The sequence below is a fragment of the Panicum virgatum genome, chromosome 2K, assembly GCF_016808335.1.
Source record: "Panicum virgatum strain AP13 chromosome 2K, P.virgatum_v5, whole genome shotgun sequence".
In the NCBI taxonomy this organism is placed as follows: domain Eukaryota; kingdom Viridiplantae; phylum Streptophyta; class Magnoliopsida; order Poales; family Poaceae; genus Panicum; species Panicum virgatum.
Genome location: NC_053137.1, coordinates 66,517,718 through 66,655,427, shown reverse-complemented (window position 1 = coordinate 66,655,427; position 137,710 = coordinate 66,517,718). Strand labels below are relative to the sequence as shown.

The 137,710-nt window shown below is 49.1% G+C and overlaps 11 protein-coding genes, 1 long non-coding RNA gene and 1 pseudogene across 58 annotated transcripts; 9 read left to right on the top strand and 4 right to left on the bottom strand.

The window, feature by feature from the left end:
* Window positions 1-10,194: 10,194 nt before the first annotated feature.
* On the bottom strand, window positions 10,195-14,442 carry LOC120694757 (annotated as a pseudogene).
* Window positions 11,090-12,141, top strand: LOC120694758. The gene is made up of 2 exons (XR_005683647.1): window positions 11,090-11,732; window positions 11,889-12,141. It is a non-coding gene; the product is annotated as an uncharacterized LOC120694758 (long non-coding RNA).
* A 5,990-nt stretch (window positions 14,443-20,432) lies between the features above and the next one.
* LOC120694753 (putative cis-zeatin O-glucosyltransferase) lies at window positions 20,433-22,299 on the top strand. The gene has a single exon (XM_039978007.1). It carries the CDS (start codon window positions 20,611-20,613, stop codon window positions 22,015-22,017), a length of 1,407 nt encoding a protein of 468 aa, XP_039833941.1. The 5' UTR covers window positions 20,433-20,610; the 3' UTR covers window positions 22,018-22,299.
* A 310-nt stretch (window positions 22,300-22,609) lies between these two features.
* LOC120694752 (RNA pseudouridine synthase 6, chloroplastic-like) lies at window positions 22,610-26,738 on the top strand. Its single transcript, XM_039978005.1, has 9 exons — window positions 22,610-22,924; window positions 23,009-23,137; window positions 23,240-23,494; window positions 23,606-23,687; window positions 24,437-24,552; window positions 24,643-24,697; window positions 24,783-24,894; window positions 25,579-25,748; window positions 26,021-26,738. Exons 1-9 carry the CDS (start codon window positions 22,707-22,709, stop codon window positions 26,324-26,326), a joined length of 1,443 nt encoding a protein of 480 aa, XP_039833939.1. The 5' UTR covers window positions 22,610-22,706; the 3' UTR covers window positions 26,327-26,738.
* A 176-nt stretch (window positions 26,739-26,914) lies between these two features.
* LOC120694754 lies at window positions 26,915-35,563 on the top strand. Of its 10 annotated transcripts, none has more exons than XR_005683611.1 (6): window positions 26,915-27,527; window positions 27,695-27,745; window positions 28,674-28,771; window positions 29,291-29,344; window positions 29,443-29,494; window positions 35,335-35,563. XR_005683611.1 is itself a non-coding variant. In XM_039978011.1 (5 exons), exons 1-4 carry the CDS (start codon window positions 26,930-26,932, stop codon window positions 29,303-29,305), a joined length of 762 nt encoding a protein of 253 aa, XP_039833945.1. In that variant the 5' UTR covers window positions 26,915-26,929; the 3' UTR covers window positions 29,306-29,344; window positions 29,840-29,998. The 10 variants fall into 10 exon arrangements, 5 of the variants coding, with proteins under 5 accessions (XP_039833945.1, XP_039833944.1, XP_039833946.1 ...); XR_005683610.1 differs by lacking the exons at window positions 29,443-29,494; window positions 35,335-35,563 and adding exons at window positions 29,840-29,920; window positions 30,438-31,025; XR_005683609.1 differs by lacking the exon at window positions 35,335-35,563 and adding an exon at window positions 29,840-29,998.
* On the bottom strand, window positions 30,061-34,330 carry LOC120694756. 34 transcript variants are annotated; one of them, XR_005683630.1, is made up of 10 exons: window positions 34,170-34,324; window positions 33,776-34,104; window positions 33,524-33,601; window positions 32,407-32,483; window positions 31,814-31,872; window positions 31,394-31,503; window positions 31,080-31,169; window positions 30,890-30,980; window positions 30,653-30,805; window positions 30,082-30,431 (listed from the first exon to the last, which is right to left on the bottom strand). XR_005683630.1 is itself a non-coding variant. In XM_039978014.1 (7 exons), exons 1-6 carry the CDS (start codon window positions 34,214-34,216, stop codon window positions 31,094-31,096), a joined length of 666 nt encoding a protein of 221 aa, XP_039833948.1. In that variant the 5' UTR covers window positions 34,217-34,324; the 3' UTR covers window positions 30,082-30,431; window positions 31,080-31,093. The 34 variants fall into 34 exon arrangements, 1 of the variants encoding a protein (XP_039833948.1); XR_005683633.1 differs by having other exon boundaries at window positions 31,394-31,471; XR_005683634.1 differs by having other exon boundaries at window positions 31,394-31,447.
* An 8,245-nt stretch (window positions 35,564-43,808) lies between the features above and the next one.
* On the top strand, window positions 43,809-58,319 carry LOC120694751 (protein CHROMATIN REMODELING 5-like). Of its 3 annotated transcripts, none has more exons than XM_039978004.1 (31): window positions 43,809-44,261; window positions 44,707-45,382; window positions 45,504-45,565; window positions 46,338-46,763; window positions 47,110-47,340; window positions 47,458-47,541; window positions 47,876-47,935; window positions 48,032-48,135; window positions 48,367-48,418; window positions 48,534-48,597; window positions 48,913-49,006; window positions 49,091-49,178; window positions 49,283-49,417; window positions 50,214-50,405; window positions 50,488-50,555; window positions 50,712-50,805; window positions 50,911-51,035; window positions 51,102-51,165; window positions 51,726-51,935; window positions 53,003-53,245; window positions 53,334-53,444; window positions 53,525-53,614; window positions 54,023-54,205; window positions 54,289-54,369; window positions 54,462-54,704; window positions 55,464-55,616; window positions 55,702-55,879; window positions 55,953-56,134; window positions 56,609-56,956; window positions 57,035-57,125; window positions 57,265-58,319. In XM_039978004.1, exons 2-31 carry the CDS (start codon window positions 44,758-44,760, stop codon window positions 57,747-57,749), a joined length of 5,166 nt encoding a protein of 1,721 aa, XP_039833938.1. In that variant the 5' UTR covers window positions 43,809-44,261; window positions 44,707-44,757; the 3' UTR covers window positions 57,750-58,319. The 3 variants fall into 3 exon arrangements, with proteins under 3 accessions (XP_039833938.1, XP_039833936.1, XP_039833937.1); XM_039978002.1 differs by having other exon boundaries at window positions 43,814-44,261; window positions 57,035-57,146; XM_039978003.1 differs by having other exon boundaries at window positions 43,870-44,261; window positions 45,507-45,565; window positions 57,035-57,146.
* A 6,617-nt stretch (window positions 58,320-64,936) lies between these two features.
* Window positions 64,937-66,057, top strand: LOC120694750 (uncharacterized protein At5g39865-like). Its single transcript, XM_039978001.1, has one exon. The coding sequence runs from the start codon at window positions 65,108-65,110 to the stop codon at window positions 65,726-65,728; it is 621 nt and encodes a 206-aa protein (XP_039833935.1). The 5' UTR covers window positions 64,937-65,107; the 3' UTR covers window positions 65,729-66,057.
* A 2,027-nt stretch (window positions 66,058-68,084) lies between these two features.
* LOC120694748 (E3 ubiquitin-protein ligase DIS1-like) lies at window positions 68,085-72,909 on the bottom strand. Its single transcript, XM_039977999.1, has 5 exons — window positions 72,198-72,909; window positions 71,794-72,040; window positions 69,985-70,209; window positions 69,177-69,563; window positions 68,085-68,711 (listed from the first exon to the last, which is right to left on the bottom strand). Exons 3-5 carry the CDS (start codon window positions 70,183-70,185, stop codon window positions 68,391-68,393), a joined length of 909 nt encoding a protein of 302 aa, XP_039833933.1. The 5' UTR covers window positions 70,186-70,209; window positions 71,794-72,040; window positions 72,198-72,909; the 3' UTR covers window positions 68,085-68,390.
* A 151-nt stretch (window positions 72,910-73,060) lies between these two features.
* LOC120694749 (F-box protein SKIP5-like) lies at window positions 73,061-75,450 on the bottom strand. The gene is made up of 5 exons (XM_039978000.1): window positions 75,293-75,450; window positions 74,532-74,676; window positions 74,384-74,462; window positions 74,198-74,256; window positions 73,061-73,613 (listed from the first exon to the last, which is right to left on the bottom strand). The coding sequence occupies exons 1-5, from the start codon at window positions 75,405-75,407 to the stop codon at window positions 73,247-73,249; spliced, it is 765 nt and encodes a 254-aa protein (XP_039833934.1). The 5' UTR covers window positions 75,408-75,450; the 3' UTR covers window positions 73,061-73,246.
* A 635-nt stretch (window positions 75,451-76,085) lies between these two features.
* LOC120696257 (annexin D3-like) lies at window positions 76,086-77,894 on the top strand. The gene is made up of 5 exons (XM_039979379.1): window positions 76,086-76,636; window positions 76,779-77,006; window positions 77,088-77,300; window positions 77,376-77,465; window positions 77,552-77,894. Exons 2-5 carry the CDS (start codon window positions 76,800-76,802, stop codon window positions 77,753-77,755), a joined length of 714 nt encoding a protein of 237 aa, XP_039835313.1. The 5' UTR covers window positions 76,086-76,636; window positions 76,779-76,799; the 3' UTR covers window positions 77,756-77,894.
* An 11,279-nt stretch (window positions 77,895-89,173) lies between these two features.
* On the top strand, window positions 89,174-114,540 carry LOC120694747 (condensin complex subunit 1-like). 3 transcript variants are annotated; one of them, XM_039977996.1, is made up of 17 exons: window positions 89,177-89,425; window positions 90,066-90,391; window positions 90,478-90,638; window positions 90,716-91,847; window positions 91,932-92,123; window positions 92,574-93,224; window positions 93,329-93,502; window positions 93,587-93,654; window positions 93,755-93,977; window positions 94,062-94,161; window positions 94,272-94,387; window positions 94,481-94,538; window positions 113,003-113,154; window positions 113,266-113,461; window positions 113,702-113,872; window positions 113,946-114,033; window positions 114,205-114,540. In XM_039977996.1, the coding sequence occupies exons 1-17, from the start codon at window positions 89,284-89,286 to the stop codon at window positions 114,215-114,217; spliced, it is 3,963 nt and encodes a 1,320-aa protein (XP_039833930.1). In that variant the 5' UTR covers window positions 89,177-89,283; the 3' UTR covers window positions 114,218-114,540. The 3 variants fall into 3 exon arrangements, with proteins under 3 accessions (XP_039833931.1, XP_039833929.1, XP_039833930.1); XM_039977995.1 differs by having other exon boundaries at window positions 89,176-89,425; window positions 113,946-114,540; XM_039977997.1 differs by lacking the exons at window positions 113,266-113,461; window positions 113,702-113,872; window positions 113,946-114,033; window positions 114,205-114,540 and having other exon boundaries at window positions 89,174-89,425; window positions 94,481-94,521; window positions 113,003-113,147.
* Window positions 114,541-122,522: 7,982 nt separating this feature from the next.
* On the top strand, window positions 122,523-125,875 carry LOC120694746 (haloacid dehalogenase-like hydrolase domain-containing protein 3). The gene is made up of 6 exons (XM_039977994.1): window positions 122,523-122,958; window positions 123,311-123,417; window positions 124,647-124,755; window positions 124,845-125,006; window positions 125,165-125,338; window positions 125,608-125,875. Exons 1-6 carry the CDS (start codon window positions 122,683-122,685, stop codon window positions 125,635-125,637), a joined length of 858 nt encoding a protein of 285 aa, XP_039833928.1. The 5' UTR covers window positions 122,523-122,682; the 3' UTR covers window positions 125,638-125,875.
* Window positions 125,876-137,710: the final 11,835 nt, after the last annotated feature.

Here is a 137,710-nt window from a genome sequence, read left to right as displayed (position 1 = left end):
GTTGTGCTTGTGTGATGGTGTCCACATGTTGTGCGAGTGGAGTGTGTTTAAATCCTGGGCGGTGCTCATGACACATTCCAAGGACTACCGGTGTTGACCCCTTTTAATTTAGTTGATCAATAGACGATGACTTGATTAAACGGGATCAACTTGGGCTGGTTCCTCACAATTTGTCAGCAACCAACACATGATGGTGTGCAAGTAACTGTTTATACCAACACATTCGACTGTCTAATGACTATAACAATATACTTACCATACTATTCGCGAACACAAGTCAGCAACCAACACATGATGAGGTGCGATTAACTGTTTATATTAACAAATCAGCAGAATTTCCGAAACAAAAAAGGCATTAGCTTGCAAGAAGAAAAAGAAATGATTAATGGTCTTCTAGTTCGTTGCAAAGCTCTCACATCGTTGGGCTTGGCTTCAGTGTCCCAAAATAAGAGTCAGCGCGCTCTCACCTCTCACCCCTCGCCGTTGCCAGCGAGATCACGAGGGGGGGGGGGGGGGGGGGGGGGGGCGGCGCAACAACATGAAGCAGGCCGGCATGGCTCCGGCCCGGCGTCGCGGCACACTTGGAAACCTCGCCGCTTCCTTGGGTGGAACTGGAACAGAACGTCGCCGCCGGTGCGCTCAGCCATGGCGGGCACCGTTTCGCCCTCGTTCAGAGTTCCGGCGGCACGGGGTCGTCGCTCAGCCGTCCACCTCGGCGCTGTCGTCGGCGACGTCCAGACCGGCCACGGCGCGCCACTGCCGCCGCGTCCGTATCGGGTAGCGACGCCGACGCCTCTGCGTAATCGAGCCGGACAGCGCGAGCCGCGACAGGACGGCTCCTCAGAAGCGGGTATCCTCGCTGAATCTCAACCGTTACGTGCGGATCGAACGGCTATCAGGTGCCCAGGGGTGGACGGTAAATGAAATACCGTCCACCCCCGGACGGTGAACCAAATGCGGACCGCCCCCTATATGGTCGCGGCGCCCCGGCGATGGGCGTACGGCGGTGAGCAGGGAGGCGACGCGGGGAAGACATGGCGAGGAGACGAGGATCCTGGACCCCCGTCTGCGGGCTGTGGCGGCAGCACCCACAGAAGGCCGGCGCCCCATGTCGATGTCGTGCGAGCAGTGTCGTCGCTCCCGCCGTCGCGCGCGCGCTAGCAGGTTGCTTGCTCCGAGCTCGACCGTGATCGGAAGAGCACCTCCGCGACCCATGCCGCCTGGCCACCTCACCCGCCTGGGTCACAATGGTCGGTAGGTCTAGGGACGGCGAGCAGATCGTTGCGGAGGAGGAAGGAGGCCGCGGCGTCAGCGGAGCCGGGGTCCAGAGCTGTGGTCTGTTTGGACGCCGCAGCGGCAGCAGTGCCTTCCGTTCCAATCCACAATTCAGATCTACATCAATTGCTCTAGCGTCCCTCAGCGCCTGATGCATACATGAATGATTTGCTTTTAATAACCGCTGAAAGCACTCAAGCTAAACCCTCGCGTCTCCGACCACCTGACTTGGCGCCAAACATTGACAACATTGTTCGATCAGGTCACCGGCTAGTAAGCATGAATGGTACAAGTAATGTTTGCACCAACCAGAAGGATGGAAATTATACAGAAGAAGCAACATCACTGCCACAATTTTGTAATTAATCGTAGAATAAACCACAAGTTTCCTTCGGGATCAGCTTTGCGCGAACCATATGTTTCTCTTCTGTAAACTGAAGACTGAAACAGAAGTTGAAGTGCTCAGGCGGCTGCATCTGCCCCCCCCCCCCCCCCCCCCCCGGCGCGATCTGGGCTTGCTTCCGCGAGGTGAACTCCGTTCGTGCTTCAAAGAAAGCAGGTGTTGTAGCTCTACGTTGATCTGCGAATGCGGCACGCCGACCGGCCTGATAGAGCCTGTCTGAAGCGTGACACGGACGGGACTCGGCCGGAGCCACGCGAAATGAAAACGTTTCCAGCGTGATCTCGAGGGGGCGGCGCAGGATGGCCGGCATGGAGCTCCGGCGCTCGCGGAAGCGATAATCATGCCCACTCCTTGAACGTCGCCGGCCGGTGCGCGCGCTCAGCTTGCAAGACCTCGTTCAGAGTTCAGAACTTCAGATCGCCGGCACCATTTCGCCCCCAGATCGAGCGTGCAGAGCAGACCTGCGAGAGTGGGTTCCGGCGTCGTGGGCTCGGCGATCGGTCAGCCGTCCACCTCGGTGATGCCGGCGGCCGGGCGGCGACACGACTTCCAGGCTGGCCACGGCGTGCCGCTGCCGTCGCCTTGAGTTATCGAGGCGAGAAGTCGCGAGCCGCGACCGGATCGCCTGCTGAATCTGGACCGTTGCATAAGAAATGAACGGTTCTCAGTACCCGGGGTGGACGGTAAATGAAATACCGTCCACCCCCTGGACGGTAACGGCCGCCCTATACAAGCCATCGCTGCCGGCCATTGAGTTGGGATGCGGCCAGGGAAGCTATAGGAGGAGGAACCGAGGAGGCTGGGACCCCGGCGGCGGCGGCGCCGACACCAGCCACCCCGCACCGTTCAAGCATTGCCGTCCGCGCGGCGACCGGACCGGAGCTGGAGCAGCGCGATCATGGTTGTTACTCGTAGCTCCCAATCGGAATACCGGAGGCTGCCGAAGCACGCCGCGCCGGAGGCTGCAGCGGGTTCGTGTGGAGCGGGAGGGATGCCGCGGGTGGCGGCGGATCAGAGGCGGTGTCGAGAACTGGGTGCCACAGCGACGGCGTCCGCGCCATGGCAGGGGGCAGCAGAGGGAGCGCAAGCCGCGACAAGGACGGCTCGTCCAAATCAGGCATCCTAGCTGAATCTCGACCGTTCCGTAAGAATCGAACGGCTCTCAGGTGCCCATGGGTGGACGGTAAATGAAATACCGTCCACCCCCGGACGGTAAACGAATCGCGGCGACTCGGCGATCGGCGTGCGGCGGCCACCGCCAGACAGGACAAGGATCCGAGGTCCCTGGAACGCCGTCTGTGGCGGCACCGACAGCAGGCACCCCATGCCGTGCGAGCAGTGTCGCTCCCGCCGTCATGCGCGCCCGCGCTCGCCAGTTGACTCCAGGCTCAACCGTGATCCGAAGAGCACGCACCTCCGCTTCCCAAACCATCTGTCCGCCTCACCCAACTGGGACGGAGAGCAGATCGTTGCAGAGGAAGAAGGAGGTCGCGGCGTCGGCGGAGCCAGGGTCTAGAGCTGTGGTCTGTTGGACGCAGCGGCAGCAGTGCCTTCAGTTCCAAGTCCACACAATTCCAGATCCACCAATTGCTCTAGCGTCGCTCAGCACATCAAGCTAGAGCTGTGGTCTGTTGAAAGCACTCAAGCCAGTAAGCATTGACGGCATTGTTCGACCATGTCACCAGCTAGTAAGCATGAATGGTACAAGTAATTTTGCACCAAACAGAAGGATGGAAATTATACTGAAGAAGCAGCATCAGTGCAGCACTTGAGGGGGCTGCTATTTGACGATCGTGCGCCACAGCAACCATGCGGCCAACGAGCGCTGCAGATAGGAAGCAGCGCATGTGCAATGGCAGCAGTAATAGCGAACAAGCATTTGACTTCTTGAGTAACAAGTATACCCTTGACATCTCTAGTTGCGTGCTCTACTCTACCTTCTACTATATTTTTTTTCATTTTCGGGTCAACGGGTGAGTGGGTGAGTGAACGGGGCGGGGGGAGGGGGTCACATACATATGCATATAGAAGTAGTAAAAAAAGAATGAGAAAATAGAAACAAAAAAGTCACAAGATTTGATAAATAAAAATGTAGAATAATTCTCCAGCGTCTCATGTTTAGGCGTACAGGAGGATAAATAAAAAGAAACTGATTGGTTGTCGTTCTCCAATATAGAATAAACAACGCGTTCATATTCTTCATCCAATATCGTTATCTTTTTGAACCATAAACTGCTTCTTCACTCGTAGAACTCCATGGTAATGCTCTATTTTTTTTTGGAAAATCAGAAAATTAAAACTCTTGTGCTCAACTTTTATAATTGGGTTTAAAATGAGCAAAAAGATATCCACAAATGAACTTACATGCATGCTTAGTATTTTTTTTATCTCTACAAGGGTGTCGTATTTTTCGTTGCATGGGCATGGGTAATAATGAAGCAATGTTGCATCTTCCTATTGGGAAAAATACAAATTATATTTAAATATTTTTGTACATAAAAAATAATAGAAATACAACAACAACATAGCCTTTTTTCCCAAACAAGTTGGGATGGGCTAGAGATGAAACCCAAAAGAAATAAAAATCATGGTTCAGGCACATTGATAGCTAGTCTCCAAGCGCTTCTATCCAAAGCTATCTCTTTAGAGATATTCCAATTCTTAAGGTCTCTCTTAACCGACTCATCTCAAGTCAGTTTAGGTCTACCTCTACCCCTCTTTACATTATCGACCCGCTCAAGAACCCCACTACGCACCGGCGCCTCAGGAGGCCTCACGGCAAGGGCGGCGGCCGAGAGAGTGAGGGAGGGGCGGCGGCTAGGAGGTGGCGCGGCTCACAGGGTTTCGCCCCCTAGCCCCTCCCTCGTATATATAGGGCGTACTAATGGGCTTCTATCACATAGGCCCATTAGTAACCCTAATCCCTCTTGGATCAATATCCTTTTGGGCATTTAAACCGTATTGTGATGATGGACTCTTGGGCATATCACCAACAGTGCGCTCTGCTTGCGAAACTTCGTTCAGAGTTCCGATGGCGGGCACCGTTTCGCCCCTCGTTCGGAGTTCCGGCGGCACAGGTTCGGCGCGGTCAACCATCTACATCGGCGATGTCGGCGGCGACGTCCAGCCCAGGCCGGCCACGGCATGCCGTTGCCGAGGACCGAGGGCCGTCGCGCAGCGTCGCCTGCGGAATCGAGGCATGGTCGCAGCTGAATCGCAACCGTTGGATAAGGGACGAACGGCTCTCAGGTACCAGGGGTGGACGGTAAATGAAATACCGTCCACCCCTGTACGGTAAAGGAAACAACGTCCGCCCTCCATGGTCGCGTATTTGCTGTTGGGCTGAGCGGCTCGTTTGCTCCGACGTGGCCCAGCTGCAGTGTCTCCGTAGATGAGCCGGTACTTGGGTTGCTGACAAAATCGTTGGGCTTTGACTTCAGTGTCCCAAAATAAGAGTCAGCGCGCTCTCACCGCTCGCCGTTGCCAGCAAGATCGCGAGGGGGGGGGGGGGGGGGGCGCAAGAGCATTAAGCAGGCCGGCATGGCTCAGGCCTGGCGTTGCGGCACACATGGAAACCTCGCGGGCACCAACGTGGCGAAGCGGCAGATCCGATGGAGTCATGGAGCCCTGGCCGGCGCGCTTGGCAGCCATGCCGGTTGCCGGCTTCCTTGGGTGGAACTGGAACAGAACGTCGCCGCCGGTGCGCTCAGCCATGGCGGGCACCGTTTCGCCCTCGTTCAGAGTTCCGGTGGCACGGGTTTGTCGCTCAGCCGTCCACCTCGGCGCCGTCGTCGGCGACGTCCAGGCCGGCCACGGCGCGCCACTGCCGTCGCGTCCGTATCGGGTAGCGACGCCGACCCCTCTGCGTAATCGAGCCGGACAGCGTGAGCCGCGACAGGACGGCTCGTCCGAATCAGCTCTCCTCGCTGAATCTCAACCGTTACGTGCGGATGGCGCCCAGGGGGTGGACGGTAAATGAAATACCGTCCACCCCCGGACGGTAATGGCCGCCCTATACAAGCCATCGCTGCCTGCCATTGAGCTGGGATGCGGCTAGGGAAGCTATAGGAGGAGGAACCGAGGCGGCTGGGACCCCGGCGGCGGCGGCGCCGACACCAGCAGCCCCGTACCGTTGGAGCATTGCCGTCCGCGCGCGTTAGGCCAGGCCGCGCGGCGACCGGACCGGAGCTGGAGCAGCGCGATCATGGTTGTTACTCGTAGCTCCCAATCGGAATACCGGAGGATGCCGAAGCGCGCCGCGCCGGAGGCTGCAGCAGGTCCGTGTGGAGCGGGAGGGATGCCGCGGGTGGCGGCGGCGGATCAGAGGCGGTGTCGGGAGCTGGGTGCCAGCGACGGCGTCCGCGCCACGGCAGGGGGCAGCGGCGTCGCGATCGTCGGCTGCGGCCTGCGCAAAGCCTCCGGACAGCACTGGCTCGCCGCTCACTCTTCACCACTGCAGCCACCACGCCGCCGGACTCGGCAGCCGTCTCTCCGCCCGGGCATCGGTGTCGCACTATGGCTCAGGCGTCGCGGACTCGCGGTACGCATGGAAACCGCAGCGGGAAGAACCAACGTGGCGAAGCAGCAGATCATTTGGAGCTCCGGAGCGTGCGGCAGCCATGGCCATGCCTGCTCCTTGAACGTCGCGCTGCGTGCGCTCAGCCGGCAAGATCTCTGTCAGAGTTCGGATCGCCTCCGGCACCATCTCGCCCCCAGATCCGCGTGCATAGCAGACCTGCGAGTGTGGGTTCCGGCGGCGCTGTTTCTCCGGTCATCCCTCCACCTCGTCGACGTCGGCGGCGGCGCGACTTTCAGGCCGGCCATGGCGCGCCGCTGCCCTCTCGCGTCTCTCTCGGGTAGCGACGCCGACGCCTTTGTAATTTGAGCCGACAGCCGAGGGAGCGCGAGCCGCGACTTGATGGCTCGTTTGAATCGGTACCGTCTGCTGAATCTCGACCGTTGGTTGAGGAATGGACGTCTCTCAGGTACTCGGGGTGGACGGTAAATGAAATACCGTCCACCCCCGAGCCCGGAGGGGCCGGACGGCATCGCTGCCTGCCATTGAGCTGGAACTGGAGGGCGGCGAGGGAAGCCAGGAGGAGGACCAGAGGTGGCTGTGACCCAGGCGGCGGCGTCGCCGCCGCCGACACCAACCGCCCGCTTCATAGTGCGAGCATCGCCGTCCGCGCGAGTCAGGTCTGGCGCGATGACAGCAGCTGGAGCAGCGCACGATCATGGTTGCTAAATCTCGACCGTTGGGTAAGGAACGGACGATTCTCGGGTACCTGGGGTGGACGGTAAATGAAATACCGTCCACCCCCGGGCCTAGACGGTAAACCAAATTGATCGCGTCGAGACGGCGACTCGGGGTATGCCGGCCATCGCTTCCTGCCGGAGAGCTGGGAGACGGCGACGGAAGGCATGAAGAGTAGCGCCCCACGCCCTGTGCGCGACAGCAACCGCCGGTGGAGCGGCCATCCAACCGGCCGGAAAACCAGAGGACGCCGCGCCGTGCCAGAGGCTACAGCAGGTCGGTGTGGAGGAGGGAGACCGCCGCCGGCGGGGGGTCCCTAACTGTGGTGCCAGCGACGGCGCGCTCGCATCGTCCAAACTTCTCCGCTCCATGGCAGGGGCAGCGGTGTCGGAGTGTCATCCGTCTGCAATCTGCTCGCCCCAGCGGCCTGCGTCAGTCATCCAGCACTGGCTCAACGCTCACTCTTCATGACGCCAGCCACAACGCCGCCGGACTTCTTGCTTCTCTGGCCGCGGTGCCACACACCAGCAGCCGGAGATCGTGCGCCCATTTTTTGACTGCCTCAGCCATTTTCTGCGGCGGTCACCACTAGCAACTACCAGCATTTTGGTCTTAAATCCCGGAGAGAAGACTAGATACTCACCATCGGTGAACGTGAGACCGCGAGCAGGCACGCCGCACGCGGAGTCTCGGTAGTTGAGGCAGGCGCCTGCGCCGGCGATGGCAATGATGTCGGCGTCGTGCGCGCGCGCCGCGGACCCGGCGGTGCGTGTTCAACGTCCTGAGCGGCGCCTCCCCGGCACGCGCACCTCGCACACCCAGTGCCCGGCGGCGGATGATTCGGAACACGGGGTGCCCCGGCTCCGACCAGACCGAGACGTCCACCTCAGCGATGCCGGCGGCGACGCGACTTCCGCGTCGGCCATGGCGCGCCTGCCTGTATCGAGGCGAGGGGGCGCGACTCGACGACTTGTTCGAATCGTTTTGGTTGTCGCCTGATAAATCTCGACCGTTCGGTAAGGAACGGACGGCTCTCGGGTACCTAGGGGTGGACGGTAAATGAAATACCGTCCACCCCGGACGGTAAAGGAAACAACGTCCGCTCTCCATGGTCGCGGCAACTCGGAGCACGCCGGCCACAGCTTCCTGCCAGTGGGCAGGGAGGCGACGAGGGAAGCCAAGAAGAGAAGCCGATCGAGGTGACTGGGACCCCGGCGGGGGGCGGGACGAGGGGGGAGGGCGGCGATGCCGCCAGCACCAACCGCCACGCACCGTGCGAGCTGTGCCGTCCGGCGGGTTTGACCAAGCGCGACGACCGCTGGTGGAGCAGTGATCATGGTAGGTTGCTGTTGCTCGAGCTCCCAATCGGAAAACCGGAGGATGCCGCGGTGCAACACCAAAGGGCGCCGTGCCGGAGGCTGCAGCAGGTCGGCGTGGAGGAGGGAGGCCGCGGGCGGGCGGCGGAGGAGGTCGTGACTTCGGGGAAAAGCAGTGACCCTGCTATTCACGCGGGCGACGGCTTCCGGCCACGCGGCGCGCCAACCACCACCGCGTCGCGTGCGTTTGCTTTGTTTTGGGTGGCGGCGGCGGCGGGCAAGGGGAAGCAGAGAAGCGCAGTGACCCTGCGGCCCAGCCCTCGACGGTGAGCAAGGCGTTCCCGCTTGTTTGCAACTAAAGCAGCAACCATCGGCGTGGGCTGCGGCCTGCGGAGGGAGCGCTCGCCGACCGGCCTGTCCGAGGACTCCGAGCGCACTGCGACGGGGCTCAGAGTATTGGCCGGCTCCCAGAACAGAACCATGACCGGAGGTGACTTTCGCTCTCCTCCGCCACAGCTGAGATGAATGGAACTCGGTCGGAACCACGCGAGAACGTAGCCAGCCGGATCTCGATTGGCGGCGCAGGAAGGCCGGCCGGACCCCGGGCGGGCGCGGCGTCGCACTTCGGAATCACGCGACCATGGCGGCCCGGTCAGACAATCGAGCGGCGGCGGGCGTCGCCTGCTCAATCTTAACCGTTGCTTGCGGATCGAACAGCTCTCAGGTGCCCAGGGGTGGGCGGTAAATGAAATACCGTCCACCCCCGGACGGTAAATCAAACAGCGTCCGCCCGACATGGTCGCGGCGGACCGGCAACTCGGGGTACGCCGGCCATGGCTTCCTGCCAGTGAGCTGGGAAGCGGCGAGGGGAGCCAGGAAGAGGATCCAAGGTGTCCGGGAACCGTTGGCGGCGGCGCCTGCACCAGCTGCCATGCACCGTTCGAGCAGCGCCGCTCGAGCGCGTTAGGCCAGGCGCAACGAGCCGACGACCGGAGGATGGCGCGCCGCGCGGTGGCCGGCCGCCGGTGCGACGTGCAACACCCAGATGCGACGGCAGGTCGTTGTGGAGGAGCCGAGGAGGAGGGGGGCCGCGCGCGGCGGTGGCCGACGGAGGTGGGTCCTGAACTGTGGTGCCAGCGACGGCGGCGCTCGCACATACTGAGTTACTGACTTCTCCCGTTCTCCGCGCGACGGCAGGAAGCAGCAGGTGTCGCGACCGCCGTCCTTACTGCTCGATCGCCAAGCATCCTGGCTGCATTGATTAATACCCTTGAGCAGTTGTATCAGTGGATCTTCCTCTGCTTGTCTTGAATTTTTCTTTTTGAAGAACTTGCAGGAGCACTGCTATGTCAGTTAAGAGAGGGAGAAGCATGCAAGGATGGCTGGCAGTAATAACAGCAAAATATTATCAAACTGAAAATGCTTAGTATTATGGAGCTTGAAAAGATAATATTTTCAGCCTTGTGTCAGGTGAAGCAAGGTGCCAGCCTTTCATGACTTCAGGTTGGTCTTACTGGCAACAAAAGCCATAGGTGGCATGAGTAGTCACAAATGCAACAGCTACGGCCACAGCAAAGGCACAGATCGATCTCCACCTGATCTGTTGTGCTCTTGTTTTAGGCTGCCAAACCACTATTCCAATCAGAAGGACAGTGCAGAACAAAACTGATATTCCTCCAAGTGAATAAAAACCATGCAATCGGAATCGGGCCAATTTTGAGCAGGGTTGCAAGAGAGTATAGGAGACAAATCCTAAAACATCTAGGCACACATAAGTTGGCACATAACACTCAAATTCTTGAGCTGGGTCATCTTTAGGGGCAAACCAACTTATCAGCTCCTTCCACCCCCCCCCTCCATAGTCTTTTGTGCCACATCTTGATGCTGATTACCTCTTTGACTGTATTTCTTCTTAACCTTGAAAAAAAATACATAATCCATACATAAACAAGAAATAACACGCATATACATTTTTTTTTGCATACGTCACACAATTGTATTCATACTGATCTAAGAGGCTCACACATCAGTTTGGCACGCCAATATCAGACAACATCGTCAATCTCTTCTCGGCATGTTTGAACACCTCCTTCAGAGACATCTTCACATTTTCATCAGCAAAAATAAACTGCACTGCTTCCTGAGCTAGGTGAAATAGCTCGGGCTTGCTGAGACCTATCGAAAGCATGCAGGTCATGTCAGGTCAGGATTAGAAATAGATCCACTACTTTTAAAATTGCTTCGTTATAGAAGAGAGCATACCAAAAGTGACTGCAACGAGGTAATACTCATTTGAGAGGCTTGTTGAAAACAGGCCACAGTCATCTGTGCACAAGGATAGAGGGTGCTTTGCATTATAGAGGTCAGCTGCACAAATTCAGTATAACCGAATGTAAGTACCGAGATGATGATGATTCTTGGCATGAATTTTTAGTTTGTATTGTTTTAGGGACTAACCAAAGTGATGAAGCTCTAGAGAAGGAGCACCTCCTGTCATAACATTTGATGTTAAACATATCTCAACCTGCATTTTATCTTGGAGTTAAACATACGAGTCATTATCATTCCTAATTGAGTACAGATATGAAATGGGTAGAGATAAATTTACTGGAATCATCAAAGACTTGAGCTTCTTCCATTCTGCATCATTCAGGCAGCATACATGCCCCAGCCTCTGAGGGCAGAAATCCAGCATTGCTTGAATCTCCTTCCTGTTTGCTACCTATTGTCACCTATGTTGCACGGATATGGATACGAGTATCAGATACGATACGTATCGGATACGCGGATACGCTATTTCCAAAAAACACTGATACGGGGATACGGCTAGGATATTTTTAAAACTAATAATTAGAAGGCATTCGTCCAGCACTTGATGGATTTGCATCACTAATTCATATATTTATATGTTCATTTGTGAAAAGATAGAAGTTCTAGGGACTAGAATGTGGGAAAATAGAAATTTCAGGGGTTAGAATGTGTTATAAACTCATATAGTCATATGCTCTATAATTACTAAAAAGAGAAAGGGGCAAATCAAAAATGAACCAAACCTTATCTGTTCCACCCTCCATGAATCGCTGCCAGTCGTCTCTCGTCTCTCTCCCTCTCAACCTTCTCTCCCGCCCTCCATGGCTCCCGGCCTCCCCAATCTCTCCGTTCTTTTCTCCCCCAAATCCCATCTGCTGCCATGGCGACGAGGCCAGAGGAGGCAGCCGCGCCCCCACCGGTTGGCGCGCGACCGCGGAGCGCTCGTCGAGATCCCCGGCGCACCTGCTGAGGCCACCTCAGCACACCCGCGCCCCCACCGGCTGGCGCGCGACCGCGGCGTGCTCGTCGAGATCCCCGGCGCGCCCGCTGCGGAGGTCGCCTCAGCACACCCGCACTCGCCGTTGCCCTGCCCGGCGCTCCCTCCCCGGCGGAGTTGAGGCGTTGGGCCGTATCCAATCTGGCCCAACCGCGTCCGGTACGCGTATCTGCGCCAGTACGTATCCAGTTTTTTGGGATACGGCCAAAAACGTATCCAACGCGTATCCATGGCGTATCCGTATCTGATACGTATCGGATACGGATACGCCACATCCCTGGAGTATCCGTGCAACAGAGATTGTCACTAAGTTTTACTTCATTGGTCAAACAGTGTAGGGAAAGATTTCACAAATGTAGCCGCAAGAACATAAAGATCAAGGAAAGAATGGTTTGGAAGTTGTCGACATGTATTTCCAGACCTCTCCACAGTGAATTGTAATGGGGATTCCAAGCTCTTTAGCATGTTGTAGGGCAGGCAAGTATGTTTCCCTTCATAATTATTGCAAATACCACGGAATGTTAGCACATAAAATATTTATCATGTTTTGACCTACTTTAAGCCAGATATTATGTACTTTTTACCATTCCCCCACAACTGGATTGCCAGAAAGATCGATACCAATAACACCTTGGTCCTTCATTTCCAGGGCCAAATTAACCTGACAAAGGGAAAGAAACAAGTTGTGTAGATTCTCAATTTGTGCCTATGTTTGTCAGAGCATCAATTGGCGTGGAAAATCTTAACATACGGTATCCAATGCAGCCAAAGTTGTTTCGCGACGATCAATACTAAGAAGGAGCCTGACATATATCCTCTTTTTATTTGTGTCACCATCCAACTCGATTGTAGGTGTGCAAGTTAATGTGTCATTTGTCCTTGACTTAGAATCAAATAAAACAACATCAACAGCATCAACTGCTTTTAAACCTTTAATAACAGCATTCATGTAAGATCGCTTAGTCATCCCTTTGGCTTCATTGTTCTAAATGATATTCAAAAGCGTCAATTGTGAGAAAAAGAACAACACATAACTAGCCACATTCTTGCTGCATAGACTCACAAAACTGTAAAGCAATATGCAACAAATATTCAAAAGCAGCACCTTAGGAGTTGTTCTTATTTCCAAATACACAACATTCTCTGCAGCAAAATCTTCGACAACCTGTTAATTTTCCCTCAGCCAATGAACTGAGCAAATTTACAGTATTAAAAATGCAACCTTCTAATTGTAATGACAGATATACCTCCTTAGAGATCCTTGTTACTGTATCATGGCCCGTTGTAAGTATATGAAACAAATCAAAAAGCTTGAAACACTCTGGGAGAGATCTACCATCTGTTTAAGAATTTCAAATGCCAGTGTTTAGTATCCTCAAAAATCATGAAAAAGCAAAGCAAATTTACATGCCAGCGTTTAAAACTTTTTGAGACTTGATTCTCACAAATTTGATTAATGATATCTTTTGATATGATTTATAGTAAGTAACTGCATCAGTAAAAATCAAGGGCGTCTTTGACTTACCCTTCATGATCACATCCTTAACATCTTCGAAGACAATGACTCCTTTGTCTCCTAGCTTTTTTGCAAGTTCCCTGTTCAAAAAAGGATAAGAACGTCTGTACACGGATTTAAATGATATATAAGCAGTGTATGCATCTAAATCATTGTAGTATAATTGGTAATGAGTCTTAACAGTACAAGCTTATTATTGAATCTGTAAAGCATAGGTGGTTTATATAGCTAGGGAACATCCATCAGACTAACACATATGGCTTTCAGGCTATGAAATTAATGCAAAAACTACTATAGCATGTTGGTACTCTTTGAGGCCTTGGTTATTGTTTTGACTGCAAGTAATTATTGGATCAGCATGTGCATCTGGTTTAGACCAAATAAAAGAGCAAGAGCCTAGAACTATATATTCAAACGGAATATGTTAACAAGTGAACTAGCAGGGCCAGTCACTAAAGGATATGAGCATATTGTTGAAGATACAAAATAAAGGGAAACAGAATATCTCTGAAGCAAACATACAATGTCTGGATGAACTAACCAACCAAGTAACACATGATGCATTTCTTGACTCAAATAAGAGATAATTTACAGACCTTATCTCCCAGCAGCTGTAATTAGTAGTAAGGTCATTTTCGCAGACGTCAAATCATTTACAATTTGTGGAACGGAAGCTCCATTACAAATATTATCAAAACAGGTAAAGATTCTCACCTGCATGAGCATTCACACTAACATAATTCAATGAATCCGCATGCTTGCACTACTAGTTGCACATACCCTATTCCTACTACCTGACTGATACTTACTTTCTTTTTCTCGCGATAGTCCCTTGGCACGTTTTTCATTAAGAGGTGACCGATACTTACTAAAAGAGCAGTTCTTTACGACCTCACAATTTACAATCCAGATAAATTCCAGATTTATGCGCCAAAATCAGATTTGTTCTCTCGGCAACAAAATAGGATTTGAATCGCCAATCTCCTAACGAGTTCCTCTCCCAAACATGTCACAAAGTCATTATCATGGAACAAATACTGCACAAATACTGGTCCAAAATCCAGACTAGAACTGCGCTACTCTAGCGTCGAATCAAGAAACTGGAGATACCGATGGCCATAGATCAAGAACCAGGAGTCGGGGCGGAGCGGAGTACACTGACAGGAGGGTGGAATTGCGGACGGAACCGTTGAGGTGGGCGTGGAGCTCCACCTTGGGGAGCGGGACGCACCACTCTCTATCTCCTTCTCTGCCGCCACCTTCCTCTCCATGTCTGTGTCCATGGCGGCTGCTCCTTGCTTCGCCCTGTGTGGAGCTCCTATGATTGCCCTTGTTTGTCACTTTGCTGAAGTCTTGGAGGATGGGACGGATAACAGGGAGGGAAGCGGCTTTATACAACATCCTTCAGTTCAGAGTCCGAGGGATTCAGTTATTTCGGGGACTGTTGCTTCGCCATGGTTGCAAATAATTTTCTTCTTTATTTTACTGTCCTAACATTATTGTGTTTAGAATTAGGATATTATTAGATTAGATGGATTCAAAACCTTTTATCTGTATAAACATAAGCTGAATTATGAAGATTGCTAGTGCGATATTACCATAGATTAGATGGATTCAAAACCTTTTATCTGTGTAAACATAAGCTGAATTATGAAGATTGCTAGTGCCGTACTGCCGTGTGCCGTCTCACCCATCAAAAGATTTACAACACGATAGCTTCGGAATAGGAGATTTTGACTGAAATATGCAACTTTGATGCAAATTTGAACCGAATCCATAACATTAAAAAACTATGTTTCCAGCTATATTCTCAAAGCATGAATTATCTCAACAGTTCTTCAGGTGGGAAAAATATACGCGGTGTCAAGACTCAAGTACTGCTAAAGATAATCTGAGTAGAGGTTACTGCTTGGTTGGCTTTACGATGGAGCCCTTTTTTAGCGGTTGGCTTTACAAAAAGATCCCATTTTCATGGCGACAAAAGGTAAAACTGAAATGGTTAACATCAATGCGCCTTCTTAGCTATTGTCATCGCTTGCACGACCTTCCAAGTTCCAATACTGGAGATGATTGCGACAGGAACTTCTTCTATTAGTGATTTACAGTTCCGGTCTCTAATTTGTCCGCCATGAAACTTTGTTGTTTTATGGGTTTTTTTGCAATTTACCATGTGGCCGTCAATGTTTATTGATTTAGGCTCCTCCATAGATAAAGAGCTGCCTTTCAGGATTAATAGTCTGAGCTGCAAACTGTATTCAGTCATTTGACAATACTGAACATGAAATTTGTCCTCACGCTCCTTGGTCAATGACGCGTGTGCTGAAGTTAGTATCCCCTCTAATCAGGACATCAGGACAAATCCAGGGAAATATCTTAAAGATTTAAGCTCAAACCACACGGACTGTCAACAAAAGTTTAAGCTGAAAACCGACTGAATATTAACAGAGAGCATGCAAGTCTGCAACTGGTGTCACCTGAAAAAAACTGCAAGATGGACCTGCCAGAAATGAAAATCAGAACCTGAACAGATTGGTTTGTTATCTGTTTCATTTTGAATGGAGACAAATAGACAATCGTGCACTATGTGAATAACTTCTATACCATGAATCATTTCAGAGTTAGAGTTACATGGCTAGAGTATTTGAGTAGCAAGATCAACTGTTACTGCAGTACTGGAGAATGGGGACAGGATCCCAGGAGAAAGATGCTCGTCAGTCATGGCAACAACAGTAATTTGACTTTTCAGAAACCCTGGATCTGCATGTGAAATGATTGATGCAGAAGTTAATCCTCAAATTGATTGCAGCAGACAGCAAGATGAGAATCTCTCCTGAGTCCTGACCAGGTCAAAATAAATTAACACAGACGGATTCATTCGTTAGAACTGATGATCAGACATAAACTGCATGATTGCAGATAGTAATTTGATCTCCACTAAACAACGCAGAAATATCTCCGCAGATTTGGAAAGGCTGTCATCTGAACAATGATCTGGCGTCCACACCTGATTACGAGACTAGACTCTCCATTAAGAATCAAACATTGACAGAACAAAGTGTCTTCTTCCCCAGCCCTCGACTCCACTCCTAGTCAGGTTGAGCGATGCTGTGCAGGAACACAGCTCGGAAAGTTCCCACCTAACCTTGTTGTACACGAAGGATTCTTCAGGGCGAATCCCATGAGCTGTTGCCTTGGAGATCCTCGAGGCTTTTAAAGTAGCGGAAAATAGCATCATCTCCAGTACAGGTAAGCTAACAGGAACCCGACCTGAACCACCGAATCAATGAAACGTTGGACCCTTTATTTGTGGCAAATCATTTCCATGACCTAGTTACGATATCATGACAAATCCCAGGGAAATGTCTTAAAAAAATTTATAATGAAAACCGACTGAATATAAACAGAGAGCACGCACTTGGTGTTACCTGAGAAAAACTGCAAGATGGACCTGCAGAAATGAAAATCAGAATCTAAACAGTCTGGTTTGAATAGACACAATCGTACATTATGTGATAAATTTATGAGACCTTTTACAATGCTTGGAAATACTTCCTAATACTTTCCAATGCCTTCCAATACCTACCCATAATTTGGTTTTTAATTAATTCTAATTATGAAAGGGTACAATAGTAATTGACCACAAATCCCCTCCCCCCTCCTCCCGACGCGCATTGGAGTCGCAAGATGATGTTCCCAAAATACGCGAGAGCTCTGTAGTCTGGCGTGGTGTCCATGGCGGCGAGATCCATGCCGGACTGGAGCTCCGGCCTCCCCTCAGAGCTCCAGCACCAACGAGGACAAGGCCTTCTCCCTGCCGCCGCGCGGCAAGGTGCTGTACAGTGCGTCGTGCGGGTGGCTGGCGGTCGGGTTCGCTGCCGTCACGCTGCTGAACCCCTTCACCGGCGACCGCGTCGAGGTCCCTCCGGCCGACGACGACGTCGCAGCCGCATCCTCGATGCTCGTGTCCAGGAAGGACATCGCCCGGTGGGTGCTCCACCCCGAGGACGACTACAGGAACGCGGCAGGAGGCGTGTGTTCGACGTCGACCAGGCCAACGTCACAAGGCGCATGATGGCCGCGCGACAGATTATCGACGCCGGCGATGGACCTCGTCGTGCACTCTCGCGATCAAAAAGCGTGTACAAGATTACTCTAATTGCTGGCTGAAACGATACGTACACGAGGCTGGGCACGCCAGAAGCATTCTGCTATGCCTCATAGGGCGTGTACAAGATTACCCTTGATAAAAAAAATTACTACGGAAATGCAATTACCATGAATTTATAATCTTCTTAATTTTGGAGGCATTGGAAGGCGTTACCGCACGTATGGGCCCACCGACCATAAACACATTGAAACACCTCCCGACGCCTCCCAACGCCTACCCTCAACTGGGCCCACAAATCATAGACACATCAAATACCTCCCAACGCATCCCCAAGCATTGTAAAAAAATTCTAAATTTATACCATGAAGTATTTCATATAGATGTGCATTGGCAGAGTACTTGAGTAGCAAGGGTAACTGTTACTGCAATACTTGAGGATGGACAGCCGGACAGGGGATAAAAGCTCGCCAGTCATTGCCACAGTAGTAACTGACTTTTCAGAAGACCTGCATTTTCATGTGAAAGGTCATCAAACATGAATTCCACGATTGAAGGTAGCACTCTGATCCCCTAAACAACGCAGAAATATATCCGCGGATTTGGCAAGGCTGTGGTCTGAATATTAATCTGATAGTCACGCCTGATCACGAGACCAGGCTCTCCACTGAGAATCAAACCTTGACAGAACAAAGTGCTTTCTTCCCCATACCTCGCCAACAATCCTAGTCAGATTGAGCGATGCTGTGAGGAACACAGCTTGGAAAGCTCCCACCCAACTTTGTTATATACGAAGGATTCTTCAGAGCATATCCCAGGAGTTGTTGCCCGGGAGATCTTGGAGGCTGAACAATAGAGTACAGATAAGCAATTATCGCATAATACCAACGCACAATAGAGCACAGACATGCCTACCAACGAAAGTAATCATTTAATGAGCTCTTCATTTTTCTGATGGAGTTATAATCGAGAACTTCTCGACGAACAGGAATGCAGCATCCTAACCTCAACCACCGGATCAAGATCAACGATATTTAGGTCCCCCATTTGTCACAAGCAGGAGTTTCTGGCGTCCAACATTTCTACCATAATGTCAGGAACACTAGTGCGCTTCCATGCCCCCCTGACGTTGATCTACGATTTTGGTGCAGCTGCGGGGTATGAAATCAAAAGGCAGAAACTAACGTACGTTCAGTTCTTTTGGAATTTGAAACACCCAATTATATATTTGGCTAGTTACTGAACTGTCTACTCCAACCAGCAGAGAATTTCTGACCCATAATAGAAATAAACAGCGATAAGATGGTTGTTTTTGGGAGAACAGTAACAGCTTCCATGACTGAAAACAGTGTTGTTTGAAGTTGATGGCAGTAGCTCTGCTGAAGCCAGCAGCTGCACTGAATCCGGATTCACCACGCGACATGCCAGGCCACGTTTCTGTACCCTCGACTGAAAAAACAGTGTGGTTTTCAGCTAATGACACTAAGATGAACATTTCCACGGTCCACAACATTACAACAAAACCAGCACAAAGGGCAATCTGATGATGCAATGGTTTGGGCAGGTTTGGCACAATCCGGTTTGAATGAACATCCCTAACCTAGCCCTGGCATCATTATCAGCTCACGAGTCATGATCACCATCATAAGCAAAAGGGATCGCTTCGACGCTTCCCACTTTCCCAGAAACATGCACACATCCAAACAGATGGTCTCACTCTTTGCGGGTCACATTTATCTGAGTGTGAAATGTTGTATTGTGACGCGGCAGTCATTCGTTTCCCAGCTAAATTTTGGGAAATTTAAGCTGAGGCTCTGTTTAGTTTTCAAAAAAGTTTGCACAGTACCTGTTACATCAAATTTTTGGACATATGTATGGAGCATTAAATGTAGTTGAAAAAATAATTAATTACACAGTCTAACTGATTCATACGAAATGAATCTAATGACGTTAATTAATATATGATTAAACATTAATTGTCAAATAACAATAAAATATACTACAGTATCTAAATCTTATTTTTTTTCACCATTTAAACAGGGCCTTGAGATTTGCCACAGAAAGAAATGACAAGTGAGGTTTGACCAAATACCTACCACCACCAACTATAGATGAGTGTACGCCCCGAGGCCCGTTAGCCCGGCCCGAGCACGGACGACCCGGCACGACCCAAGCACGGCACGGGCCTGAAGTCACCGGGCCCGGGCCAGGCACGGCTCGTGCACCAGGCCGTGCTTGGGCCGCCAATTCGGCCTGCCGGGCGGCATGGCACGGCCCAGCCAAAAGACCTCGGCCCGGTGACGGCCTGGCCACTCCCAACGGTCGGCCTGCTGCGGTGCTGCCCCCACCAACGGTCGGGAGCGGCCGCGGCCCAGCCTCCCCGCGCCGGCCCAAACGGCGCCCCCAGGCTATTATATAACCCCGCGCGGCGCCCCTTCCCCTTGCAACCCTAACCGTAATCCCCATCCCCACCCGCCCTCGCCCCCGCCTGCCATCCCCTTCGCCGCCGCAGCGACTCAGCGGTCGCCCGTCGGGCGTCGCCGCGTTGGACTTCGCCTCGCCGCCTCGTCCTTCACCGCCGCGTCGCCACCTCGTCCTCCCCCTCTATCCTTCTCCCTCACCTCGTCCTCACCCGTTTGCTCATCTCTGTCCACCGCGTCGTCGTCATCCTCGCCGCCGTCCTCCGTCGAGCTTGTCTTCTTCCATCTCTCCGGCATTGGGCTCCGGCTTTGCAGACAAGTACATCCTCCTCAAGACCTCAACCCCTCTCTCTAACCCTAGCTGTTTAACCCTAACCATAACCCTAGCTACCTCTTCTTCACAGTAAGTCGGCGATGAGCTGATGCCGCATTCGCCGTGAGGAACGGGGTCGAGAGCGGGGATCTGACGAGCCGCGGGGGCCGGTGGCCATGGACGACATCGACGAGGCCGTGTACCCTGCAACCATCAATGAAGATCTGGTTGACTATGGTCACGTGCCCGACAACCATCAACAACGCGGGTGACGCTGATGCTGCTGCTGCCTTCCTCGGGCTTTCGGGCCGCCCGGCACGGCGTCTGGTCCCGTGCTTGACAGGCCAGCCCGGCACGAAAATCGGCCCACGGGACGTGTCTTGGGCCGATCCCCGGGCACGAAGCCTGCTTAGGCCCGGCACGACGGCCCGTCGTGCCCAGTCGTGCCGGGCCCTTTCGTGCCGGGCCGATACCGGGCCCGGGCCGCCCGTACCTCATCTATACCACCAACCATGGGTGTTGACGGACTAGTCAACGGCCGCTCGTCACACATCAATGGAGTGTCGAGCTGGGCGTCACACATCAAAGGAGTATCTTTCGAATAAAGAATCATTAAACGATTGCCAAACGAGCACGCTCCCCTGACCTCGCCGTGTCTCGGCCGCTGTCCTCTGATCCCCAAGCGAAACCGCACCCCGGCGATGGAATCCGACTCCGGCGTGGCCGTCGTGACGGTGCCGTTCCCTGCGCAGGGTCACCTGAACCAGCTATTGCACCTCTCCCTGCTGCTCGCCTCGCGGGGGCTCCCCGTCCACTTCGCCGCGCCGGAGCCGCACCTCCGGGAGGCCCGCGCGCGCCTGCACGGCTGGGGCAGCGGCGGCGCCGCCGACTCCCTCCTCCTTTCCACGGTCCGCTTCCGCGCGCTCGAGGTCCCCGCGCACGAGTCCCCCGCACCCGACCCCGCGTCCCCGTTCCCGGCGCACATGCTGCCCCTCTTCGAGGCCTTCTGCGCCGCCGCGCGGGCCCCGCTCGGCGCGCTCCTGGAGGAGCTCTCCGCGACCCACCGCCGCGTCGTCGTCCTCCACGACCGCATGGCGGCGTTCGCGGCGGGGGAGGCCGCGCGGCTGCCCAACGGCGAGGCCCTCGGAGTGCACTGCCTCGCCGCCTCGTACAACGTCGGGTGGGCGGACCCCGGGCACGCCCTCCTGCGGGACCACGGACTCGTCTTCCACCCGCCCGACGCCTGCGCCACCAAGGAGTTCGTGGCGCTCGCCAAGCGGATGGGACAGGAGCGCAGGCGCGCCCCCGGCGCCGGCATGGTCGTCAACACCTGCCGCGCGCTCGAGGGCGAGTTCCTCGACGTTCTCGCGGGGATTCCCTCTTCAGATGGCCCCAAGCTGTTCGCCGTTGGGCCTCTGAACCCGGTGCTCCTCCCCGGCGCGAGCGGGGGCGCGCGGCACGCGTGCCTGGATTGGCTGGACAAGCAGCCGCCGTCGTCGGTGCTCTACGTCTCGTTCGGCACGACGTCGTCGCTCCGGCAGGAGCAGGTGCGCGAGCTGGCCGCCGCGCTGCGGGACAGCGGCCAGCGGTTCATCTGGGTGCTGCGCGACGCCGACAGCGCCGACATGCGCGCCGAGGCCGCGGCGGGGAGCGGCGCGCGCCTGTCCGTCGCGTCGTCGGAGCTCGGCGGCTCCATGGCGCGGGGCGCCGGCGTGGTGGTCACCGGGTGGGCGCCGCAGCTGGAGATCCTTGCGCACGGCGCGACGGCGGCGTTCATGAGCCACTGCGGGTGGAACTCGACGGTGGAGAGCCTGAGCCACGGGAAGCCCATCCTGGCGTGGCCCATGCACAGCGACCAGCCCTGGGACGCCGAGCTCGTGTGCAAGTACCTCAGGGCCGGCGTCCTGGTGCGGCCGTGGGAGCAGCGCCACGACGTCACCCCGGCTGCCGCGATCCGCGACGCCATCGAGAAGGTGATGGCCTCGGACGAAGGGACGGAGATGCGGCAGCGGGCGGCGGCGCTCGGGGAGGCCGTCCGCGGCGCCGTGGCCGAGGGCGGGTCGTCCAGACAGGACCTGGACGAGCTCGTTGCTTACATGACGAGGTGATCCGTCCCGTCCGGCAAATGTGATGCATGGTGCTGTTCGAATGAACGATGATTGATATAATTTAAGACTCGGTTTGAGTCTTACTGATGAAAGCGAAGGTCTAAGGTGTGTGGAAGAAGGGCCAGAGGCACACTATGATCATTTGGCACTTGTCAGTTATGGTCGACTCGAAATCAATCAGCAGTTTGACCATTAGGGATGAAAGTCGGAGTGGAATTTGCAAATTGTAACTTCTGAACTGCAATCTAGAAATGACTCAGTCGGCCTATCGCCCTGCCAAAATCTGATCTTCTCAGCAGTTTGACCAAAAAATACTGCTGCTACTGTACAAAATATGGCAGCAAATTAACATGCATGCCTAATTCTGCCAAACAAAAATTTTGCAATGCAGAGGTAAGGGTTTGTCCTGAATCAGCAGAAAAGTTGGCAAATAGCCTCAAAGCCTTCAAACCAAAATTCACCTTAAAATTTGCATAAATCTGCAGCTGAAAAAAAGTTAAGATCGAGCCAAAAGCCCAATCTTATTCGAGCAGGGAAAATATCTTATCTGACCTCCCTGTAGTAGTAGCCCAACAAAGGCAGCAGCAATCACCACCAATCAGCAGAGCAACGTCATCCCAATCCCACAAAAGCCCTCAAAGCCCAAAAACCCGGTCTCCTCCCGCCGCCGCCGCCGGCTGGACACGACGATGCCGAAGCCGGCGGCCTCCGTCGCCTCGCTCCTCCCGCAGCTATGGCACCGCCGATTGCTTCCCCCTACCCTCGTCCCGCGAGCCCTTTCCTCCTTCTCTCCCCTCCTCACCATCCACTCGGCACCACGCTGCCGCTCCCCGCTCTCGCCTTGCACTCACCTCACCGCTGCCGCAGTGTCAACCGCCGCCGCGGTGGATGCCCCAACAACCGCACCGTAAGCTCCCCCTCCCCCACCCTTCTACGATTCCAGCTGCTGCTATTCCCATGTGATAGACCCTGATGTTATCCACTCATGCAGGTACCCAGTGTATGATCGGCTTCTGCCGTGCCCCTTGCAAGATGACCCTCCAAGAATCGAGCACCTTGTTGCTCGGGAGGACGAGATGGCGGGCGATTTCATCTCCAGGTCTCTCGGCCTTCCTCCTCTGTAAGCACCTCTCTCCCCATATGCTGCCCCGCGCTCTCTTACTATATTGTAATGAATTGGCTATCGTAAGAGTGATTCGTAAGTAACATTGTGGATGTGAAGGTATGTTGCAGACCTTATCAAGTTTGGGGCTGTGTATTATGCTCTTGTTGCGCCACAGCCGCCCCCATACGCAGCTCCAGAGCATGTTAGGATCTTTAGGGAAGTGACGGATCCATCAGTCCTGCGCCGGAGGGCGTCCATTAAGGGGAAGACTGTGAGGGAGGCGCAGAAAACATTTAGGGTGACGGATCCCAACCAGCCGCTTGAGGCTGGCACGTATCTACGGGTTCATGTGCACCCCAAAAGGTTTCCGAGGTAAGGTGTATTGGTTATCTTTTAGTTATCTGTTGTGGACTATTGCTATGGTGAATTAATGAATCAGCTCGAGTGCTTATGAATATGTTCCCTACTCGATAATAATGCCAGGTGTTATGAAATTGACTGGAAATCCAGGGTAATAGCGGTTGCTGATGACTATGTTGTCCTCGATAAACCAGCTGCAACATCAGTATGCTTCTCTTTTCGTTCTTTTTCCTATTTATTGGTGCTCATGGTTTCATGTGCTCTACTGCTCTAAACTTCTTAGGCCACACATGTCTTGACTAGTAATATGGAATGTGTTTCTGCAACAGATTAGACTTCTACGTTGTTGGACGTATTGTTCATATCTTTAATTTGATGTTGTTTAAATTTTCTATGGATATGATGTTTATTTTATTTTTTAACCTAACATTTAAGTAAAATAAACATCATATAAAAAAAAGGGCGTACCCAGTGCCGTAGGCTTCCCGCACTGTGCGGGGTCTGGGGAAGGGTTGTTTTTAAGCCCCAAGCCTTACCCACACAAATGTGCAGAGGCTGGGGCTCGAACCCGTCTGTAACCGGAAGGTCCCGGGTTCGAGCCCCAGCCTCTGCACATTTGTGTGGGTAAGGCTTGGGGCTTAAAAACAACCCTTCCCCAGACCCCGCACAGTGCGGGAAGCCTACGGCACTGGGTACGCCCTTTTTTTTTATATGATGTTTATTTTACTTAAATGTTAGGTTAAAAAATAAAATTCATTCAAGAAAAAAACAAAAACAAAATTCACGCTATATTTGTATCACTAATGCAACATAGAATGCAGCCAGAAGCATGGTCACTATTTATTTTCGTAAGCTGTTGTAGGCGGAAGTTAGAGATAGTCCAACCAGTCATTAGATTATGTTTGAACTTTCCTGAGTTTAAATAACAGCATCTGGCTTATTTTCAACTTTTAGGTGGGAGGAGCAACTGATAACATTGAGGAATCCTGTGCAGTGTTTACTTCACGGGCACTAGGGTTGGAAACACCATTAATGACAACTCACCAAATTGACAACTGCTCTGAAGGCTGGTTTGTCTATCACTTTATTTGTATAATAAACATGTTATTCTCAAATATGGAAATTAAGTAACTAATGTCAATTGTTTTGACACTTTGCAGTGTGGTATTGTCTAAAACTAAAGAGTTCTGCTCAGTTTTCCATGGACTGATAAGGGTATGTTACTACCTGACTGCAATGCAGTGTGCTTTTGCATCATGAACTTGTACGGCAATGCTAAGTTCTTTTTATTTTGCAACAGGAAAAACAGGTTAAAAAAGTTTATCTTGCGCTTACTACAGCACCTGTGTCTATAGGAATAATTACGCATTATATGCGTCCTGTTAATCGCGCTCCTAGATTAGTTTCAGAAGGTAACTTCTGAACTGAAATTGTTTGCGTCTATATTCTATAAGGCTATAAGTTCAGCTAATTCGTGTTACATGTTTTGATGTTATCATCGTTGTCCTGACTCAAGCATTGCATATGCCTGGCTCAGAAATATATTCGATTTTGGCTAAAATTTTGTACTCTCTTTCTGAACATATGTGCCCTCGCACCTTTGTTGAGTTGTGGCCATTTACTTAAAATAGTGAAATGTGAATAAACAGTTCACAAATAAGCCTCATCTATTCTGCATCAGTTATTTGTGCATTGCCGTGTTAATCTCTATTTGGATGTTAAAACACTTCAGAATATACAAGCCCTTGACCTGATTAAGGCCCTGTTTGTTTCCGCTTTTCTCAGACATGGTAGATTATAAGCGAAGCAAAGATTTTCTCGCTTCTCGTTTCAAATCTCTGAAGCAGATTATCACAGAAGTGAAAATGAGCAGAGTGTTTGGTGGGAATATGGGATTATCGCTTATTTCCACCGATAAGCCGACTATCATCGGAAGCAAACAGGGCCTAAGACATGAGGGCTGCATAAACTCGTGGCCTGAGTGCATGCACATGAAGTTTCAAATAATTTTGTTGTTTTAATCTGTTGAGCATTAGCTGTTATGTTGAAATCTTTTTATATATCAGTATATTAATGTTTTCTTCATATATAACCAGATCATATTGGAAAATGGTACCTCTGTCAAATGGAGATACTTGATTGTAAGAAGGTACCATGGCCAAGCTCTTCGATCAGGAAAGTTTACAGTGTAAATGACTGTGGATGGCCCCAGCAAGAAGCTGCCTATGAATGTAAAATCAATCTCTTGACAGGCAAAACTCATCAGGTATGATGTAATTTCTGTCAGACCGACATTAGAGGCTTGATTATTCCCCTTTAGGTTTCTATAATAAAAATTTTTTTTTAAGCTGACAGCCTGCCGGCTTGGATAACATTAAAGCACTATTGGCTTATTTTTGCCAACGGTTGGGTTTTTTAATTGATTGAGTTATGCATATGCAATAGTTTTGCTCAGTGCTTTAACCCTTTCCAGGAATATGATTTCTTGCTTGTAGTACATCACATTAGAGTCTAATTTGGGTTTACATTGTGCTGCAGATAAGGGCACAGCTTGCTGCGATAGGCACTCCAATTATAGGGGATTCTGCATACATGACTGCAGCAATGGCAGCGATGGCTAATCCAAGCATAAACCCATTTGGTAGGGAGAGGCTGAGTTACAATAGTGAAGAGGAGAAAGAAGCTGCCATTGAAGCATGGATTGCTGCCCACGGCAAGGAACCAAAATCCGTAATTGGCCTGCAAGCATCAGAGATCTCATGGGACTATGAGGGTGAACACCACAGCTATAAGGCAGGGGTCCCGTGGTGGCGGCAGGACTCAGTGGAGTCTGACCTTGTATGAACAAAAGTGGTAGTATTTGGGAGTATCTACCATGAAACTGTATCCTTTGAAGTAACACCTTTGGTACGCATCCTGGTGGACAAGGTTCTGGAAGATTGCCTCCCTACCGAAGAGAAACAGATGTCGAAATTACTGATAGACGATAGCATATGCCTGGGATGGTATGGCTGGCTGTCCACCAGCAACAGAAAACCTAACACACGGAAAATGTTCAGTGCGGGAGAATGTTTTAGCTTTTCACAAAGGATGAGACCGGCTGGTGCCGGGTCTGTTACTGTTAAGGTGCCACATCTGTCAGACTGTCACTGTTCCCTTAACTTTCAAAAAAAAAAATTGTTCCCTTGTTGTGCACATTTTTGTCGAATTTGGGTCTGTGACTGTTGTTGATCTCATGATCTGTACTTTGTTCTTAGTACTGGTCCTATCGGAATGGTTAAAATCTACTGCTCTGCCCTTCTCTCCTCGCATCCCACGGTCTCAACTGTTTCCAAAATCACAAATAAACCCATCTCGTCCTGAGTGTGCAATATCCCGTTCGTTTATTTTTCACTTGGACCCTCAAAGTCATGTTTATTTCGACATAAAGAAGAAAAAAAATCGATAATGGCCGAATCTTTACAGAAAACACCCCACGATGCACTTTTGCAACAACCCCCTCCCGCAGCCCCCAACCCTAACCCCCTCTCCTCTCCCCGGCTCCCCGCTCCCGCCGCCTCCCTCTCCTGCTCCCTGCCGCCGCCTCCCCTCTCCTCCCCGGCCCCCCTCCGCACCCCTCACGCCTCCGCGCGGCACGGGCCGGCGTGGATCTGGAGGGTCGCGGCCTACCTCCCGCGGCTACTCGTCGGTGAGCGCGTCCTTGAAGGCCTCTTCCTTCTCCTGCTCCGCCCTTTGCGCCTCCGCGCCGACCGCGTCCCCCACTTGCTCCTGGGACGGCGACGGCGCCGAGGCGTGCACCGCCTCCTAGCCGGCCTTGGCGACCACCAGCTCCTCAGGAACCGGCGGAGGGAGGCGTCGCCTTCTCGGGCTCCGGCTCCAACTCCAGTTTTATCAGCACAGGGAGGGACGCGTCGCCATGGAGGAGGAAGGGGAGGAGGCCATGCCGTCGGCCGCGATGCTGGGGGGCAAGCGTCCCCTGCACCAACCCCGTCCCGCTCGCCCAATTTGATGACAACCAACGCGAGCGACCGCTTCCCTATCCCTGGTCTGCTCCTTTGCTTCCTTCGTCCTCCTTATCATCAATCAAGCGACTGCCTCTTGAATTGTTGCCTTGTTCTTGGAAAGATTGCAACTTCCTGGAGGAGACCAAGTATGCCAGGGAATCGGCGGGGCGGCGGCAACTGCCCAACTGACGATTTTTTCTCCGCAAAGCCACACAATGCAGGGGCGGCAGGTGTATCAGGAGCGAGCAGAAAACCACAGGTGCTTTGGCTTTTCTGCTCTAATAATTTTTTTCCTCTACTTGCTCCGTGTCTGTATTGCATTGCTTGCCCTGCATGTTCAGAATTCCTTGCCATCAGAATGATATATTGCTGCTGAGATGTTCAGCAGATTTGCTTTGCCATTCTTGCTTTCTTGTGGAGAAGGATTCTGATGTGGCTCAGCTTTGCATATTTGGGTGCTTGCCTGATAGATAAAAGATGTAATGGAACTTGCATGAATCATTGTGTAGTGCAGTTACCACTGGAATTTAATCTGTTTTAGTTATGTCGGTCATTAGGTTCTATTAGTAGACAGGTTCTCAATATGCTATTTTACTACTTTTGGCCAATTTAGAGAATTAGATTTTACCACATGTCATCTACAACTAACTGAGAATAGTGGTTGGCCATTTGGGTTTGTGATAAACGTCTTGTGTGTCCAAGAAGTTGAGGCAGCTTTGAACAGTTCAGTGGCACCTTGATGTTCTTTTCAGGCAAATGTACTTGCAGCTAAGATACTGTTGAACACCATTTGCTGCTTCTGTCTATTCATAATGCTTGCTTGGTACATGTATGTTCAACTTGACTGCTACTTTCTACTTGATAGCTGTATATATTTGCTTGTCTACTTTTGGACACTGTTTGATGGAAGCTCTGGCGTGTGTCTGATGATATGTTGCACACCAAGGTTCATCTGCATATGTTTTATAGGTATAAATAAGGTACTAATTTAGTGCATTGATGCCCATCCAATTGGAGCATAGGATCAAGAATCACTCGATTATCGGTAGGGTGGTAAAGGGCCTAAAAATTTATCCTACATAATTTAAGTGTCAGGCTCAAAAAGGGTAGGATTTCAATTTCGCCTACATGCCTTTGTCTGTTTCCATGCATTTGTTCTGTTTTCTAACCTTTGTCAATTTCAATAGAGGGAGCGAGGGGTGGAGTGGTCTGTGATGCTTGGGACCAGTATCTTGGGATGGAGCATACTGACACTGCACTCTACATGGCCTATACAGTGAATCAGGTATGAAGTTTTCTTGTGAAATGATGATCTCAAATTCTCTACTGTTGATTTCTTCACCATAGTTGAGAATTCACTGTTATACTAAGAGAGATGTATTTGCAGACTTTTTTTTTTGAAGGAGTCAATTCATTAATTCGATAAATGTTTACAATCAAGATGTACAAACTCATGAACACAAGCAGTAGATTGATCTCTCCATACCGCCGAATGCATACAACCTTATGGAAGTATGTTGTGTTGTAGAGATAGATTCAGTTTCAGTTTCATTTTCAATTTATGTTCATGGCCATATTCAGAGCTTTGTTAATTTTTAGGAATTTTGACATTTACAAAGTTGTAAAGGATCCAAAGACCTATCCAATGAAATTTCATATACTTTGGCCAAATGGTTTGGTAGTTATAGCTACTTTGTTTTATGGCACCCTGGAACTTCCAGACTCTTATGTGTGCATTTATATACAGTTTTGCCCTACATATAGTTAGAAATAAAAATAAGGTGTCCCAATTTCCACTGTGCAGAGGTTTCAGCAGTAAGCAAAGCCGTGTTGCCGTGATCACAGCCTCACAGATAAGGTGCTGGAGTTGTTGTTTCTCTTGCTATCCTCTAGATTTGTGTGCCTAGAAGATAGGAGTAAGATCAATGAATGAACTTGATCAGTCCAATTCATCAGGTCTCTTTGATCATCTTGGTAAATGATGACCTTGAAACTTGCTATGAAAAAGGTAATTCATGCAGATCATTGCTACCTTGCCTAACCTTTTTACATTGCTAATATAATTATTATTGTTGTGTGAGATCAACTTCCATTATCTATATCTGATATATTATGAGCTATAGAAAGCAGAATCTTGCCTGTACTTCCACCAACTGGAACGATGCATATCTCAGGTTCAAATACTGCAAATTAGTTGTTTAGTAGTAGTTAAAAAAGCTAATGTCTTTTTTTATTCGGGGCTCCTGAGGGAATTTGATTTAATTTAAGGAGATCTTTGGATATTATCATTTTTCTAGATGCATGTGGGGTAGGCTCATGACCAAGTGCTAATGAGTCTTTTGTACTGATGTAGTGATGACGCCGATTTCTGTAGAAAGTGGGCAAAGGGGGAATCAGTCATGGTGTTGCCTGATACGTGGTCAGAATATATTGTGTAAGACTATAGAGCTGCATATTTATGCTACTCATTGAGAATGTTATTAAAAAATGATAATCAGTACTTGATTGATCAGTAGCCAACTACTTTTAGTGATTACTAGTAACCATGTCCGCGCGACACGCCCGTGTTATACGTTGATACGATACTAACTAAAATTTTGTTATAATAGAACAATTTTTATTTACACTTTAACAAATATATACAAAAATTCAATAATCTTAGATTCAAAGAAATACTTGACATACATAGATTCAACCATTGCTGGCTATATTGCAACTTACAAACCTTGCCTAAACTACTATGGCCTGATGTCATTTTGCCTGACTCATAGAGCTTGCACAGTCGCCAGCCAACGAGAACCATGGTCTGAATGTTGCCAAGCATCCGGACAAGCTTTTCTTGATTGAGTTGAAAAGCTTCCAGTGGAGCTCCAAATTGCTTCTATTGTCCTTGTATTTATCTTGAGTGCCACGAATTGTGCTCCAATAATCCTTCTCAACTTCACCTGCAGAAACAGATGAGTAAGAGCCATTTTATGGTTGCTGTGCACTGGCGCGTGATGCCCTATGGAATTTGTTATGGAATATTAGATAGTACCCCCTCTGTTTTAAAATGTCCTAAACGTCATATATTTAAAAACAAAATGAGATTTTTGGAGAGAAACTGTGCAATCACCAATTCACCAGAGCTACTTGTTTAGAACTATTGTACGGAAAGCTTAAAAACCTGTTGGAACTGGGGTATAGAAAACATTTGTCAGAGCTCAAAGATGAGTTGTACGCCATCACCAGGTAAGCACCATCCTATTCGTGCACCTTTCCGCGGCCTTTTTTCTTGACCAGCAGCTTCAAGATCGTGGTGAGCAGGAACTCATTGCCTCTGACCCTCCACAATCATGTTTTTTCTTAGCAAACGGAATAAGCGCAACAGAGTGGACATAGAAAGGATTGTAGGAAGGCTTACATAGGTCCCGGCAATTTGTAGGAAGGCTCTGCCATATAGTCCAGGTTATTTGGAATGTTTGAAGGAGAAGAGATACATGTGGTTGCATTGACTTCAGGGTATGCAAATCATAAAATAAGCACCATAATTTATTTAACTGTAAGAATGGTGTGTAAGGTATAACCGTGCATGAACTAATTAGTATTATTACCTGGGCGTTGAGCTCTAAGAGTGGGGCCTCAAACGATGATGCAACAGCATGTGCCTTCTTAGCTTGTACCTCTCAATTGTAGCCTTCACACTGCAACCAATCAGCAGAACCAAGCAAAAGGCATGGAGATGCAATACGGAAGTGACAGCATCCGTGGTGTTCTTGCACTGATAAATAACACAAATTCTATTTTGTCTTTCTAGCAAGTTTAATTAGCTAAACCTCCTATAATAAAAAAAACTTATTGTGCAGCAGATCTATTGGAGAATTTGTGTTGCATAAGAAAATTAAAGAAGAGTACTTTCAAAACTTACCTAGCCAGTAATCCATCAATCTTTAGTCAGCATATAACCACGGTTGGTTTCTCACTGCCACTCATGAAATATCATGAGCTGAAGAAAAATTGAAGCAAATATTTCGTAACCTAACAAGCAATATTGATTATCACAAGAATGAGCCTAGCCAAGCGTGCATTTATTGTTAAAACATCAGTTGAGCAAGACAACTGACCAACAATATTAGCCTTAAGCAATTAGGTACCACCTCCAATATGCAAAATAAATGCCATACATTTCGTTGGAATTTTTTTATGTATGTCCATGAGATTTATTTATCTCCAAAATCACAGATGCATCTCAATAAAAACCTTTGAGACTACTCTTATTAAAACAAGAGGACTGCAACTCAGATTAAAATCACAGATGCATCTCAATAAATTTGATCAACAAACCGACCTACATTGGTGTTGTTCATCAACCATTTGACAGCTTGAGCCCTGGAACCAACGAGAGCACTGAAAAGGGAGCAAGAGGAACAGGTCAGACTCTTGATAAGAACCGATGAACAACAGTTACAGCTCAGGCCAGGAGGGGATCTGTGACCAGAAACAGCAGGGGGTGAGAAAGCTGTCGCCGATGAACATGGACATTCAAAGCAGGGCGAATAGCAGGAGCAGCCACTGCAGCTCCCTGCGCTGCTGCAGAGGTATGCTTGTTACGATATAGATCATTTTTGCAAATAACGTGCTCTTGTCCAACCTTGAGGGCTCTAGTTGTTACAAAAGGAGGGAGTACTACATTAATCGCTGGCCGCGATTCTATGATAATCCTAAATTGAGTTGTACACATATGGTGAAGAACATTTATATGGAATTTGCTCTTGATCTCAGAGTGTTCCCTTGACTACCGTCAGCTTGATTTAATATAAAATGAAGGAAAAATCCAAATTATTTCTGTCAAGTACGAATTTTGTAAAAAGCACAGTTCTATATATAACCTGAAAAACATAACCGAAAGAACTTCTTTACAAATAAAATCACCAAAATTACCTCAAAGAGTTCATAAGATTTGCTACTGAAGTAACATACGTGTGGCACATGCATCTCCTCGTGCCTAGTCACCCGTCCTACCAGGTGGTAGATTCCGTCATTGAGATATCCATATGAAAAATAATATTATATCATATTAATGGCTATCAACGATTTGTACAACACATTCTTAGCTCAAGAATTCTTCGCAACACTAAACCTCGAAGCAGAACTCTACATGAGATTGGTTAAAATAAATCTATCCTATCTTCTTCTAAAGCAATAAATTAGGCAACAATAAAACATCCCTGACGGCAATTTTAATTATTTTCTCCTCTTAGCATTAGATCACAATAATGTCTCCCATTTCTGACAGTTTATAGTTCTTCTAGCGCCCTCATTTAAGAAAAGGTACAAAAGTAGACACAAAGTGCATCTTAATTGCACTCACAAAGTACCCCTTCAAATGTTTATCCTAAAAAACCTTTTATGCAATTTATCCTAAACCTTAACCAAACGATCATGTTGTGTATTTCTAGTTGACCATCATATCCAGTCTCTAGTTACTGGACGCTAATTATTATTTTTTAAAACATATCCTATTCAAAATAAGCAAACTAACAGCCAAAGTGTAAGTCTACATTATATCAGGAAACTAAATATATCGCTAGCTAAGATAGAATTACCTGAATAATGCAATTAGGACTATTTTTTGCAAATGTAGTGGGCAGTGCTTTAGTTTAGATTAAGAGGAATGTTAAATTAAACCTGCACGGCACATAGCCCTGGAATTGAGTATGATCCCTGCTGGATCGCTTCAAAAACACTTTATGCAAATATGGTAAGAATACTCAACCCAAAATTAAGAACTGCAGCTCTGTAAGAAAGGCCTTATAATTCTAATTTTAGCTTCTAACTCTGGTTAGCAGATTCATTTCTGCAGAGGCAACCACCGAAGCAACTGAAGGTCCTGTGGTAGATGGGTGTGAACTGCAAAGCTAAATTTCCATCCACACCATACCCAAGAACCCAATCAGAACCTACTCTTTTCGTGGAGCTAATTGAACATCCAGGAAGAAAGCAAATCAAAGCAATCTCATCATGGCTACCACGACAAAAACAAAAACAAAATGCATACCCTGTTTTGTGCGGTGTTGTACATCCTTTCCTGGAAATGAAAAGCAGCAGCGATAGGCATCATTGGCGGCACTTTGCCCTGCAGACGAAAATCGGAAGGAAAGGAATTTGTTAGCTGTACTGTTTGATCAGAGACAGGACATGATCGATTGTTACTGTTAGGCGCTACCAATCGATAGGTTTGATGATCAACAAGGCAGGCAGCATCGAGGAACCGGATAGCAGACTCGATCGGGACAGGCGACGCACGCACCTAAGAAGACGAGGAGGAAGTGGCGGTGGAGCGATCGGGCTCGGGCTCGGGTTCTGCGTGGGGCGGCGGCGGGGCCGGCGGCTGCTGCTACCCACCCTCGTGGATCCGGCCACGCGCCCCCTCGACGACCCGTCGCCGCTTGCCATAGGGCCGCTCGGCGCGTGCGCGTGCCCGTGCCCATGCCCGCTCCAGCTCCACCAGCTGCGCGTCCGCCGCCGCCTCCCTCCGCCGCAGCTCCCTCGCCGCCGCCCACGCCGGCCGCCTCCCCCCGTGCAGGGAGTCGCCGTCTGCCTCCTTGAGGACGTGAATGTTTCCGCGAAACCGTCGGGCTGTGAATGTTTGTTGGATTAGCGAAGCGAAGCAGAGATCAGGGAAGGGGCGAAGAGCAACAAACCTAAACCTATAACCACGGACCAGCGAGCGCCGCAGCAGAGATCGCATGGCCGCCGACCAGCGCCCGTCAATCCCCGACGTGCGTGCCGTCAATCCCTGTAGCAGAAACCATCTGGCAGGCGGACGCGCGGGATCACCGCGTGACGCAGGCACGCAGCTGAGGCCCTATTAGCTCCCTTGTAAACGCAAAAAAAAAATTTGCTATCGAATGTTGCTAATTTAAAGTACTAAATAAAGTTTATTTATATAAAACTTTTTGCACACATGAGTTGTAAATCGCGAGACGAATCTAATGAAGCTAATTAATTAATAATTAGCGGATGGCTACTGTACTGTTGTAAATTATGGATTAAGTAGGCTCATTAGATTCGTCTCGCGATTTATAGCCCATGCATGCAAAAAGTTTTGTAAATAAACTTCATTTAGTATTCAAATTAGTAAGATTCCTTCATAAAATTTTATGTTTTTGCGTTTTTAAGGGGCGGGAAAAATTGGGCCCGAGTCTCAGCCCCCGCGCCCGCGACCGCGCGATCGAGGATTTCGACGCTGATTCGACGCTCCAATCACGGATGCGCGTGGGACGGCATGGCGCGTGGGGCCGTGGGTTCGGGTACGTCTTGAGGTGGAAAAAAACTGGAGGCAGAAACATCGCCGATTCTCTGATTTCGAGTTTTCGTCGAGCTTGGTTCAACCAAAAAAATTTCTGATTTCTGGGCTCTCCGTGAAAGCCCTTCGTGAGAGGGTGGGGATAAATTTCTTTAAGTAGGAGGTTATTTCAATTATTTTCGTTTTTTATAGTATATGTATCTCTTATAATATAGATAAATAGATAGATATGGCCTAATCAGGCCTATGTAAACAGACTGGCTCTATATCACTGCTAGCAAAGAATATGTGTAGAATAATTTTCATGTGTCCCCATGTAGTAATATAATATTCTCAATCACTGTGCTCGGCTGTTGGGTTGGTGCTCCAGCCGTACAGTGTTTCTTTCTCACATCATTCCAGCCTCCAGCTCCAGCCAGGTAATAGTGTTTTTCTCTCACAGCATTTCAGCTCCAGACTACAGCTCCAGCCTGCCGAACGCAGTGAATTTTAACTAAAGAAGGCAAGGGCATCGTCCATCACTTTGTGGGCACTACAAAACGTTTCTTGCTAATTTGTAGGGACTGCTTTAGGCATTCAAAACTGGCTGCGCATAACCTTTGCTTCGGATCCAGGAAAACTGAAGCAAGGGAAGGTTGAGATGCTGGACAGAACCCTGATGCATAGGAGTAGGAGAGCCTGATGCTCTTGAATGTGTTGTAATATTCATTATTCAATGGACATCTAATGGCTAGGAGATGTTGTAGTATTTATGATTCAAATGCCGGATAGATATCTATATTAACATGATGATATATTTGCTACAAGATGTGGTGGTTTCGTATTGCCATGCATATAGTTTAATTAATATTTTTTATTATTTTATAATTATTGATATCTGATTGTTCAAATAGTAGGGCACGCATCGCGCGCCGAATGATATAGTGTAATATACACGGACGAAAGATTGAAAGCATCAGAATGGCTGGTTCCATTTCCTTTTTTTAGCCCTTTTTTTACGGAGAAATGACGGGTCCCTGGGCAGAGAATTGTTTGGGCTGCGCTAGTGGGCCAAACTGAACATGGGCTTTACAGAACAAACGAAGCCCAGTGTGGACGGCAGCTTTCCATGCGATCGTATTGGGGCGTCACATGTAGGCAGCTCCGTGGTGTGAGTCGTGTTGCCACTTTGGCCCTGTTTGGTTTAGCTCTAGTACTACTAGCACACAATTCCCGAAAAAAGAATCTTCAATGCATGGAGTACTAAACGAAGTTTATTTGCAAAACCTTTTCACGGATGGGTGTAACTTTTCACGACGAATCTAATGATAGTAATTAATCGATGATTGGCTACAGTGATGCTACAGTAACCATCCTCGAATCGTGCGGTCAAAGGCCTCATTAGGTTCGTCTCGCGAAGTAGTACAGCGCTGTGGAGTTAGTTTTGTAAATTACCTTTATTTAGTACCCCTAATTATTGGTCAAAATTTTTGTGCTACTTGTGCTATTTTCATCCAAACAGGGCCTTTGCAGCAACTCGCAGAGTCACAGCGACGCGACACGAGACGACCGTGTTAGGCCGACAGCACGTAGACGTAGGCGTTGTGAGTTGTGACGTATTGCGAGGCGAGCACACGGACCTCGGCGGTCGGTGCCTGATCAGATCGGCTACTGAGGTGGATGTCCGTACTGAATCGTTTGGCCGGGAAGTAGGGTCACGTCAAATTTTTAGTATAAAGGTCACGTCAAATGTTTGACCAGATGTCAAGAGTGATTTTCGGGTACTAATTAACAAACTAATTTCAGAACTCGCTTAGAAACCGCGAGACGAATCTTTTGAGACCTTTGACCACATCATTAGCACATATGGATTACTGTAGCACTTATGGCTAATCATGCATTAATTATACTCAAAAGATTCGTCTCGTCGTGTACATCTAAACTGTGCAATTAGTTTTATTTTTTTAACTACATTTAATGCTCCATACATGTGTCTAAAAGTGGCAAAAAAATTTAGGTGAAAATTTTTGGTAACTAAACGGGCTCAAGGCAACGACACAAGGTCCTCTGCACAAACTCCCTGAGCCAAAAAACAGTCTGCCGGGCTCAGAATGGCAGTCAGCACGGGTACAACGATGTATCGTATCAAGATCGGCAGAGACGCCGGAAAGTTGAGGTGTCCGTTTGCCTCTTCAAAATCATCTTCTAAACAGTTCAAAAACATTTTCAGGAATATTTTTAGAGAAAAAAATACAAACTTTATAGCTTAAAATTGGAACAACGCATAGAAGGGAGAATCAAGTCCCAGAGGCTAGAAATAAAAAAAGGGCGTACCCAGTGCCGTAGGCTTCCCGCACTGTGCGGGGTCTGAGGAAGGGTTGTCTTTAAGCCCCAAGCCTTACCCACACAAATGTGCAGAGGCTAGAAATGATTTCCTTTTTTTCTAAAAAAAAGTGGTGGTTTGCCTTTTGCTTTTTTTTATGACTTCTTCCATGAAAAAACTCAGGGGCAGGGAAGGGGGACGACGGCCGGGACGTATTTTGCTAAGATAAACGACTTAGGCTTTACAGCCCTCCAAACTCTAGTTTTTTTAAATTCACTTCCACAGGAAGTTAAACTCAGGACTCAGAAGTGCTGCCGGAGCCATCTAACCAAGTAAGCTAGAGGCTCTTCCGTACTTCTTCGGTGAAGGTTCGACCTCACAAGCAATTGTAGACTTGCGGGGCTACTTAGTCGATGAAATTGTAGTGTCTCTCGATGGTGCACAAGTAGAGGAGGAGGAGGAGGAGGAAATTGAGATCTGGTCTTTTTTTAAGGGGGAGGGATGCAAATGTACCGATATGGATGAGAAAACAAAAGATGGAGAAAATTAGGAGGATTCGTATCTAGAGGCCGAGCTATCCATAACGTAGGGTGGGCAGCTGCCCCAGCTACTGATGCCGGTCCTCTAGCACCAGTCCCCTAGCCCCTGCCCCTGCACTTGCGTCGGTCCCTAGCCCCTACACCCGCGCTACTCTACTGCTTGGCTTTGATGGGAGAGACCACAGAGCAGAGAGAGGGTGTGCTGGAGAGAAAGAAATAATAGAAATGAGAGAAACAAAAATCAATGATTGAGAGAGGGGCTACTAGGACAAGTATGCTGCTTGGTATAGATGGCAACAGGTAAAATCCACGCAGATATACACTTCAGATACCCGTACCTGTGATCCAAAACTCACGCCCGCACCCTACACCCGCTACTCGCTACGGGTAGAGAACCACGCTTGTACGCGCTATCCGCGGATATCACATGCCCACGAGTATACCCGTATACTCGCAAACTTAAGGAAACCATGAAAAAAATATCTTAAAAAAAACTCGACCTGCCCAAAACTCGACCTGCGAGGGGCAAGCCGCCCCTCGGGCATTAATGTAAGAAGAAGACCTCTCAAGCAGGTCGAGAAAACCTCCGAACCCCTGCCCCACCCTTACACAGGGGCGCCGTAACCCATACCGTAACCTGTGCGAGAGCGGACTGGGGTGAGCCGGGACATATTTCCATGTGCTTTGGCGTGTAGGCAGACGAGGGGTTTTTTTAACCTCAACCTGAAATTCGCTCCCATCGGGAGTCGAATCCAGGACCTGATGAGTGCTACTGAGGCCACCTAACCAATCCAGCTAGGCACCCTTTTGCTAAAAAATATCTTAACAAACATCTTAATAGATATTAAGCAAGCGACGAGAAGGAACAAGTTGGGAGGAGGGAAGAAAGTGGATGGGTGAGGTTGAAACTTGAAACCCTAACGAAGAGCTTATATATATGGAGTTTTGGTCCCACTTGTCAGCTATTGAAATGGGTACGGTGGCTTTGCAGATGCGGATATCAGTATTTGATACCCATGAACAAATATCCGTTGGGTTTAGAGTCATGTCCGTACCCGTGCCTGCGGGCATAAAACCTGTATCCACGCCCGTCGAGTTTAATATCCGCGGACACGCGGATATTTGCTACACGTTGCCAAGATGACTGCTGGGCCACAGAGTTCTTGCACACGGCGATTGTAAGGATCACCGGGGTGTTCGACCCTAGAGGGGGAGGGGTGAATAGGGTCGCTAATCGCTTTTTAACCTAGGGCTCAAACTACTTGCATAAGATAAACCTAACACGCCCTATACATGCTAGTTATGACTAAGATTTATCTATGCTAATCTCTACTTACCCCTAAAAGACTTGCAACCTAGTCAATCCTAATCAAACTAACTAGAAAAGTAAAGGTACGCAAGATAGAGTAAATGCAGAAACGTAAAGCGGTAAGTAAAGAGGTAAGTGCAAGAGGGGTGCAAACTCCCGAGTAGACACGGTCATGTAACGTGGTTCGGCACAAACGCCTACGTCCACGGGACACCGAGGCTCTTCCGATCACCGTCTTGCACTTCGCCACCAAGGCGATGCCGGCAAGCAAAGGCAAGTGCCCCTAAGACACCGAGTCTCGTGCACCGCCACCGTCTCTCTCGGTCACCCGGCCGTAATCCACTACGGAGCTTCTCCACCAAGGAGGGGGCCTCCTCTTCCCCCGCACAAAGTGTCGTTGCCACTCCACACCAAGACGGAGGGTCACACGACGGATCACAAGTTGCTTGCCGCAGCAAGACTTCTCTCAAGGGAGCTCTCGCAAGAACTAATCCCTATTACAAGCACTAAGCACTCTCACAAGTGTGCTTAAGCCTATATGATGTACAATGAAGCTCTTATGGTGGTTGGAGATGTTCTTGGGTGTGTGTGGGATGTCCAGCAACTCCAGCACACTTCAAATGGCCGGGGTGAGGCGTATATATAGGCCACCGAGTCTTGTAGCCGTTGCTCCAACGGTCAGCTGAAATTCTGCGTATCACCGGTTGAACCGATGCCTCTGGCAGGGGTAGCGTCGGTTCATCCGGTCACTCATAAACTGAAGTAGCCGTTGAGCTTCTGACAGCTGATGCAGTGACCACCGGTTGAACCGATGCTTTGTTCCGATGTATCACAGGTTCATCCGGTGCTTAAGAATCTTCTCCTGACAGCTGGCGTCATTACACCGATGGTATGCACCGATGCTTCACCGGTTCAACCGGTGCTGAAGAATCTTCTCCTGGCAGCTGACGTCATTACACCGATGGTATGCACCGATGCTTCACCGGTTGAACCGGTGCTGAAGAATCTTCTCCTGGGGTCTTGACATCGTCTCTGGAACATAGGACGCCCAATGCACCGATGCCCCCTTTTTGACCCGTCGGTTCAACCGGTGGCTATAGGCTGACTTGGCTTTGATTCCCTTCTGCACCAAACTTCATAGCGCCGGTTATTCCGACAAGCGTCGGATGCACCGATGCTTAGGCATCGGTTCTTCCGGTGCTCCTGATTCGAAGAGCTTTCAGGGCGCTGCTATGTCTATCTTCTCTGTCTCTTTGTCATCACTTGAACCTAAAAGCCTGAGAATGGTCATCTTAACAATCATATTAGTCCAAGTGTTGTGTTGTCATTTGATCACCAAAATCACTTGAAATGGCATAAATGGTGCCATGTTCCTTACAGCGATGACCAGCAGGGTGGCCTCCTGTGCACGCAAAGCAAATGGGAATGGGGATGACAAGTGGGAATCAACTGCCATAAGGAGAGAATGTTACAAGGAGTATGCTGCAAAAGGGCAAGGGGGTCATTTTGTGTGGCATGTACATCCCAGTTGTCTCACTCTTATGGCAAATATAGGGGCAATTATAAAACTAGCATTTGAATGCTGGCCTTCCATAACGATGGCAAAAAAATGCCCCAGATGGCCGGTCGGGAGCCGGGACTAGAACCCTAGCCGTCGCCGGTCAGTCCCTTGCCCCTCCCAAGCATCCTATCCCTTCATCTGCTGCCTCGCGTTGTGCGCTCACCGCGCCGCCGATTTGATTCATGGAGGGGAAGGCGGAAGAGCGGGAGGGGGGGCAGCGTGGTTGCTCCTATGGTTGCTCTTGTTGGGTGCTGCTGAGGAAGCAGCAATGGCTAATGCCGGGGATGAATAACCAGTAGGCGTTGGCGTTGGGCGAGGCGCCCCAAATCATCTCTGTATTCCGATTATCGCGCGAGTCGGTCCCACCTAAAATTTCCAGTGAGCTACGCCTCTGTTCGTATCTCTGTGGGGTCTACCCATGCGCAAACGACAAAGCTAATTTTTTTGAGGGCGTGGGGAAGCATGGATTTAAGTAGCTCAAAGGGCCTCCATCTATGACGAAATGTTGTGAGATGTTGGAGGCACTGGTGTATTGTTATTTTTTTATGAGGAGATATTCCACAACGTTTATTAGGCCAAGGAGCTTTAGAGCTGAAATTTTAAGAGTTATGCCAAAAGAAACGACTAACCGAATTTGTTTCACTATCCCGATAAACCATCATGTTTCTTGAACAGTGCGACCGTTAGCTTGGTTGCACATGATGGAAAGCACAATATCTAGGAAAAGAAACTTGATATTGTAAAGAACCACCCACAACTATATATTCACAACACAACATCAGGAGCTAGATTATGTGACTTCGTATGCTGGTTGTGTCATTGTTTTGTTTATAATTAAAAGTTTTAACAATATGTTTTAATGATAATAATAGAAAAATAATTTATAGGATAGGGCATGATAAGTTTATAAGAGTATTTGAAATGCACATTCTTAATTTGATGATGATGTGTTTCATTACTATTTTTTCCTTGGCCGTTGATTTCTGCAAGTACTTTTACATGGTTTGGTTGCGACTATTGTATTTGTCAATCTTTGAAGTTTGACCAGAACACACTTTGTCCAATTGAAAATTGCATCTCTTCATCCATAGGAGTGGTATTACCGTCATAGTTTTCCTTTTGGATGTTTTGACATTAATTGGATATGAATACGCGCTCAAAGTGAGTTGCATCTATTAGTTCGATACTTTCCCAATTTAAAGGGGCCAAATCCATCACGATGATCTATCCGATAGCTAAACATTTGGTCATGGTTCTATGTGTTCTACGATCCGATGAGTTCAACATTCAAGTTTCAAGTCAGCGGTAAATGCACACAAGTAAACCGGATAACATACTACAAAAGTACAAATCATGAAATTTAAGACAGAGAAAACTCTTGGCACTTGCCACTGGACAACCGTTGTTTGTTTGAGACATACAAACAATTAAATAGACAGCTTTATAATAGGTTGTCTATTTTGCTGTCTATATGATATTTAATGCATCTTTTAGTTTGTGTTGTTTTGCCTGGGAGCACGGGCCAAAACAGTAGATGAGGTATTTTACAACAACACACTCTTTTCTCATTTAATGATGACCATGTCAGCTCATTTTTTTTACTTATGTGTTCTCACACAGACGACTGATATCTAATTGTTGTACATGCTCTAAGTGGCTATGCCATTATAGTTTTCTTTTGGATGTTTTGGCATTAATTGGATATGAATACGTGCTCAAAGTGGGTTGCATCTATTAGTTGGATACTTTCCTAATATAAAGGGGCCAAATCCATCGTAATGATCTCTCCGACTATACTAGGAACAATAGCCAAACATTTGATCATGGTTATATGTGTTCTAATCCGATGAATTCGACATTCAAGTTTTAAGTCAGTGGTAAATGCACATAAGCAAACCCATAACATACTACAGATCATGAAATTTAAGACAGAGAAAAACCTTGGCACTTGCCAGTAGACAGAGTTTCATTAGAACCAGAAAAATGGAAGCAGGGCTGTAGGGCACGGTTGAGCAACATAGATTTTTTTTTTTAGAATTGGTAGTAGAAAGCGTGGAGCCGTGAACCACGGTTGGACCATCCCTCCAGAAATTACGAGGCCGCGAGGCACCAACGCAACGTCACGGCATGGCACGACACCCGCAAGGATAACAGTCGCTGACACGGTACCCCACCTCATTCCCGGCCCCACACGCCATCCGCCGAAAGCTCTGGTGCCACCGCGCCGCCGGTGCGGCCTGCACCACCCCCTACGCGTCGCTTACTGGTTGGCCCCACCAGCGAATTTACCGTGTGTTTGGTTGGAGAGCGGAGCGAGCCGGGTCGGAGCTGACCCGTCCTCGCGGTTGTTTGGATAGAAGACGAGAGGGTTGGGTTGGCTCCAGGAGGGAATATTCCGCCCAGATGCGGGTTGGCTCCGTCCTCCGAAAAATGGCGGACGGAGCGAACCCAGCTGGGTTCCGTCCCTCGCGCGCACCTCCGTTCATCGTCTCCGTTTCGCTCCCCTTCTCCACGCGTTCGCGGAGCTCGCTCGCGGCCGGGACGGGAGGAGCCGCTCCAGCTCGCGGCGGTGGATCTCACGGCTGGGACGGGAGGAGCTCGCGCCGGGACAGGAGGAGCCGCCAGGGCGGAGCTTGCGCCGGCGGAGCTCGCGGCCGGGACGGGCGGATGTCGCAGCGGGACGGGAGGAGACGCTCCAGGGCGGAGCTCGCGGCCGGCGGAGCCCCGCGTCCGCCCGCCATGGCGCGGGCGTGGAGGAAGGAGGGCCGTGAGCGCCGCGTCCGCCCGACCGGAGGTCGCGCCGGCGGCGGAGCTCGCCCAGGCCGAGCGCGCGCCGGCGGCGGAGCCCCGCGTCCGCTCGCGAGCTCCGCCGGCCGTGAGGAGGCCGGCGGCGGCCGGGGACCGGCGAGCTGCGCGGCAGGCCCCCCCGGTCGGGCTGAGGAAGAAGATAAGGGAGAGAAAAAAAGAAAAAAAAAGAAAAAAAAGTTAAGATGATGACATGTGAGGTCTATTGGTTGGCAAGTGGGACCCTCATTAACGGTGTTATCATGCCATACAACCCGTATTCTCAATTCCTTCAACCAAACATGAAATGAGTTCACTCCGTCCCCAAAATCAGAAGTGCAACCAAACAATGGATGGGTCGACTCTGTCCCCAAAATCTGAATTGGATTCAACCCAAACCATTGATCCAGCAACCAAACACACAACACACGGAACACACGGTTAGGGGCGTCCAGAGACGGAAACGAGCCCCCGAAATACCACAAGCCCCACCCCCACGCGACCGAAACAAATACACAAAAGAAAAGCCGAGAGCCAGAGAGAGAGAGAAACTTATCTGCCCTTCTAATCGCCCTTACCCCCTTGTGATAGATAACCACCCCCTCTCTCTCTGCGCGCCGCCGCCGCCGCCGCCGCGCTGCGCCGCCGGGACCCCGTCGGGAGCCCGTCACCGGCGATCGCCGCCGTCCAGCCCCCCTCCTCCCCCGCCCCCGATCCGAATCCTAGGCGAAAAATCGCGGAAAATACCGCAAAAAATCGCAGAAATTCGTCCGGTCATTTTTGAATAAATCGCACGGGCGTTTGCCCCCCCCCCCTTACTCCCGCCCGCCGCCTCCCGCTCGGGGCCGCCGGCGACGGCGATCGCGCCAGACAATAAGCGCCCCTCGGCGAGCCAGACCCGTCTCGTGCCGGTCCGAGCCCGTCTCTGACGCGGGGACTGAGCGCGCGCGTCGCCCGCTGCCTCCTGCTCCTCTCGTCGGCCGCGGCACGAGGTGCGTCCCCTTGCCACCTCGCGGGTTTTTGTGGGCAGCCTTCGGTTCCAAGGCATGGGCGCGTGTGATGGGCGTCGGTTCGAGTGCTGCCCACCCGATCCGCTACGCCGGCGGCTCGATCCGGCCGCCGCCCGTGCCGATCTATGCGGCGGCGCGCGAATCGGTCGTGATTTAGGGTTTCGGAATCCAATTGGAATTCTGCGCGCTCGAGGCTGCTCACTGTTGTGTCCCTGCTCCCGCTGCTCGATTTTGATTAGAGTCGGGTTGAGTCACGTCCCCCACCTGAAGAGTTCAATCCATTTGGCTTTGAAACGATCAACCTCTAACAAAAAAAGCAAAGGAAATTAATGCGATTCTATTTGGATTGCCCCCATTTAGGGCACTAGATGTTGATCACTAGCTACTCAAGTGGGGTTCTAAATTGACTTCGTCTCATAAACTGCAGGGAGTGATACAGAGGCTGCCAGAGGAATTCCATGTAATGTCATAATTTGTGATGGCATTCTTCAGCAACTCCGGAAGCAGGGCTGATTCGGGAGGGTACAACTTGAATGAGAAGGCTGATGATGAGGGCGCCTACGAGTCAGTCAGGGATGGGGGTGTTGACTCGAACTCTAGGCAGTGGAACTTAAATGAGAAAGCAGAAGATGCCTACCACAGTGAACCAGAGCAATTTGAAGCTGGCCAGTCAAGTCTGTACTCTTCTGAGAACACATTTGGCCAGCATGCCCGGAGAGGGGGCGGTCCATGGGGTACAAACTTTCTGAAGGATTCCAGGTCCAATCAGACAGCCAAAGAAGTTCCCTCGAATAGGGGAATGGATGCTGCTAGCTCGCTTGATGACATTGATGGTAGTGGGGAGGATGATGAGCTGAACAAAGCAAATGGGGATGTGCCTGCTGAGGAAATGCTTTCTGATGACTATTACGAGCAGGACGGAGAGGAGCAGATTGAATCATTGCATCATGGCGGGATGAAGCAGTCAAGCTGCTCTACTTCTGGTACAGCAACAAAGTCTGCTTCGCGACAAAAGAAGATGAAGACAAAGTATAATGCTTATGCTGACGATGATGACGATGAGTATATTGATGAGAATGACGACGACGACGACAACGCGGATGGTATATTCAAATCTCGAGTCTTGTGTTTAACAAAATAAATGCGCTATTGCTTTATTTATATCTGTATATGTGACACTACCACCCATTATTGATTGGCATTTTATTTCTTCCTTATTTGTAGAAGATGATCCCGATGATGTGGATTTTGAGCCAGACAGTGAGACGGACAAGGCTGTTGATAAGGTCTTCCATTGACTCAATCCTCTGCAGTTTCCATACATTAAGCTACATCACCACCCAGGCTACTTGGTGTAGTTAATGTTTGTCACAACCATGTTTGAGATTTGCATGCTGCCGCCGCCGCTGCAGTGTTATAAAGTTGTTTTTGCATGTATATCTTCATGAATGTGATCCAGTGAGCATTAAAAATAATGTCCTAGTTGAAATCCAACTTCAGGTGATACGATTGGTTGAAGAACACAATTTATCACTTTAAGCATCAGATTGGTAATCTAGGGAAATTTATAGACAGAATGATAGTCCATGGAATGAAATACTTGTAACCTGTGCAAGCAAGAATTGATGAATGATCACCTTGGAAGGATATGCCTCTTTGTTATTCTTGAACAAGTAATACAATATGCTAGACATGACTTCTGTGCATCAGCTGCAGTTGTAACTTCAGAGTCCTGGACACCTGGAATGTTTCTTATTTGTACATTTTGGTTTCATTGTAATGTATAATACATTTTCTTGTGGGACTGCTGCTGAAGCACTTTTGGAGTGCTTATTTTTCAGACTATGATCATCTGCATACACATTATGAGCTTTTTTTTTGCACTTTTCAAACTACAAATTAACCACTATAGCCCTATGTTTCTATATATGAATTTGCTACTTTTCTTGATGGCTCATTCAAGGAAATTCTATCAAATTAGTGCTCGAGCTATTATAGATTTTTGCTTGATTGTCTCTGTTGCTGAAGGTTATTCTCTCTGAAACACTTGACTTACAGGATAAGTTTATGGATAGTGAGAATTCTGATGGCGATGATGATGATGAGCTTGAGCTCTCAGATGATGAAGATGATGATTTTGCTGAGAACCGGAGGCAACCTAAACGGCTTAAGGTTGTAGCAACTAAAACTGCCAAGGGAAGAAAGTTGCCCATGCAGGCTCAACGAAGGCGTGGGATGTCTCACACTGATGACGAATATTCCTCAGGAAAAGAGTCAGATGTTCCCAGCGATGCCGATTTCAATCACAGATCAAAAAAACCTGACAGATTGCATCAGAAACCTGTGGGCCGCAATGATGTTGTCCCACTCAGTTCTCATAATGAGCTTCGAACTTCTGGAAGGAGGAGGACAGTGAAGAAGATCTCATATGCTGAAAGTGAAGAAAGTGATGATAGTGAGGAGAAGTCAACTAAACAACAAAAGGTGAGAAATCAATACGAACAATTAGTGAAAGTAGTATTTTTTGTCATCGAATAATCAGAACAGATAACTGGCTAGTTCTTGTCACGATGCTTGGCTTATTTGATTATCATGCTGAATTTACATAGATATTCTAAATGTTGCCATTGAGATGATTTGCTGTGCCTGACACTAAATTTAAGTTGCTTCTTTGCAATAGAAAAATCAAAATATTTGTCTTCTGAGTTTTTATTTTCCTTCTCTATTTTACTGTCTACATATTACGCTGTTAATTGAACTTACTCTCTTCTAATTGTGTCAAAATCAATTCATATGTATTATGCCCACCTTAACAAATTTTTATGTCTAGCTCAAGGAGGAACCAGAAGAGGAAGATGGTGAAACAATCGAAAGAGTTCTTTGGCATCAACCCAAGGGTGTCGCGGAAGAGGCAATGAGGAACGACCAATCAGCTCAACCTACTGTTGTCAGCCTACCACCAGACTTTAATCAACAGTGGGATGAACTGGAGTTCTACATAAAATGGAAAGGGCAGTCTTACCTGCATTGTCAATGGAAGACATTATCGGAGCTCCAAAGTGTAAGTACTTATCTGGACTATAAATATGTATAGATTATCTTACAGTCAGGTGTATGCGTTCAAATCTTTTATCGTGTTCCTCGCTCAATCTGCTTTCATTGAACTTCTACACGGCAGGTTAGTGGATTTAAGAAGGTATTAAATTACACAAAAAGAGTTGCTGAGGAACTGAGGTACAAGAGGGCACTATCACGTGAGGAGGTAAACCAGTGATACTTTTCAATTTAAAGGATGTATAACTTCTACATACCAGCATCCAGAGGATAAATATCTATGATAGAACATGGGAAATGTACAAGAAATGTTCATGCCTCTTTTTTTCTTGTTACCAATGATTCCTGATTTTGGTGCAGTAGTCAGTTACTTTGATGATGATGTTGAAAATTAAGTAATCTCTGCTGTTATGTTAATTAATGATTATGGGCTGAGTAAAAATTGCCTGCATTCACATGATTTTTTACTTAATGTTGTTGACATAATGGAAGCAATTCGATGTTTCTCCTTGTATGCCAAGTTGCTAATTTATTCATCTCAGGTTGAGGTGCATGATGTGGGCAAGGAGATGGAGCTGGATCTTATTAAACAATATAGTCAGGTTTTGTATTGAGCTTAATTTTAGACTGTTGGGATACATTGTTGGGATACATTGTTCATTATCATGTCTGCATATAGTCTAACATTGAACCTTCAGGTTGAACGGATATTTGCTGATAGGGTCAGTAAAGCTGATGGAGATGATCTGGTTCCGGAATATTTAGTCAAATGGCAAGGACTTCCATATGCAGAATCTACCTGGTAATTTCCGTGGCATGGTATCCAGTTTCATGGCTATGCTTAATTGCTTATTGTTTTGCACGTGGATGATCTTCCATGATAAACACATCCGCTCTACCTCTGTTGATTCCATCTTGCATACATATTATGATTTATCTGGTGGACTTTGTAGACAAATATCTCTTTGTAGGAATACGTTGTTACTGTTTAATTAGTGCGCTAACTGGCCTTGTCTTTGGTGCTTTGTTGCAGGGAAAAAGATACTGATATTGAATTTGCTCAAGATGCAATTGATGAATATAAGGTAAGGTACTCAGTAGCTGATATGAGCTTCTGTAAGTGTTCATATATTACTGCATATAGCATAATATGATAAGTATAAAATGTTATATCATGACTGGCTTTACACTAAATGGTAGGCCCGTGAAGCTGCCACAGCTATACTTGGGAAAACTGTTGATTTCCAAAGGAAGAAAAGCAAAGGTACACTTCCCTTCTCATTTTTGGCTGATAAAATATTTAATAGGCAGTTTACTTTAAAAATTTATTTTTTTACACTATTTAGTTCTTTCTCTTTAGTTTTACAACTTCGTTTGCTGTTAGCAAGTCTTTAGATGTTATCATATTAATTGATGCTTACCTCCCGTGAACCTACAATGTGCTTAGGGTCATGGTTTGAATAAGGATTTACTTGGTTTATCTTTTTGTGTTTGGCCTTTTGGGGATTGAACGAATTGGTTCTTGCAGCAGTGGATGGCTATTGTTCTCTTTAACCTAATCAAAGTTTATGTTTTTCAGCTAGTTTGAGGAGGCTTGATGACCAACCAGAATGGCTAAAAGGTGGTAAACTTCGTGATTATCAGCTTGAAGGACTAAACTTTCTCGTCAATGGGTATGTAAGATCACTATGTATATACATATATGTACAACATAATAAACACATTTTCTTTGTCGGATTGATTGGTTGGTGACACAGGTGGAGAAACGACACTAATGTCATACTTGCTGATGAAATGGGTCTGGGAAAAACTATCCAATCCGTTTCCATGCTTGGCTTCCTTCATGTAAATTTTCCTCTTTTTTTTAATAATTTGCTTCTATATTTCATTATGATGAATGGTATTATGATCCTTTCACTGATTATTAATATCTGATATTTATGTTGCAGAATGCTCAAGAGATCAATGGACCGTTTCTTGTAGTTGTGCCACTGTCTACATTGTCGAATTGGGCAAAGGAATTTCGGAAGTGGCTGCCCAACATGAACGTTGTGATTTATGTTGGAAACCGTGCCAGCAGAGAGGTGAACCTATTATATTAATTTTCCATCTGTTATCTGTATGTGATCTAGCTTCCATTATCAAATGCTGGCACCTGGAAGCAGGCATTATATCCTGAAGTCCTAAAATATTGTTTTGCTAAATATAATATTTAATTGAGAACAGTTATTGTTACTGATGGAAATTGACTTCTTCAGTGTTAGCACTAATACTCCCTATCATAAGTATGAGAGACTTCCCTCCTGTATGAATATTTTGAACTGGCTACCTTAATATAAAAACGCCACTACTATAGTGGTAATGCATTATGGAGTTTACCTGGATTATTTTTGTGAGAAATCAACATCGTTGACTTGTAACCTTGGTCATATAAGAGAAGATAAGTATGCAGCAGTATTACTTTCGTTTAGATAAGTTTAAAGAAACCAGTATGACCCACTGTGGAAAGTTGAATACCCCAAAACAGAACTGTTCTTTTTTCACTATGTTCATCTTAAATGAGGCTGTTGTCCATCTATGTTATGATACCATCACAATGTTGTTGAAATGAAACCTTTTGGTAACATGGATCTCTGCACAAAACCTTCATATATTGATGCGCATTCAATGTGTATATCACTCTTCTTTAGGATATGGAATTTTAATTTCTTGGCTCCTAGTTCTCATCCTGTTTGTGTTGCAATTTGTTGCTGGGATAAATTGTGAATGTGTTGTCTTAATATACCAGAAGTCAGAAAATTCTAATTCATACGCTTTTTAATTTAGCTTTATCACATTAGTTGTGTCCTGATTTTTTTCCTTGCAATCTGTTTGCCACAGATGTGCCAGCAGTATGAATTTTTTTCAGACAAGAAGGCTGGACGGCATGTAAAATTCCACACGTTGATAACTACATATGAGGTGATTCTCAAGGACAAAGCTGTTCTTTCCAAGATCAAATGGAGCTATCTTATGGTTGATGAAGCCCACCGGTTGAAAAATTGTGAAGCATCACTGTATACGACCCTTTTGGTATGAAACAATTTCTTAAGCATTATAGCTTCTGTACACACGTTACTTGGATAAAGATACTAAATTTATGTCGCTTCTACAGGAATTCAGCACTAAGAATAAGCTGCTTATCACAGGAACACCTTTGCAGAACAGTGTCGAAGAGCTATGGTATGTTTTCCTTTTCTTTGTGTAGAACTGTAATAGTTCAGTTTTTTGGGGGGTATTTTCAATTCATATGTAACTTAACACAACAATTTGTTACCATCTAGCCTGTTTCAATTGTTTAATTTTCTTTTCTAGTTGCTGAGCGATCGTTTTTTGTAGGGCATTACTTCATTTCCTTGATCCAGTCAAATTCAACAGCAAGGATAATTTTGTTGAGAAATACAAAAATTTGAGTTCCTTCAATGAAACTGAGGTAATGTTTCAAATGAAAGTTTTATTTTCTCTGGACTAACATATATTGTTATTGATTTTTCATTTATAGAACTCCCATAACTTCAGTTGCCCTTATTTCTTATAGCTGGCAAATCTGCACAAGGAATTGAGGCCTCACATTCTGAGACGAGTTATAAAAGATGTTGAGAAATCTTTACCTCCTAAAATTGAGCGGATTCTTCGTGTCGAGATGTCACCCCTTCAGAAACAGTGAGTATTAATGTTATCATTTTATTTTATTTTTCATTGAGGTTAATCTTTATTGTGTATTATTAGGTACTACAAGTGGATTTTGGAGCGGAATTTTCAGAATCTGAATAAAGGAGTCCGGGGCAATCAGGTTTTTGTTATATCTTAGCCATCTTCTTCTTTTAATCAAGTTCTCGTGCTCTCTTAGTGCCCTGTGGTTTTATTTTTTTTAATGGGCGCATTTAGTTCTTCTGGTGTGTCTTCTGTCTTTTCTGTTACTATTCTATGGTCATATCTTGGAATTGAGGACCGAGCCATTTGAACCATTTTATGGCCAGTAGTGATTTAGTGAATATATAGTGTCCTGCTAGTCTAGAACCATTTTATGCTATGGTGCCTGCCAGCTGCCAGGAGTCCAGGATGATCTGGATTGGAGCAATTTTACTGCTCTTTGCTAGTCGTGGCTTGCTTATCAAACTGGCTCAGCATGGGCAACGCAATGCTTGGCCCACTGTGAGTTTGGGACTTTGGTATCCATATTGGATCTCCCATCTGGCAAGGATTATATGTTACTTTTCCACGTTCTGATCTACTAACTCCATATATTTAGGTTCTGCATCACTTATTTTAAGGCCTATACTGATTTACATCTTGAAGGGAACTGAATAGTTAGTCTAGCTATCTTATTTTATCTAATCATGGCATATGCAGGTCTCACTTTTGAACATTGTTGTTGAATTGAAGAAATGCTGCAACCATCCATTCTTGTTCGAAAGTGCTGATCATGGTTATGGTGGAGATAGCATTGGTGATCGAAATAAAGTTGAACGCATTGTTATGAGTAGCGGGAAACTTGTTTTGTTGGACAAATTATTGGTGAGACTACGGGAGACTAATCATCGCGTGCTTATATTCTCACAGGTTTGTATCTACAATTTAGTACCATGCAATGAGGTTCCACAAATTTTACATAGTTGTAACATTTGTTAGTTTTGAACGTCTGTCTAGAACCATCGTTACAGCAGCATATGTTTTGTTTTGAAGTAAGGCACATCTAAGAGAGAGCAAGAATAAAAACTCAACCTGCGAGGGGCAAGCCGCCCCTCGAGCATTAATGTAAGAAGAAGAAGACCTCTCATGCAGGCCAAGAAACCCCCCGAACCCCTGCCCCACCCTCACACAGGGGTGCCGTAACCCATACCGTAACCCGTGTGAGAGCGGGCCGGGGTGAGCCAGGACCTAGGCCACCTAACCAATCCGGCTAGGCACCTGTTCGCTAAGAGAGCGAGAATGCATGCCAACTTGTGGAAGACACCTTTGGGAGTCTTCGAGCTCTGCTCATGGTAGAACCAGAGTCTTAAGCTAGGCTGGCCGGTTTCTGTAAAAGATCAACGTCATGATATAACAATGAAAAATCGAAAACAAAACTAATTTTAACGAATTACTTTCTTTGGTCCAAAAAGATCTTTTAGCTCTATGATGATTTATGGCAATGGCTAACAGGCTTCCAGATTGTACACCTGATGGATAATGTTTTCTAGAAAGTTCAAAACAACAAGCATTTGCAAACCAAATCAAAATGCTTAAACATACTCCATTTTGGAACAGAGATAGAAAGATCTCAAGGGTTTATACTAGCAGCCTGAAAGATTATGAATCTATCAACTCTAATTAGATGCAAGATATGTATGAAACTGGTGGTGATTTGTCTGGCATATGGTGTCTGGTTTGTATGTAAGTTGGTTTATGTGCAGGGCAACGCTCAGCCAATCCTGATGTTTTTTTTGTTTTCTTACACTAGCTTCTATTTCTGCAGTTGTCTGTGATTGGTAGATTTCTTTTAATAGAATTTTGTGCTTGTCACTAGCTTGAAAGCTAAAACATTACTAAAACTGTTTTCTTATTGTGCTAACAGCAATATATTGAGAAAGCAAATATTATTGAAAGCATCTATACCTCATATAGTTACTTCTTTTGATACCTTGCAGATGGTTAAGATGTTGGACATCCTTGCGGAATACCTCTCTCTCCGGGGATTCCAGTTTCAGAGGCTTGATGGCAGTACAAGAGCAGACCTTCGGCACCAAGCCATGGAACATTTCAATGCTCCTGGAAGTGGTGACTTCTGTTTTCTTTTATCTACACGTGCCGGAGGACTTGGTATTAATCTTGCAACTGCAGATACAGTGATAATTTTTGATTCAGATTGGAATCCTCAAAATGATTTGCAGGTCCCTCCCTCCCTCCCTAAGTGTGTGTGTGTGTTGTCTATTGTATAAAGATTTTCTTATCTTTTTGCTATGGTTCATTTCTTGCTAGGCAATGAGTAGGGCACATAGGATTGGTCAACAAGAGACTGTTAACATTTACCGTTTCGTTACATGCAAAAGCGTGGAAGAGGATATATTGGAACGCGCAAAGAAAAAGATGGTTGTCACACTGCTCAGTTGATGTATTCTTTTAGTAGGATGATTGAACTATTCTCTTTACGTATTACCCCCCTGTTTTAGGTTCTTGATCACTTGGTTATTCAGAAACTAAATGCTGAAGGCAGGCTTGAGAAGAAAGAATCCAAAAAGGGTGGCTCCATGTTTGACAAGGTAGGTTTTGTCTTCAACTAATTGTCTACTTGTTTGTGGTTACTGTTTGACATGAATTGGCGTAGATATTTTGTATTGGATGGTGTACAAGATACTATATACTGTAATTTTATTATGAGATTCCTGTAAAATTTCTGCATTTCCAAATGGGATGGTCATAATTGCGGCTCCTAGTTAAAACAAGTTGTAATATGTACCTTCTGAATTTTTCATACAGCTTGCCAATTGATGGAAATTGAAGTGTATCACATTAATGTATAACGTGCTTATGCCTTCTTCCTTAGATCAGGATACTAGATGTACACTTGTGAGAAAGCAAATAAAGAGATACATCTAGTACTTCCTAGTCTACTCTGTTTTACTCTTATGCTGTTGTACTATTCTGATGTAAGCTGTGTCACTTGGCAGAATGAACTTTCAGCTATATTGAGGTTTGGGGCAGAAGAGTTGTTCAAAGAAGACAACACTGATGAAGAGACCAAGAGGAACCTTGAAAGTTTGGACATCGATGAAATTCTTGAGAGAGCTGAGAAAGTCGAAACAAAGGGTGGTGAAGGGGAGGAAGGAAATGAGCTTCTTAGCGCTTTCAAGGCATGTGATGTGTATGCTATACCCATGTTACTAATGCTGACCTGGAACTATTCTGTATTAATTTTTTTGCATATATTGGGTAGGTTGCTAACTTTTCCAGTGGCGAAGATGATGCCACATTCTGGAGTAGACTAATACAGCCAGATCCTGCAGATATGGTTCAGGTATGATTGGCTAGTGGCTTTGCCCATTGATTATAACCTGCTTTAGTCATTTCTGTCTGTAATATCAGAGAGTAATAACTCATGTTCTTCAGGAAACTTTGGCACCACGTGCTGCACGAAGTAAAAAGAGCTATGTTGAAGATACTCAACTCGACCAAAATAATAATAGCAGGAAAAGGCGGGCAGTTGAGGCACAAGAAAAGCCTAGGAGGCGTTCTGGCAGAACAGCAGAAACAGCTGTTTCGTTACCATTGGTTGATGGGGCTGTAGCTCAAGTACGAGAGTGGTCTTTTGGCAATATTCCAAAGAAGGATGCTTCCCGTTTTGTACGAGCGGTAATATGCACCTTGTATCTATTTATTTGGTTAATCTGCTTTACCAACTGTTGAATTGTATATTGAAAGTACATCTAAGCGTGCTATCAGTATATCATCGTATCATCTCCTTTGCTTTGAGTTGATGGGATATCTTCACATTTTAATCTTGTCTTAGGGCTCATTTTACTATATTAAGTGCTTCGCGTTGGTGAATGATGTGGTTATGCACAACCAGCATGGCACATTTGGTTCACATTTGCAGTCTTCTGCAATGCAATGACTTTAGCTGTTAAAACATGATTATAGGACAAATAACTAATATATACAACAACAACAACAACATAGCCTTTTTTCCCAAGCAAGTTGGGGTAGGCTAGAGATGAAACCCGAAAGAAATAAGTTCAAGATTCAGGCACATTGATAGCTAGTTTCCAAGCGCTCCTATCCAAAGCTATCTCTTTAGAGATATTCCAATCCTTAAGGTTTCTCTTAACCGACTCATCTCACGTCAGTTTAGGTCTACCTCTACCCCTCTTTGCAAAATAACTAATATATATATTTCGAAAAAGTAACTATATATTAGTCCAGTTCTTTTTTTGACTTACAGTCAAGCCATGTTATATTGATTTTGCAAGTTTCACTTTTTTGTGTGTGTCAACAGTTAGTCATTTCACTTTTGGTTGCAGTTGCACTTCAATTTTCATATAAATATGTCAATCACATTGATTTGTTTGTTAAGCAATATATAAACCTCTCACCCTGTAAGTGACTTTTTAGGTAAAAAAATTTGGGAATGCAACCCAGATTGACTTAATTGTGGATGATGTTGGTGGTGTATTAGCGAAGGCACCACATGAAGCACAAATAGAACTCTTTGATTTGCTGATTGATGGTTGCCAGGAGGCAGTTAAAGAGAATACAGATACCAAGGTAATAACTGTCTACCCTTTTCGTAAACTGTAAAGGGCACTTTGTAAGTCACCTCTATTAAGTTCTATTTGCACCTCCAATATAGGGCACAGTTTTGGATTTTTTCGGTGTAGCTGTGAAGCCCTACGAATTGCTGGATCGTGTTGAAGAGCTTCAGTTCTTGGCAAAGCGAATTGCACGTTACAAAGATCCAATCAAGCAATATCGGATCCAGTTACCTTACAAAAAGCCTCAGTGGTCAGCAAGCTGTGGATGGACTGAAAGTAATTGCACTGAACCTAGTTTTTTAGAAACTCTATAAAAAATTATAGGTTCTTACAATCTGTTTCTTGTTAGCTGATGATGCTAGATTGATGGTTGGAATTCATTGGTATGGCTACGGTAATTGGGAGAAAATACGGTTGGATCCAAAGCTTGGCCTGACCACAAAAATTGCACCAGCAACACTTGGTGAAAGAGAGACGTTTTTACCACGTGCTCCAAACTTGGATAATCGTGCTAGTGCTCTCCTGCAAAAGGTACTCAAGCACCTGCACCTGTTCTTATCATATAAATTAGTTTGGACTTTGGATTTTATAGTCTGTCGAGGTAACAGTTCTGCAAATTAAAATGGAAATCCTAAATGCTTCATAGGATGGATCAAGTGGAGTGGCATTTATGTGTTACCTTGACAACGTAATTCTAAGGGTTTGTTTAAATGAATACCCGAACTTCAGTCTAATCCAACTTTTTTATATATTTTATGCATTTGGGGCATTGTAGTGGATAAGGCAAATAAGAAAATACTATCTAGCAATTTTTTTATTTGTTTGCTTGACATGTTTTAGTTGCTTGGAGCCATGTTTGAGATTTATTTTGATAATAAGAGTATAAATGAATGTTCCATCTTGAATTTCATGTCTTTGGTTTTACTACAAGATTTGTGTATTCTACATGCTATGCATTTTTTTTTTGCATTCTATTCTGTTGATAAGAAGTTGTATTTGTTCAAGGAATATGCCAAGTTTAGTGGTAAGAGCTCAAAAGCCAAAGGAGGTTCCCGCCAGACAGTCAATAACGACAGCAGTAGTGGAACTCGATCAATTAGAGGCCGGCAAAAGGATGCACAAGAAAAGGACGATAATAAGTCGAACAAAGATGACATCCAGAAGCGCAAGATAGTGGAAGCTGAAGCAAGAGAAGAAGGTGAAATTTCTGAATCAGAGGCGGAGACAAAGTATCGTTTGGACAAGGAGGAAAAGTGGCTTGAATGGTGCTCTGAAGTTTTAGATGAGGAGCAGGAAACTTTGAAGCGCCTGGATAGGCTACAGAATACAAGCGTAAACCTCCCAAAGGAAAAGGTGTTTGCCTTTTCTGTGGTCAGTATATTCTTAAACTGCTCTTCCACCATAATCTTACCTTTAATTTACTGTGTTTAGGTTCTTTCGAGAATTCGCAAGTACCTCCAGATAATTGGGGATAAAATTGGGGAGGTTGTCCGGCAACACAGCGAGTCTTATAGGCAATCCCGTAAGTCTAGTCGCTCCTCCCGTAAGTGTTATCTGTTCCCTTCTCCAAAATCATCCTCTGAGACATTGTGCAGAAAATTTTAAAGGCGTATGGTTGGATCGCTTGATAAATACTGCCTAAATTATTATTTTGCTTGCAGGTATGACCATGAGGTTATGGAATTATGTTGCGACCTTTTCAAATATGTCAGGGGAACAGTTGCATGATCTCTATTTGAAACTTAGTCAAGACCTGGAAGGTGGAGTTGGCCCATCCCATGGTGGTAATTTCGCATCAATTCCTCCCAGTAAGGGAGGTAACTCGAATCAGCTTCATCCTTCGAGAAACCAAAGGCCAACTAGGTCTCTCCAGTACACTTCTGAGTCTTTCCATAACAGTGACAATTCTGGAAGTTCTGAAGCCTGGAAGCGTCGACGGAGAGCTGACCCAGATAACCAATTTGACACTCAGCCTTTGTACCAGCCTCCCCCAATGATGACTAATGGAAATAGGTTGCAGGAATCTAGTAGTTCTGCTGGTATTCTTGGCTGGGGTCCAGTTGAAATGAGACGGTATGGTAATGAAAGGCCCAAACGGGGTGTTCATCCTAGTCATTTCCCTGCTGGGCATGGTCCTCTGCTGTAGTTGAAGGAAGTAGTCCATGGAAACAACCTTGTCCATTAAGGCATAACTGTTCCCAAGGATTCCAACTTCCATGTAGTTAGAAATGGCGGGAGTCCATCGGAATTGAAATTCTTTTTGCACAACAAAAAGGAATAAAGAGCCAAACCTGACTGGATTACACTTTTGAATTTTGTGCCTCAAAAGTTATGCCTGGACTCCAGAGGTGATGCGCGGAACTGTTAACAGTGTACACAGAACATCATTCTGACACCATCTCACCAAAACAAATATATGGTGGCTCGTGAACTACCAAGAGGAGGAGGAAGAGAGTTTTGTCGGTTCAGTTTTGTGATCTAATAGAAAGTTGTCATTTAGAAAAGTTCATCTCAACAATGATCTATAGTTCAATCTCAATACATGTATTATGTTTTACATTGCAATATAATGAAATATATGGTTAAGCTCTCCCCCTCCTATCACTGTTTGTCCTTATTGTATTGTGTTGATGTAACAGAGCAAAAGAAAGCATCTTGCTCTATTTTTGGAGTAACACTAAGGTTGCAGCAGGCCTAACATGTGTTATTTTGTTTCGATTTCTGTAATTTAAAGGTGGAACATACCCTTGGTTGATGCCATAGAATTGTTGTGTATTTGTATTGCTTCCATACCGAATGTGGCGCGGTTATACTGAATGGTGAGAATTAGGTGGGTTGGTATATATATATATATATATATATATATATATATATATATATATATATATATATATATATATATATATATATATCAAGTAATTGTTTGATACCATTGTGGTGTTATTTTCATTTTGACATGTCTTCCGTGATCTATGGTGCAGGTGAACTAGCTGGTCGAGATCTATTTACAAGTCATTTGGCTAAGGCTAAGGCAAACTATTTGGAAGCAAGGTTCCCCTTACCGGTGGGAACCGGTCCGGTTCCGGTTTGAGCCGGTACCAAATCGGCCCAAATTTAAAATTCAAATTTGAATTAAAAAAAATGAAAAATTCCCAAAAAATTTCTAAAAATACTTCAAGGTGCGACGAATCTAATGGTGTCAAATTTTCTCAAAAATTCGTTTGTTTAACATACTTTTCGGCCATTTAAAGTTAAAACAAAAAAGAAAAGGGAAAAAAATGAGACGGCCCATTAAGGCCCACTTGGTAAACCGGTCAAACCGGCCGGTAAACTGGTCTAACCGGCCGGTAAACTGGTCTAACCGGCCGGTATACCGGTTACACATGCGATTTTAAATTTGGATTTGAATTCAAACCGGTCAAACTGGCCGGTAAACCGGTCAAACCGACCGGTAAACCGGTCTAACCGGTCGGTATACCGGTACGAACCGGTTGAACTGAGTTTTTTGAATTTAAATTTGAATTTGACCGGTTTCTACCGGTAACCGGTGCAACCGGTCCGGTAAACCGGAACCGGAGCCCGGCGGTTACCGGAGACCGGTCGGTTAGGTGAACCCTGTTTGGAAGTCGCACGGTTTCTTCTTTGACATGGTTGCCGACTTGTGCGTTTTAGAATCGGCTAGGATATTTCTACTGTTTTATGATGTAACCTTTGAAATTTAGTCCCGTGGGATGCGATGCAAGAAGACTGATGGAGCAGATGTTATATAATTGCGCTACCAATTAATTTTGTCTGGTCAAGTTACGAATATATAGCTCTACTTTGGGCATCTGTTTTGAAGTCCGATGTCTTGGTGACTTCGCGTCATCATCACGTCCTTACTTATCTGTGCCACACCAACATGCATTTTTATCTTGTTTGAGCTCCTTCAGCCTTCAGGAGCAGATTACGTTGATCTGATGGTGAATGATCGTTCCGTCTCTCTGTGCTGCTCTGTAGGCTACTCCGGCCTGCAGCTTTTTCTAGAACATTATAAAGAGATCCTGTGGAGTAATTTGTTATTCGTCAGATTCTGTAAAACTAATGACCACGTATTGCAGTTTCGGTGGGAGTTGCACCCCGTCCTGGGAGGTGTTGCAATGGCATAAATAAATGAATAAATGGTAGGTGTTGGATGTTCTACGCACGCCGACCTGAGCTGCGCACCAAATGCAACCGTTGACATGTGTGCAAGTGTGTTCACGCCGGCCTGTCTGAGCGCATCAAGTGCAACCGTGACTTGAGCTGAGCACGCTCGCAGCTCGATCGCTCCACCCTTGCCGCCACCGTTGACATGGGCTGGACGCAGCCGGAACCACGCGAAATGAAAACGTTGCCGGCTCGACCGAGCGGCACACGACGGCCGGCATGGCGAAGCGGCAGATGCGGTGGAGCCCCGGCTCTGGGGGTGGACGGTAAATGAAACAACGTCCGCCCTACATGGTCGCGGGCCATTTATCGCTTCCTGCCGGTGAGCTGGGATGGGAGACGGCGAGGGCAGCCACGTAGAGGAGCCGAGGTAGCCGGGACCCGGCGGCCGACACGAACCGCCCCCGTTAGGCTTAGGCCAGGCGTGACGACCGCCGTTGGAGCAGCGATCATGGTTGCTCCCATTCCAAAAACCGCCAGGATGGCCAAGTGCGCGGTGGTCGGTGCAATGTGAAGCGCCGAAGGGTGCCTCGCCGGAGGCTGGAGCAGGTCGTATAGGAGGGAGGCCGCAGGCGGCGGGGTCCCAGAACTGTGCTGTGCCGGCGACGGCGCGCTCGCATCCGCGCGGACCAGCGAGCGTCCCGACCTTCGTCCGTCTGCTCAGGAATGAAGTCCGGCGTGGCGCCAGAAGGCCAGCTAGATCTCGAGGGTGCGGCCCTGGAGGCCCAGGACGGCAGGAAGTCCGGCGTGGCTCAGGCGCGGCGTCGCGGTACACACGGAAACCACGCCGGGAAAACCAACGTGGCGAAGAGGCAGATCAGTTGGAGCTCCAGCGCGCGCAGCAGCCATAGCCATGTCCTGGAGCTCCATGAACTTCGCCGGTGCGCGCGCTCAGCTTGCAAGACCGTACCTCTTTCAGAGTTCGGATCGCCGGCACCATTTCACCCCCAGATCGAGTGAGCAGAGCAGACCTGCGAGGGTGGGTTCCGGCGGCGACGCGACTTCCAGGCTGGACACGGCGGTGATATTGGCGGCGACGCGGCTTCCAGGCCGGCGGCCTCGGCGCGCCGCTGCCGTCGCCTGGTAGCGACGCCGACGCCGACGCCTCGTTATCGAGCCGACAGCCGAGGAAGCGCGAGCCGCGATTGGATGGCTCGTTCGTATCGGGTACCGCCAGCTGAATCTCAACCGTTTGATAAGGAATGAACGGCTCTCGGATACTCGGGGTGGACGGTAAATGAAATACCGTCCACCCCGGACGGTAAACGAAATAACGACCACCCTGTATGGTCGCGGGCTCGGGAAACGCCGGCCGCCGCTTCCTGCCGGTGAGCTGGGAGACGGCGAGGGAGGCCAGGTAGAGGAGCCGAGGTATCCGGAACCCCGTCGGAGGCTGCGGCGGCGGCGCCGCCGAGTCCAACCCCCCCCCGGGAGCGTTAGGCCAGGCGCGACGACCGCCGACCGCGGGTGGAGCAGCGACCATGTTGCTCGTAGGCTCTCGTAGCGCTCTCAATCGGAAAACTGGAGGATGCAGCGCCGCGCGGTGGCCAATGCCCAATGCAACGTGCAAAGGCGCCGGGCCGGAGGCTGCAGCAGGTAGGTGTGGAGGAGGAGCAGAGCCGGGCAGACACCGGCGGCGGCGGGGGTCCAGAGCCATGGTGCCAGCGGCGGCGCGCTCGGATTCTAACTTCTCCGCGCCACGGCAGGGGGTAGCAGGCGTGGCGACGTCGTCCGTCTGCTCGGCTCTGCGGCCTGCGCAAAGCCTTCGGCCGGCTCTGGCTCACCGGGATTGGTCCTCTCCACGCCAGCCACCACGTCGCCGGACTTCTCTACCGTTTCTTCAGCTCTGGCCACGGTGCCACACACCGGCGGCCGGAGACCGTGCACCCGTTTTTGATTGCCATAGACAATGAGCCAACTCGCCGGTCAACACAGTCCGAGGCCTCCATTGAAACTTAACTAGTGATACTTGAACTATCAATGATCTCTTGAAATTCCTGGAGAATGGCAAAGATTCAAATTTACTGATTCAGGTCAAGCAACAAGAGAAAAAAAGGTTGTTCCTTGTCCCTACTCTCGCACTCTAATTCTCTATTGTTCATTGAAGTATGTGCCGAGTAAATTCTGAGGTATCTAACTGTTCACTTGTCCAGTTGCTCCCAATCCAGGCACTGTGCTATCCCTTCTCGTCTCCTAGCTAGCTCTTGCCATGTCCATGACTTGTCATCGTCTGCTTGTTGCGAGCGTTGAGAAGGAAGGTTACAGAACCGCTTGTGCTGGGTTGGTATGGTCCATGCGGATCGGCAAGGGTCATGTGCATTGTACGAGCAGCGAGAGGCAATGCCTGTTGTGTTCACAGACACAAGGCGATCGGAAGCACCAGATCCATGTCTACGGTGAGGTAACACGACGTTGAAAACTCATGAGTTGATGGAGACCGAACAAATAATAGAACAAGGCAGGCAGGCATGGGCGCGCCATGGTCCATGGTTCCGAGAACAGTGCGGTGGAGAGCTATGGAAGAGCATGGCTCAACCGATTGATGCGCCACTGGAATCTTCATCAGTATACATGATTGTGTAACCTATTGCCGCTCAGTGGTTTGAAACTCTGAATGGTCCGATTGCCATCTTCGACGAACAATCATTGGCTTCTCTCCCCCCCCCCCCCCCCCCCCCCACCTTCTGGGGACCGGCTGCTGATAAGTGATAGTTCATCTTTCTCTGAAAAAAGGCATCCTGAGAGCAGATTGGATTTCCTTGTCAGATTGTCTATCTGAATCTCGGTTAGCCTGCAGACGCACAAAACTGGTGTGATACTGTCGAATTGTTTATCGGTAGCTTATATGTGCAATTGTGCATGGTATCTGAATGTCACATCACTTGTAAGTAGTACTTTGCAAGGTTCAGCTGGTTGCGTTTCTGCCTCTGAAATCTGAATAACATCATAAGAATAGTCATAGTCTGCACTCTGCAAGACCAATCATAGAGGACACTTCATTCTAGTGAACTAGGGATAACTTCAGACTGAAGATTAGTGGAAATAAAGCATATAGGTGTCTCATCTAAACAACTCAATTCATGCATTTACCTACCACTTGATCTGAATGACCCACTACCTGCATCTTTCGCGTTGCTGTTGCCCTCTTGATCCAAACAACTACTTTCGGTTTCTGTACCTTTGCTTGCAAGACATACTGCAATTTATGCCAAACCCCTAGCTTACTCCTTTTGTAAGCTTTTTCTTCTCCCTACGTACGGGACAGAATGTTTTTTTTCCACCTTTATTGCTTTATATCTGGAATTGGATGAAGAAGTAGAAGATGTTGAAAGAACTTTTCAGAGTTTAGCCCCTTGCATTCGCCATTGAACTTTTCACTCGTTGACGTAAAATTTGTTAATCTTGTTGCAAAAGTCATCTGTGATACCTTTTGCTTCAAAGTCCAAGGTGGTAATGGTCGAAAAGGTCTCTTTCCCTGGGCAATAAAAAGGTAAACTCTTATTATTACTGCAATTCCCCAACCAAAAATCGAATAAATTTTGCTCCAAGTGCAAGATAGTAATGGCTGAAAAGCGCTTACACTGTCGAGGCTATCCCCAATGGTATCATGCGTATTCTAAATCAACGAGATTTTAGCCTCTATAAGCTGTTGATCGAGTTTTTGTTAATTGTGAGGGATAGCTTAACAAAAACAAGTGAATTCAGGAATTGCCTCGACGCTATTACAAAGTTTGGAGGTTCAGAATACGATTCGATAAAGTGAACGGGGAGCAACAAAAGTTTCCTGCTCCTTGAAAACTATAACGAGTGCAACCGCGTGAACGACCGAATCTGCCATAGTCCATAATAAACGACAGGCCAAAGGTCTCGTTCATTTTTTTTTTTAAAAAACATCTTCTGTATCTAGTGACAGTTGCATATTTTATGCAAGTTTGCAGTCGTCGTCGACTCGTCGCTCGTGTGTTTATTCTTTCAGCCTGCTGTCTTCTAAATTCTGTATGTAGCACACCTTCCACGTTGAAGTTTCAGATGTTTTCTCTTTTTCCCCTTTTGGTTCCGGGTATTCCTATGTAAAGTATGGATACGGTTTTTTTTAGCATTTAAATTTTTCAATTTGTTTTCTGGGCAAACACAAATAATTAAATTTAAATTTCTGTTTTGTCCATTACTCAGTTCCTAAGAGAGACATGAAGCTCCAACCGCTAACGATGCACCATCAAATCCATGTTAGTACTAACACGCAATGAATTAATCGATCATGGAGTGGCATTGATCAACAACAGCTAGGATGCCAGATGATTTGGGCCCAAAAAAGCAAGAACTTATGAAGTTGGATGCATCCATGTTGGTCCATGATCCAGGACCATGGTAGATGTTCCCCTGCACAGCTTTTGCTCTCCGGCATTTGCAATTGTGTGGGGATGGTATGCTTCTCAAGCTGTAGACACATACAGACATACTACATGCAACTTTAATTGTAAATTGAAGTGTCATCTGCCATGGACCTGCTGGCATTTCCGGACATGGTTCATGCCTGTACATCTATATTTGTAAACTGTCATAACGTTTCAGTGTCCAATTAGAGTTCCAATAATTTTCTAAAGTGCTTTTTGTAAGACCTAAAGTACTTAAATCAAAACGAAAAATAATCTAAGCCATGTCTGTTCTATTTGTATAGCTGCAATTTGTGGTTCACATAAAAAAGAAATAAATAAAAAGAAGATGAAGAAAATGACAGCCTCACGCTCAGCTGAGCCTGAGTGGCAATACGTTCAGGAACCTTCCTCTGCCCATTTGTCTGTAGTCGCGCCCGCCCACTTCACGACTTCACCCAGCTGCCTATAACGGGTCCAACTCCAACACACGAAGCCCACTGAGATTAACAAACCACCGAAAAAAGAAACCATTTTCTTCAGAATTAAGCAACACAAACAGAAGAAGGTTATTAGTTATTGCCATCACAATGCAACCCTGAACAATCTCTAACTCCTAATTAGTTAATGATTAATCACTAGTTCCAGTGCTAACCATTTAATCGTCGCCTAATTACCTTGCTAATCACCAAACTAACACCGAGAAAAAACTGAAAAAACCGGCCGTCAAAATTCTTTCCACCACATGAAAATATAAATACGCCTCCGATACCCCACCTTCCCCACGGCGAATTCCATTTCTCGCTTCGCTTGCTTCCACAACTCGCTTTCTTCATCTTCCCCCCTCTTTCCTCGCCTCTCGGTAACCGCCGTAGCCAAGAACCTGACCTCACCTTCTCCTACGGCGGCACCGGCGGCTAGTGCTGCGCCGGCGTCGCGTGAGATGGAAAACTGCAGCGGCGTCGTCGTCGGCGGGAGCTGCAGCAAGAAGCCGTTCCAGTTGGCGCGGTCGCTGACGTACCACCACCACCAGGGGCACCGGCCGGCGGCGGCGTCGACGGCCAAGTGGCGGCGGTACCAGCTCGCGGACGAGCCGCGCGCGCAGCGGCCGCAGGCGGTGGTGCTCTACACGACGTCGCTGCGGGGCGTGCGGCGCACGTTCACGGACTGCTCCGCGGTGCGCGCCATCCTGCGGGGGTTCCGCGTCGCCGTCGACGAGCGGGATGTGTCCATGGACGCCTCCTTTCGCAGGGAGCTCCAGGCGCTGCTCGCCGTGCGCGGCCGCGCCTTCTCCCTCCCGCAGCTGCTAATCGGCGGCCGCCTCGTCGGCGGCGCTGAAGAGGTGCGGCATCTGCACGAGACCGGTCAGCTCCGGCGGCTCCTCGACGGCGCCGCGGGCCAAGACCCGGCCTTCGTCTGCGACGCCTGCGGCGGTGTCCGTTTCGTCCCCTGCACCGGCTGCGGCGGCAGCCGCAAGGTCTTCTTCGAGGAGGAGGACCGCGTCGTCCGATGCGGCGAGTGCAACGAGAACGGATTGGTACGCTGCGCTAACTGCTGTTCTTGATCGCGCTAACGGAGACACGATCGTTCCATTCCATTCGAGCTGCTAATTGAATGATTAGAGGTTGTAGAATCAACAAAAAAGAAAGAGCCTTTTGGTTTCCTGGCGTGGGATTTGTGTGTATCCGATCATTTTGAAGATCGGATTTGCTTCTCATGGAGAATGAGGACATGTTGTTCTTGACTCCTTGCTGCAAAATTGCCATATGGTGATGGTGATTCGAGAATAAGAACCGGGTTTCTATAGTTCTATATATATGTATATGATGTACTTATTAAAGATTGACACTGTTGTTAGTGCAATTAATGTAAATACTAAAGTTTGGGGGTGCTAAATTGCTTCGCGTCTTGTCTAGTTCTTGGTTTTGCTCTCGTCTTTCCGGCTAAACTGGTTGGATATTGAAGTTCTGCATAGCAGAGAACTAAGAGAGAATTTCAGAAAGACATTTTTCATTCTGAAATCTGAATAGTAGGTGGGCTCACCATGTGTGCAACTCGAAACAACTGTCATTTGGAGATGATCCAACTACTAGTATATTTTTAGACAGGAATTGATCCAACTGTACTAACTTAAGTCTCTTTCTTTCTTCTGCAATAACTAACATAAAGATCCTCAACTGTTATCATGTTGTCCTAACTCTTTTTCTGTCTTAGGGCCAGCTTTTCGGTTCTTTGTGGTAGGGCACTAATCTTGAATTAATGTAACTTTGCGGTGGCAGCTCTGGCATGAAGTCATTAAGATTCTTTTATCAGTTCGTCCATAAGAGCTTTTTGATTGATACAACTGGGAGTTTATTGTTTATTTGATAGTTATTACTAGCATAGTGCCGGTGCGTTGATACGGATAATATAATAGACATACGTAATACCATCAACTTTGTATTCGTCCACTTCATCTATGCCGTGATTGTGCGAGATATTGATTATCCGTGTTCCGATTGGGATTCCGAATGATTTGTCCGGGTTCCGGTTAGGATTCTGATTAATTTGTCTGGATTCCGATTATGATTCCGAATGACGGACCAAGGAAACATTGTTTGCTTTAGAAATAGTAGAGATAGAGATAGAGACTAACCTGCCGGAGTACTGATTACTAGTTCTGAAGGTGGTGGTCTGTTAACATAAAATTTCTTTTGCTTATGATAAGCACATGTAACAAGGAAAAATTATGTGCCTGTGCAATTGTGTATGTTCACTGATTTGTCTGTCTCGTGGCCAGTACTGAAAAAGGGTCAAATCTGGTGACTCTGCATTCAGTATGTATGACTCATGTCCATTGATAGAGAAATTCAGAATTGAAATGTTGAAAGCCTATGGAGTTTGGTAAGGCACAAACCCTGTGTGATGCTACTTAAAATCAGCTTGCAGGCACATGAATTCCTTTTGTTCTTTTTCATTTGAATGAGGGTGCTACTCTGTCAGATAACATTCCTCAACAGATAAACTCGAGAAAAACAGCTTTGTACAGCAATGTCAGTCTCGTGGAATCTGTTCCACGGTCGTCGATTGTCCAAAGGGCTAGCGTGGTCTGAACCTGTATTTTAATTCCATTTCAAGTGAAGGGAGCGCACAGCGGATCTGAAGCCTCCACCCATTCGTGCGACCTCGTCCCCGGGTTCACGCGGACTCCCCCTGTCCGTGGCGAGGATCGCAGGATATGCTGGTGCGCGTGCCCCAGATCAGGCCGTAGCGGAGTCGTGCCGTGCAGGTCGGCACGTCCTTCCCGTCGCCCCAGGTTGCTCGAGCCGAGACCGTTGCCCAGCAGCCGGGGTCATGACCCGCGAGCTTGCCGCCGGTTGCGGCCGTCGCCCGTTGCCACGGTTGGGCTGTCGCGGAGCCCCTGCGTCCCCTGATGCAGGCGAGCACGGCGACCGCGACCGGACTGGACTGGCCTCGTGCCTCCATTTCCAGGGGCAGCAACGCGAGGGCTCGGGGACTCTGCTGGAATACGGGGTCTGTCTGCATCGGCATCCCACGCACGGACACTGTTCCATGAAAAAGATCATGTCTGCTCGCGAGGCCTCTTGCACATGTTGACAAGTTCATGTCTGCTCACGAGGCCTCTGGCACAAGTTGTTAACCTTACTGCTCCCGGTTCCCGGGGCGTCCTCCTCCTCTACTTCTGACGGGACTCGGTGTAATCTCTGAGGTAACAGCGCTGGGCAAGTCACGGATCCTTACTTCTGATCCTCATTCTTTTTTTGAAAAGATCTGATCCTCATTCTTGCTTTGCTTCTGAATCCTCGTTCCAGGTTGCCCAGCGTCTGAACCTCAGACAGCGTGCACGTCGACAATCTCTCAATCAATCCCGCATTCGGATCTCATCAGCATGAAAAACTTGGCTGCTGTGGAGTCTTTAGTTCTAGTTCATCCCCGGAATTCAGAAACAATGGTGGTCTGACATAGAACGAGTCTCATGCAGAGAAAAACCGAGCTAGATCATTTACATTTCACGAGTCGCCATCAGATTCACCCCACCGCGCAGCCATGGTCAACTCTAGACTCTAAGAGAGGTTCAAAGCAAAGAGAGACTTGCCTTTGGTTCTACATCAGCTACTAATACAGTCTACAAGATTACCAACTCCTAAGTTCTGAGTCTGATTCATCATGGATTCATGCTTCATTGGCATCAAGGAGAGCAACTCCACGCATTTAGCTGTTGCAGTTCATTGCTCCTTCCAGATCCTCCCAGTGACCCGCAGCTTCAGCTCCTTCCTGTCGCCACCAGAGAAGAACAAGGCCATGCTCCGCTGAATGATGAGCCCGTCATAGCTGTCCCGGACCTTCCTGTGGCTGTCTCTGATGCTTCGAGGGACGCCTTGCCATGTCATCTTACGACCACTGCCTCCAACCTCCAGGCTGTAGCTGTAATTCTTAGCTTCAGCGTCGTCGCCCATGAAGCGGAGGAAGGCAATGTAGACAGGTGCCATGCCCAGCTGGAATGCCTCGAAATGCAGACAGAAATACTGGCCGAAGCAGCTGAAAACCTGGAGAATGATGATTCTGTGATTAGCTACCGCATACTGGGTTACCATGGAAAAGAAAACCACAAGACGGGCCTTGAAAGGTAGTACAATCATATTCTACTACTACTACTACCCAAACAAGCGATGAGCTCATGATGGAGCATTCAATTTCCGTCAGTAGTTAGTATCATGAGTAGTTGATGGAAAGCATGCAGTTGAGTACCGTGACTAGTTGGTACTGATAAATGTGTGTTTGGCGAACAATAAAGAAAAAGAAACCGAGATAAGAACCAGACTGATAGGAATATGCATATATACAAGATTATCCAAGAGATTCAGGTCAATCAGAATCTCATGTTACAAATAACGGCATCCCAGCGACATGAACTTATACCGAGAAAGATCCAGATCAATAAGTACACGTAAAAGATTGCAAAAACAACTATGCTGCCAGGATTGTAAAGTGCAGAGTTTGATGAGAATTACCGTGAGCATCCAGGTGGCATTCTCAACTTCATGAGGATTTGATTTGACATAACGATGATTAAAAGTGCTTCCATTGTGCATGTCAACCTTATGGTCATCTTTCAAGTGATTTACTAGATATGGAATGTCATCAGCAACTGTGCATTCAGATCCAGCATACGGACAAGTATAGGGTCTGTATTGGCATTGTGATTCATGTTTCAGCTTGCAATAATAAGGGTATATGCCCAGGCAACCAAAATTCTGGTACTTGCATGGAAGTTCTAGCGATGCAGCCACCTTCTCCAGAGCAAGACATCTTATGTTACCCAGTTCATGCCTGCATGTTGGGCAGCGATTATGAACCCTTGGCTTGCATCCAGAACACAGAGTATGTCCGTTGGAGCACTGCACAAACACATTTGAATTCTTAACGATTAAGCATACAAGTCCAACTTCCTATTAGGGCTATATGCAGTTAGGCTTATAATGGACCCTATAAAGTGTCAGAGTTCCTCCAAGAAAAGACATTTGAAAAGAAACAATCTACATGATATCAGAGACAATGTGGAAAATAAAAGTGGACAATTGCAATGTCTACACTTTATTGCAAACAGTGACTAATTGGCCAATGTTTGCAGTTGCTTCGTAAAAGGTAATTCAAAAGAGAGCGTATTCGCAAAATCTCAACTCTGCCTAAGCTGCAAATTCCCAATATTTATATGTACTGACATACATGGGGTATGGTATGTTGGAAGCATAGAACAAAGACGGAATATCACAAGTAAATGCTAATAAAATGTAATTGAAGTTCAGTGAGAAACTGTACCTGATGAATTGGAGGATACATGGCACTCAAACACACAGGGCATTCCAGTAGCTCACGCACATTACCATAACTTGTCACATTTGGTTTCGGTGAATGCTGGATATGTTCACCAACAAGCTCAGTGACATCCAACATCTCCTCATTCTTTGGAGGATCAATAACCTCAGCATGGCTATCATCAATATAAGTAACTGATGCCATGGGGACGCCTAAAGGTACAGAATCCTATTTGGAGGGGAAAAAGTGAGCAGGAGAAAGATTTTAAGCATACAAGTCAACAAAAAAGATATTTAAATATTAGAAGAAAATTTCATCCACAGAAGTATTTTAACATGAGAAGCAATAAATAATTGCCTAATAGAAAGAACATAACCTTTCTGCTGTGCGCACAATACTACATTTGGTAGTCCCCAAGGGAATCACGATACAATTGGACAACACTTCAAGAGTACTGTAAAAGCTAAGCCCTAAGGAATCATAACATAGTTGACCAAACATAAAAGTTTTACAAGAGATCACATTAACAAAATGGAAATCATGAGCACTTCATGGGCTTGGACCTTACATGAAGCTTTGAAATTTTGACCCAACAAAACGGTAATTTAAAAGCAAAAATTTCAAAAGAAACAGTTTGACCGGGTAGAACTCATATGCTCCAAACATGGTCGGATATCTATTACTACTACATACAGGAATTATTTATTGCAGTTTGAATAAATATTTGAATCAACTTCTCAGTGTAGGTATTAGCTAAACCTACATCAAAGAGAAAACTACACTAATTATCCATAGCCATGAGCACAGCTAGAAGACTGTACCAATGCAGAAACTCCCATATATAGCAAAGGACAGTAAAGCTTTATTTGCTTGCCAGTTAATCTAGGGCTGATTCACTCACTGAATGGACCAGAAGACCCCAGTTCTAAGGAGCACGAAGATGCAACGGGTGGAAAGTTGGTGGTTGAGGCAAATTATGGAGTGGTAGAGAATGAAAAGGAAAAGGGTGCCACACTGCCACTTCCATCAACCTCCACTAAACCTTGTATTTCTCCAAAAGCAGAAGACCAGCAACTTCTTACAGTTGCAATCAACACCCCAAAAGAGAAGGGCAGTTCGCGCATAAAGCTTATTTCCTCCTCGAGTCTTCATCTAAAGAATTGCTAGGAACGCGCAGATCTCTAATAATTGCCCATTGACAGACCCCTTGAATTTTGGCAGTGGGCATACAGAAATAGTGGAGGAGCCAAATTATGGCAACATGTTGCCAGAAAGATATTGGCATCATAACTCAGATTAGAAAACGAACAAATCATGACTGGCCTGACCCTAAAAGGTTCCATGGAACTGTTAACTGTAGGAACATGAAAACGATGAACTAGCATAATTGCACAACAGAAAGACGAGTTTATGTGCTAACCAAAGGAAAAAAAAAAGAGGATCAACTCCAATGTAATCTTTTAGAAACAAGAAAAAGTCTCACATGCATAAGTCATAGTTCTAAAACTAAGAAAAAAATGCCAATAACAGACTTTCTCAGATGATTTAACGTTTAGGCTAATCTATGCAAACACTGAAACACCAACGGGGGGAATCAGTTTAACCAAGAAACCCCGCATCTCGACATAACTAGGAAATACACTGATAAGTCCCAGCGCAGTAAAATTCCCCCAAACAGATGAGCTAGGACCCTAATCCACATCCATGGCGCACGCTCTAGGCGCCCGCACCCTGATCTCGCGCTAACATTGACCAAATTGAACAAGAACCGCAGGAGCATTGCGAAGTGAGAGGCTGAGAGCAATGCATCACCTCAGAGGGTAGCCGCGATCGGAGTAGGATCCCAGAGCAGAGGATTTGATCTCCTGGCGGCGGCTGGGCTTTGGCGTGATGCCACTATGGCTGTCTGGAAGGAGAAGGGCTCGAGAGAGGAGGCAACGGCGTTCGAATTAAAGAGCACTACCCCTCTCTCTTCCCCCGAACTCAGAGAGAGAAAGTTACGGGTGTCTTCTTTTACCTCCTCGGGGTTTGGAAGCAGGGAACAGGGAAAAATGTGGACCTGCATGATGCAGCAATTAAGAGTAAAATCATTTGTTTCATTTTCTAGATTTTTAAATTGTCATGAAGACACTTGTGATAGTAAATTTTCAAGGATATAATAGGAAAACCATATTTACTGAGGAATATAATAGAAAAACTGAAAGCTCAGAGCTTACATCTTTTGCAGTGAGACGGTACTGAAAGTGGCAGTTCAGCTTTGGCAGTTCTGAAGACAAGTCAGCTTTAGCATAGTGGACGTCCAGAGACTGAAAAAACAAAGAACAACGGGAATTTCGAATTACCCAATCAAGCATGCCGTTCCAAGAAAGAAGAAATGACAGGGACGGATTGTTTTCCCAGAGATTACACGTGAACATGCACAGTAAAAAATTTCCAAATGGTCCAGTGGCCTGAGACAACCGTTGCAACTTGATTTGAATTCTAGTGTCAATAACCCTGCATGTTTCTATATTGAACGACACGACTAACTAGAACGGATCCACCCTCACTATTCTTTTTTAACTCTGGTAATTAGCCCTGCTCTACCTCGTTTCAGGAAGCGGTAACAAAGGACAATTTACAGCACACATTTACCAGCTTTAGGCCACCTTCTCCACCTATCGGCTATCGGCCAAGAACAGGACAGAGGCCTGTGTACAGCCTAAGTAATTATGCATTTATGACCAACAGTAACTAAGCAACATGGACTTCAATTGCAACTGTTTCAGGCAGGGGAAAATGAAATGTGTTCTGTCAGTCCTTGTCCCAAGGATCAGCAATGAATCACCCAACACATTCATACCACATGTACAATATACAGAGGGATCTACAGAACTTCACTGTAAATCTTAGTACACCAGTACGTACCTGGTTTGTCGCTTGGACAATCAGCAACACAATAGGACAAGTTAACAACAGCTACATGAAGTAGAATTTGCAGGGTAAACCAGATTGGTCCCCATCGGTGTCCTACTTTCAAATAACGCCATCCAACGCGCAAGACATAAACATTACAGCCATCCAATGAATAACATGTGCGGCCGATCCGAAAACTAGGGAAATTTTTATCAATGACAACTGTGAATTTGTACACTCCACCAAACTTCCAAACAGCACCAAGTTTCTTGTGGAAACGAACATCAAAGCAGTTATCATAAGTTACAGCAAACAGGAATACAAGGGTGAGTTTACCAGACTAGGTTGACACATACAGGAATACAACAGCTTATTGCTGGTGTACATCATTATTTACTTTTCCTACTTCGAACCAGAAGAAAACAGAACTGCGTGAATAAATGGCTCGCACATGCTGCAGTGCGAGCGTTCCATTCGTCCTGACAGCCTTTGCACCCCCTTCAATCCGGGTGCGAACAACGGTTACACCATGCCCTTGCTCCTTGAGGGATGGAAATGAATTATACTCTATTGCTGTGCTGATTATTGGAAAGGACAGATAATCCAAAGGGTTTTGCTCACACTGCAGCAAACACTCCTGAATAGTCAATCTACCGCTTCGATGCAGCAAGCAGCATCCAAGCTCTGCTCTTATAGTCAAATTTGCAATCTTGCATGTTGATAGGAACTCCAATGCACTGTTTGATAGGCCAATCAAAGAAGAGTCATCAAAGAAAGCCTAGGTAAGATCGAGATATTAAATAAGAATTGCTACATAACAAGAACCATCTGACAGCTCGCAGGTTCACCAGTTTCTGAAGGAGACAAAACTTACATCACCACCTCAATTCGATGGAAAAAGACAAGATCAACAGACTGAACTCTCAACTAAGGCAGAGAAAAACTACTAAGGTTCAAATATAGCTGAACTAGTATCCTTAAGGCAAGCATATAACAACAAATCATGGTACATTTAACTTTCCACCACTGCAGCACCACATAAATCATGAATGTATATATTCGGTTATATTATATTGGTGATTGTGCCCCTTAGTATAAGCAAACATAGTCACCATGCTGCTGATGTAAATCTAAAGGAAGCCTCGTAATCATTGCCTTTCTAAGCTGTACTAAAGGTAAAACTCACAAACAATTTACAGTAAGTTAAGAAAACATGAGAGTAGTAAATCTTCTAAAAGATGGCAACCACAGTGCCACTATGAAATGGTTAGGAAGCAGCAGCAGTAGACAAGAAAAATAGCCACAGAAGAAATAAGCTTACTTGTCGGAGCCACGTGAACAGGTTAATACAGTGTCATCGGGAAGTTCACCCCCACCAATCTAATGGAAGCAAAATGGGTTCACAGCACCCCCAAAAATAAGGTTGGTGCATAGTGCAGGAAGCATTCATCAGATCAAATCTCGGTTGACATCTTCCGGGCTCAGAAACATGGAAGGCAAAACTTACGATGCAAATAGGCTTCTTTATTTGGATGTTACATGCAACATGAGTACCACCAGCCGCAATAAGAATGGTGTCACCAGGCCTTCAACAAGGTATGAAGATCAGACATAAGATCCTCTATTCAAATGAAAACTCAGAGAGAGAGACCGACCTAGCAGCAGAAACGGCGGCCTCAAGATTCGGATAAACTCCAGGCTCCATCACATCTCTGATTGGCCTCTCAACACGCAGCCATAGCCGAGGATGGCATGCAAGGAAGCGCCATCTGTGGCAAACGAGGGCGGTGTTATACCTATCTGCAGGTTCAACACGGAAATTGCTAAAAGAAGTTCATCCTGAATTACATCAGCGGTGACATAAAAATACATCAGAAGGATCACCACAGGTCCACAGCTAAAAGGAAGATATTCAGAGAGCAAACATATCAACTTTTCATGACTATTTAAGTTTAACAGTTGAAATCATTCGAGTTGTGAACCCAGAAAAATTCCACAGTATAATGGTTTACCTAGTACAATGCTAAGTTGCATTTTCAAGGAGATCACCTGAGAGAAAGCTAAATTCCTTATCATCTGACAAAAGCTAACAGCACCCAACTGGGGCCTGGGGGCCTAAGACTACATCAATTCAAGTTAACAGCACAAGCATCTATAGAGATTTTTCATCCTGACGCACCAAACTACTATCCAGTTCAACAGGTCTTCCCAAAATCCAATCTCTGTTTCCACGCGAAACAAAGTAGGTCAAAATCAAGTTTTGACCCGTTCCCGTTCACATCCGGCATCCGCCCGATTCGGCAATCCCACAACGAATTGGGTAAATAATATGAGTTCCCAGCAGTCACAGATTAGCCACTCAGTTATTTCTCCTTGGAAGGTGGGGGTAGCGTAAAATTAGAAGAGCGAATCGAACCTGGAATCGGGCTGAGGAAGCTGAAGATGTGCATGAGGCAACCGTCGTCCAGGCTGTTCACTGGAGAAACCAGATCCTCCACCGCCGGCACCGCTGCGCGCCGGCGCTTCCCCATTTGCCTAATCCCCTTCTCCCCTCCCGTGCACCAGGCTGCGGCTTTGCGGCGCCGGCCGTGACCGTGAATGGTGTAGGTCGGCGACGGCGTCAGCACGGGATATCTCACACGCATCATGCGACCCTGATTTTTCCCCTACCGGTGGGCCCCACCTGTCATAGGGAGCAACTTCGGGGCCCCGGACTATTCTAGCTTTGCGTCGGCCCGGCCCAATAATATTTTGAGCCCACATACATTACCCGTGGGCGAAACTAGTCGAGCAAGCCCAGGCCGAAAATCTAACTTGCTTTTTTCTTTTCTTTTTTCGTTTGTCGTTGAATGATTGAGAGTTCAGAAAGAAAAAGGACACTTGAAAGTTGAAACGGAAATGGAGATACCACCACATTGCTTTAAACCTTTCAAGGCGTTGTGCTCCATTTATTTTGTTGATCCCTTTAATAAACGTGTTACCAACAGTAGTCTTGTAGCCTCTATATTATTATGATTTGTGGCCATGCTGCTAAGACGACGAGTATATCTTTATGAGACTTTTATGGGAAATAATAATGCAAGATTTATATTCGCATGTGGTAATGAGCCCTAAAAACAAGTTTAGACGAGAGAAAACTTAATGTGTAAGGAAACACGTTCCACTATTTTAATCGCGTGCGTGGCATGCATATGCGCCGATCGATCATCGTGCCATGAGTTGTTTGAAGATATATTAATTCTAAGCGAATAAAGTTATACTGAGATGCATTTCATCTTTATGATCTTTCTACTTCAGTTTTATTCCGATTTCTCTTTATCAGTGTTGCAACTATAAATCCGATCCCCCCTTGCACGCCGGCGGCGCACCTTTTCACCGCCATTGCCGGGGATCGGCAGCCATGTCCACTGTCGCCGTGCCGAGCCCGCCGCCGACGGCCTCCGAGGACGCCGAGAGCTTGAGGAAGGCGCTCCAAGGCAATGCATTGCATCTCGCAGCCAAGCCATGAGCCCATGACCATTTTAATCTTGTCAGTTTCCTTCCGTTGTTGCGTTGCAAAGCTGACGCGGCGACCTCTCTTCCATTGATTGATACAGGATGGCGAGCGGACAAGGCTTCTTTGATCGGGATCCTGTGCCGGCGGACGGCGGCGCAGCGGGCGGCGATACGGTGCGCCTACGCCTTCCTCTACCGGGAGCCCCTGCTCAACTGCTTCCGCTACAAGCTCTCGCGACACCACCTCCTCTCCGTCGATTTCTGGGTGCTCTCCCTCCGTTCACTCGCCATGATAGCACTTGCGTTGCGCGCGGTTACCTGCAAAGAAGTTGAATTTTCAGGTTGATTCAGAATTCTAATGCGTTTTATTTTTTGTGTCAAATTTGTTTTTTGTTTTCTCGGTCCAGAAAGCCCTGATCTTATGGACGATGGATCCGGCTGAAAGAGACGCAAATCTGGTGCACGAGGCGGTGAAGAAGAAGGATGAAAACTACATCCTGGTATTGATCGAAGTGTCGTGCGCGTCCGCCCCAGATCATCTGATGGCCGTGAGGAACGTCTACCGGAAGCTATTCAGTTGCTCCATCGAAGAAGATGTCGCATCTTCTCCTGCGCTCCAAGAACCTCTGAAGAAGGTAAATTCCTCGGAGGTACTCTACTTTCACCAGAAATTCAGAAAAGGACTAGGCTTCGAGCAGCATTGTTCTCTTCTGCAGATGCTGGTGAGCCTTGTGAGCTCCTACCGGTACGCCGGAAAGCAAGTCGACATGGACGTGGCCAAGCTGGAGGCGGCTCAGCTGTCAGAAGCCATCAGAGAGAAGCAACTGCAGAGAGACGAAGTTGTCCGGATCATCAGCACTCGCAGCAAGTCTCAGCTCAGAGCGACGTTTCAGCAGTACAAGGAGGATCATGGAACAGACATCGGCGAGGTACGACGAGATTACTGAATTGCATTGGATGAAAAATCTAAATCTTCAGTTGTTCATTCGCGTCCGTCCATTCAGGATATCAACAGGCAATGCAGCAGCCAGTTCGGCAGGACGCTGAAGAGCGCCGTCTGGTGCTTGACCTCACCTGAGAAGCACTTCGCACAGGTAGTCGACCGAAGAAGCTGGGAACGCGAGCAGATGATGAACCTCCAAGGACATGCGTGGCACTGACACCCTCTCTTGTTTTACAGGTGATCAGGTACTCCATCTTGGGGCTGGGGACGTACGAGGACATGCTCACCAGGGTGATCGTGTCGCGAGCGGAGATTGACATGAAGCAGATCAAGGAGGAGTACAAGGCGAGGTACAAGAGCGCCGTGACCCTCGACGTCGCCGGCGACACCTCCTTGGGCTATAGGGACATGTTGCTGGCATTGGTAGGGAGTGAGGACTGAAGAGTGACCCCAACAGTCTACTCATCTCTTTTCCAGTCAAAAAAAAAACTGTAGTTCGGGTGTGACTGTTCCTGGACTATAATTTCGTAGCCTGCTCCATTTTGGTTGGAAAGAAAAATATGCATGGCGTGTTGACATATGTGTAAGTGTTTGGATCCAAGAGCTAAAGTTTAGCCCCGTTATATTAGATGTTTTGATACCAATTAGAAGAACTAAACATAAACTAATTATAAAACTAATTGCAGAAGCCTAGGGCTAATCCGCAAGATGAATCTATTAAGCCTTATTAATTCATAATTAACACATATTTACTTTACTGTAGCATCACATGGGCTAATTATAGATTAATTAGACTTAATAGATTCATCTCGCGAATTAGTCTAATCCTACTCTGTATGGACCATTTTTTTTGCTTTGCCTATCTTATGACAATTATAGCTCTACTACAAATTTATTCATACAGTTACCGTGCTTTCTAAAGCAAAAACAGAGGTCATATTTGGCTTTCTAAAGCAAAAATAGCGACACTTCACGGTACAAGGATGTGTAAAGAGGACTACTCGGGTCTGACAAAAAAATGGCGGCAATAATTTAACTCTTCGACGATTTCAAATGCTTCTTGCGCTCCCCAAACTGCTTACAGTGTCATAACTCTGTACTCCTTAACATTTGGGTTACATTTGCTACTTGAGTCCTCTTTAATACTGAGGCTACATATGCTATCTGGGCTGTTTTGCACGAACTGACTCGTTACGATCTTATTAGGTTACACCTGGAAAAAAATAGAAATTTATAAAACTTTAACTCTGATCTTCCTTTTTCCAGTTCCCCATCAGATGTTATAAAATTTACATACTATTTTTAATTTCCCTGCACTTCAAAACATCTATTACTACCATGATAATTGCCACTAAGATTACAAGGGAATTAGGCGCGTGCAATCCACTAGTTCTAATATCATTTTCAATCTTGGACAAAGGCACAAGCACAAAAGCAGTAGCAACAAAAAATCCATCCACCCTCTGATGATGGTAACAGGGAATGCTTCCTTTAAGTGCCTTAGCAACTTCACACAGAACAGCTTTTATAGAGACAACTGCACCTGCAAAACAAATGCAGGTACCAATGTAGGATTACAAAAGGAAACTTAAAACATCAGGCCAAGCGCAAAGAAAAAACAACAGCGCACATCAATCCCACATCCTCCCTCCATGCGAACTCGCACACTCATCACACCAGGCTGCTCCATGTCGTGCGCCCTGTCCACAATATGTCGATGCATATTTAAACACGATGGCTTCGTAGCCGCCACAGCAACCCAGATAACAACCGCCTCATTCTACTTCCACAGGTACCGCTACTCTGCGATGGCCAATACCCCCCGGTTCGCGCGTGGCGCGCAAGATGTATTCAGGTGAGCATCTCATGGGTGGAGCTGGACAGTGGCGATGGCATCAATGTGTGCCGATGACGCCGCCTTTCGCCTGCAGGCGCTTGGTTCAGGTCAGGGTCAGGATCAAGGCCAACACCAACAGGGTGGAAGTGGAAGCAGCAGCATGAATATGCAAATGGTCCGCCAAGCCGTATTGCAGCCTTGCAGGCCATCAGCAAACGCCTCAGCGACGACGATGTTGAATTAGTGCAGAGTACAATAATCGGCTTCACAGATCGATTGTAGTTAATATTACAGAATATATATGAGATATCATCTCAAGAGTCAAGAAGCTTTGTTATTTATCCTTATTGGCCAGAGCGCAAGCTTGCCCAAGGGGATCGAAATCCTAGTTAATTTTCTCTCCTCCCATGGAATTACCGAATTGGTAGTGGTACGTGCTTGAAGAATGAACTTGCACTTTTCGCCGCACCAGGAAAGATGGGGGAAAATGCCCATGCAACTGGCAAAAGAATTACAAAAATAAAAGAAACATCGATCTCATACATTTAACTAACATCGATCTCATATATTGAATTGAAGGGAAAGCCTCTATTCTGTAATTTAACCTGCGATTGCACAGCACAAGTAGGGTTCAGATAGATAACTACCAGACACATCCGATAACTTACTAGATAAGACAACAATGCTTAGAACAACAAACAGCTACCAGACAACTGCTCACAACATTGCTTACCAAAACAGATAACTACCAGACACATCAGATAACTACCACATAAGACACAACATTGATTAGAATAACAGAAGCTGCTCACAACATTGCTTAAGTCCAGATCCAGCAAAGAAATCACATTAAGGTCAAACAGGGTCTTTTTGCAACACAGGAAGTAGCTCAGGGCAAGTTTTAGCAAGCTGCAGCAGCTGCTGCACTGGCTAACAGCGGCAGTAGTAGTTCAGTTTAACACCAGAAGTAGCAGGTATTCAGGTAGCAAACAAATCAGTCACTAGACAACAGCATTAGCAACCGTAGTCACGTCAAAAGTACTGCGCCAAGTTGAGATCCAGCAACATGTTCTGATTCAGGTCAAACAAACTCTTCTGGAGAACTGGAAGGATATCTGGGTATCGAATCATCACTATCAGAAGGTTCTAAATAGCCGGCTATAACCACCGCTATAGTGTACTATAGCCTTTGATAGAGGTGAAATCTAGGATATCCATCTCTTAGCTCTAAAAGATTAAATCCGTTAATAGCCGGCTATATCCCGCCATAGCCGCTAAATTAAGGGTTGTTTAGCCAGCTAAGACACATAATTAGTCTTTATTTATTGTTAGTTTAGTATTGAACTTCATCAGTTATAGGATTTAGTATTTTGTCAATGATGTAACGAGGGAATGAAGCCCAAAGTGTACTTCAATACATGAAATTTTCTTGATTTCATGTTTAGGTGGGTTTCTTTAGTTAGTGTATAACTCAGGATTTTCTTCATAGGACTCCCACACAAGTAAGTAGCTGGCTAGCTGGTATTGGCAAAACCAAAAGCACCTGCTCACTTGAAAAGTATCAAAGTAGAAAATTCTATCCAATCCCTCACTCTTAGCTTTTCTCCTATTACTGAACATATCTTCAACAAATTTCTCAAATACACCATAACCCTTATAATAGAGATAGCCACGAAAACAGATCCATTTTGCAAGCTCGTTATTACGAGTCGTTCCTACAAAAATCCAGACTAATGATGTACACAATGCTTAAATTATTGATGTAGATGCTACATAGTGGATTCTCATCCTTCAGAGGCTACGTGTAATAAAAGCATCCATTGACAAAAAGGATCACCCTAAGATGATCATCTTATGGCTATTGGGAACGAATCAAATCAGATGCAAAATTGCTCAAAGATTTATGCATGAACCATGATTACTATGTTTCAGGGTGAAATATGGAATACTCTAAAAATTAGATATTTGTATGTTTAGATAAGTATGGGAAAAATTCTAGAGTTAGATATTTATATGTGTAGAAGATGGACACATGGCAAAACCATATGAGCCATGAAGTCCTATAAATAGGGGTGCCCCCCTCTTGCCATATGAGTCATGGCATAAGAGGTCTCAATTAGGAGATGGTAAGGTTGCCATGTAGTGTAGTACTGTTATGGTAGGGTAGCCAGATAAAAAGTGCAAGAGTTTTGTGTTGTACTAAATTATGATGAATAAAGAGTTGAGTTCTCTTATAGAGTTGGTCTCTCATATTAGTGTCTAGGTGAATGTTTTTTTGGTATAGTGTAGGTATAGTCTATATAGAAGAAGTTGATGTCAAGGTTAGGGGTCGATTTCTCAATACATGGTATTTATAAAACCGCTAAATGAGTTAGCTACTTATGAAAGTGAGGAGATGATTGCATTTTATAACATCTTTGGATTTATCCCGACCATCCAAAGAGCTGTGCGTTGGTCCGGATCGAGTCTTGTCTGATTGTGCTGATCCCTAGGAACAGTGTAAGAACAAGACTTGTGATTAAGAGCTTGATCCGGAAGAGCATTCTTTCTCACTTTTGCCTTCCAACGCCTCTTTAGAGGGATGATAGGGCGGAGGATGTTGGGTAACAGCCACACTGATAGACAATCTTTCATGTGGTCATGCACCACCTTAAAGAGCCCCGCAAACTTGGCCTGGGGAACAAGTCCACCATGGATACGGAACAAAGCTCTAGCAATGAAATCTTGCCTCACCATATCGGTCAGATGACTTATCTCTTTAGGCACATGATGAGGAGTCAGGCCAAATAAGCTGTCAATAATATTAGCGGTAGCTATCTAGTTGGCGCACAGTCCTGCCTAAAGTGCAGCTAGGTTGAGGTTCCTCTGAATTTGAACCCCATGTAGTGCAACAATGGCATCCGGTGACACACAGATGTTGCCCTCACCAAGCGCAGCAATGCAAGCACCTTCAAGCTCAACCTGCCTCACAATGAGAATCAGCAAGCGCGCAACTCTTTTACTCATGTCACTGGCAAACCTATAGCTAATAGATATATCAAGTTCAGTTGGTAAAATTGTTCTCAAATCCACCAGTGTGTTTCCATTGGCCACCACAAGCATTGGATTCGCAGCCTTGAACACAGCCAACGTTGATCCATTGTAGCGGAACTCTTCTGGCCCATGACCATGCTGGTAAATGTACTGCTCGTAGGCAAGATAGGATAGTGCTGCATTAAAAAACACTATTTTATCATTCTGGTAAACATAACGCTCGTAGGCAAGAAAAGATGGTGCTGCATAAAAAATACTTCTGGTTTTGGGGCAATTTATGTATTTTTGTGCTGTTTCCAAAGCTTAAGCCTGTTAATAATTCATCAATGTGTGCATGTATGGTTAGGTTTTTGTTAATCGCTTCGTCCAAAATTATTAGTTGTTTTGGCTTTTCTATATTTTAGATATATTGATTTTGTTATGCATCTAGACTTGATATATATTTAGATGCATAGCAAATTGATTATTTAGAAAAGTCAAAACGACTAATAATTTGGGACGGAGGGAGCAGAACATAAAGCGTCATGACTTTAATTGTTGATAGAGTCTGTCATCAGTGGTATGAGATGCCAATGAGCAGGCCTCTCCAATGGATATGTGGCTTGTAGGGTGTTCAGTAGCAACTGACAATTTATAACATGTCTCAGCACGGATGAGATCCCCAGTCCAGCAGTTGTTGGACCAGTTTTCTTCCATTCTGGAGGAATGGATGCATTCATATAGCAACATATAGCAACATTTCCTTGCATATAATTGTTGCTGCTGACTGTGTTGTTTAATTCTCATGAGTATGTAGACATGTAGTTGCCTGCACCATTTCCTGTTCACCGTCTATATTAGGAAAGAAAAAAAGATCTGTACCTTGAATTTCAGCTTGTGTTGCATGATGGACCTGCATGCCGCCCAGTTCCTTCCCACAAATATCCTCGAGATAGATCCACCGCAATTAGTGGATGGTTACTGTAGACTGTAGCTAGTTATTGACTAATTAGATTCATTAATTTCGTCTCACAAAATAGTACGGGTTATGAAATTGGTTTTCTTATTGGTCTACGTTTACTACTTCTAACTAGTGTCCAAATATTCAATGCGACGGGTGACTAAAACTAGTCAGGGGGAACCAAACACCCTCTATATAAAAGGGGATACGGGACCCCTTGTACAGGGGACTCGATTCGACTCACCTCCATTCGACACAAATCCTCGAAGCTATTCATCACACACACTCTCACGGATCCAGTGGCTTGGGAGGCCCCTTCCCTCTCTCCACTGTTTGTAACCCGTACCGCAAACTCGAAGCAAGCTACACGAGCATTTCACCGCACTGGATGAAGGGCACTCAAAGCCTGAATAAATCCTTGTCTCTGTCTCTCTTACCATCCGGGCCAGACACATAAATCGATAAATTTATTAGCCGGTAATCGAAACACCGACACTAGGTGAAAAGCCCTAAACAACCAATTGAAAACGACAGGTAATGTTCTTTCACCGGCTCTACCTATAGCCTTGGCCACTGACCGAAATCCTGACAAATCGACATGTCTGCCCATTTCGAAAACAAAACGACATTCTTTATTAATGGGACAAAGATAAAGGCTACTGTGTTAGCCTGATCGAGCTAAATGTACATCAGCCTAAATGTGTAGAAAACTAATGCTAAAGGAAACCATGTTACCTAAAGTATAGAAAAAAGTTTCTAAGTATACTAAATGCTAGTACTACCCAAACTATAGAAGTAAGCAAATATAGCACTTATATCCTAATATAAAAGATAATACAATCTAAACTATAGAAAAAAGTTACTATGAAAATAGATATGGCTCCTACAGTATGTACCTCTATATCCCAACAAACAATATTGCTAACTAAACCTAAGAAATAATCTAAAACTAGTTGTTAGAAATCCCAAAACTCTAAATACTAGTTCTAATATTATTCTAACAACTCTATCTAAAAAAACATGTCATGAGTAGCCTATTTCAAATAAAGTTTGCTAACTTAGCCTATCTATACCTATTTCTAAAGCAAGAATTGTTTCCTTGGTTTGTTTTGGGCTTTCGACTATATTTTTCTACGCGGGCCGAACCCCAGTGTCTGTTTGTTGATCGAGTCCTCCGCACCCATCGCATCGCTTCATAGTGAGCCCACCACTAAGCGCGTGCGTGCAAAAATCCGGCACCCCTCCTCGTCCCGCCCGTGCAAGCCCACCAGTTGGAGGGGACGGGCCGAGCCAAGCCAGCGTGAGGGTAGGCCCCACACCGGCCGGCCGCAAGTGGCCCCTAAACCGAGGCGGCAGACTAGCCGCGCAGGTGCTTCGACCCTCCTCTCCACCACCTCCAGCTCTAGATCTGGCCACTCCACCACCTCCAGTCCCATATCCGGACACGGGGCTCCACCTCCAGCAGCTGCCAATTAATATATAGCTTCTCTCATATGCTGTTGGAAATTACTAGCAGTTGGAACTCAAGCATACTACTTTTTACCTTCACTGTCCTCTGTTTTTCGGCAAATCTTTTCCTAAGGAAGCACCGCCTTTGCATGATAGCCTTCTCTTGGTAACAATGCAGAAGCAATTTTATTTGAACACTGGATCATCTTTAATTTGTCACTAAATTTGTTTATTGCAGCAAGAGGAAGCATATGGGATGAGTCACGTATGCCAACTTCATCGCACTTCTTGCTGCCAACCATTGCGTTCCACAAGAAAGGCTTCTCTTGTGGTCTCAGTGCTTGTCAAAAAAAAAAAAAAAATTGAAGGAGCTATTTCATATTGTGGCCTGGGAAGCAAGATATCTTGTAGTCTGTTTTTATGACGTATGAACCATTAAGTTGTACCAAGTTTATCGTGTGCTCTGTAGCTTCATCATAAAAGAAGCTTGTCATGTGCCCAGCTTTTTTTAGTACAATCTTTAAATCGTGTCATTGTGTGGATGGGTCACTTGGTCCATGGCCTTGCCTCTGTTATACAAGTTTTTATGTAAAATTTAAGCTCAAGTTTGCATTTGTGTTATCTCGCACGAACACCAAGAAAGGAAAACTGTGGTTTGGGTAGGTACTGTCAACTGGTATTGACAGTCGACTCCAAAGTTTAAATGGAAAAATTATAGTTTAAGGACCTAAAGTTGACCATTCCTTTTGTAAGCAAGGACATAAGACCAAGGGGGCATATGTTTACATGCAAACTGAAGGTCTGTGGTCTGTTGGAATCACACTTGTTAGGAAGGAAGTTTACGTGATGAAGATAACCTAGTAATGTCTTTGATATATAGTCTTCTGTTCTACTGCTTTTGACCAGACCTTTCCTTTAGCAACCTGCACTGCCTTGCCTAGGAATCCTAATGATCACACACCTATTTTTTGGGAGTCTGGTGGAGTGTTTTACCTAAACCTAAATTCTGATTTGAAAAATGGTGGCTCCAGCTTGAGGAGTTTCAAGGTGTGGTGGAGCCGTGGAGGAGGTGTGGAGCAGAGAAGTGAGTGGTAGGAATAGTATTGATACTAGAACCCTGGGCGTGGCAACCCCGCGCCATTTAAGTTGGGCCAGTGTTATCTTGAAGATATAATTTTCAATGGCCATTCATGAATATTGGCAGCAGGTTTGCGAAATGTAGAATTAAGCGAAATAATATCAGAAGTGTAACAGGAGGATGCAACCATTTACAATAATATCATGAAAGTTGATGATTGGGTGCTTATACTTGATACATAATTCACAGATGATTTCTTAGTGTGCAGTGTCATCATACATTCATATATTTCATACATGCCTCCTGATGACATAGCTCAGGAGTTGGTCATTCTGTAGTTCGGGAGTTGGTCGCACAGCAGAAATTCACTCTTGTTACCTTACAGGAGACGAAACTTGATGATTGTCCTCCTTCCCTTGTCACGGAAATGTTGGGCGCGGGTTTTGATTTTTTTTTTTCACTTGCCAGCGTCACACACCTGCGGTGGTGTTCTTCTTGCATGGCACCGAGGCCCTGTTTGGTTTGTGATATGCTAGAATTTGTATCAACTTTGACCGCTAATTAGAGGTATTAAATTAAGATAGTTTTTAAAACCAACTTCAGAACCTTGCGCTAGGAACACTGAAGAATTTAATGAGACCTTTGACCGCGTGCTTTGAGGATGTTTATTGTAGCATCACTGTAACCAATCATCGATTAATTACCGTCATTAGATTCGTCACGAAAAGTTACACTCATCCCTAAAAAGGTTTTGCAAATAGACTTCATTTAGTACTCCATGCTTGCGAGATTCTCTTTTCGAGATTCGTGTACTACATCAACCAAACAAGGGCCGAGACTATTGGGAAGGTTCCAATCCCATCCTCCATGATTTTTCTCTAACGGCAAAGATTAGCTGCCGGAGTTCCAATGAGAATTGGTGGACAACTTGTGTCTACGGCCCCAGGGAGACAGTGACAAAGTACTCTTCCTGCAAGAGTTGCGTACTGTGAGGAGTGGGCGCAGCGGGCCGTGGTTGCTGTGCGGAGATTTCAACCTCATTTACCGGGCGGAGGATAAAAATAATAACTTGCTGAATCGTAGGATGATGGGCCGATTTCGAAGATTCATCGATGATACTGAAATTCAGGAAATCCATTTGAATGGTCGCAGGTTCACTTGGAGCAGCGAACGGGACTCTCCTACTCTTCAACGTCTGGACAGAGTGCCTCTGATGATTTGATGACTGCACACCCAAACCACATCCTCTCTGGACCATGCGCCACTGAAACTCTCAACCTCTTCGCCGTTACTCTGCTTCAAGCGTTTTCACTTTGAAAACATCTGGCCCAAATATGAAGGATACTTGCATACTACTCCCTCCAATATATGACGTTTAGGACAACAAAATTAGTTCATTTCGAACTAAATAACTTGTCCTAAACGTCATATATTTGAGAATGGAGGGAGTATTGAAGAAGCATGGTCGTGTCCTTGGCAGGATGCCGACGCTTTTCGCACCTTGGATTTCAAGCTGCGCAACACTGCAAAAGCCCTGCAGAGGTGGAGCACTAAACACGTCGGCTCGGTGAGACTGCAGCTAGCTATTGCCAAAGAAATTGTCCTCAGGTTCGACTGTACCCAAGACTTTAGACCATTGGCGCCTCATGAACAAGCTCTCCGACGCAAGGCCAAGCTAACTGCATCACTCTTGCACCGGGAAAAAAAATTCCTAGTGCTCTTTTCAAAGTAGATATTGCAAAGGCATTCGACTCGGTTGACTGGTGCTTCCTGTTGGAAATTCTCAAGCACATAGGCTTCTCAAGAAGATGGATAAACTGGATATCTCTAATCCTCTCGACTGCAAGTACAAAAATAATCCTCAATAGAAATCCAGGGCGGTGCATATGTCGCATGAGGGGCTTGCGTCAGGGAGACCCCCTCTCCCCCATTGCTGTTTGTGCTGGCTATGGAACCTCTAAATGCTCTGTTTCGACTTGCTGAAATGAAAGAGGCGCTGGGAGCTTTGGGAGCCTCTCGCATCCAGGAATGCATTTCCCTTCACGCTGATGTTGTGATTCTTTTCGCTTCTCCTAGGGAGAAGGACCTGGTCGCCACTGCCACCATCCTTGAGATTTTCGCTCAAGCTTCAGGCATCCAATTTGATGAAATTCCTATCGGGCTCCTTGCAGGCTTTTCCAATCCGGTACTTGGGTATCCCCCTATCTGTCAAAAAACTGAAGAAGTGTGATCTCCAACCTTTAGTTTTTTTTTTGACGAGATCTCCAACCTTTAGTTGACAAGGTGGTCGCCGGACTCCCAACCTGGAAAGCTGGCCTAATGACAAAGGCTGGTCGTGCAGTACTTGTCAAGGTGAAAATGTCAGCGGTGTCGGTTCACACTGCTATAGCCATCTCAATTTCACCATGGGTGATAAAATGTATCGACAAGCGCCATCGTGCCTTTGTTTGGAGGGGCACTGAAACCGTGTCCAATTGCAGCTTCAGGGATTTGCCTGCGCATGCGCTGGCTTTGGCACCAACGTACTGACCCAAATCGTCCCTGGTCGCTGTTGCCTGAGCGCCATGAGGAAATAGTTCATGCCATGTCCCAGGCATCAATTTCGGTACAGGTGGGCAGTGGGCTGCGCACTTTCTTCTGGACGGATCGGTGGATCCAGTGCCGCTCTATTGCAGAGATTGCACCAGCGCTGCTGGCTGCAGTACGCCCAGCGGCCCGTAAGCGCCGAGCGGTCGCGCAAGGACTACAACTTAGAACTTGGGTACGGGACATTACTGCTGCACTCACGGTCCAAGTGCTTATTGAATATCTGCAAATCTAGAATTTGGTGCAAAACCAAACCTTGCACAGCCTCCGCGTACCTGGCTTTTTTCATTGGCCAGCATTCGATTCAGGGAGCGAAGCTACTCATGAAAACAAAGGCACTAGGTCATTACAAATTCTTTATTTGGCTAGTTTTACATGATCGCTGTTGGACCGCCGAGAGGAGGAAGCGGCATAATCTTCAGGATGATGACTCCTGCTCGGCCTGCTTTCAGATTTTTGAGTCGATCTCCCACATCCTGATTGGCTGTGTGTTCGCTAGAGAGGTTTGGTCGACTGTACTACATAAATGGAATCTGAACAGGCTTACTCCTCAACCGGCTCAAGCTGAGTTTGTCGACTGGTGGCAGCAGTCACGGAAGCAAATTCAGTGTGATGACAGGAAGGCTTTCGACACACTTGTTGTCCTGACTTCTTGGTTATTGTGGAAAGCTAGGAATGATCGAATTTTTCGGTGTAAAACTTTCACAATGTCTAAAAATTCGATGTGACAGGTACTATAATTTTTTTTAAAACTAAACAGGGACTAAATTTTTAGAGGATCTAAACGAACTCCAAAGAGGCAAGCTATTTTCAGGACGCGTACATTGACGGTTGAGTACTAGCTAGCCGTGTATTCGAATCCAAGCTGACAAGCGGCACCTTCATCTATGGTGGGTCCTCCCTGTCATAACGGCGGTCACGAAATCTCACGCCTCCCGCTCTCGATTTCGAAACACTCGCAAGTCGCAACTCTTCCCCTCCCCCTCCGCTCCTCCGACGACCCACCCCCTCCGAACGCTCGCCGGCGTCCGCCTGCCCGAGGCGAGATGGCCCCGCCGTTCGTATTCCCATCGAGCCTGCGGGATCTGGAGCGGGACACCGACGGCGACGACGAGCCCTCGCTCCGGCCGCAGAACCCCGTCGCCGTCGCCACCCTCCGCGCCGCCGACCTCGAGGAGTTCGTCAAGGGTAACGTGCCGCCGCCTACTTCACTTCTCCAACCGCGCACACTTCCTATTTGGGTCGGGGGTTGCCCCGGTCCTTAGGAATTATGTAGATTTCGGATTCGCATTTCGAACGCTGCCTGCTGAAAACTCTACTGGAATAGGGTTTTGTTGGTCGGCCGTACTAATCGGAGCTTATGATCTGGATGGCTAGTATCCCTAATACCTTTTCTCAAGCAAATCGGTGCATATGTGTAAAATTGAGCCTGCGACTAACGCACGCGGCTACTTCCACTGAACTTTTCGAGCTTGCTCGTAACAAATTTTGAAATTGATGGTCTTACTAATGCTTTTATATTGTACTGTGCTACTAGACAATGCTGGGTTAAGAAACTTGATCTAATTTCGGAAAAGTGCCTTCTGATGCGGACAGCTAACAAAAGTCATTATGAGTTTTGCGCTGATAGCCCTACATAAGCTTTCTTGCTTAACTATTCATATATCTTAGGTCTCCAATGTTGGCTGGTCCACTTTGTGGTAGCATGCAATTAGAAATCTGTTCTACAAAAAGTGTGCAGATCTAGCAAGCTTTAGTTTTTTTTTTTGAATGAAAGAATCCCGTCAATGTGAACTGACTCTTTTTTTCATTCTGATGCAAATTGAAGGTGCATCGTTTGATCTGTCTGATAAGGAGCTTTTCTGCATCGAGGAACAGGAGGTGTTCGATGTCATCTATTCTGTTGTGCGCGATTTCAACTGCCTACCCCCAGGCCTTAAGTTTAACCTCGTTGAGACCTTGCGTTCCAACCTTAGTGTTCTTCTACCCAACATAGACTCACTTTCTCGTGCATCTATGTCATCCCCTTCTGATGCCACCCCAATCACTGATCGCATTGCCTCACACCGCAATGCTCTCAAGATCTATTCCTTCTTTCTCCTTTCCATTGTTCTCACTGAGGAATCTGCTACTGAAAGCTGCACAGGAGCTAAGGTGATTTTTGTGCTGAAGTTACAAATTGTTCAGATTATTTTTACCCTTGTTTTTGTAAGTGACTTCATTCTTCCATGAGAGTTTAGGTGACAGCGCATGGTCGTAAGAAGAATCATGTATATACTTGGAACTGGGAAGCTCAAAGAGGGAGGATCATGAGTCTAATAGCTAATTCTCTTGAAGCTGACCTTTCACTACTTTTTGGTCCTGGAGGAACTGATGAACAATACCTATCCTTTGTTTCAAAGTAAGTTGTAGAACGGGCTTTGGTGCTTTCCAGCAACCTACCTTTTGTAATGACAATGCTTTCTTGATGACATGCAGGTGTACTTATGTTCTCTGCGAGAATCAAAATGTGTTAAAAGATGAGGATACAAGAATTGGCTTGTGCAGGATAATTGGAGCAATTGCCACGAAGCATCAGAGGATTTCACAAATCAGCGCATCTGTCTTGCATTTGATCCACAAGTTTGATTTCACTGTTGCTCATCTTGCGGAAACAGTTGCTTCTGCAGAGAAAAAGTTTGGTGATGGAAGCCTTGCAATTTCCCTAATTAGGGAAATAGGTCGGACTGACCCAAAAGATTATGCAAGGGATAGTGTTGGTGCTGATAATGTTGGGAGATTTCTTGTGGAGCTTGCAGACCGCTTGCCAAAGCTTATGTCAACCAATATCGGTGTTCTGGTACCTCACTTTGGCGGTGACTCATATAAGATCAGAAATGCTCTTGTTGGAGTCTTGGGAAAGCTGGTTGCAAAGGCTTTCAAAGATGTTGAAGGCAATAACACTGCTCGGCTACGAAGTAAGCAGGCTATGCTAGAAATTTTGATTGAGCGCTGTAAGGATGTGTCAGCATACACAAGGAGTCGTGTGCTTCAGGTGTGGGCAGAGCTGTGTGAAGAAAACTCTATCTCAATTGGCCTGTGGAATGAAGTGGCTTCAGTTGCTTCGGGGAGATTGGAGGACAAAAGTGCTATTGTGAGAAAATCAGCACTACAACTTCTCATCACAATGCTGCAACACAACCCTTTTGGCCCTCAGCTAAAGAATTCATCCTTTGAGGCAACTCTAGAAAAGTACAAGGAAAAATTAGAAGGAATGGATCCTTGTAATCCAGAACAAGATGAGCTTGTGAATGATAGTTCTCTCGGTGAAGCAGTCATGGGCCAACCCGATAGTGTCAGTGATAGCTGTATAGCAAACAGTCAGGATCAGAACCATCCTGATGCCACGATTGTGGAAATAACAAACTTGGAACAGATCAGAGCTATAGTTGCATCACTTGAAGCTGGTCTGCGGTTTTCAAAGTGCATAACTTCCTTAATGCCAACTCTTATTCAGCTCTTGGCATCATCTTCAGCTACGGATGTTGAGAACACCATTCTTTTACTAATGAGATGCAGACAATTTCAGATCGAAGGATCAGAAGAAGCACTCAGGAAAATGTTACCTCTGGTAAGTGGTAATGCCCTAAAAAACTGCCTGCTTTTTTTCTTCTTATTATTTGCTAATATTTCTGTGACCCTTTGACCTTTGCAGGTATTTTCTCAGGATAAGTCAATATATGAAGCAGTGGAGAGCGCATTCATTACAATATACACAAGGAAAAGCCCAACAGAAACGGCAAGCAGTTTGTTAAACCTAGCCATTGATTGCAGCATTGGTGACCTTGCTGCTCTTGAGAGCTTAGTTAGCTCCTTAGTTTCAAAAGGAGAAATTTCATCTAGCACGGTGCACTCTTCTTTCCCTTTCAAATTTGTTTTTGCTACCACTTGAATGTAACTACTCTAGTTTATATTAACTAACTAGGCAGTTGTACTATCTATTTATAATTCAATAGTGAAGAGAAAATTCAGTAGTTAATTGAGCACCAATGTTTTTTAACATAGAGCAATTAAGATGTTTCCTGATAAATTTGCCACAATCTTCTCTACACTCTGACTCGAGTTACTTTGTCTTGAAGATCCTAGTTATATACCTCAACAAAAAGATTCATACTTTCTGAAGGAATTGAGACTTTTGTGTCTACATTGTCTTTCTTTCTCTGATCACTGTATTCATCTGAATCTAAAGCTGAACTTTTCAAGTATAAGGGTTTTGTTGAATTCTATTATTTCACTTTAATGGTACCTAAAGTTGCTTGTGAGGAGGATACTTTCTAATACTCATCACCTCTTACAGGTAGCCGCACTGTGGGACTATTTTTGCTTTAACATCAACGGAGTGAGACCAGTGCAAAGTCGTGGGGCTTTATCAGTTCTTTGTATGGCAGCAAAGTCATCTCCCAGCATTTTGGGTACTCACTTGCAAGATATTATTGACATTGGGTTTGGACGCTGGGCTAAGCAGGAGCCTCTGCTTGCTAGAACTGCTTGTCTTGCTCTGCAGAGATTGTCAGAAGAAGACAGAAGCAAACTGTTAAGTACTAATAGTAGAGTATTTGCTGCGCTGCAAGGTTTGATAACAAACTTCTCGCTTCCTGAGAAAATATGGTATGGAGCTGCAGATAAAGCTATAAGCACCATCTATACATTACACCCTGCACCTGAAATATTTGCTACTGAGATTGCAAAGAAGTGCCTCAGTTCAGTATTCGGTGTTTCAAGAACTGAGGATGTGTCAAATGGAGATGAAACTCAGAATGATGCCTTTCTCTCATCAGTAGCACCTTCAAAACTGGGTAGGTTTCTTTTTGTTATTAGCCATATAGCACTGAATCATTTGGTGTACATCGAAACTTCCGTTAGGAAAATTCAGAAACAGAAACGGAAGAATGAAAGTTCTCAACCCATCACTGAGGGTCCGCAGTCGGATGCATCTAGAAGTTCAGAGGTAATTCTTGCTTGATTGCTAAATCTCTGTTCTTGCTTACCTTGTCAACTTTTACCTGTCATTGTTTCAGTTAAGTTCACTGGTTGTGCTTTACTCTGCAACAGGCACAAGGCATAAATGCCGAACTGGGACTGGGCGCAACAATAGATATTGCAATTGAATCCCTTGCTGAAAGGGCAGAAAAGGAGATAGTTTGCTGTTCTTCTGAAAAGAATCTCATAGGACATTGTGGACCATTTCTCTCAAAACTCTGCAGTAATCTGACTCTTCTGCAGAAGGTTAGTCTATTGGGTTTCTTGTATTTTTTATCATCTGTTTCCATTAATATCCGCACCTACTATTTTTTTTCATTTTGGATGTAGTTCCCAGAGTTACAAGCTTCTGCCATTCTTGCTCTTTGCAAGCTAATGATCATTGATGCGGAATTCTGGTAAGTATTTTTTTCTTTCACACGACTCTACTTGTTCAATATTGTGGACTGATGTGCATTTGATGAAAGCACACCCTCACATTAAAGGCTCAACTTTCAGCGAAGCAAATCTTCAAATTCTGTTTACTGTTGCTGAAAGTGCACCTTCTGAAGTTGTTCGATCCAATTGCACTATAGCTCTTGGTGATTTAGCAGTTCGCTTCCCAAACCTCTTGGAACCCTGGACTGAGTATATGTATGCCCGATTACGTGATCCTTCAGTATCTGTGCGGAAGAATGCTGTGCTGGTTATTTCTCATCTTATATTGAATGATATGATGAAGGTCAACCCCCCACCCCATGCACACACAAGCTCCTCCCCTACCACCATTCTATTAATTTTCAGATACTTTCGAAATCTTTTGCAGGTCAAAGGTTATATAAATGAAATGGCTGTAAGGATAGAAGATGAAAATGAGAGGATCTCAAGCCTTGCAAAACTCTTCTTTCATGAGTTGTCAAAGAAAGGTATGACAACATCTGTCAGTAACATTGGTTGATAAAATTGAATACCAGAGTTTGACTTTGACTTCTATCTAACTTTTTTTTTGTTTGACCCCTCTTGGTGGCCTCTGAAGGAAGCAATCCAATTTATAATCTTCTTCCGGATATCCTGGGCAGACTGTGCAATCAAAACCTCAAAGACGAAACATTTTGCAACATTATGCAGTTCTTAATCACCTCTATTAAAAAGGTATAATGTATGACTGTTTCACTTATTATATGAACACCGGCAGTGTACTTGATATTCACTTGCCAATAACTATATACTCTTTTGTGGTCCCAGGACAAACAAATGGAAGCTCTTGTGGATAAGCTCTGCAACAGGTTAGCTGGTGTAAACGGTATTATTCTTATGCCCTCAATAGAAATATACTGATCAACTACCCTCACTCAAGAAATTATGAGATAAATAGGACCCCATCTGTTTGCTAGTACTTGTCACCTTTTGACCACCATGCATACCAAGGAATTCATGCTTTGGATTGAGTTGGTCCGATACCTAGCTAAGTGGTGGTGATACTTGGTAAGGTACTTTGGGATGTTAATGTTAGCACTAATCTTGTTACTAGAGAGTTAGCATTGAGTGCGCGCGTAGTTGACAGATTGGAGACAGAGATGTGGAAGAGATCAGCATGCATGTTGGGATTAGTGGAGATTATCCTGCATGCATGTCTGTAAGTGGAGCTAGTCACATGAGTGTTTTGACCAAGACATGCGGCTGATCCCAATATGTATGCTGATCTCTTCCACATGAGTGCATGTATTCTTAAAACCAGTGTAAACACAAGATGGCGCTAGTGCGCAGAGCCGCAAAAGTAAGAGGGTGCTGATGTTTGTGTCTTAGCACTGATAAAGAGAGAAATAGTTTTGAATGAAAAAGGTGGTCAGCATTGCATATATCAGCATAGGGAGCAGCATTACTGCATCATATAAATGGAAATGAACAACAACAACAACATAGCCTTTTTTCCCAAGCAAGTTGGGGTAGGCTAGAGATGAAACCCGAAAGAAATAAGTTCAAGGTTCAGGCACATTGATAGCTAGTCTCCAAGCGCTCCTATCCAAAGCTATTTCTTTAGAGATATTCCAATCCTTAAGGTCTCTCTTAACCGACTCATCCCACGTCAGTTTAGGTCTACCTCTACCCCTCTTTACATTATCGACCCGCTCAAGAACCCCATTACGCACTGGCGCCTCAGGAGGCCTTCGTTGGACATGTCCAAACCATCTCAGCCGATGCTGGGTAAGTTTCTCCTCAATTGGTGCCACTCCGACCATATCCCGAATAACTTCGTTCCGGACTCTATCCCTCCTTGTGTGCCCGCAAAACCACCGCAACATTCGCATCTCTGCTACACTCAGTTGCTGGACATGTCGCCTTTTTGTAGGCTAACATTCAGCACCGTATAGCATCGCCGGACGAATTGATGTCCTATAGAATTTGCCTTTTAGCTTTTGTGGCACCCTCTTGTCACAAAGGATGCCAGAACCTTGCCGCCATTTCAACCAGCCAGCTGAAATTCTATACCTAACATCTTCATCAATGTCGCCATCCTTTTGTAGCACCGATCCTAAATACCGAAAAGTATCCTTCTGGACCATCACTTGTCCATCTAGACTAACGTCTCCCCCCTCATGCCTAGTCGCGCTGAAATTGCACATCATGTACTCGGTCTTGGTCCTACTAAGTCTGAACCCTTTCGACTCTAACGTGCGTCTCCACAGCTCTAACTTCCTATTAACCCCTGTCCTACTCTCGTCAACTAGCACTACATCATCAGCAAAGAACATACACCAAGGGATCTCACCTTGTATATCCCTTGTGACCTCATCCATCACTAAAACAAATAAATAAGGGCTCAATGCTGACCCCTGGTGTAGGCCTATGTTAATAGGAAAGTCAGTGGTGTTGCCATCACATGTTCGGACAAACGTCGTCGCATCCTTATACATATCCTTAATGAGGGTAATGTACTTAGTTGGGACTTTGTGCTTCTCCAAGTCCCACCACATGACATTTCTCGGTACTTTGTCATATGCCTTCTCAAGGTCAATGAAGACCATGTGCAAGTCCTTCTATTCCCTATATCTCTCCATCAATTGTCGTATTAAGAAAATCGCCTCCATGGTTGACCTTCCAGGCATGAACCCAAATTGGTTTTGTGTCACACTTGTCACTCTTCTTAGGCGATGCTCGATAACCCTCTCCCAAAGCTTCATCGTATGTGTCGGCGTTCCGACCCGTGGGGCCTGAATCCCAACTAGTAAATGCTGCGTGTTTCCTCGTCCCAGATGATGATGCAAGAGGCAATCACAGTAACGCACGGTTTATCCTGGTTCCGGCCGCGGGGCCGTACGTCCAGCAAAGGGGGTGTGCGAGGGCACTGTATTATCTTGCACCCGAAGTGCTCGTAGTAGGGGATACAAACGAGGCGAGAGAGGGAGAGAAGCTCCCAAGTCTCTGCTAGAGGTGGAGTTGGTTGAGAGGAGTGCTCAGTCGTGCTGAGAGTCCTCTGAGGGGGAGTTCAGAGAACTTACTTCCAACCTTTTGTTGGAGAGAGTCGATCAACCCCTCCAAAAGGAAGCCCACCCTCTCCTTTTATAGTTGTAAGGAGGGGCGGCGTACATGAGTGTAGGGGCGCGGAAGTCGTCGTTTTCCCCTGAATCGCGGGTACAGTGATCGAGCACTGTAGAAAGTGTACTGTGGGAAGGCGGCGCGCGTCGCTGTCGCCCTGGGCTCCGTCCCTGGCCCTGCGAAGATTGTGCCGGTCGTCCCGCAGTGTCCCAGCGGTAGTAATGGCGTGGGACGGTCCCGGACCCCCTGGTCGGGGTGCGAGCGTGCGTACTAGAAGGTCCGGGGGCGCATGAAAGTCCCGGACCCCACAAGAGAGAGGTCCGGGGCCCTGCCCACGCATGCAGAGTGCCCCTCTCGGGAGGACACGTGCCATCACCAGACCCCTTCCCCTGCGGGAGGTGAGTTCGGATGGTTGATGTCGGCGGAACAGTAACGGGGGCGGCGCCAACTTGTCTTGTACCGCGTTGAATGCCCCACAGGGCTGCTACAGCGGCTGGGGTGGCAGAGCGGTGACCGGGGTCAGTGGACGGGACGCCGGTCACATCCACTGCGGGAGTGACAGTCTGACGCCGCCCGTCCTTTGAGCCGTGGCGGAGTAGCTGGCCTTTAATGCCTTTGTACGGCGGTCGGTTGGGCGGCGGGGCCATTTGTCCCTTGTGCCGAGAGATGGCCTCGAGCGAGGCGGAGATTGGCCACCCGCTCGAGGGCAGGTCCGCTGTCCTCGAGCGAGGCGGAGATTGGCCACCCGCTCGAGGGCAGGTCCGCTGTCCTCGAGCGAGGCGGAAATGCGATTGCGCGGTCGAGGGTCCCGAGGGGAGCCCTCGAGCGAGGCGGAGATGAGTGACCCGCCCGAGGGTAGATCCGCTACCCTCGAGCGGGGCGGAGTTTGTTCGGTGGGCTTGAGAGGTGCCCTCGAGCGAGGCGGAGATTGGCCACCTGCCCGAGGGGGATGTGGCTGGGCCACATGCTGGACTTCTTTGAGTCTTTTCCTTTCCTCTGAGGGAGAAATAGGCCGTGGGCCTTCGTGGGCCCAGTTGCCTTAACATATGTTTGTGTTTTTGAAAGTGGTTTTAGTACCTCAATTAGGGTGTCCCTAATTGTGGCACCCGACAGTAGCCCCCGAGGTTTTGGTCGAGTCAAGGGATTCGGCCAAAGGGTATTTCGGCGATTTCTCCTTCGATGTGATCGGAGACTGCCGTGCCCCCGCCAGGCGCGCCTGGGCGCCGGCCCCGCGGATGTGACAACTCGTCAGACGGGGTAGTGCGCCTGCGGGCAGGGTGCTCGAGGCGCGTGCCCTTTTGTTTGTTTGTTTGGAGGACGAAACGTGTCCGTGTGATGAGGGGGGGCCAGGGCGACGGCGGCACCCGCTGCTTGGCAGCTGGTGCTTTCACCGAGCTGTCCCGCGCGCAGGGCCTTGGCCCCGGCATTCCTGGTTGCTTTGTGGCGCGCCGTTCGAGGGCGGTCGGCCTGAGCCGTCGCTGCGCCGCTCAGCGTCCAGGAGCCCAGCTCCGCTTTATTTCGTTTGGTCGTGTCTCGGCGCGGGGGCCGAGGATATCTTTTGCTCGTGGTGCGCTGTGTCGTCACGGGCGATACAAGCCACCGCTCTTCGACAGGCTTGAAGCTTTACGCCCGGCGCAGCTATAAATAGGGATCGTGGGGTTCCCTTTCCTCTCCAACCTCCCAGCTCTTTCTTCCAGCATTGCCCAATTCTTGTAATGTTTCCTTTGACTTTTTGTGACCGACCCCCAGATGGGGTGGCCTGGCTTTTTTAGGCTTTTGGCGCTAGAAGAATGCTTGCGAGCGGTTGGGGAAGACCGGAGTGGGCGTGCGCACCATCCCTCAGCTTCAGTGGGATCAGCAGAAGAGCATTGGGCCCGTGGGGTCCTGCTCCTGCGATGTCCCCTGGCCTGAAGGGGGATGGAGACGCCTGACCGGGGCGCTGGCGCCAGGTTCGGCGGCTGTTTTTCGCATCGTCCCCCCCGGTGACAAGGTTGCTCTCGGGGAGACGGTGCGGAGGGCGCTGTCCGCCAGCTTGATCCCCCGCATGGTCTTCGGTGGAGGAGACGCTAGAAGAAGGCTTGCGAGGAGAGCGTCCCGCTGGACCCGTGAGGTCTGGGGGCCGCTTCTCGCATCCCTAGCAGCCTCGCCGCTGCGTCAACTAGGGGCTTGGTGCCTTTCTTCGTCGCTCGCTCCTCCCCAAGACAGGGAAAATTGCCACATAGGTGGCAAGGTGTTTGTATCTTTCGATGGCTTCGCGCCGGTGACCCTTTGTAATCTTTACTTGCATTGAGCAATAAAGTCCCCTTTCTCCTCTGCGGGGAGGATTACCGAGGGTATAGGGGTGTACATAGAGTTACGACCCTCGAATATGTGTGAAGTCTCCTTCGCGGGGGCGCGTCAGCGCACCCGCGGGTGTAGCCCCCGAGGCCTTGGAGGAGCGTTTGTGCTCGTCCAAGGGCTACAAACGTCGTCCCACTGGGTAGCTCTACTGGGATGGCCGTCCAGCGTCTTTTTCAGCCGGCATCGGTACTTTTTCAGCCGGCCTCGGCACTCTTAGTGCTGGTACGGCGATCTGGCGTTCAGCTTTAGCCGTTAGGGGGACGTACGCTAATAGCGGTGGGTTCGGTTTACGCGTGGAGCTTCATAAGTGATGGTTGTCGATTTATTCGAGGGTGTGGTTTTGAACCGTGGTGTGCGAGGAGCCCCCGAGCCTAGGCCCGTGTGAAGGCGTTCAGGGGAAACCCTCGACTTTAATTACGACCCTCGTCGCCCTTCCGCAGGGAGGAGGGGTGAAGCGCACCATGCTACCCATGCCCGGGCCGCGAGCTATGGCTGCTTCAGTGAGCTATTAGCGGGTTGTTCAAGTGGATGTCCGTGCCCCGTTCGATAGGGGTCGGCTCGTGGTCCATAGACACGTCTCATAAAGCGCTTGCGAGGGTTCACTAGGCGGGGCTCGGACCCATTCGATAGGGTCCGAGGGCTTGACGCTCTCCCTCGATGGGATCCCCCTTCTAGGCACCCTCGACTGGCCTTGAACACTGCGTAGGATGTCTCGAACTCCGCATTCGAGGGTAGCTTGTATGGCACATCCCTGCAGTCCCTGAATCCGGTGATCTGGGGCGCCTGTCGAACCCCCTGAAGGGCCAGGCTTCGATCCCTTGATCAGTAAGGCCTCGAAATGCGATTCCTTCGAGGGTAAAGAGACCCCTGAAGGAATATTCCGTCTTGGTTTGAAACGACGCAGAGTCGCAAGTCATGCGCGCGGGTCTTCCGCTGGTGGTGGGCGATCGTGGGCGCGCCTTTTCAGGCGTCGGCCTCGGGCAGACGGAGCGGCGTGGGCGGCGGCTGACGGATGGGATAACACAACAGTCGCGTCGCGCCCGCCGGTTACCGTGCCGCATTTATCGCCGCGTGCGCGCGTGGGGAACTCCGCGGTCGTGGGGCCCACCCGTCAGTGATAGCAAAATCTACCGCATTGAATGCGGTAGATTTGGGCCGTGGCTGTGGGTGCGCCCCCCGTGGTACATAAATATGGAGAAGAAGGGGATGTTTTGGGTTCACCTGGCCATTTGCCTTCATCCTGTTTCGCCTTCTCCGCCTCCGTCGCCTCCTGAACCCATAGCCTAGAGCGAGAAGGAGAAAAGGAGAAAGAGAAAGAGAGAGGAAGAGACTTAGCCATTTCGGAGCCTTCCTTTTTCCATCCCCCTCGACTCTCGGAGATGTCGGATATCCAGGAGCCCTTGCCATGGGGGAAGTCCTCCACCACCGTCGCGGTGCTGGAGCAGCTGGTCGCCGATCGGCTGCTGCCGCGGAACCCCGACGCGGGGGCGCCGGCGTGGATTTCCCCGCGCCCGGACGAGTCTGAGCCGGAGCCCCCGCAGGGCTATGTTGTGAGCTTCGTGCGCCTCCACGAACGGGGCTTCGGCGTCCCCGCCAGCAAGTTTATGAGGGCGCTGTGCGAGTACTACGGAGTGGAGCTGCACAATTTCAGCCCCAACTCCATCTCGCAGGCGGCGGTCTTTGTCGCCGTCTGCGAGGGGTACCTCGGCATCGACGTCCACTGGGATCTCTAGATCCACCTGTTCCGCGGCGAGCTCTTCGTCGAGAACGCGCGGAACCAGCCAAGGCGGTTCGCGCGCGCCGGTGGCTTGACGTTCCACGTCCGCCCGAACCGGCGGAACCTTTACATCACAAGCAAGATGACGACAAACAACTCCGGGTGGAGCCGAGGGTGGTTCTACCTTCGAAACTTCAGCGGCGCGCTCCCGGCGTTTACTAACAAGGTTCTTCGGGAGCGTCCGGCGAAGTGGGACTGGGGGGTGTCGCCCCCAGCCCAACAAGCCAGGCTCGAGGGCCTTACCGATGCGCTGGCGCGTTTGGCGAGGAAGGGATTGACAGCGGCGGACGTCATCGCGAACTTTCACCGGCAGAGGGTGATCCCTCTTGTGGAGAGGGCCCTGCCGATTTACCGGCTCATCCCCGGGAGCAAGGTCGAGGGCTCGAGGACGTCGAGCAAGCTTCTCTCCCACACCATCGCCGCCCGAAGGGCGAAGTATGCGGTGGCGGAGTTTCCCCAAGATCCCGCGGATCTTTGGAGGATCAAGATGCGTCCCGAGCCGGGGTATATTTCCCTGGTGAGTTTTGGCTTCGAACACGTCGTGCATCGTGTAGTTCCCCTTTCCTGACCCCATCTGTGTGTATTGTACAGGGTTTGAGATGCGGCACCTCGAGGCCTCCGGTCTCAGAACAGCGCCTGATCAATCGCCTCCACGCGGAGAAGATGAAGAGGCGGAAGGACGCGGTGGAGGCCAAGGCCGAGAGGAAGAGGAAAAGGAAGGCGGCGCACGACAAGGCGCGCCAGCTCGCTCGGGCGGAGGGGAAGCCGCGACCCGCCACACCTGAGTCCTCAGAGGAGGACTCGGAGGAGGCCTCGGATGCCGAGGACCGCGCGCCGAGGGGGGACGGGGAGGGCGCGAGCCCCCTACCGTTCTACCTGTGGGACGAGGAAGAGGGAGCAACCGTGGCGCCAGAGGAGCCGGGGGCCGTAGCGGGGTCATCGGCGAATCCCACCCTCGAGGGTGCGGTACGGGGGTCATCCTCGCCAGCGACCGGCGAGGGGTCGCCTGCGCCCCAGGTGCTGATCCGCGGCCACGAGGCCGCGGCGGGAGAGGAGTCGTCCGTGCTGGCAGCCTCGAGCCATCGGGCTGACACGAGGGGGGCGCCCTCGGGGCAGTCTTCGAGGGACAGCCCGATGCCCCAGGCTCGAAAGAGCGCCACGAGGAAGAGGAGCATGAGTGCTCGATCTGGGTAAGCATTTTGGATTTCGTTTTTTGTTATGTACTTGGTAAATTTCTCGATCCCGCTCAACTCGTGCCTCTTGACTTCCAGCCCCGGGGCCGTTCCCAAGGATGCAGTGCGGCTTGCCCCGGCCAAGGCTCTCAAGACCAGGGCTCGCAGCACTCCGCACACGGCGCCGCAGCCCCCGCCCGCCTTGGATCTCGAGGCGGCGGCCGCTAGGCTACGGGAGGCAGTGGCCCGAGGGGCCCAGGCGGCGCACCAAGCCCGGGAGAAGGAGGTTGACGCTGGTCAGAGTGACGCCGGCCACCGTGGCGCCGAGGCGGCTGCTCAAGCGGCCGACGCCGAGGAGACCGGCCAGGGCGGTGCCGGTGGCGCCGCCCAAGCGGTCATTGATGTTGAGGCCGGTCAGGGCGACGCAAATATCGCCGCCTGGCCGGACATAGGAGGAGAAACTGGCGGGGGCGCGCAGGAGCACTCTGCCGGCCAAACTGCGGAGGAGACCCCGTCTTCGAGCCTTCGAGGGCCGAGGGCGAGGGTCTCGCAGAAGAAATGGCGCAAGAGGCGCCAGCGGTAGAAGGAGCCCCCATCTCGGAGCCCACCGAGGCCCGAGACGAGGGTACTGCCGCGATAGTGCCCGTGCCCACGGCGCAGGGGGGCGCAACGGCGGTGGTGGAGCTGCCAGACAGCAGCGAGGAGTACGGGGACTCGATGGATATCGACCCCGCTGCTGCGGCGAGCGCCGCCGCACATATTGCCGAGTTCGCGTCGGCCAGCGCGGGCGTGCTCGAAGCGGGGGCGTCGGAGGGGAGCCACCTCGGGGTTATCGTCCCGTCCGGTGTCCCCTCAGAGTTCCTTCGCAAGGAGCAGGAGGAGGAGGAGGCCTGGAACAAGCAGATGGGCGTTGGGCGCGAGATCTTGCAGGCCCTCGACCGCGCTTATCAGCTTCATCAGAACGCGGATTACCAGGTCAGCCAGGTAAATATTTCCCCCCGAAAATTGCTCGGATTCGGTTTTAGCTTTTACGCGTCCTCACCCACACCCTCCCCCTTTGCAGCAGCTGTGGGAAATCTCGCGCCAAAAGAGCGGCGAGATGAACCGGCTGTACTCCCAGATGAGCCAGCTCGGGCAACACAACGCCGAGCTGGTGCTCAAAAACATCGACGCCAACACCAAAATGGCCGATCTGGGAGCGCGTCAGCAGGCGCTGGAGGAGGAGCTGGCGCGGGTTGCTGGTGAGCGGGACGTCCAGAGGGCGGCAGCGGAGGAGAAGGCCCAGGAGGCCGAGGCACAAGCTGCCGAGCTGCAGCGCCTTCGGACGGTGCTCGAGGAGAGAGCTCGGGAGGCGGAGGCGCAGAGCGCCGAGCTGCAACACCTCGGCGCCACTCTTGAGCAGCAGAAAGCCGAGCTCCTCCACAAAGAGGTGGCCGTGGTTGCGCTCGCCGGGACCCTCCAGGAACAGGGTGTGGCCCTCGAAGAGAGGGAGGTGGCCCTCCAGAACATGGGGGCTAGCCTTAAGGAAAAGGAAGCCTCCATTTCCTCGCTCGAGGAGGCCGCCCGTACCCAGAGGGAGGAGGCGCAAAAGAACATGGCGGATGAGTACCTTCGATTTTCCGTCGTTTTGCTTTCTTTCGTGGCTAATGTTGATTTCCTTTGCTCAGAGCTGAGGCAAAAGGTGGCGGATGAAACCGCGGCGAAGGAAGCGGTCCACACCGCGCTCACGGCGGCACAGATGGAGTTTGCTGAGCTGGAGCAGACCGCCGTGAGCGTGTGTCAAGAGCTCGAGGGGGAGGGCGCCGTCTCGGGCAGTTCGGTGATCAGCCGCCTGCGCGCGCTAGGCGGCCGGATTGCCGAACACGCCAAGAGTACCTTCCGCCTCGGTGTCCTGCGGGCTCTCGCCGTGGCCTCGACGCATTACCTCATGGATCTCCAGAGGGTGTCGTCGGGGTACGTCGTTCCTGATGATGCGGATGTGGACGCCGCGTCGGTCATCATGGATGAAGCTGACGCAGCCGCAGAGGAATTCGCCACCGTCCTCGCCGAGAAGCTCGAGGCAGACATCCCTCCCATCGCTGAATTCGACGCCCCTGAAGACCCGCAGGGGGGGATGGATGCCTGTAGGAAAGTTGGGCCTCGAAGCCCATTGTAAATAGATTAGTGTTTATCATAGTCGCGCCTTGTAATCGCACTTTATGAATATAAGAGATTTGTTTTTGTAATTTGAATGTGTGGCCCGTCGAGGCCTTGTGTGTTCGAGCCTGTGTTTTTTTACTTTACTTCCGTGTTCTTCGTATGCGACTTAGATAAACATCTGCGAGGAAGTTCGCGTTCATAAGCAACGTAGGCGTAGGGTGGTGAGGGGGGTGCCGTATCCCGGAGGCGTAGGCGGCCCCACGACTCGGCCAGCCCCGTACCGTAGTTGCTTACGCCTCGCATCTGTTTTTTCCAAGGATACGAGAAGCTTAGGGTCGAGACGGAGATATTTCGAAAAAACATTGGCGACTTTTTGGGGACGTTCGGGGGTTCCCCCCGTAGTAGCCCCCGAGGGAGGCTCGGTTTTGTCGAGGGTAAAGCCGAGCATACCTCGATGTTCGTGCGCGCCCGAGCCCTCGAGGGTCGGGAATGTTCCCAAAAAGCAATAAGTAAAGCGTACTTCCTTATTATTTCGGGAAATTGAAAATGCGAGTACGAACAATATACAAATAGCTTGAAATGCTAAGGATAGAAACGACGTAGCTGTTGTATATTCCAAGCGTTGGTGAGGACTTCGCCTTTTTCGTTGGCCAGCTTGTACGTGCCGGGCTTGAGCACCTTGGCGATTATGTACGGTCCTTCCCATGGAGGTGAGAGCTTGTGGCGGCCCCTGTTGTCTTGTCGAAGCCTTAGCACCAAGTCCCCTTCGTTGAAGTCTCGGCGCCGGACCCTCTGCGCTTGATACCTTCGCAAGGACTGCTGGTAGCGCGCAGAGTGGAGGAGCGCCATGTCTCGAGCCTCGTCCACTTGGTCCAGCGAGTCTTCGCGAGCTCGCTGGTTTCGTTGCTCTTGATATGCCTTGAGCCTCGGCGATCCGTACTCCAAGTCAGTGGGGAGGATAGCCTCGGCACCATGGACCAGGAAGAACGGAGAAAAGCCCGTGGCTCTGCTCGGGGTCGTCCTCAGGCTCCAGATGACCGAGGGTAGCTCCGTGAGCCACCTCCGGCCGAACTTGTTCAGCTTGTTGAAGATTCTTGGCTTTAGTCCTTGGAGAATCATGCCGTTGGCACGCTCCACTTGCCCGTTCGTCTGTGGGTGTGCCACAGCCGACCAGTCCACACGTATGTGGAAGCTGTCACAGAACGCCAAGAACTTCTTGCCTGTGAACTGGGTGCCGTTGTCGGTGATGATCGAGTTCGGGACCCCGAACCTGAAGACGATGTCGGTGAAGAATTGGACTGCTTGCTCGGATTTGATCTTGCCGATGGGTCGAGCCTCGATCCATTTGGAGAACTTGTCGACCGCCACCAGCAAGTGGGTGAAGCCCCCGGGCGCCTTCTTCAGCGGACCGACGAGGTCCAGCCCCCACACGGCGAACGGCCACGTGATGGGGATGGTCTGCAGAGCATGGGCCGGAAGATGTGTTTTTCGAGCATAGAACTGGCAACCCTCGCAGGTCCGCACGACGTCGGTGGCGTCGGCGACCGCGGTGGGCCAGTAAAATCCTTGCCGAAACGCGTTGCCCACGAGGGTACGTGGCGCGGCGTGATGGCCGCAGATGCCAGCGTGGATGTCGCGGATCAGCTCCTTGCCCTCGGGGAGGGGGATGCATCGCTGCAAGACGCCCGAGGGACTGCGCTTGTGTAGCTCATTGTCGATTAGAGCGAAGGACTTGGCCCTCCTGGCGAGGCGCCGTGCCTGAGCACGGTTCGAGGGTAAGATCCCTCGAATCATCCAGTCAAGGTACTGGACGCGCCAGTCTCGCGAGGTGGGGGCCTCGTCGACTTCCATTGCTTCGGCCTCGTCCGCGGAGGTGGTCCCAAAGTCAATGTCCATGGGCTCGACCCCGTCCGCCGGGGGGTTCCCGCCGGGGGACCCGGTGGACGAGGGGCCCGGCTCCGGCGGGTCCTTGAATTCGGCGGAGGGCTTGGCGATGTCGCGGGCGAAGATATTCGGGGGGACAGTGGTCCGCCCCGAGGCTATCTTGGCCAGTTCGTCGGCATCCTCGTTGTACTTGCGCGGGACATGATTGAGCTCGAGACCGTCGAATTTGTCTTCGAGGCGGCACACCGCGTTGCAGTATGCCTCCATCTTCGGGTCGTGACAGCTGGACTCTTTCATTACTTGGTCGACGACAAGTTGAGAGTCACCGCGCGCGTCGAGGCGTTTGACGCCGAGCTCGATGGCGATGCGGAGGCCACCGAGGAGGGCCTCATACTCCGCCATATTGTTCGAAGCAGGGAAATGCAAGCGGATCACGTACCGTATGTGTTCTCCGAGGGGTGAGATAAGTAGGAGGCCGGCACCGGCGCCAGTTTTCATCACCGACCCGTCGAAGTACATAATCCAGCATTCGCCCTGGATTTGTGCTGGGGGTAGCTGAGTGTCCGTCCACTCAGCCACGAAGTCAGCCAAGATTTGGGACTTGATCGCTCTGCGGGGGGCGTAGGCGAGGGTCTCTCCCATCAGCTCCACAGACCATTTGGCAATTCTACCCTCGGCTTCCCGGTTGCGGGCTATCTCTCCCAAGGGGAAAGACGAGACAACGGTGACGGGGTGAGCCTCGAAGTAGTGGCGCAACTTGCGTCGAGCTAGCACTACTGTGTAGAGCAGCTTCTGAATCTGCGGATAGCGTGTCTTGGTTTCGGACAACACCTCGCTGATATAGTACACCGGCCGCTGGACGGGCAGAGCCTGACCCTCCTCTTGTCTTTCAACCACGATCACCGCGCTGACCACTTGGGTCGTCGCAGCTACGTACAGATAGAGGGGCTCGCCGTCCGTAGGTGGCGTAAGAATGGGAGCATGAGTGAGCGATGCCTTCAGCCTTTCGAGGGCTTCTTGAGCTTCGGGGGTCCACGTGAAGTGCTCGGTTTTCCTCAAGAGTCGATACAGGGGTAAGCCTTTCTCGCCGAGACGCGAGATGAAACGGCTAAGGGACGCTAGGCATCCCATGACCCTCTGTACCCCCTTCAAGTCTCGGATCGGTCCCATGCGAGTGATGGCCGAGACTTTGTCAGGGTTGGGTTCGATGCCCCGCTGGGAGACAATGAAACCCAAGAGCATGCCTCGAGGCACCCCGAATACGCACTTCTCGGGGTTAAGTTTTACCCCTTTGGCCCGTAGGCAATCGAATGCGATCCTGAGATCGGCAACCAGGTCGTCCGCCTTCCTGGATTTTACAACGATGTCATCGACATATGCCTCTATGCTCCGCCCAAGATGGTCTCCGAAAACGTGGAGCATACACCGTTGATAGGTAGCTCCGGCGTTTCTAAGGCCAAAGGGCATCGTAACGTAGCAGTACATGCCAAAAGGTGTGATAAAAGAAGTCGCGAGCTGGTCGGACTCTTTCATCTTGATTTGGTGGTAACCGGAGTAAGCATCAAGAAAGGATAAGAGCTCACATCCCGCAGTAGTATCTACAATCTGATCAATTCGTGGCAAGGGAAAGGGAACCTTCGGACATGTCTTATTTAGACTAGTGTAGTCCACACACATCCTCCAGTTTCCACTTTTTTTCTTCACTAATACTGGATTAGCTAGCCACTCGGGATGGAATACCTCTTTGATGAATCCGGCCGCCAGAAGTTTCTGCAACTCCTCGCCGATCGCCCGGCGCTTGAGCTCGTCGAAGCGTCTTAGGCGCTGCTTCACCGGCTTGGAGTTGGGTCGGACATCAAGAGAGTGCTCGGCGACCTCCCTCGGTATGCCAGGCATGTCCGAGGGGCTCCACGCAAAGATATCTGCGTTGGCGCGGAGGAAATCGACGAGCACCACTTCCTATTTGTCGTCGAGGGTGGCGCTGATCTGCAACACCTTGTCGTCGGAGTGGCTTGGGTCGAGGGGTACTTTCTTGATACCCTCGGCGGGCTCGAAGCTCCCGGCGTGTCGGTGCGTGGAGTCTAAGGCCTCGCTCGCCATTTTGTCGAGGGTGGCTGCGAGGGCCTCGTCCTCCGCTTGAGCTTCCGCACGCTCAACGCACTCGACGTCGCACTCGTAGGCGTGCTCGAACGAAGAGTCGATGGTGATGACGCCCTTCGGACCCGGCATTTTGAGCTTGAGGTAGGTGTAGTTGGGGACAGCCATAAACTTGGCGTAGCAAGGACGACCAAGGATGGCATGATAGGACCCTCGAAATCCCACCACCTCGAAAGTAAGAACCTCCTTGCGGAAGTTGGCGGCTGTGCCGAAGCATACAGGCAGATCGATCTGGCCGAGGGGTTGGACTCGCTTCCCCGGCGCAACGCCATGGAATGGCGACTTGCTGGGGCGAAGCTTGTCCAGTCCGATCCCCATGAGCTCCAAGGTAGGGGCGTACATGATGTTGAGGCTGCTGCCTCCGTCCATGAGCACCTTGGAGAAGCGAGTGTTGCCGATGATGGGATCGACAACGAGCGGATACCGTCCCGGATGCGGGACGTAGTCGGGGTGGTCCTCGCGGCCAAAGGCGATGGTATCCTTCGACCAGTCGAAGTAGGATGGCGTGGCTTTGGTAACGGAAAAGACTTTGCGGCGCTCACGCTTGCGCTGCCGAGAAGTCATATTCGTCGTTGTTCCTCCAAAGATGAAGAAGGCGTTCTCCACTGGGGGGAACTCGTCATCTCCACCTTTGTCACCAGCATCCTTCTTCTTGTCCTCGTCGCGATGCGCGATGCGGTTGTAGTATTTCTTGAGCATCTCGCACTGCTCGAGGGTATGGTTGACCGGGCCCTTGTGGCAAGGACACGGCTTCTTAAGCATGTCGTCGAACTGGCCACCACCGCCTCGAGGGGGGCCTCGAGGTCCCTTGCGGTCTGGGGCAGCTGCAAAGGCCTCCTTGGAGTCCCCTGCCTGTCTTGACCCGCGCTGGCTTGGTGGGACCGGCTTCTTTCCCTTCTTCCCCCGCTTCAGTTTCTTGGCGGGGGCATTAGGTTTGATGCTGCCGCCCTCCGCGGGCGTATCGTCTTTGCGCTTGCTCGATTTGTCGTCGAAGATGGCACCAACCGCTTCCTCGCCGGCGGCGTAGTTGGTGGCAGCGTCGAACAACTCATTGGTGTTAACGGGTCGGCTTCTCGCAAGCTCGTGCACCAAGTTCCTGCACGTCGTACCCTCGAGGAAAGCGTTAATGACCTCGACGTGGGTGACGCTGGGGAGCTCGGTGCACTGCTTGGAGAAGCGTCGCACGTAGTCACGCAGGGACTCGCGGGGCTTTTGGCGACACCCTTTGAGGTCCCAAGAGTTCCCAGGGCGAACATACGTGCCCTGGAAATTGCCCACGTAGATGTGGACCAAATCGACCCAGTTGTGGATCTGATCCGCAGGCAGGTGCTCGAGCCACGTTCGTGTGGCGTCAGCAAGATGGAGAGGAAGGTTGCGGATGATGGCCGCGTCCTCCGTCGCGCCGCCTAGCTGGCATGCTAGGCGGTAGTCGTTAAGCCAGACTGCAGGATCAGTCTCGCCCGAGTATTTGACGAGGGTGTTGGGTTGTCGGAAGCGCGGGGGAAAAGGCGCGGTTCGAATCTCCCGGCTGAACACCCGGGTGCCCGGAGGCTCTGGTGACTCACCCCTGTCGTGCTCGGGGTCGAAGCGTCCACCCCGTCGAGGGGTGTACCTCCTGCCGTTGATGACGTTGCGGGCGTCGCCGTCGCCAGCGTGCCCGCGAGTGTCACGGATTCGCTCCCTTACGGGAACTCTCCCGATGCGCTCGTGCACCGAGGGTGTCCTCGCGCCGGGCGCTACGGCTGCTTTGCCCTTCGCCGCTGGGGGTGTGTGCACGGAGACCTCACGGTCCTGGTGCGCAGTCCCATCACACTGCTCCGGGGCCTTCGAGCGCATGCGAGACGCAGAACTCTCGGCCTGCTGCACGGCAGCTTGCTCGATGAGCTCCTGTGCCGCGCGGCGCAGGTTGCGGCCCGAAGGTGTCGATGGCTCGGGCATAGCTTGGAGTAGGTAAGCCGCAGCGACGAGCTTCTCGCCCGCCGTCTTCAGTTCCGGAGATTTGTCGACGTTGTCGTCGGCCAGGATGCGCTCCCGGGCAACACGTCCCGCCGCCTGGGCGTGTGCACCAGGCACGACACGCTGCTGCTCGAGTGCGGCGCGTAGCTCCTGGGTTTGTTGACGCTGCTCGTCGAGCTTGGCTTGAAGCTCTTTGAGCTGCGCCAGCTGGGCCTGTCGCGTCGCCGAGCTTGACGAGGAAGGCGCTGCAGGCGGGTTCGCTGGTTGCTTTGCCCGCGCGTCCGCCCCGGCTTCCCCGTCGTTGCCTGGGGCGTTGTCATTTTGCTCGTCCGCAAGGTCCACCATGAAGCACTCCCGAGAAGGATCGAAATCCCCCTCGCTGGAGTCTTCGGAGCAGGTGAGGCAGTAGGCCGTCGCCAGCTGGAACGCGCGGAGAGCGTCAGGGTCGCGGGCCCCGGAGTAGTCCTCGGCCTCCTCGGCTACGAAGTTGGTCATGAAGAAGTCGATGTCGTCGGCGATCGAGCTCGCCGTCTCGGGGTAGGATTCGTCAGGAGATGACGCGATGGGGCTGCGAATCGATCGAAGATGATAACCCGGCAGATCCCCACGCTCGATGAAGTCAGCGACGGTTGACGAGGCGTGGGCGGCAGCGTTGCGCATCCCGAAGGGGAAGGGCGACGCCGAAGTCGAGTCCCCCCTGGGAGGCACTAGTGTTGCCGCAGGCGATGGTGCCGGCGCAGATGACGCCGAGGCACGCGATGGCGAAACGGTTGCCCCATTGGTCGTGATGCTGAGTTGCGACACGCCAGCCTCGACCCACGTGGGGGAGCTGTGGCGTGCCGCACGACGCCGCTCCGCGCGTGCTTGTCGCGAACGCTGACCCGAGCGCCTGTTGCGCCGGGCTGGCGAAGTCGGAGTGATGAGGTTGCGTTCGGAGGAGAGGAGCTGCATGAGGTAACCGTTGCCGGTTGTCCTGAACTCGAGACTCCCGAACGAGATCGCGCGTCCCGCTGGAAACGGATCCGAAACACCCATAGGGTATGGGTTCGATCTGCTCGCCATTCCTGGAGATCAAGTGGGAAAAAGAGAGAAAAAGTCACGCAGCGCCCCTACCTGGCGCGCCAACTGTCGGCGCTCCGACCCGTGGGGCCTGAATCCCAACTAGTAAATGTTGCGTGTTTCCTCGTCCCAGATGATGATGCAAGAGGCAATCACAGTAACGCACGGTTTATCCTGGTTCCGGCCGCGGGGCCGTACGTCCAGCAAAGGGGGTGTGCGAGGGCACTGTATTATTTTGCACCCGAAGTGCTCGTAGTAGGGGATACAAGCGAGGCGAGAGAGGGAGAGAAGCTCCCAAGTCTCTGCTAGAGGTGGAGTTGGTTGAGAGGAGTGCTCAGTCGTGCTGAGAGTCCTCTGAGGGGGAGTTCAGAGAACTTACTTCCAACCTTTTGTTGGAGAGAGTCGATCAGCCCCTCCAAAAGGAAGCCCACCCTATCCTTTTATAGTTGTAAGGAGGGGCGGCGTACATGAGTGTAGGGGCGCGGAAGTCGTCGTTTTCCCCTGAATCGCGGGTACAGTGATCGAGCACTGTAGAAAGTGTACTGTGGGAAGGCGGCGCGCGTCGCTGTCGCCCTGGGCTCCGTCCCTGGCCCTGCGAAGATTGTGCCGGTCGTCCCGCAGTGTCCCAGCGGTAGTAATGGCGTGGGACGGTCCCGGACCCCCTGGTCGGGGTGCGAGCGTGCGTACTAGAAGGTCCGGGGGCGCATGAAAGTCCCGGACCCCACAAGAGAGAGGTCCGGGGCCCTGCCCACGCATGCAGAGTGCCCCTCTCGGGAGGACACGTGCCATCACCAGACCCCTTCCCCTGCGGGAGGTGAGTTCGGATGGTTGATGTCGGCGGAACAGTAACGGGGGCGGCGCCAACTTGTCTTGTACCGCGTTGAATGCCCCACAGGGCTGCTACAGCGGCTGGGGTGGCAGAGCGGTGACCGGGGTCAGTGGACGGGACGCCGGTCACATCCACTGCGGGAGTGGCAGTCTGACGCCGCCCGTCCTTTGAGCCGTGGCGGAGTAGCTGGCCTTTAATGCCTTTGTACGGCGGTCGGTTGGGCGGCGGGGCCATTTGTCCCTTGTGCCGAGAGATGGCCTCGAGCGAGGCGGAGATTGGCCACCCGCTCGAGGGCAGGTCCGCTGTCCTCGAGCGAGGCGGAGATTGGCCACCCGCTCGAGGGCAGGTCCGCTGTCCTCGAGCGAGGCGGAAATGCGATTGCGCGGTCGAGGGTCCCGAGGGGAGCCCTCGAGCGAGGCGGAGATGAGTGACCCGCCCGAGGGTAGATCCGCTACCCTCGAGCGGGGCGGAGTTTGTTCGGTGGGCCTGAGAGGGGCCCTCGAGCGAGGCGGAGATTGGCCACCTGCCCGAGGGGGATGTGGCTGGGCCACATGCTGGACTTCTTTGAGTCCTTTCCTTTCCTCTGAGGGAGAAATAGGCCGTGGGCCTTCGTGGGCCCAGTTGCCTTAACATATGTTTGTGTTTTTGAAAGTGGTTTTAGTACCTCAATTAGGGTGTCCCTAATTGTGGCACCCGACAGTATGGCTCATCAGAAGAGCACATATAATTGTGATTTGCTAGCTCCTTTTTTGACACTCCTGCGCTTGCACATATATAAGGTTTGCTTCTTTGCCAATCCTTAGTCTTGTTGAAACGGTTTGCGCCTTACTGCATGCATTTTAACATTTTCATGAAATATGAAAATTTGAGCTTACTCCATTCTCAGATGTCCAACACTTTCTTTGCATGTGCTTCAGATATTAGACAGTGGGAGTATATCTCATATTGCCTCTCTCAGCTAACCTTCACTGAGAAGGGTCTGAAGAAACTCATCGATAACTTTAAGATGTTTGAGCATGCATTATCTGAAGATTCTGTGATGAACCACTTCAAAAGCGTGATATCAAAGGTTGGTAGCATAGGATTTGATGATTTTGTAGGCCTCACATTTGCTAAATGAAGCATGATGAACATTTTTGAACATTTCCTCCCTACTTGTCTATGGTTACCCTCTAATCAGTGCAAGAAGTTTGCGAAACCTGAGCTCAAAGTTTGCATTGAGGAATTTGAGGAGAAACTTGGCAAGGTTCATCAGGAAAAGAAAGAACAGGAAGTGACAACCAAAAATGCTGAGGCGCACAGACAGAGAATTGGCTCGCTAGACAAATTTCTGGCTAGTAAGGAAGTTGAACAGAGTAGTGGCAATTCTGTTGAAGGTAAGCAGAAGAGTTTTCACTTATTCCTGAATCGCCTTACCCTCTATGCTACATAACTGCATAAGTTGATTAATTCCATGTGTCCATCTTTTGATGATTTTGAACAAACTTCCAATTCTTTTATGGTTAAGGACTATATAGATCCATGCACTAGATGGTGTTACAGCTTGCCTTGCACAACGTTTTCACCTGTCAGACATCAACCACATTTTTACCTTGCACAATGTTTGCCCTTGACAGAAGAAACTAGCGAGGTAGTTGATCCTTCAGTGGATAGCAGCACTGAAGATAAGGAGAAGACGCCAGAATGCAGTGACAATATTTCTACAGGAAACTGTCAGACATCAGCCGCATTTACAGAATCAGAAGATGGTAGCGAAGAGATTCAGTCAACACGACCTGTCCGCAAAGGTGACTCATGGTTCCAGTTTTGATATCAACACAACACATCAAGTTTCTTGAGGAACTTTCATGTATTATGCAGGCTTGTCACGATCAAGGGTAAAGAAAGCCAGAGATCCTGTTTTAGAGGACTCAGCAGACATTGCTCCAGCTAGACGCTCAACCAGAAGGTGCTTGCATCTATCTTTCTGCTCATTAATGCTGATTTGTATTTTGTTTCAGATTCAAATGGTTAAAGCCCTACAGATTATTGCATCATTCTTCAGTCATGCCATATTATTTGAGTAGCACCTACTTTATTTCTACCAGTGACTTGCTAAAAAAAATTTCCTTGTATGCAGACAAGGAAGGTGACGCCCCAACGTTCCCAGAATTTACCGCAGCTTTGGTGTAATATAGACCTAGTGGCAACTCCTTTTGTGTCTGTTCAATGCGTTGACCTATTCGGTGATCTCACCTTGAGATCTCCTGGAAAACCGGGCGTGCTTGTGCCCTTGAGGATTCCTCAACCTTGGACATCTGAATCCAACAGTGCCCGTGAATTTATCCTTCTAGTCTGATGTTCGTGTTCGTTGGTCTACTTTAGCTTGCTGAATCCTGTCTAGCTGTAATATCTCCCGTGAAACCTGTATTTGATTGCTGATGAAGTAGTTTTCTGGTTTCCAACCGGATGTCTACCCGCATGCTCCCGAAGGATTCGATGTGCATCTGGCGGTCTGATCTGGCCTGATCTCTCTTACTTCCATGTTACGATATTTTGAATGCCTTGTTCTAAAAAATCCAGCCCAATCATGTCGTCCACAACCTTTCCGTTCGGTATTACTACAAAAAAAAATGTCCGTCTGTAGTAAATAAATGTAACAATGATAGATCATAGATCTACCATGAATCCAGAAAACGACTGTGCAGCTCCTCAACTGACGACCGATCCAATGTGAAGCCTGGCACTTGACCACTCACCACAATTCCACAAATTGAGGAGCCAGGACTCGCGACTGTTCTCAACATCGACACGTTACGGGGTCACTACGACGCAATCACCCACCCATCAGGATAGCTGGATAGGAAGGGAACCCAGCAAAGCAAAGCGAGCGGTTATTATCCTGGGACCCCCCGGTGGCCGGCTGGAGCATCCACGGCCACGACCACTTGCCCCCAAGAAAGCAGGAAGCGGCACACCAACTGTTGGGTCGGCTTGTCCTGGTGCTGCCGGGCTGCTTGCGCTCTGTGGGAGCTATCCTTTTCGCTATCGGCTGCGAATCCCTGGGCCGCTGGCACCCACAACCACAAGCGCGCGTCGTCCTCCAGGAATTTGATCGCGCACGACTGGGCCAGCCGCGACGGCGACTCTGACTCCGGCGGCCGTGGGCTGTGCTCCTCCGCCGCACGTTCTCCGCGGCTCGTCTGCAGCCACTACTTCGAGTGGCAGGCGGTTTCTTCTTCTTCTTTCTGAATTTGAAGAAGCGTGTGGCAATGCAAAAACTTCAGATTTGTCGGACAGACTCATCACCGCAGGAAAATCAGCAGACTGTCAAAAAAAAAACGTCTGGGCCCTTTGTGCATTTTTCCCCGCTACGAGACATTTGCAATATCAAACCAGATCGTTCGCCGTGGTAGAACCAGAACACGCCGTATCTATTGTGTTTGGACGGACGCTTGGAGATTCGCCGCGTACTTGTGGTCTGAATCTCACACGCCGTTGGCGCTGGGACTTGGCTCGGACGGAAGCAGCTCGACTTGATTGAAACAGCTCCCAGCGACTCCTGCCCAGGTCTTGTGATTTTTGCAGCCAGGTTTGTGTGCGTCAGTGCTCGTGGCCAGGGACAGGGAGCGCGCTCGCCGTCTCGCGCAAGCTGGGGTGGTTGATTAGATTAGTTGGCGACCAACGACCATTCAGGTTCAGGGCCATGTCCGCCCGCATGGATATTCTTCGGGTCAGCTGTCAATTCCAGAGGCTGCAACCAGCAAGAGGAGCGCGGGAGGCGAGGTCGCGGCGTCGCAGCCACACGATCCCGGTTCCGATTCCGACTCCCGGAGATCTTTTGTGTCCGATCTGCCTGCAGCAGCTGCAGGAGGTAGTGGAAATTACAGGTTTCCCTGGTGTACTTGCTTGCACCTGGACCTCTAGAGTAAGTAAGCTGCAGCACAGATTCCTTTGTTCGAGAGGGGCGAGTGAGATTTTTCAGGCTAAAAGCTAAAACACGGGAGGCGTCAAGGTTACGCGACCGACAACTGGCTGACAGACAAGTAGCAAGAGCATAGATCCTGCAAGATACCAGGAAGCAGAGAGCTGATGATAAACTGAAGCCGAACTGTCAAGACAAACAAACAAAAGTCCTTGTTCGAAAGGCGCCCGAGAACGGCAAGGTTACGCGACCGAGAACTGACTGACAAGCTAGCACGAACAAAAGTCCTTGTTCGAGAGCCTGTTCCAGGACATAAAAGATGGTATACTGAAGCCAAACTGTGGTGCTAGCTTGACAAGACAAGCAACAGGTTGCCGCACACGATGACACGGCCCAGCGGGCGCGCGAGACCCTGGCAGCCGCTCCACCTCCACTGCACGCGCCGCCCCGGGCGGCCACGCTCTCGATCTATCGCTTGCTATGCCATGCGCACGGCGCGGCGATGGCTCGGTGAGGGATGGCGCTAACGTGCGGGCCGGCGTGACGGTGGTTGGCAACCCATGCCGTCGCCTTGGAACCGGCGCCGGCGGATCAGGTCATGGATTGTTTTCAAACGATTTTGTTGGTTCCATGCTTCCATAGGTGGTCCGTGCGTCAGGAGCATCGGAGCAGTTTGGAAACCGGCATGGAGGCAAAAGGAGGGAGAAGAAAATCGATTCTTTTTGGAGAGGAGCTTGAGGAAAGAACAAGTGTCCGAGTAGGCTGACAGCGTCGTCCATGGACGCTGGCCCTTCTGCCGGTGCGTCGCGCGTCAGGCCAACGGCGAGGGCGAAAGATCCGGTGGGCGTGGGCGATGAATCAATGGGCTCTACCTCTGCTCGAGCCAATGAGCACAAAGATACCGGTGGTAATACTGATACCGTAGTCTCTTCTACCTCTAAACTAATCTAAGGATGATGTGAAAGGTAACTTGGTTTTGGGCCTTTTGGCAATCGTAACGCTATCTGCCAAACGCGTGTGTGCAGAAACTGGTGTGGCAGAACGGAAAACCATTGGCTCTGTGGGGACCTGATGTGAGATTTACCTAAACAAAAACGGATTAGCCCGTCTACATCCGGTGCCTGCTGGAACATGCGTTAAGGTGAAATAATGGATTAAAATATCACGACCGCGCACACTCGGCTCCAACTTGCAACCACACTTCCACTTCACTTTGTGAGCAGAAGCGCAAAGCATTGGAGAGCACACGAAGGACGGTGCTCATAATTCATAAAGCAATGCTGTAGTTTTCAAAAAAAAAAAGTAAAGCAATGTTGTGCATCGTAGTGTAGAACGCCACGGGTAGTCTGGTTGATCAATGGTTCTATTCCTATTACTTTGTTCGCACAACAAAATTTAAAAATTTCCAAATATGATTTACTCGGTGTAATCCGTAATATACCTTTTAATTTAACTAGCAAGATGGCCCGCGCTAATAGCGCGGGTAGCTAGGTTTTTTAAAAAATTCTTTTTATTTTTTTACCATAACAGAAGAGTTCTATTTGGTACTTCATTTACCACTCATTCACCCTTGTTGAATACTATTGCAGCTTTATATGTATAGAAGTTCATATCAATCATCGATCTTTAAGTTGTTTTTTGTCTATATCACGTTTGCATGTTTTAATACTTTAACTTGCTAAATAACTTATTCCAAAAAAAAACTTGCAAAATATAAATTTGAGGATTGAATTTAATACTGGTCACCTCGAATAGATGTTGGATCTCGATTTGTGCCTTGCAATATTTTATTTATTATTTAGCAAAAGAATCTCTAGCCTAATTGTCAGAATACAAGAGTAGCATCTGGCAGACCTAGGTCTGACTCATTGTGGAAGCGAATTAAAAAAAATCATGAATTAAATAAAAGGTTATATTTAAAAATTGTTGGGGCCACCTTACTAAGTTGGGTCAAAAATATATTTTTATTTATTTCTAGTTCTCCATACATATAATATGTATATGTTTTAATTTTTATTCAGCCGAACCTGTTGTTATTTTTTCCCATTTTGATTACTGTATCTTTTTTAATTTATTTTTAGTCCATCTGATTGGCTGTATAGATTGGTCAACTTCAGACTTTGTTATCTCGGCGGTGTATAGTTTGAGGCATTTCTTTGATGTTGTTTCTAACTCTTTTCTTTAACTTCCATTTTCTCGAGCTATTTTGGTCGATTTCTCCATCTTTCATTTTTTTTGCTCCACACATTTGAAATTAGTGTGTTTCATGTGCGATACACCTAATGTAGAAGTTCCCTGTTTAGTTAGCTCATTTACTGAGTTTAGATTGTGCCTCAGAGCTTACTGTTTTTTCTAAATGAAGAGGAGCAACGGCAACGACTGTTTATCTATTTGAATCATTTGTTGTGTATTGTAGACTATCGACATAGGGCTAGTTTGGCAGGTCTCTAGGTGTAGCTGAAATGGCTCTGGTAGTTCCTCTGATGAAGCATTTTCTCTAATGGAGATGGAGCCGGTTTGAAAAACATTTGGTACGATAGAACCACTTCTCCTATTTTTTTAATAAATACATAGAAGATGTCAAATGTCCAATGCACCTCTAGCTATATGCACGGACAAATAAATATAATATTATTTTATAATATATATAATTTTATATGAAATAACATAGTAATGAATATAATCATGGACTAAACCAATATTTTGTCTTTCCTTTTTTCTCCCCCCCCCCCCCGCACTTTTGTTATTTTTCATACCTTCTGTTCTCTTCTATTTTTCTACATTCCAGCTTATCCATTTAACTTTGCTCCATCTTTATCCTTCCCCGTGCAAGTTACGTATAGGTTATAGAATACGGAATATTTAATACATGGTGTAAGCCAAGACAGAAATGTGTGTTCTTATATCATGCGGACTCTTTATTTGCTAGGGGCTCTGTTATAGCTTTAACTTCAATTGGATATGGACTCTAAGTAGTTTAGAATATTGTATCTTCATTTAATTTGACATAGACTCTTCTGGTTAGTTTAGACTGTCAGATTTTTATTAAATCCAACTGTAGAAATCCTTCTCTTTTTTAATTAACGTGAGAATTTCTAGACCCTCTCGGCGAACATGGTGACTTCTCTTAACACTCCTTTATTAATATAATAGATTTATATGCCACTTTTTTTGACAAGAAAATCATCAAAAGTCCATGTGACATCATAATCCATATTGGTTCTTTTTTAACCTATTGGGCAGGTCTATACAACCAAGAAACGCAAGGAAGGATCCTCGAGGGGGTGCAGGCGCTGCTGGCCTGTGCCCACAGGGTGATGCGTCAACCCTCGGCGTCGACCAAGGTCAGGATGCTCCCCGCGTTGGAAGAAGCAGCCCCAGAAGGTGACGAGTAGAAGCTGAAGCCAGTGGTCGAATGGTGCGACGGGAGAAGACCCTGCAAGTGAACTTTGGAAGTAGTGCTCCGAGTGTGTCTTTGTTGTTAGCGCAGGAACGCTTGGGAGAAACTTCGATGTAAACCTGGGAACCCCGGGTTAAGCTTGCATGTTTGGTCTAACCTGAATCAGGCTAGACGTAATTCTTGCTTCTCCCTCCTCTCTCTCTTCCCTATCTCCTTCTCCCTCTCCTCTGTTTTCCTGGATGTTACTTTGGTATTTCCGTTTCGTTGGAATGGAAATGGGGGCAATCCTCGTGTCGAAAAAAATATGCCACTTTTTTTTTTTAAAAAAAAGTGTTGATTTGAGCATCTTGCTTCATGATCTCCCTTATATCTTCTCGTGTCCACCTTTTCCTCTAAAAGTAGCTCCTCGCAGCCTCGCACATTCTTTTACTTTCTCCATTTAGTTTGCCTTAAATTATATATTATATATTTGAAGAATGAAAAGAGTACTTCTGGTTAATCTACCTACCAAAATCACGTCGTAAATTATCCTCAGCCATCTTTATGTTTCTTCGCAAATGGTTTTTTTTAGAACACACATCTCTTACCTGAGTTGAGTGTATCATTGCACCCCTAAATATTTTTCCTTATAATCTGGCAGGACTTGACAAATCCATGTTGAACTTGAATTTTCTTGGAAAACCATGAACACCTTAGCCGTACTACGTGTCTAGCCTAGAATTACTTGGAATGTTCACATAATGTTAATGTTTGCATGATGGCAACATGGAAAAACAAATAGAAATTGGTAATGAAGTGGATGGTTAGATCAGAGGTGTCGTAACAATTACGCGAGTGTCGGTACCTCTGGATTAGTGTACCCTTCTTGCTGCGTCAAGACTCGCGTAGTTATCCGTAACTACGTCCTAAGGAGCTGAGCAGCCGGACCCTTGGGTCCGACTCCACCTCACCAGACCAACGGTCCCAGACCCGCTTCCCGCTCTGGGACGGGTCCGGTGTTACCACGTGTCCCAGAGGTGATTGCCGTGTCTAGGCAAGAACCTCGTAGTTATCCGTGACTACGCGCTGACGGCTTGAGCAGCCGGACCCCCGCGGTCCGAAGCCCTTCTCACCCGGTCAGCAGCGCCAAACCCATTCCTTGCTAGGGAAGGGTCCGGTGACGCCGCGTGTCCCGGAGAAGGGAGCGCTCAACCAAAACAGCCAGGGGGCCGGACCTTCCACGGGATCCCGAACTCCCATATACTATCCGGACCCCTCAGCGGGGAGGGAACAGACACCCCGCTTGAGGGGGTCTGGAGCCGCCACGTGCCCGCAGGCGCAGGCACGCGCGCAGCCGCGAAGCTTACCCGGGAAGACTACCCCACCTACCGCATTCAATGCGGGAGATGTTAAGTGCGCTCTGCCACAGCAGAGCCCGAAGTGATTTTTGCCAGGCTGTACTGTTGATCGCGCGTTACCAAGGCGCACAGTGCAGCCACTGGCGCCACCCACGCCACGCGCGTCAGTCTGCAACGCCAGTTAGACACGACAGCTCAGAGACGGAACATCATAACGCCTACGCGGTAGACTCAACACTCTACGCCGCAACCTACACCGCCTCAACGGGCGCCTCACCGATGGGACAGGTGAAGACCCGCCTCGGTCAGAGAGTCTACAGGGCGATGAAGCGCATCCAAAAAGAGATTCTCAAGGCACTATTAATGTCTTTTTAAGGGTAAACTATACATCCTTGTTGGGCCCACCTGTCGGGGTCCAACGCCTGTGTACGCGTCCTCCTTGTGCTATAAAAGGGGGACGCCTGCTAGAGAAGGACTCAAGTCTCAAAAGGGGCTTAGAGGCAGATGATATACTCATCCACGAACTTTAGAGCAATAGAACTCTCGGTGGACGTAGGGTATTACGCCCCGGCGGCCCGAACCACTCTAAATACTCGTGTGTTCTTGTGTTCTTACTTCATGAGTAGATCTGAGGAATAACTTGCACTTTCCCGAGTAACCACCATCTGGGATTAGGCGGGTGCACTATGCCACCCGGCTGTGGCCCTCCTCTTAGAGCCGCAACAGCGAAAAAGCATTTTTTTTAATAACCTTAAAAAAAGAGCACGGAGTTCATGTAGTTTAGTATAGGATAGTTTATCCTAATGATGTATGAAAGTAGGTCCGAAAACCGTACAATTGTTTGGTTAAGTATGACTGTTTCACAAATAACCCACACCTATTCCAAATATATTTTGACCATTTGATTTCTTTTTCTAAGACCATTGATATTCCATTGAGATGAAAAATATACAAACATGTCATAAAATCACACGGAACTCACGATTGCAATCTTAATATGCCAAAACAAAAACATGTCTATGTGCGCTTGCTCTTAGCCTACTCCTACCAAACAGGATGATAAAACTAGATTAGGCAAATCCTTTGACTTCAGATCCAATCAGCACCTTATGACCTGAAGACTGAACATGCAAGCCTGAAACCCAAGTGCCAAGCGGCCTCGCGACCATGACCCATGAGGTGAGGCCATGGCATCACCTCACTTCGGCCACCAGTCGCCACGCCTCGCTTAGTTGCCTTGCCCAGGGTTAATAATCCCGACCGGTCTGGTCAAACCGCCGCCCTCCGGTAGCGGTTTACCTGACCGGTTTGACCGGAAACCGATTGAATTCAAATCCAAATTCAAAATCGGGTAATCGGTTTGGACCGGTATACCGGCCGGTTTGACCGGTTTACCGACCGGTTTGACCGGTTTGAATTCAAATCCAAATTCAAAATCGCATGTGCAACCGGTTTGGAACAGTATACCGACCGGTTTACCGGCCGGTTTACCAAGTGGGTCTTAATGGGCCGTCTTATTTTTTTCCTTTTCTTTTTTGGTTTAACTTTAAATGCCCGAAAAATATGTTAAACGAATGAATTTTTGAGAAAATTTGATACCATTAGATTCGTCGCACTTTGAAGTATTTTTAGAATTTTTTGGAAATTTTTCATTTTTTTATATAAAATTTGAATTTTGAATTTGGGCCGGTTTGGTACCGACCCAAATTAGAACCGGACCGGACCGGTTTGACCGGACCGGTTCCCACCGGTTTTTGTAAACCCTGGCCTTGCCTAGTCTTCCTATAAACCGCCACCCCCAGTTCCCCGACCCGCCCACACGCACGCCGCGCGCGCAGAGCTGGGGAACGGCACGGGGACGCCACCGCCGCCCGCGGCTGCCACCGGGCCCCGCCACCCGAGGCGCACGCCGCTCTCCTCCTCACCACCACCACCACCACCACCACCTCGCGAGCAATGGCGGTGGCGCGGCTGCGCTCGGCGGCCGCCAGGCTCCGGCCGGCGCTCGCTGGCGCCATCGGCGAGAGGCGGCGGCTAGGCACGGCGGCGGCCGCGGCGGAGGTGACCGCTGATGCGGCGGCCGCCGTGGCCGCCGGGGTCGCGAGGTGGGAGCCCATGGGCGCGCGGGAGTACTACGACTACCGGCGGGCCATCTACGGCGACATCACGCACAAGGCCATCCTCGTCGACGCCGCCGGCACGCTCCTCGCCCCCACCGAGCCCATGGCGCAGGTGCGCTCGATTCCCATTCCCGCCTCTCAGATTCTCGCCCTGTTCCGCCTTGCCTGTTGCGCGTGTGATCCAGTGGTTTGCATGTCCCATTTCTGGCCATGACTAGCAATTGCTGCGGGCATGCAAGACAATTTCCGCTGTGCGCGCCCTGAGGCAGTGTGATTGGACTTGAGCTGATCCGTTGTTGTTCGGCTCTAGTATTCATGTGTAGTTCTGGGTTGCGCTACGGAGGAGATCTGTTAGGCTTTGGGTGGTTCAGTCCCCTGCATAACGAATTGCAGAGGAGGCTCCTTTCTGTGATGATTATTATATGCATGCGTTCTGATCTGTGCTGTTTTAAATGTTTTTTCAGGTATACAGAACGATCGGCCAGAAGTATGGAGTGGAATACTCAGAGGATGAAATACTGATGAGGTATCGGCGGGCTTATGCGCAACCATGGGGTAGATCCCGCCTGAGGTAACGCGTTTGTTACTGTTCTGCGGTGCCAAATTGTGCATGTACTTGGCTTTATTTTCGATGTCCCTGCCCAATTCTTTGAAGAAAATAGTCAAGCACGCTGTAATAGCATCTGGAACTATTTTATTATGTGATCTCAGATGATTGCTTCATGCTGTCAGATGCTCGTTGAAGCGGCACATACCTAGTGCTTCTGTGCAATTCAAACAAACTATGGTATTAAAAGTGGTGAAAGAATTGTCATTTACTTCACAGTGGCTTAGTGACTTAGTCTTTTGGAACAATCACTTTGAAAGTGGTTGGTTCCTTCCATAAAGCTAGGGAGAATTTGGTACTGCTACTGCAAGCACATGCAAGATTAGCTATGGAGAATTTGGCAGCTAAAAGGCTTACATTTACATCCGATGTGTAGAGGTACATCTATGTCAATAGAGCAACCAATATCTATCAATCTCAGGTATTGTAAATTTAAAATATTTACATAGATAAAAAGAAAACAGCTGTAAGACGATGTGACATAGTGCTGGACATCCTTGCCAGAACAAGTCAATAACTGGGAGAACTACGTCATTGCAGTCATGTTCAGTGTGATTATGTCCAGATCTAGATCTCGGATGGAAAGAACATATGTTTGCTGGTTTCTGGCAACACTAAAAGAAAGGACACAAATAAAAACAAAGAAATGCAGTTTTAATGTTTTATATATGGTTTAAATTTAGATGTTTGAGTACAAATACTGTACAGTTGATAAGTAATGATTTTGCCTGCCTTTTGTGTTTTTCAATCATATGTTGCAAGTACCACCATGGCGTTTCGTATACTTATCAGGAGAAATATCTTATCCGAAAAGCGTCACAGACTTTTTTTCTCAGCATATTTGGGTGGTGGCCAAAAAAAGGACGTACCCAGTGCCGTAGGCTCCCGTGTGAATAACATTAAAGCAAATGGTGGCCAAAGTAATACAATTGCTTTAATGTTATTCACACCTAAAGCCCTATTTGTTTGTAGCTCATTTTGCCTACCCACTCAGAGTGATCTTTCGGTTTCGAGTTTGTTACTTAAATGAGCTAATGAGCTGCCTGGGACCTTAGAGCCCTCAGACATGTGAATGTGTGGTTAAAGTTATTCTGCCTACAGGAATCATATTTACATTGAAATCCTTTAAAAAACCATGACTCTGCATGGACTACAATTGAAATTCCAGTCTTAATGTATCTGGGTATCTCCAGGTATGTCAATGATGGAAGGCCCTTTTGGCAACACATAGTCAGTTCCTCTACAGGCTGCTCAGATCTGCAGTACTTTGAGGAAGTGTATCAGTACTATACGACTGAAAAGGTGAGATAAAGTGTGTAATCAAAATGGCTTCAGACCACCTGGTTTAGGTATATGTCTGCTAAGCTTACAAATGTGAAATGTTTTGCTAGGCTTGGCATCTCTGTGATCCAGACGCAGGGCGCGTTTTCCAGGCATTGAGAAGGGCTGGTGTAAAAACTGCTGTTGTGTCCAACTTTGACACTCGTCTTCGGCCACTTTTACAGGCCCTGAAATGTGATCAATGGTTTGATGCAGTTGCTGTATCTGCTGAGGTGGGTTTCCATTTAAAAAATCATCCAAAGATTAGCACGTGCAGCAGCCTACTAGTTAAAAGGCACTGGCCCTGTTTTAATTGCACTTGTATGGTTCTATGACTCTGTTAATTTTGTCTATTATATCAAACTCTGTTCCTTGGTTGATCAACTTTCAGGTTGCAGCAGAAAAGCCAAACCCAACAATATTCTTGAAGGCCTGCGAGCTGTTGGGCGTGAAACCTGAAGAAACTGTGCATATTGGGGATGACCGTAGGAACGATGTATGGGGAGCTAGGGATGCAGGCTGTGATGCCTGGCTTTGGGGCAGTGATGTTTACTCCTTCAAGGAGGTACCTATATTTCTCTTCTGCTCAACACTTCTTGTGAAGTCCATGCACAGAATCTTAACATTTAGGTAGCACAAGCTCAAGCCACAAAGCTTAGTTAATTAGACAAAAATTCAAGATCCGGCAGCTCTATATTTTTTGTTGCACATCAAGCTTTAGGAACGATTTCATTGCATATAAATTGACCCTGGGTTTCCCTGCAACTGTTCTATATCAACATCATTTTCGGATTCTTGCGTTTGCTTATACCTGGATGCCTGTTTGTATCGCAGGTCGCAGAGAGGATCGGGGTTGAGGTATAACGACTTGACTGCAGAGTCAACTCAACATGAGCTGCAATACAAAGAAGAAAATAGGCTGTGGTGTTGCCTCCTTGTACATAGTGTCAATTCTTGTTGCCCCGGCACCTTGTACATACTTTCCATTTTCCCAGGGAATAACAGAGAGCAGTTTGTCCTGCGACATGCCCCTTCCCGTAGCAACTGTTGAATACTGTATATGTGCGTTTCACTGTCCAATTGGCCGCCTGTTTAATTTGCCTGTTGCTTGTGCCGTAAATTCTGTGATCCAAACGCATTGCAATTGACCCGAACAAGTGACGGCGACGTCCAGTACTTGATTCGTTCGTCAGAAGAACAGAAAAATGCAGATAGCTTATCAGCTGCCAGTGCGGAGCTGCGGAGGCCTCAGACTGTGTGTTGAGTGCGGCGAACTGGCTGAGGCAGTCAAAAAACGGGTGCCGGTGTCTGGCACAGGAGATGCTCCTTCTCTAGAGCTTCATCACTTTGGTTAGTCCCTTAAAATAATACAAACTCAAAATCCATGCCAAGAATCATCATCATCTCGACGGTACTTACATTTGATTATACTGAATTTGTGCAGCTGACCTCTATAATGCAAAGCACCTTCTATCCTTGTGCACAGATGACTGTGGCCTGTTTTCAACAAGCCTCTCAAATGAGAATTACCTCGTTGCAGCCACTTTTGGTATCAAATTTGAAAGTAGTGGATCTATTTCTAATCCTGACCTGACATGACCTGCATGCTTTCGATAGGTCTCAACAAGCCTGAGCTGTTTCACCTAGCTCAGGAAGCGTGCAGTTTATTTTTGCTGATGAAAATGTGAAGATGTCTCTGAAGGAGGTGTTCAAGCATGCCGAGAAGAGATTGATGATGTTGTCTGATATTGGCGTGCCAAACTGATGTGTGTGCCTCTTAGATCAGTATGAACGCAATTGTGTGACGTATGCAAAAAAAAAAGTGTAGGCGTGTTATTTCTTGTTTATGTATGGATTATGTATTTCTTTCAAGGTTAAGAAGAAATATAGTCAAAGAGGTAATCAGTATCAAGATGTGGCACAAAAGACTATGGAGAGGGGGGTGGAAGGAGCTGATAAGTTGGTTTGCCCCTAAAGATGACCCAGCTCAAGAATTTGAGTGTTATGTGCCAACTTATGTTTGTCGTAGACATTCATCTATGAATGTTCAAGACCGGGATTCTCCCTTAATCTAAAAAAAATGTGCCAATTTATGTGTGTCTAGCTGTTTTAGGATTTGTCTCCTATATCCTCTATCGACCCTGCTCAAAATTGGGCCGATTGCATTGTTTTTATTCACGCCTTCTTCTGCATTGTCCTTCTGATGGGACTAGTGGTTTGGCAGCCTAAAATAAGAGCACAACTGATCAAGTGGAGATTGATCTGTGCCTTTGCTGTGGCCGTAGCTGTTGCATTAGTGACTACTTATGCCACCTATGGCTTTTGTTGCCAGTAAGACCAAGCTGAAGTCATGAAAGGCTGGCACCTTGCTTCACCTGACACAAGGCTGAAAATATTATCTTTTCAAGCTCCATAATGCTAAGCATTTTCAGTTTGATAATATTTTGCTGTTATTACTGCCAGCCATCCTTGCATGCTTCTCTCTCTCTTAACTGACATAGCAGTGCTCCTGCAAGTTCTTCAAAAAGAAAAATTCTAGACAAGCAGAGGAAGATCCACTAATACAACTGCTCAAGGGAATCAAAATCAGTCAATGCAGCCTGGATGCTTGGCGATCGAGCAGTAAGGACGGCGGTCGCGACACCCGCTGCTTCCTGGGAGAAGTCAGTATGTGCGAGCGCCGCCGTCGCTGGCACCACAGTTCAGGACCCACCTCCGTCGGCCACCGCCGCGCGCGGCCCCCCACCTCCTCGGCTCCTCCACAACGACCTGCCGTCGCATCTGGGTGTTGCACGTCGCACCGGCGGCCGGCCACCGCGCGACGCGCCGTCCTCCGGTCGTCGGCTCGTTGCGCCTGGCCTAACGCGCTCGAGCGGCGCTGCTCGAACGGTGCATGGCGGCTGGTGCAGGCGCCGCCGCCAACGGTTCCAGGACACCTTGGATCCTCTTCCTGGCTTCCCTCGCCGCTTCCCAGCTCACTGGCAGGAAGCCATGGCCGGCGTACCCCGAGTTGCCGGTCCGCCGCGACCATGTCGGGCGGACGCTGTTTGCTTTACCGTCCGGGGGCGGACGGTATTTCATTTACCGTCCACCCCTGGGCACCTGAGAGCTGTTCGATCCGCAAGCAACGGTTAAGATTGAGCAGGCGACGCCCGCCGCCGCTCGATTGTCTGACCGGGCCGCCATGGTCGCGTGATTCCGAAGTGCGACGCCGCGCCCGCCCGGGGTCCGGCCGGCCTTCCTGCGCCGCCAATCGAGATCCGGCTGGCTACGTTCTCGCGTGGTTCCGACCGAGTTCCATTCATCTCAGCTGTGGCGGAGGAGAGCGAAAGTCACCTCCGGTCATGGTTCTGTTCTGGGAGCCGGCCAATACTCTGAACCCCGTCGCAGTGCGCTCGGAGTCCTCGGACAGGCCGGTCGGCGAGCGCTCCCTCCGCAGGCCGCAGCCCACGCCGATGGTCGCTGCTTTAGTTGCAAACAAGCGGGAACGCCTTGCTCACCGTCGAGGGCTGGGCCGCAGGGTCACTGCGCTTCTCTGCTTCCCCTTGCCCGCCGCCGCCGCCACCCAAAACAAAGCAAACGCACGCGACGCGGTGGTGGTTGGCGCGCCGCGTGGCCGGAAGCCGTCGCCCGCGTGAATAGCAGGGTCACTGCTTTTCCCCGAAGTCACGACCTCCTCCGCCGCCCGCCCGCGGCCTCCCTCCTCCACGCCGACCTGCTGCAGCCTCCGGCACGGCGCCCTTTGGTGTTGCACCGCGGCATCCTCCGGTTTTCCGATTGGGAGCTCGAGCAACAGCAACCTACCATGATCGCTGCTCCACCAGCGGTCGTCGCGCTTGGTCAAACCCGCCGGACGGCACAGCTCGCACGGTGCGTGGCGGTTGGTGCTGGCGGCATCGCCGCCCTCCCCCCTCGTCCCGCCCCCCGCCGGGGTCCCAGTCACCTCGATCGGCTTCTCTTCTTGGCTTCCCTCGTCGCCTCCCTGCCCACTGGCAGGAAGCTGTGGCCGGCGTGCTCCGAGTTGCCGCGACCATGGAGAGCGGACGTTGTTTCCTTTACCGTCCGGGGTGGACGGTATTTCATTTACCGTCCACCCCTAGGTACCCGAGAGCCGTCCGTTCCTTACCGAACGGTCGAGATTTATCAGGCGACAACCAAAACGATTCGAACAAGTCGTCGAGTCGCGCCCCCTCGCCTCGATACAGGCAGGCGCGCCATGGCCGACGCGGAAGTCGCGTCGCCGCCGGCATCGCTGAGGTGGACGTCTCGGTCTGGTCGGAGCCGGGGCACCCCGTGTTCCGAATCATCCGCCGCCGGGCACTGGGTGTGCGAGGTGCGCGTGCCGGGGAGGCGCCGCTCAGGACGTTGAACACGCACCGCCGGGTCCGCGGCGCGCGCGCACGACGCCGACATCATTGCCATCGCCGGCGCAGGCGCCTGCCTCAACTACCGAGACTCCGCGTGCGGCGTGCCTGCTCGCGGTCTCACGTTCACCGATGGTGAGTATCTAGTCTTCTCTCCGGGATTTAAGACCAAAATGCTGGTAGTTGCTAGTGGTGACCGCCGCAGAAAATGGCTGAGGCAGTCAAAAAATGGACGCACGATCTCCGGCTGCTGGTGTGTGGCACCGCGGCCAGAGAAGCAAGAAGTCCGGCGGCGTTGTGGCTGGCGTCATGAAGAGTGAGCGTTGAGCCAGTGCTGGATGCCTGACGCAGGCCGCTGGGGCGAGCAGATTGCAGACGGATGACACTCCGACACCGCTGCCCCTGCCATGGAGCGGAGAAGTTTGGACGATGCGAGCGCGCCGTCGCTGGCACCACAGTTAGGGACCCCCGCTGGCGGCGGCCTCCCTCCTCCACACCGACCTGCTGTAGCCTCCGGCACGGCGCACTGGCCAGGCAGCCACCGTGCGGCGCGGCGTCCTCTGGTTTTCCGGCCGCTTGGATGGCCGCTCCACCGGCGGTTGCTGTCGCGCACAGGGCGTGGAGCGCTACTCTTCATGCCTTCCGTCGCCGTCTCCTAGCTCTCCGGCAGGAAGCGATGGCAGGCATACCCCGAGTCGCCGTCTCACCGCGACCGATTTGGTTTACCGTCCGGGCCCGGGGTGGACGGTATTTCATTTACCGTCCACCCCTGGTATCTGAGAACCGTCCGTTCCTTACCCAACGGTCGAGATTTAGCGGCGACTGCCCAAAACGATTCAAACAGGTCATTCCGTCGCGCCCCTCCCCACCTCCATACAGGCAGCGGCACGCCTTGGCCGACGAGGAAGTCGCGTCACCGCCGACATCGGCGAGGTGGACGTCTCGATCTTCACCCACGGTACTGCTGCTGCGGCTGCTGCGGCGGCCGATGGCCGCTGCGCCCTGCCGTGGCGCGAAGAAGTCAGTAGATATACCAGCGCGCCGCCGCTTGCACTCTGGGGACCGGGCCTCCGATCTGCCGCCGCCGCCCGCGGCCTCCCCCCTCCTCCACACCGACCTGATGCAGCCTCTGGCCAGGCGCACTTCGGCATCCTCCGACTTTCCGATTGAGAGCTAGGAGCAACCATGATCGTGCGCTGCTCCAGCTGCTGTCATCGCGCCAGACCTGACTCGCGCGGACGGCGATGCTCGCACTATGAAGCGGGCGGTTGGTGTCGTCGGCGGCGACGCCGCCGCCTGGGTCACAGCCACCTCTGGTCCTCCTCCTGGCTTCCCTCGCCGCCTTCCAGTTCCAGCTCAATGGCAGGCAGCGATGCCGTACAGGGTGGACGCTACCGTCCGGCGCCTCCGGGCTCGGGGGTGGACGGTATTTCATTTACCGTCCACCCCGAGTACCTGAGAGACGTCCATTCCTCAACCAACGGTCGAGATTCAGCAGACGGTACCGATTCGAACGAGCCATCAAGTCGCGGCTCGCGCTCCCTCGGCTGTCGGCTCAAATTACAAAGGCGTCGGCGTCGCTACCCGAGAGAGACGCGAGAGGGCAGCGGCGCGCCCTGGCCGGCCTGAAAGTCGCGCCGCCGCCGACGTCGACGAGGTGGAGGGATGACCGGAGAAACAGCGCCGCCGGAACCCACACTCGCAGGTCTGCTATGCACGCCGGAACTCTGACAGAGATCTTGCCGGCTGAGCGCACGCAGCGCGACGTTCAAGGAGCAGGCATGGCCATGGCTGCCGCACGCTCCGGAGCTCCAACTGATCTGCTGCTTCGCCACGTTGGTTCTTCCCGGTGCGGTTTCCATGCGTACCGCGAGTCCGCGACGCCTGAGCCATGCCGTCCTTCCTGCGCTGCCCCCTCGAGATCTCGCTGGCCTTCCGGCGCCTTGTGCATATTTTTTCCATTTTCCCATGGAATAACAGAGAGCAGTTTGTCCTGTGACAGGCCTTTCCGTAACGAATACTGATGTGTGCTGAATACACAACATTTCACTGTCCAATTAATCGCCTGGTTAACTGCTTTGTGCCTTGAATCCTGTGATCCAAGCCCATTGACCCGAACAAGTGATGTCGATGTGCAACGCCCAGTACTTGATTTGTCCGTCAGAAAACAGAAAAGGCCTTTTTCTCAGTCAGGGGCCTCAGCATGTGTTGAGTGCAGCGAAACTCGCAGAGGCAATCCAAAACGTAACTGCTGCTGGTGACGACACCGATGCCCGGGCGGAGAGACGGCTGCCGAGTCCGGCGGCGTGGTGGCTGCAGTGGTGAAGAGTGAGCGGCGAGCCAGTGGTGTCCGGAGGCTTTGCGCAGGCCGCAGCCGACGATCGCGACGCCGCTGCCCCCTGCCGTGGCGCGGACGCCGTCGCTGGCACCCAGCTCCCGACACCGCCTCTGATCCGCCGCCGCCACCCGCGGCATCCCTCCCGCTCCACACGGACCTGCTGCAGCCTCCGGCGCGGCGTGCTTCGGCATCCTCCGGTATTCCGATTGGGAGCTACGAGTAACAACCAGGATCGCGCTGCTCCAGCTCCGGTCCGGTCACCGCGCGGCCTGGCCTAACGCGCGCGGACGGCAATGCTCGAACGGTACGGGGCTGCTGGTGTCGGCGCCGCCGCCGCCGGGGTCCCAGCCGCCTCGGTTCCTCCTCCTATAGCTTCCCTAGCCGCATCCCATCTCAATGGCAGGCAGCGATGGCTTGTATAGGGCGGCCATTACCGTCCAGGGGGTGGACGGTATTTCATTTACCGTCCACCCCTGGGCGCCGTTCGATCCGCACATAACGGTTGAGATTCAGCGAGGAGAGCCGATTCGGACGAGCCGTCCTGTCGCAGCTCGCGCTGTCCGGCTCGATTACGCAGAGGCGTCGGCGTCGCTACCCGATACGGACGCGACGGCAGTGGCGCGCCGTGGCCGGCCTGGACGTCGCCGAGGTGGACGGCTGAGCGACAAACCCATGCCGCCGGAACTCTGAACGAGGGCGAAACGGTGCCCACCATGGCTGAGCGCACCGGCGGCGACGTTCTGTTCCAGTTCCACCCAAGGAAGCCGGCAACCGGCATGGCTGCCACGCGCGCCGGCCAGGGCTCCATGACTCCATCGGATCTGCCGCTTCGCCACGTTGGTGCCCGGCGAGGTTTCCATGTGTGCCCCGACACCAGGCCTGAGCCATGCCGGCCTGCTTCATGCTCTTGCCCCCCCCCCCCCCCCCCCCCCCCCCCTGATCTCGCTCGCAACGGCGAGCGGTGAGAGCACGCTGACTCTTATTTTGGGACACTGAAGTCAAGCCCAACGATTTTGTCAGCAACCCAAGTACCGGCGCATCTACGGAGACCACTACATCCGGGCCACGTCAGAGCAAACGAGCCGCTCAGCCCAACAGCAAATACACAACGAATGGGCCTGAGCGGCGCCAGCCCGTGAACCGGGGATTATATAGATAGGATTGTGAGGAGAGATGAGCTCATGAACATTATTGTAACAAACTATTCCTACCACTATTCGACAAAGAAGCTGTCCTCGTGGCTTCGTCACCAATTCCCCTCGCCTCCTCTATTTGCTTCCTTCCTCTGAATTCCACTTCCGCTACCTCTGGTATCTAACAATCTAGTATCAGATTTGTCGATTTTGGGTATTCTACTGTCGATTCGCATATCTCATCGGTTGATTCGGCACCGGATCCGGTTGAGCTCTTCCGATCGATAGGCAACTTGCCCTTCTCGGGATCTCGTAATTCCTTCCTCCCTGAGTCGATTTGTGGCGTGAATCCCAGTCTGGATCACCTCCCACCCCACGAACACTTCACCCGCCTCCAACGTCGTCAAGGTGCCATGGATCCAGCGCACAAGATACTCCTCGACGAGATCTCCAAGCGTGTAACATCCCAAAAATCCGGTAAATCAAATCGTGCGATAATTATTTTCAAAACCAAGTGTTCCATCGTTGAGCTCAAAGTCCGCCCTAATTCCCGGAATCTTTCCCTGTTCTGCCCGATCTTCCGATTCCCCGAAGACCCGACACCCGAATATAACACCCTGTTCGCCCTGTCCCGCACATCACGCCTGGCCGCGGCACGCGGCCGCGACAGCCGCGCGTGCCCAACCGGCGTCGCTGTCGCCATCGAGATCGCCGCGAATCTCTCTCTCCCTCTCTCCTCTTTCCCTTCTCTCTCCCCTTCTTTTCTTTTCTTCTTTTCTTTTTCCCTCCTCCCTCCTCCTATCTCTCTGCTCCCGTGCGCCGCCCGGCCGCGCCACCCCCCTCCCCGCTCTGCTCCGCTTGGCCCGGCCCCCTTCTCTCTCTCGCCTCCTGCTCGGCCGCGCACGCGCCCGGCCGTGCCCCGCCTGCCCAGCCCGCACACCCGACCCGCCACGCACGCGCACGCTCACGCCACGCCGCGGTCTCGCACGCGCGCGCCCGACGCGCCGCCGCTGGCACCGCCGCCTGCCTCGCACAACCCTCCCTGGCCGACCACCGCGCCGCGCCGAGTCACCCCAGAGCCGTGCGCCCGCATGCACGCGCTCGCCGCGTCGAGCCGTGCCACGGCCACCGGCCCCGCACCACGCCGCGGCCATCGGCTTGCGCGCGCCGCGACGCGCGCGCACCCGACCGCCCGCGCAAGCCGTGCCACGCCGCTCGCCCGCGACCCGCGCGTACGCACCGACGCCCTGGGCGCACAGCGCCGGCGACCTCGGAACAGCGCCGCCTGCGCACGGTCGCCGCCTCGCATCACCTCGCCGCCCACTACCGCCGTTGACGCCGCGCAGAGCCACCTGTCGAGCCGTCGCATCAACAGCACACACCTCGCCTCAGCTCACCGTGGACGCCCGCACAGCACCAGCCTGCCCCGACGCGTCCCGTCATCACAGTGCCGCCCCGCCGTCAGCGCCGCCGCGTCGCGACGCCCTTAACTCAGCTGCACCACTCGCCGGCCTCCGCCCGCATCCCGCCGGACCGTCACCGCCTTACTCACCTATAAAGAGCCCTTCCCCGAGCTCCCCGACCACCACCGCACAGCTTCCTCCCGAGCCCCGGCACCGCCACCGCCACCATAGCCACCAATCACCGCCCGCCGCCGTGGAGAGCCATCCACAGGAAGCCACCACCCAAGGTGAGCGGGTGAATCGAGTTCCCAAAGCCCCGTGGTGCTTTTCCCCCTCTCATTGCTCGCTGCTACGCCTCTGGGGCGCCGGCCCGCAGCTGCCGCCGCCCGCCGTCGAGGCCAGGCCGCCCTGGGGCCACCCCGCCCGAGCTGCGGCCGGGAACCAGCCCCGCTGGCCTCCCTGACCCTTTTCCCCCTCACCCCGACCGCCCCCGAGGCTCAGGGCCGCCGGATTTGGCGCCGCCGACGAGCCACCTCCCCGTCCTCTGTTTCCCAGCGCGAGGGGAGGAAGAGGACATGGCAATATGCCCAAAACCCCCTAGCTTTTCCCCTAACTAGTAATGAAACCTCCCACCTTCTTACCTTTTTGCAAAAATAACCCCTTCTTTTATTATAATTCAAAACAGACCCTCCCACCTTATGAAAACATTTACAACTAAGCCCTGACCCTTTTTAGATAACCCAAATAATTTCTACATTATCAACCAAGCCCCTGCATTCTCAATTATATTTACAAATAGGCCCCTGGACCCTTGTTTAACCCTTAAAGCTTTGTTTAACCTATTATTTCATGCGCCAAACGACCTCGGATCAACCTAAAACTTTACCACACCTTTCATAACTTAGTTTTGACCATGCCATTAGGTTTCCACCCAAAAATATTACTCTGTACCCCACATCTTATGTGTTCCCGGTTCGAGCTCAACGATCGATCTTTATTTTCTGTGTATTGATTGTGTGCTTGTTTGTGTACGCTGTAGACCACAGAGTGAACGAAGGAGAACCCGTCAGCGAGCAATGCTGTGAGCAGGTGAACGAGGACCCGTTCCGCGACCCCGAGCCCGAAGGACAGGACATCCCAGAAGGCTTTGAAGACGGCAAGTTCAATCCCATCCTTTGATGCATGTTTCTGTCCTAGTTTTTATAAACACAACCCAATGGCCTGCTTTATAAAATTTCATATGTTTTGCTTGCATGAAAACACGGTTGGATAGCCACCCCTTGATTTGTGTTGACCATTCCTTGACCACCTAGATTAATGTCTGATTTTGCTTGGACGTTAATCGATACTAGACCGCTTAGGACTTTACTCATAAAACTACTTGTTTTATAAAGAAAATGTGTGCGCTTGTGGGAAGGGATAAATGTGGTGTTTTTGTAAAGAAAGTTTAGACGGGATGGATGGCATTTCTACGGATTTGCCATTTGGTGTGCTCGTGCCATTATGGCAGGGCAGAGGAGGGAGATATCCATATTGTCGTGTCTAAGGACCGAGTTGGTGTGTCATCTCACCTAACTCCACTATCGTGCAAACCACTTGACCGTTGAATGGGCAACGGCTTAGCATAAATCCCACTAGTTAATTTGATAGCCATCAGGAGAGCTGAGAGCAACGGGTGACTAAGGAAAAGGGATAAGCCCAGAGTGACTTATGCCCGGTTATACCTAAGTGAACGGTCGATGACCCCTTGGTGCATCCCGTGATGGCTAGTCAGGTTTAGCTACGGTGGGTAATGGCTATGTTGGGATCTACACCGACACGACGGTGTTCGAGTTGTGGTATCCTACTTGTGGGTAAAGTTGCACACCTCTGCAGAGTTAAAAGCTATTCGAATAGCCGTGCCCACGGTATTGGGCGAGTTATGGTGTGGTCGCATAACTAGTGTTTCATTGGGATGGGCTGGTGTGAGTTGTTTTGGAATTGTGTCCGGCAGTTGTGCCGTGTGCTACGACGGACGGGGAGTCCGGTAGCAGTTTAAAGCTTGAACTCCGTGTTACTACAAAAACTGATTTTCTAAAAGGTTTTCTGTTAAATAAACCCCTGCATAAAATATCGTTTTTTCTTTAACTTAAACCGTAACCTTATCCTTGATTTACCTGTGCATATTATTCTGATATAACCCCCTCCGTGGGTGTGGTTGGACTTGCTGAGTACGTTTGTACTCACCTCATTCTTACTTTTTACAGAAGAAGACCCAGACTTCGTACCAGACGACGCCGAGTAGGGTTATCATTCTGCACCCAACCTTGCCTGTGGAACCGGCCCTGTCGAGATGCCTTCGCTGTCACAACACTCTGAGCCCGCGCTAGACCCCATGTGGTTTGCGGTCTAGTGTTATGTCGTAGCTTGGTTGCTTATTGTTATTATCTGTATCGAGTGTCCTCCAAGGTTTGTACGGTTTTGAACCATCTGATGTAATAAATGTGGCATCAGCCTCCTGGGACTGATGTTTTGTATCACATTTAAGTCTTCTCTTATGAGGGGACACTTCAAAGCGCGTCTCCGACGAGCTCTCCAAGCGCCTCGAAGAGAACGACACCTCCTGGATCAAGGTCTCTCCGACAGGGACGTGATCTGGGAGCAGCAGCTCTCCGATATGAAGGCAGCGCAAGAGTCGAGCATCATCGGCCTGGAGAAAGCTGTCGGTGAGATTCAGGATTGGTGTCCCGAAGTCAATGGATCCATGGACAACATCAAGCTGGAACTGAAGAAGTTGAACAAGCACTTCGATCGTTCCGCACTGGAGAACCCGGCGACTGCTCACGGCATCATCGCGTCCTCCCCTTCGGCTGCCGGCGTTCCACCTGCCCGAGAACCAGTCGACTGGCCCCGTGGGCACCGCCATGACAACACTCACCGGGAGGATGGATACGAGTCTGTCACGACCGTACTTCATCCCCCGGTCAAGGATAAGCTCAATTCCCATCCTCCTCCACCACCACCTCCGCGTCCTCGGTTCCATGGGTCTGCTTATGAGTCTTCCTTGTCTCGGTCTCGTGGTCAGGAGACGCACATCTCACCCGCCGGTAATTTGCCCAAGTTGAATTTCCCTTACTTTAATGGGGAGAATTCTTGGTTGTGGATTTCACGGGTGGAGCACTACCTTGAGATGTATCATGTAGATCCTTCGGAGTGGGTGGGTTTAGCTACTTACCATTGCACTGATTCAGCTGGTCGCTGGATCCAGTCTGTTGAAAAATGACTTAAACACATTAAGTGGTCTGATTTTTGCAAAGCTGTTCATGATCGCTTTGACCGTGATCAGCATGAGTTGTTGTTGCGTCAGCTTTTTCACATTAGACAGACTAGTACGGTGGCTAAGTACGTTTAGCGTTTTTCGGGTTTGGTTGATCAACTCACTGCTTATGACTCCCCACCCGACGCCTTGTGCTTCACCACTCGCTTTGTACATGGTCTAAAAGATGACATCAAGTCTATTATTGCTGTTCAACGCCCGTCTTCCTTGGATAATGCTTGTTCCTTGGCCCTTTTGCAGGATGAGATGGCCGAGCAGACCAAGAAGCATGATTATCGTCGTCCTGACAGTGGGTTTTGGACCAGGCAGTCACCAAAAGGCCCTCAACCGTTACCACCTCCTCCAATTACAAAGCAACTCAGGAAAGCCGTTGATGACAAGAA

Excerpts from the sequence above, each read along its gene's own strand:
- LOC120694753 (XM_039978007.1), top strand. The coding sequence starts at position 20,611 with ATGGAATCCGACTCCGGCGTGGCCGTCGTGACGGTGCCGTTCCCTGCG.
- LOC120694752 (XM_039978005.1), top strand. The coding sequence starts at position 22,707 with ATGCCGAAGCCGGCGGCCTCCGTCGCCTCGCTCCTCCCGCAGCTATGG. Across the intron at positions 23,138-23,239 it reads TCTCTCGGCCTTCCTCCTCT|GTATGTTGCAGACCTTATCA; the intron begins GTAAGCACCTCT and ends GTGGATGTGAAG. Across the intron at positions 24,698-24,782 it reads TTTTCCATGGACTGATAAGG|GAAAAACAGGTTAAAAAAGT; the intron begins GTATGTTACTAC and ends ATTTTGCAACAG.
- LOC120694754 (XM_039978008.1), top strand. The coding sequence starts at position 26,930 with ATGGCCGAATCTTTACAGAAAACACCCCACGATGCACTTTTGCAACAA. Across the intron at positions 27,746-28,673 it reads GAGCGAGCAGAAAACCACAG|AGGGAGCGAGGGGTGGAGTG; the intron begins GTGCTTTGGCTT and ends CAATTTCAATAG. Across the intron at positions 28,772-28,873 it reads TGGCCTATACAGTGAATCAG|ACTTTTTTTTTTGAAGGAGT; the intron begins GTATGAAGTTTT and ends ATGTATTTGCAG.
- LOC120694756 (XM_039978014.1), bottom strand. The coding sequence starts at position 34,216 with ATGCGATCTCTGCTGCGGCGCTCGCTGGTCCGTGGTTATAGGTTTAG. Across the intron at positions 31,873-32,406 it reads AATCTTATGAACTCTTTGAG|TGCTCTCGTTGGTTCCAGGG; the intron begins GTAATTTTGGTG and ends CTCCCTTTTCAG. Across the intron at positions 31,170-31,813 it reads GATGAACAACACCAATGTAG|TGTGAAGGCTACAATTGAGA; the intron begins GTCGGTTTGTTG and ends GATTGGTTGCAG.
- LOC120694751 (XM_039978002.1), top strand. The coding sequence starts at position 44,758 with ATGGCATTCTTCAGCAACTCCGGAAGCAGGGCTGATTCGGGAGGGTAC. Across the intron at positions 53,615-54,022 it reads GTGGCTCCATGTTTGACAAG|AATGAACTTTCAGCTATATT; the intron begins GTAGGTTTTGTC and ends GTCACTTGGCAG. Across the intron at positions 54,206-54,288 it reads AGCTTCTTAGCGCTTTCAAG|GTTGCTAACTTTTCCAGTGG; the intron begins GCATGTGATGTG and ends TATATTGGGTAG.
- LOC120694750 (XM_039978001.1), top strand. The coding sequence starts at position 65,108 with ATGGAAAACTGCAGCGGCGTCGTCGTCGGCGGGAGCTGCAGCAAGAAG.
- LOC120694748 (XM_039977999.1), bottom strand. The coding sequence starts at position 70,185 with ATGGCATCAGTTACTTATATTGATGATAGCCATGCTGAGGTTATTGAT. Across the intron at positions 69,564-69,984 it reads TGTATCCTCCAATTCATCAG|TGCTCCAACGGACATACTCT; the intron begins GTACAGTTTCTC and ends GTGTTTGTGCAG. Across the intron at positions 68,712-69,176 it reads ATGCCACCTGGATGCTCACG|GTTTTCAGCTGCTTCGGCCA; the intron begins GTAATTCTCATC and ends ATCATTCTCCAG.
- LOC120694749 (XM_039978000.1), bottom strand. The coding sequence starts at position 75,407 with ATGGGGAAGCGCCGGCGCGCAGCGGTGCCGGCGGTGGAGGATCTGGTT. Across the intron at positions 74,463-74,531 it reads GCCGCCGTTTCTGCTGCTAG|GCCTGGTGACACCATTCTTA; the intron begins GTCGGTCTCTCT and ends ACCTTGTTGAAG. Across the intron at positions 73,614-74,197 it reads TGTTCACGTGGCTCCGACAA|TGCATTGGAGTTCCTATCAA; the intron begins GTAAGCTTATTT and ends CCTATCAAACAG.
- LOC120696257 (XM_039979379.1), top strand. The coding sequence starts at position 76,800 with ATGGATCCGGCTGAAAGAGACGCAAATCTGGTGCACGAGGCGGTGAAG. Across the intron at positions 77,007-77,087 it reads TCCAAGAACCTCTGAAGAAG|ATGCTGGTGAGCCTTGTGAG; the intron begins GTAAATTCCTCG and ends TCTCTTCTGCAG. Across the intron at positions 77,301-77,375 it reads ATGGAACAGACATCGGCGAG|GATATCAACAGGCAATGCAG; the intron begins GTACGACGAGAT and ends CCGTCCATTCAG.
- LOC120694747 (XM_039977995.1), top strand. The coding sequence starts at position 89,284 with ATGGCCCCGCCGTTCGTATTCCCATCGAGCCTGCGGGATCTGGAGCGG. Across the intron at positions 93,225-93,328 it reads ATGCATCTAGAAGTTCAGAG|GCACAAGGCATAAATGCCGA; the intron begins GTAATTCTTGCT and ends ACTCTGCAACAG. Across the intron at positions 93,978-94,061 it reads TATTGAATGATATGATGAAG|GTCAAAGGTTATATAAATGA; the intron begins GTCAACCCCCCA and ends AATCTTTTGCAG.
- LOC120694746 (XM_039977994.1), top strand. The coding sequence starts at position 122,683 with ATGGCGGTGGCGCGGCTGCGCTCGGCGGCCGCCAGGCTCCGGCCGGCG. Across the intron at positions 123,418-124,646 it reads TGGGGTAGATCCCGCCTGAG|GTATGTCAATGATGGAAGGC; the intron begins GTAACGCGTTTG and ends GGGTATCTCCAG. Across the intron at positions 125,007-125,164 it reads CAGTTGCTGTATCTGCTGAG|GTTGCAGCAGAAAAGCCAAA; the intron begins GTGGGTTTCCAT and ends ATCAACTTTCAG.